Here is a 144,179-nt window from a genome sequence, read left to right as displayed (position 1 = left end):
GGAGCCATTTTATGGGAATAACAGGTTTCAGGAGGGAAAGGAAAATTTCTACTCAGATTTACTTTTCCTGACTCTCCTCTGGCAATTTCCTTCATTTTTCATAGGATGAAATTCTAGTCTTAAAGTTGCTGGAAAAATAACTTAATGTTACATCGTTTAAGAAGAGTGTGACGCTGCTCTATATGTACATAAATAAAATACTTCTTATAATAGCTTTAAGGTATGTTAACAGATAACTGAGGTGCTTAGAACCATATTAGCACACTAAATGGCATCTCTTAATGCTAAGGAATTTTATCAAGAAATATATTCTTGAAAGTGAGCATGCCATGTGCATGGGCTGTGCTTGTTGTTCAGTTGTGTCTGACCCTTTGTGACCCCATGGACTGCAGCCTGCCAGGCTCCTCTGTCCATGGGAATTCTCCAGGCAAGAATACTAGAGTGGGTTGCCACGCCCTCCTTCAGGGGATCTTCCCAACCCAGGGATCAAACCCAGGTCTCCTGCACTGCAGGTGATTCTTTTATCAACTGAGCTACCAGGGAAGCCTCACTATGTGCTTATGTAAGTTTTTCAAAAAAAACCCAACAGTACCATATAAGAAATATGACATTATTAGTACTTTTAAGTTTTTGTGTGTCCCACTTCCCTCCATCAACATTCCCTCTACCCTAGGTACATTGTTGATGTTTAAAAACAATTTCAGGATTTAGGCTTAAAGAATCTGTTGGCAAGTACATAAACAATTACCATTTACTCAAAGGCTTATGGTAGGGAGCTTTGTGAAAGACTGTTTCTTTCCCCGCTAAAAATAAATGCATTGTTTTTTTAGCTTCAAACACTTCTACAGTTTGTCCATGGCTGCTTCTCGGAGGCTCATCTAGGTCTTTGCTTGGAAATGGCTCTCTCATTTCTGATCTCTCTGTGCCAGCCTTATCTGTCTGTCAAGCTGTTTCAAGGCAGATCTGAAAATAAGAGGAGTGTGTGATTAACAGCAGGACTCAATATAACTACTGTTGATTCCACTGGCTCTCATCCAATAGGAAAACTGAAACCAAATGATAATATTTGATCCTTTTATGCTCTAAAATAAGATTTCTAACATAGTCACACTTTTATTTATTCAAAGATTGCAAAAGTTTCAGGTTGGCAAGAATTCCAAGATGAAATTTTCTAAATTTACCCTTTGAATTGCACTTTATTGAATTATTTTTCCTGGCATAAAATTCTTAGGCTTTAATAGTTACTGTAATATAATATGTCTCCTATTTTGTTCAAGAAAACATGAAAGCTTATACTAATCATATGAACTAATCATTAGAGTTATTTCCCTTCTATTTTATTTTGTGTCATGTTCGCACACAGATTATTAAATCTAAATTCTTTTGCTGTGCACCTGTTGTGTGTATGTGTGTGTGTATGTGAGTGGAATGGGGGGAGGGGTAAGACTCAAGAATCAATTTCTCTTTTCATTGCTGCTCTTCATTTAAGTCTGTCTATTCAGCTATTTCCACATTTTAAATATTAGGAAATAAATTGACTGGGAGGCATTAGTTGGATCACATACAAAGCATTTCTCTTCTCAGAGGAAATTTCAGTCATATTTAAAAACTCTTTAAGAGCTCTAACAGCTCTTTAAATTAATGGAATAGTTTGTGTCAATACTGAATAAAACTAAATGAAATGTAAAAATACTTTGATGTTTAAACTGTCTCAAAATTAGGGATTTGGAATAGCATCTGCCCACTCTTAACATTGATCACTTTCTTCTCAGAGATTATTTAGTTTTTTAAAATTTTCCCACCCTCATTACCACTATTTCCAATGTGTAAAACAAAATTTTTGTAGCCTAGGGCCAGGATAGTATATTTTAGAATATATAATCAAGGGGAAAGTATTTAGAATTTCATTAGTGCCAGCACAAAAGCATGGAGCATTACTTTGGTTAAATAAATACTATGTGCGGACAGAAAATATTTAGGAAATATAAGAAATGGAAAAAGCTACAGTGTGTCTTCAAGGATAACCAGCTAATTCTAGGAAAGATGGATGTTCTTGCTAAAAATCCTTCATTTGAATAAAATGCAAAACAGTGTTGGATGACAGTAGGTGAATTTCCCCCATCAGCATTTTATAAATGAAGGCATATAAAAGCAAGGATTTTTAAGCTCATGGACCAGGTTGTATAAAACATTGTTTCCATTATGTGAAAGTTGAATAGCACTTGAATAACATGAATGAATATCTTCTTTGTGTGGAAAGCTTCTTTTAAATATGTTGTGATATTCAGCACATTTATGGAAATAATGGGTGATGGTTTTAGTATTATACAGAATTCACCTTGGTTATATGATATTTACGAAAGATTCTGCTAACTCTGTTACTTTTGGCTTGTGAAATCACATAGGTTTGGTTTTTTTTTTAGGAAATCCACAGGAATTTGTAAAATCTCCTTTCTTCTCTGAAAGAGAGAATCAATGCTCTTTTCATGTACATATATTTGTGTAGGTAGGTCTACAGCTTATAGCTGAAAAGGTACATGTGCTTGCCACAGGTAGAGTGACTTAGCCCGGTATGGAATCAAATCCTAGCTTTGCCACTTAAAAGCCATGGGATCTCAGATACATTATTTAATCTCTCTCAACTTCAGTTTTCCTATTTGCAAAATAAGGGTAATACTACTATTTGTGCTCATGTAGGCACTATGAAGATTAAATGAAATAATCTATAAAAGGTACATAGCACGTGCTCAACAAATGTTGCTGCCTCCCAACCATCCTGTGACATCTGCAGTCCAGGTACTGTTTATTCCAATTTAATACATTAAGAAACAGACTTGAAGATAAAGCTATAGTTACAGAGCCAGTGACTGACAGAGTCACATTAAGACTGCAGGTGTTTCTGATGATGATAATAATAATAATAGTAGTAACATTATTATTATTAGATAATGACTCTCATGCTCATTGGTTTTTTGATATTTTACTCTAAGACTTAAACATACGTCACAAATGGTGTCCATTATTAGGAAACTGAATTCATTCATTGTACCACAGTAAAGAAACAGGGCAAAAGTTTCTTGAATTGAACATACTGAGTGACTGTAGATTTCAATTCCAGCAATTAATTTTATACATTAAATATTAACCCCTTTCCTTCCTCACATTTGAAATTTGCTTCTTATCCACAACCCTATGAAGCTTACACTGAAGGCAGGGAATAAACTGTCCTCTCAAAGAGAGAAAAAGCTCTCTTCTCTAGCAAGCCCTGTTCTTACCTGAGGACAAAACGAAACAAATGCTGCAATTACTTAAGCTATCAGTTTAAACTGAGATGCATCTGCCATCAAACCTCCCCAAATGGTAATGATTCCTGCTTTAATGTTGATGTGCTATGCTAAGCCACTTCAGTCATGTCTTACTCTTTGCAACCCTAAGGACCATAGCACTCCAGGCTGCTCTGTCCATAGGAATTTTCCAGGCAAGAATACTGGAGTGGGTTGCCATTTCCTCCTCCAGGGGATCTTCCCAACCAAGGGAACAAACTCCTGGTCTGTTATATCTCCTGCACTGGCAGGCAGGTTCTTTACCACTAGCATCACCTGGGAAGCCTTAATACTGATGGCTTGCCACTAATCAGACCTGTATTTTATATCCCAGTTAGAACTGGACATGGAACAACAGACTGGTTCCAAATAGGAAAAGGAGTACATCAAGGCTGTATATTGTCATCCTGCTTATTTAACTTATATGCAGAGTATATCATGAGAAACCCTGGGCTGGAAGAAACACAAGCTGGAATCAAGATTGCCGGGAGAAATATCAATAACCTCAGATATGCAGATGACACCATCCTTATGGCAGAAAGTGAAGAGGAACTAAAAAGCCTCTTGATGAAAGTGAAAGTGGAGAGTGAAAACGTTGGCTTAAAGCTCAACATTCAGAAAACGAAGATCATGGCATATGGTCCCATCACTTCATGGGAAATAGATGGGGAAATAGTGGAAACAGTGTCAGACTTTATTTTTTGGGGCTCCAAAATCACTGCAGATGGTGACTGCAGCCATGAAATTAAAAGACGCTTACTCCTTGGAAGAAAAGTTATGACCAACCTAGATAGTATATTCAAAAGCAGAGACATTACTTTGCCAACAAAGGTCCATCTAGTCAAGGCTGTGGTTTTTCCAGTAGTCATGTATGGATGCAAGAATTGGACTGTGAAGAAAGCTGAGTGCCGAAGAATTGATGGTTTTGAACTGTGGTGTTGGAGAAGACTCATGAGAGTCCCTCGGACTGCAAGGAGATCCAACCAGTCCATTCTGAAGGAGATCAACCCTGGGATTTCTTTGGAGGGAATGATGCTGAAGCTGAAACTCCAGTACTTTGGCCACCTCATGCGAAGGGTTGAGTCATTGGAAAAGACTCTGATGCTGGGAGGGATTGGGGGCAGGAGGAGAAGGGACCACAGAGGATGAGATGGCTGGATGGCATCACTGACTTGATGGACATGAGTCTGAGTGAACTCCAGGAGTTGGTGATGGACAGGGAGACCTGGTGTGCTGTGATTCACGGGGTCACAAAGAGTCGGACATGATTGAGCAACTGAACTGAACTGAATGATTAGTGATTTTCTTCATCTTTTCCTTGCTTGTTCTTTGTATATTTTCTCTGGAAAGTATTTTTTCAAATCTGCCTAATTTTTTTTTTAATTGGACTGGTTGTTTTTTGAGTTGTAGCAGTTCTTAGTATATTATACATAGCCATCCCAACGGGTATGTCTATATGATTGTAAATGCCATCAAATGCATTTAGGATTATGCTCTCATAAGATAAAATCATTTAGGAATTCTGAGCAGATGCTGTCAAGAAATTTAAAGGTTAGGGTGAAGAAGTTAAGGAGAAAGATTGAAGGGGTGAATCCTGAAGCAAAGAGACAATATAATTATCAGTCAAGAAACAATGAAGACCTTTGGTGGTGAAGCTGGAGAAACAGAGAAATATATGAGACTTTAATATGGAAAAATCAAAAGGGCTATATGATTGACGGACTGTGACTGAGAGAAATCCAAGACAACTTCTTGGCTTCTCAGGAATACTGAGTGGATGGTAGTAGCATCATTCACCAAATTCAGAAGTCTAAGGAAGAGCAAAACAAGCTTGGGTTAAAATGAACATAAGCTAAGTGTGAGTTAGCCAGGTAGATATGACCTGGAACTCAGCATAAAAGGCTGGGCTTGAGACATACCTATCAATATGTAGGTGAGCCTTGAAACCACAGGTTGTCAAAGGACAGTATGTGATATAAGAAAAGTATATTGATTTCTGAGAAACACCAAAATTTATGAGCTTGGTGAAGGAAGAGGAGCCCACAAAGAAGAGCAAGAAAGAATATTCATGAAGGTAAGATCTCTAAGGAAATAATTCAGCTTAAGAATGTCCTAAAAATGAGTTGGCCAAAAAAATGGGGAAAAATTCTTTTGAAAATGAGTTCCCAGCCCCTGTGGCTGTTGTCAGAAGCTGGACAACAGCTTGTTAAGCTGTCATAGGAGGGATTCAATCCCTGGTGAGGATTTGGTTTCCATACCAAACATATACTTTTTAATGACTAGAAAATTCAACTGTTTCATCAGAAAACAACGCGAATTAACAAAACTTTGGGAGATCTTTACTTATTTAATACTTAAGGTTTCCAGAACTGATTGAATTCATTAAGGAGAAACACATGAGACTTTTTTAGTCTTCCAAGTCAAGGGGTAGGCATATCCCACTCAGAAATTGCTGCAAATATTTTGGGAATATAAGCCAAAATAATAAATGTGATTCTCTTATAAATAATACTGCTGAAAGACTCAGACGTACTGGCCAAAATACTTTGGTTCCAGTAAGAGGAGTAAGAAGGCTTGCCAGCACTTTGGAAGAAAACTCTGCTTATGTCAAAGAAAGGGGATCTGTGTGTGATAGTTTTATTTACAGTTATTAAATGTGAATATGGGAGCATATTATAAAGGAAATATGAATAAGAATATACACCATAATTACTCTTGTTCTTTGTCCCAAATCATAAGATTTACAGAATCTCTGGAAAATGAAAGCAATAGAGAAAAACCTCTCCAATGAGCCACTTGATAAATACTCCCTCTTCTGTCTGGAGGAAAGAGTGACCTTCTCCTGTAAGTCCTTTACTCAGTTCTGTAACTCATAATAGGGTCCACCCTGCCTCAACAGGCTGATTGACAGTACGGCTACATTCTGTCAGACAAGATCTGCTCCTGGGACCCGCCATACCTGGATAAAGTTCAGATCATCCGTTAGGGCAATCCCATTGTCAGTTTCTGAGGAATGGTAACTGGCTTTCCAAACAAATGCAAAGAGTCTGGAAATCATCTTTATAGTCTACTCATATTCAGAGCTGTTTGGAATGAAGGTAATAAATCCTTGTTGTCTTAAAGTGTAAATTAATCATTTTTGACACCCCCATACCCACACCTAAGAAAGTGAGATTTCTATAAAAGCTGCATCATTTTAACATCCTTTTGGGATCAGTGAGGATTTGAATCCTGCCTTCCCTGGTGGCTCAGGTGGTAAAGAATCTGCCTGCAATGCACAGCCCTGGGTTCTATCCCCAGGTTGGGAAGATCCGCTGGAGCAGGGAATGGCAATCCACTCCGGTATTCTTGCCTGGAGAATTCCATGGAGAAAGGAGTCATGGAATTCCCAAAGGCAAGCTACTGTCCATGGGGTCACAAAGAATTGGACATGACTGAGCAAACAACACTTTCGCACTTTCTTTCATTTATTAGCTGTGTAATCTTGGCTATCTTTGCCTCAGTCAAATGAGGCTGTTATGAGAATTAAATAAGTTATAATACACAAAGAGCTTATAAAAGTGTGGGTACATAGCGCTTAGCAAATGTATGCAGGATATGCAAGGTTTCTCTACCTACCAGTTTAAAGAATTTCTCAAACCAACTAATGTTCTTCCTGAGCAGGCAATGAAAGATAACTGAGGGTACTTAGAAAATTAACCTTTGGTTAAAAGTCTAAATAAGTTGCTTCATTTGCTGAACTATTGGAGTGAACTACCTTCTCATATCTGTTCTCCAGAGTTTAGGGTCTCTAGTCTTTTCCTGATGATGAACTATTTATAGTTCAGTTCAGTTCAGTCGTTCAGTTGTGTCCGACTCTTTGCAACCCCATGGACTGCAGCACTCCATCACCAATTCCTGGAGCTTACTCAAATTCAAGTCCATCGAGTCAGTGATGTTATCCAACAATCTTATCCTCTGCTGTCGCCTTCTCCTCCAGCCATCAATCTTTCCCCCAATCAAGGTCTTTTCATAGGAGTCAGTTCTTCACATCAGGTGGCCACAGTATTGGAGTTTCAGCTTCAGGATCAGTCTTTCCAATCAGGACTGATTTACTTTAGAATTGACTAATTGGATCTCCTTGCAGTCCAAGGGACTCTCAAGAGTAGAGAGAGTCTCCAATGCCACAGTTCAAAAGCATCAATTATTTGGTGCTCAGCTTTCTTTATAGTCTAACTCAGACATCCATACATGATAACTGGAAGAAACATAACTATGACTAGATGGACCTTTGTTGGCAAAGTAATGTCTCTGCTTTTGAATATGCTGTCTAGGTTGGTTATAACTTTTCTTCCAAGGACCAAGCATCTTTTACTTTAATGGCTGCAATCACCATCTGCAGTGATTTTGGAGCCAAAGAAAATAAAGTCTCTCACATTGTTTCCCCATCTATTTGCCATGAAGTGATGGGACCAGATGCCATAATCTTCATTTTTTGAATGTTGAGTTTTAAGCCAACTTTTCCACTCTCCTCTTTCACTTGCATCAAGAGTCTCTTTAATTCTTTGCTTTTTGCCATAAGGGTGGAGTCATCTGCATATCTGAGGTTATTGATATTTCTCCCAGCAATCCTGATTCCAGTTTGTGCTTCATCCAGCCCAGTATTTTGCATGATGTACTCTGCCTATAAGTTAAATAAGCAGGCTGACAATATGCAGCTTTGATGTATTCCTTTCCTGATTTGAAACCAGTCTGTTGTTCCATGTCCAGTTCTAACTATTGCTTCCTGACCTGCATATAGATTTCTCAGGAGGGAGGTCAGGTGGTCTGGTATTCCCATCTCCTTCAGAATTTTTCATAGTTTGTTATGATCCACACAGTCAAAGGCTTTGGCATAGTCAATAAAGCAGAAATAGATGTTTTTCTGGAACTCTCTCGCTTCTTTGATGATCCAGTTGGCAATGTTGGCAAATGTTGGCAATTTGATCTCTGGTTCCTCTGTCTTTTCTAAATCCAGCTTGAACATCTGGAAGTTCATGGTTCATGTATTGCTGAAGCCTGGCTTGGAGAATTTTGAGCATTACTTTACTAGCGTGTGAGATGAGTGCAATCGTGCAATAGCTTGAGCATTCCTTGGCATTGCCTTTCTTTGGGATTGGAATGAAAACTGACCTTTTCCAGTCCTGTGGCCACTGCTGAGTTTTCCAAATTTGTTGGCACATTGAGTGCAGCACTTTCACAGTATCATCTTTCAGGATTTGAAATAGCTCAATTGGAATTCCATCACTACCACTAACTTTGTTCGTAGTGATGCTTCCTAAGGCCCACTTGATTTCGCATTCCAGGATGTATGGCTCTAGGTAAGTGATCACACCATCATGATTATCTGGGTCATGAAGATCTTTTTTGTATAATTCTTCTGTGTATTCTTGCCACCTTTTCTTTATATCTTCTGCTTCTGTTAGGTCTGCACCGTTTCTGTCCTTTATTGTACCCATCTTTGCATGAAATATTCCCTTGGTATCTCTAATTTTCTTGAAGACATCTCTGGTCTTTGCCATTGTATTGTTTTCCTCTATTTCTTTGCATTGATCACTGAAGAAGGCTTTCTTATCTCTCCTTGCTATTCTTTGGAACTCTGCATTCAAAAGGGTATATCTTACTTTTTCTCCTTTGCCTTTCACGTCTTTTCTTTTCTCAGCTATTTGTAAGGCCTCTTCAGACAACCATTTTGCCTTTTTGCATTTCTTTTGCTTGAGGATGGTCTTGATCACTGCCTCCTCTACAGTGTCACGAATCTCTGTCCATATTTCTTCAGGCACTCTGTCTATCAGATCTAATCCCTTGAATCTCTTCGTCACTTCCACTGTATAATTGGAAGGCAACCCTTTCAATATAACAGTAACCCAAGTCTATGCTCCTATCAGTAATGCTGAAGAAGCTGAAGTTGAACAGTTCACTGAAGACCTACAAGATCTTCTAGAACTAAGACCCAAAAAAGATGTCCTCTTCATTATAGCGGACTGGAATCCAAAAGTATTAAGTCAAGAAACACCTGGAGTAACAGGCAAATTTGACCTTGGAGTACAGAATGAAGCAGGGCAAAGGCTACCAGAGTTCTGCCAAGAGAACGCACTGGTCATAGCAAACACCCTTTCCCAACAACACAAGAAAAGACTCTGCACATGGACATTACCAGATGGTCAGTATTGAAATTAGATTGATTATATACTTTGCAGCCAAAGATGGAGAAGCTCTATACAGTCAGAAAAAACAAGACCGGGAGCTGACTGTGGCTCAGATCATGAACTCCTTCTTGCCAAATTCAGACTTAAAGAAAGTAGGGGAAACCTCTAGATCATTCAGATATGATATAGTGTCATCCCACAAGTCTTCAGCAAGTTCATCTGTGTGGAGTCCTTAGTGTTCCAGGTGATGAGAGGTTTGCAGCCAGGAGAAAACCAGTTTCTAAGAACTGATATCATCTAGCTTACTAACAGTATTTGAATTGGAACATTTTTTTATTTTAAGCTATTACCATGATCATCAAATCATACATTTTTTGAGCTGGAAGGGGTGATTAATTATTATCAAATCCTATATCCTATATCTTCATTTTATATATATATATATATATATATATATATATATATAAAGAAACTGAGACACAGAGATGTTAGGTCATTTGCTCAATATTTTTGAACAAACAGTTGTAGAGGACTAACAAAATCCATCTCTCCCAATTCAGCTCCCTCACTCATACATTTGTATACATACTTCTTAGATCCTTACGATGTGCTAGACACTGAGAGGAAGGAAGTGAATAAAACATCTCCACCCTCAAGAATCTTCCAGCCTAGAGCAGAATTCTACCCTGTAAATGAACCACTACCCTACAGAGCGGTAAAGAAGAAGTGCTGTCCTGCTGGGTAGGAAGATGTAGGGGCACTGTAGATGTTGTAGTCTATTGATAACATTTTATCATCTCTGAGTAGGACCTGCTCTATGTCAACACTATCCTAGGTTCCAGGGATACAAATTTGAAAAATCACCATCGCTGGCCTCCAAAGACCATAAAGTTTACCACAAAGACTCATCTTGCATGCTTCATGAGTGCTGCAGACAGCACAGGCTATGGGACTTTAGAAGATAGAGCTCACCAAGGGATGGGACCACTGCGGGAGATGAATGTGACGTTGAAAAAAGTAACAGTGAGAATGGGGCATGCTGTGCTCAGAATTTAATGGATGCTGGCAGAAATGTAATGTTTCCTATAACAAATTAGATTCCTTCCTCAAATGGGATAGCTATCCTCATGACAGTCTTAAGAAATTACAAGGGAGAGCTTCATACTGAAAGCATGTATTGAAAGGATGTACTGAAAGCGTCCTTTCTTCTGCCACATGTCTTATTTTCTCTGTGCTTCCCAGCTTATCTTCTGTCTAGGATTCCTTTTATATTCAAATGATTTTAAAGATTATTCACCTATTCCTTTCTCAATACTCACCCTAGCTATCCCTCAACAAGTCCTTTTCCTAATCCAGTCTCTTAAGGAACATTTCAAAATAGACTGTATTTTTTCATATTAAACTTCAAGATTTTCCAAACATAACTCAATGTGTGACTTTTAAGTAAAAACATTTTCCAAACAGAATTGTCATAATGTCATGATTAAATAGTTTCCAACCATACATATGTGAAAGCTTGTATGTGAATTTTAGAATAAGTATGCAAGTCTACTAAGTAAGTGAATAAAAAGAAAATATCAATATCAGTGTGCCTGGACATTATTATCTAAATGGGTAGACTGGGATATTTTCCAAATCAAATATGAAATCATCAACCCAAGATGATTAGGAGAAGAATGATGTAATAAAATCAACTTTTAAATAGCCACAGCATGTTGTATTTCACAGGAATCCTCAAATGTTTGCTTAAGAATGGCCAAAGCAATTGAAATAAAACATAAAGTGCCAAAACAACGATTTGAAATCATATTTCTAAAAATTTATAAATTTCTCCAATTCTCTTCATTACTTAGGGAAAAAGTTACTTTCTCAGGAATGAAACTTCACTTTAAAAAACCACTGCAGTATTCCCTTTGCTAAGAAATAAGCCAAATGGTTCCAGTGCATGGAAATTTACTTGAGAAAAATTCAGAAATACAGGGAAACTTTAGTAACTCTTTGTTACTAACCACCTCTATGTGATTCCTAGAAGTTTTCTTCCTGATGAAAGATGAGCAAATAGTAATCAATATCTACTAAAAAGCTAAATAAACAAATACTTGTGCAAGTGGTCAATAAACACCAGGAAAACACACATCAGTACAACATTCTAGAAAGAAACTGGACCGTGATCAAGCTACCTGGATTTGCCACTTACTAAGCAGAGGAGAATGGATTCCGTAGACAAGTTTTTAAATGGTCCATTCTAAGTATACCATCTGACCTTTCTGACAAACGCATATTCCTGTAAAACCATTACCCCAGAGGTATAGAATGTTTCTATCACCCTAGAAAATTCTCTCCTGCTCCACCACAGTCAGTTTCCCTCCCTTCCCTGCCCCAGGCAGCCACTGGTTTTATTTCTATAGTTTTACCTTTTCCAGAACTTCATATAAATGGAACCATATACTATATATTCTCTTGCCTGTCTCCTGCTCAGTTGGTTTGGTGATCCATCCACATTGTTCTACTTTAGTTTTTCTTTTTTGTTACAGAACATATGTTTTTAAAAGTGCTATCATGTGCCTTGAAGTTTATAGCAAAAGGTGAAATAATTCATAATTCTTTTAGCTAGGTTGGTGACCATTAGATAGTAGATTTCTTTAAAGTCTGTGTTTTATTTACTTGTTTGTATATTGACTGATTGACTGACTTCAATTTCTGGTACTTAACCCATGGAAAGTGTGCTCAACACACCTCTGCTATTGAATGAACACCAGGAAAACACACCTGTTCCAGCTACTTTGGCACAGGAGACTCTGCAGAAAGGTACCCTGCTGGCACCCCATCATTTCAGTCCAAACTGCCCTTGCGTGCTCACCTGCCTCAGTGGGAGGAAACAGGTACTCTTCACCAAAGAAACAGATGTCAGCCAATGTTGAAACTTGAATCCTGGCCTCATAAGTTATTACGCACTGTGTGACTATGGACAAACTACTCAATGTCACAGGGCCTCAGTTTTCTCATTTGTAAAGTATGAGTCATAACTGTATTGACTTCATAGGATTATCACAAGAATTAAAAGAATAATAGCATTGCATATGTGCTGGGCACATAAGATTTTAATCTATAGATATTATTAAACTATTATTGTTGTTATTGAACAATTTTAAGGAGACTAATTAATAAGAACGATAATGTTTTAAAATGCCAAACAGTAGCTTCATACATGCCAACCAGATGCAGTAAGTACACCTTAAGTCAGTTATTAACTGAAAATCTGACTATTGACCAAGTTTTTCTTTTAGAAAATAATAAATTAGTTCCTGTATAAGCAATGACTTTGAAGTACTCGGAGGTATTCTCATGGCTGAAGGAACGTATATTTATTTACTTGATAACTGTGGTTGTCTGAATTGTGTCTCCCCAAGAGGCTAGGTGAATTCCTAGATCCCAGTACCTGTGAATGTGACCTTGTTTGGAAATGCGCTCTTTGCAAATATAATCAAGTTACAATGAAGCATATTAGGGTGAGCCCTAAATAGAATGGCTGGTGTCTGTACATGAAAAAGGAGAGGGATGGTCAGATACAGAGACAGATACACAGCAAAGCAGGGCATGTGATGGTGGAGGCAGAGACTAGAGTGCTGCAGCTGAAAGCAAGGAACAGCAAAACCCCTAGAAGCTAGGGAGAGGCAGAGATTCTTCCCTAGTATTTCACATAGGGAGTATGGGCCTGCCTACATCTTGATTTTGGACTTGAAGACTTCAGAACTGTAAGAGAATACATTTCTGTCATTTTTAAAGTATAGTTAATTTACAATGTTGTGTTAGTTTCAAGTATACAGCAAAGTGATTCAGTTATAAAACTCTTTATAAGATTCTTTTCCATTATAAGTCATTACAAGATATGAGTATAGTTCCCTATGCTATACAGTGAAAGAAAGAAAGTGAAGTTGCTCAGTCATGTCTGACTCTTTGCGACCCCATGGACTGTAGCCCACCAGGCTGCTCTGTCCATGGGATTTTCCAGGCAAGAGTACCAGAGTGGGTTGCCATTTCCTTCTCCAGAAGATCTTCCTGACCCAGGGATTGAACCCAGATCTCCTGCATTGTAGGCAGACGCTTTACCATCTGAGCCACCAGGGAAGTCCATGCTATCCAGTCAAACATGTCATCGCTCAGTCGTGTCCGACTCTTTGCGACCCCATGGACTATAGCCGACCAGACTCCTCCGTCCATGGGATTTTCCAGGCAAGAGTACTGGAGTGGGGTGCCATTTCCTTCTCCAGGGGATCTTCCCGACCCAAAGATCCAACCCAGGTCTCCCTCATTGCAGGCAGACTCTTTACCCTCTAAACCACCAGGGAAGCCTTGCTATCCAGTAGGTCCCTGCTATTTACCTATTTTGTATAGCAGCAGCAGCAGCAGCAGCAGTGTATATATGTTAATCCCAAACTCCTAATTTATCTCGCCCCCCCTCCCTGCTATCCCCTTTGGTAACCATAAGTTTGTTTTCTGAGTTTGTGAGTCTATTTCTCTTTTGTTCATTTTGAATCATTTTTTTTAGATTTCACATAAAAGTGATATCATACAAGGTTTGTCTTTCTCTGTCTGAGTGACTTCACTTAGTATGATAACATATAGGTCATCCACGTTGCTCCAAATAGTACTATTTCATTCTTTTTTATGGCTGAGTAATATTCTATTGCATACAGGTACCACATCTTCTTTATCCATCCACCTGTCAATGGACGTTTAGGTTGCTTCCATGTCTTGGCTGTTGTAAATAGTGCTTCTGTGAACATTGGACTGCATGTACCTTTTTGAATTAGAACTGTCTCTGGATATATGCCCAGGGGTGGGATTGCTGGATCATATTTTTTGAGGAATCTCCATACTGTTTTTCATAATGGCTGTACCAATTTACATTCCCACCAACAGTGTAGGAGGCTTTCCCTTCTCCACATCCTCTCCAGCATTTAATTTTTGTAGACTTTTTGTCAATGGCCATTCTGACTGGTGTGAGATGATAACCTCATTGCAACTTTGATTTGCATTCTCTAATAATTAGCGATGTTGATGATCTTTTCACATGCCTGTTGGCCATCTGTATGTGCCCTTTGAAGAAATGTCTATTTATGTCTTCTGCCCATTTTTTGATTGGGTGGTTTGTTTTTTAGATATTAAGCTTTCTGAGCTATTTGTGTATTTTGGATTAATCCTTTGTTGGTAGCATCACTTGCAAATATATTCTCCCAGACTGTGGGTTGTCTTTTCATTTTGTTAATGACATTTCTGTCATTTTAAGCCACATAATTTTCCATACTTTATTATGGCCACCTTGGGAAACTAACCCATTAACTTACAGAAAGTAGGGAGGGCATTTTCTTCATTTTTCAAGTTCATTGTGAAACAAAGCTTTAAAAATATCCTTAGTTGGATTTTGTTCAAAATATATGGTTTGTAGGCAGGAACTTCACACTTCATTTTCCTTTTAAAATATTTTGGAGGGGTATGATATTATAACCTATGGAAAGACAACTACAGGAAGAGGTGTTTTAAACATGGGGATATGTTCAAGATATGATCAACATTACTGATCTTTAAGGAGGGAAAGTTATATTCTAATACTGTGGAAGTTCTTTATAATGTTTTCCAGGAGACAAGGTTTTTGAACTCTATGTGCAGGAAACCATTACATGGGGGAAAATATTGCTTTATGGGTCTCTGGCTGGGACTTTTAAGTGTTATGTATGAAAAAACACTAAAACTGGGAGAAGGGAAATATGTCATAACAAAGTGATTTGTATTAAGGTACAAAATGCTAAATTCTGAAGAGTGTTAATAAGCATCCTTCAAATTCATTCCTAATCAATTGCTTTTGTTCGCATTTTCAGAGTTGGTTTTAATTTTTTTTTAAATATCTCCTTTGAAAATAAAAATCAAAATTTCAGCACAAAGCCTTTCAAAAACTCACAGTACTTTCTAAGATATCACAGTACTAGTTAGGATAGATGACACATGACCACCTTCCTACATTATGAAAACACAACTGAGGTCATTTAGTAGAGTGAATGAAAGTCGCTCGGTCATGTCCGACTCTTTATGACCCCATGGACTGTAGCCTGCCAGATTCCTCTGTCCATTGGATTTCCTAGGCGAGAATACTGGAGTGGGTTGCCATTCCCTTCCCCAGGGGATCTTCCTGACACAATGACTGAACTCAAGTCTTCTGCATTGCAGGCTGATGCTTTACTGTCTGAGCCATGAGGGAAGCCCTATGGAGTATCCAAAATATGGGCAGCAGACAACATGAGAAAGAAGAAAGAGTTCTGAAGTTACATAAGTGCAGATAGTTAAGGGACATTAGCCAATTCAGTTACATTTATTTTACCTTTTAGTTTATTTACCTCTATAATAGGATAATTCTTACCTCCACTGGTTCTTGAAGGATTATTTGAGCTAAAATATACACAGTGGATAGAATAATTTCTAGCATTCATAGAAGTTCAATAAATACCTTTCTTCCTTCTCCATTGTATGTTAAACACACATTTGAAATCACCTCTCTGTCTCTACATGCAGGAACTGAGAAGAAGCTAGATAAAACTCTATAACTATGCTCATAGATCCAAATTATGGTGCAATGGCTAGGAAATTCTAGGATCTGCCTTAGCAGCACAGAACTTGTTAGACTTTCCTTGGAAGAAGCAGAAGCTATCATTCCAGACAGAGCCTGGAATTGTCTGTTCAAGAGTAATCACATTTGGCCTAGTATTTAAAGGAGATTTCTGCTTGCTTTAAGTTTCAGCATGGTTCAAGGAAAAAATACTGAACTGGGGACAATGAGTAATAGGCTAGGATAAATCTTTCTAGTTCATTTGCTTCATAATTTCTTCAACTGTAAATTCAGCAGGTGGGAATGGATTGATCTTCAAAATTATTTTGGAGCTATGTTAGCAATGGTATGTTTTGGAGTTGGGCAGCCATTGGTTTGAATCTCAGCTCTATTATTTAATTTCTTTTCAATCTTTGCCAAGTCATTTAACCTCTTGGAGCCCTAGTGGCACCAACTGTAAAATAAGGAGTAATACCTAATTGAAAGGATCGTTGTCAGGACTCAACAAGAATAAAATACTGGAAGCAACTGGCACAAAGGATGCACTCAACAAACGTTAGTTCCCTTTCACTAGAACAGTGGTGCTCAAACTGTAGCACGAATCAGAACCACCTGGAGGGCTTGCTAAAACATAGAAGTCATATCCCCATAGTAACTGATTCAGTAGGTCTAGAGTAAAGATCCCAAATTTCTAACACATGCCCTGTGATGCTCCTGATCATGCCATGAAAACCAATCCTCTGGATCAGGAGTTGGCTAACTATGGCACTTGGGTCCCCTATGGCCCACTGCTTGCCTTTGTAAATAAAGTTTTTCGGAATACACATGGTCATTAGTTTACATACAGTCTATAGCTGCTTTTGTATTACAATGACCAAATGGTTGCAATAGAGACTGTGTAACCCACAAAACCTAAAATATTTGCTTTACAGAAGAATTCCAGACTATCATGTGGTATTCTTTCCAAGGAGTTTTAGGGCTCTGACAATTTGTTTAAAAATTTCTTTTCTGTCAAAATGCTTAGATATCTTTCCATATTACAGAAACCATGACCTTTATAAACCTGAAGACTTAATTAACTGAATGCACAAAAATAAATTGGGTTCTTGCATAGCATAGTTGTTAAGAAGGCTCTTGGATCTGAACCCAGTTTTGTTTTGGAGAATTTATTTCACTTATTATATGTTAAGTGGGGATACTAGTACTTACCATGTATATCATGTATGACATTATAAGGATTAAAGAGAATTATACACTTGAACCAGTTCAAAAAGTCCCTGGTATGTAGAAAGCCCTTGATAAGTATTAGCTGCCATTATCATTATTATTAAAATAACCTTTCAAAGTGTTCTGTTGAACCATATTTTCCTGTCCAGGTTTTTCAAGCTTTTTAATTAGTACATGAGATCATTAAGTGTATCCACTGTGTGTTTATAAGAGCAATGCAGCCATTTACTTTAGTTTAAAATATCTGATCACAAATCTTATCTCAAATAATTATCAAAAGCAGAGACAGAATTGCGTTTTTACAGGGGTGATTCATTAGAATTAATGAAAAAATCAGTAGGATGGACCTTACCCAAATCTTCGCTTTTTCAGCAATCCTTTTTGGCACCTTAAAAGCTTTTCTGAAGTGGGAAGGAGATCAAAGGTCCTTTAAATTTAAAAATCCAGCATATCATTCTAAGGAATCCCTGCAATCAAGCCTAAATTTTTGTCCTCAATTGTTTGTTCTGAATGTGAGGTTCTCCAGAAAAGCCTTGGGAAGTTCTTTTGGGGATAGCACTGTTTTGCCTATAGACCTTTGCCTTCCAATAAATAATATTTGAACCTGCAGTACCGAACTCACAAATGATGAAATACAGAGGCTCGCTCCGAGATATGAACACAGCATCAGCTCCACTCTCTTTCCTATTTTGTCCAGAAGTCATCTTGCTCTCACTCAATGCTGAATCTCCTCTTTCTTTTACCTTCTAACAGTGCAAGTCTTAGTGCTGAGCGATCTCCACTCAGTTCCTAGTTTTTCCTCTTATAAGTTGTGAGCCTGTGCCTCTATTTCCTCTTTTCTAAAATGGGATAATGTAAGTATTGTAAACATTAAATATGAGAGCATATGACAAGCGCTCTGCAGAATTTCTGATGCATGTAAGGGCTCCACAAATGTTAGAGCTTTATCTTTCACCCTCACCACACTCACCATCTTTTGAATTAATGAGATTTTGTATTGTGTATTTTGTATTTTTGTATTGTCCTTTGAAAATTGTTTCCTAAATAATAAGAATCTGTGTCCTTTAAGTGTGAGTGTAACCCTCACTCAAGGGGAACAGCTATAAGTGAAAGAATTAAAAGCAGCTGAGGCTAGGCATGGTCATTCCTTTAGGGAGAGGTGGAGAATGCAAGAGGACCACAGGAAACTATTAGGTAGATAGTTAGTTCAGTCGCTCAGTCGTGTCCGACTCTTTGCGACCCCATGAATCGCAGCATGCCAGGCCTCCCTGTCCATCACCAACTTCCAGAGTTCACTCAGACTCGAGTCTATCGAGTCAGTGATGCCATCCAGCCATCTCATCCTCTATCGTTCCCTTCTTCTCCTGCCCCCATTCCCTCCCAGCAGCAAAGTCTTTTCCAATAAGTCAACTCTTCGCATGAGGTGGCCAAAGTACTGGAGTTTCAGCTTTATCATCATTCCTTCCAAAGAAATCCCAGGGCTGATCTCCTTTAGAATGGACTGGTTGGATCTCCTTGCAGTCCAAGGGACTCTCAGGAGTCTTCTCCAACACCAATTCAAAAGCATCAATTCCTCGGCACTCAGCTTTCTTCACAGTCCAACTCTTACATCCATACATGACTACTGGAAAAACCATAGCCTTGACTAGACAGACCTTTGTTGGCAAAGTAATGTCTCTGCTTTTCAATATGCTATCTAGGTTGGTTATAACTTTTCTTCCAGGGAGTAAGCATCTTTTAATTTCATGGCTGCAGTCACCATCTGCAGTGATTTTGGAGCCCAAAAAAATAAAGTCTGACACTGTTTCCACTGTTTCCCCATCTATTTCCCATGAAGTGATGGGACCAGATGCCATGATCTTCGTTTTCTGAATGTTGAGCTTTAAGCCAACTTTTTCACTCTCCACTTTCACTTTCATCAAGAGGCTTTTTAGTTCCTCTTCACTTAAGGCCAGGATAAATTAATTGCTGCATGGGAGCCATGAATTGCTATTGGAGAAGTCCTCTGGTATTAATTAGGCAACTAACACTTGGGTTAAAAATAGTATCTAAGTTCAAGTTGAAACAGATAGGGTTGAAAGCAATGGAAAATGCTCTGAGGCAATTAAAGGTGCATATAAGGTGAACACACATGTATTTTAGGAAACTGAACTGCTAAATTAGTAAGCGTTCATACAAGATTAAAAAAAATTCCCTCTAACCATGGTATTACATAGATAAAAGAATGTAACATATAGTATTAAAGAATTTACTTAGGTTAAAAACATGGGTGGGTGGAGAGCTTATTCCTTCATCTGTACAGTACTTCTCCACCCTAAGTCAAACCGTCTTACCGATATTACCCCAATTCTGCGTTTCATGATGACAGCCTAGGAATTGCTGAAATCTCCACAGGCCTGTCCATTGTTACAGTGGATCTGAAGCTGCAGAAGAAAACCATAATCTGCACCTTTCTATGGAGTGAAAACCAAACACTGAACCTTTAGCTTTAAAGATAAATAAAGCTCTACAGCTCAACCTTCATTCCCCTTTACTTCTCTACTCTCAACCAGATACAACTTTTTTTCCATTCCCAAACAGTGACCAAATTTCTTGGTTCCTGGTTACAGAAAAGGGCTTCATCTGTCCATCTCAAACACTGCAACCCTTTCCCTGACACAGCTAGAGAGTAGCAGAAATTACCATGAGTTTTAGTGTTCCTATTTATCGTGGTAGATGATTGAGAGGTGATCTGCAAAAAGTCTTAAACTTGTACAAAGATGTGTCAGTTTTTTACATGACAATCTGGTTTCAGTAACACCTCACTAGCACTTGCTGAAACTTCATAGACAAACAGTTATTTTTAAAAAAAATAAATTAAAATGATTTAAATGTAAAGTAACCCATTTTTTCCTAAACAAAAAGTTTTAAAATCCAAGGACAGAAATGCTTTGAATTAAATATTAAATTTATAGCAGATTTTTACAAATGGTTTTCCAGGTAATATCTTTGAAAGTTTCCTATTACCTTCAAATAAACAACAGAACCTGTAAAAGGTGTTGGAGAGCTGAATTAAGGATAAAAGGTTCAAATGTGCTTTGCCTGCTAGAGAATGTGGAACTTATACATTCATCTGGTCTGGAGTTTAAATTTCCACTCTAACTCTAATTAATGAAGAATTCAAACTTCAAAAGATAAGGTGAAAACACTTAAAGGCAAGGAAAATTCGACTAGGTTGGTTTAACCAAGAGTAGTCTGATCAAGACTTTTTTATAAACCCAGTTATTCTTAATTTATTGCAGAATCTTTCTTCCTGAAAAAGGTTTCTGTTCAATTGCCTGTGGGCTATAATTAAGGAGGCTGACTATAAGCTAGCTGATTTACTGTGTAGATGTTGTAGAAACATCTTAGAAACTTTTATGAAACACAAATAATGACAACAACAAGCAGTTTAGAATTTCTCTAACATCCTCAGGGATTAAAGTGTGGTATTGGGGGACAGTGGTGAGGATGTTGTGATACCACTGAACAAGAGAAGAAGGCACGGAGAGGCTACTGAGCTGCAGTGCCGGAGCAGTACGCCTTCTTCCACCACCGAGGCCTGCCTTGCATGGCTACTAATGCGTAAGTCGTTCAGTCTCTCAGGATTAAATCATGTTTAATTTCTCAGAAGAACTGGCTCAGTGGCAGAAAAGAATTTATCAGGAGGGTCAGACAATTACACAATGATCTTTGGACAATGTGTAAAAAGCATCCTGATGATTACAATGATGTCTTTGTTTTATGGCAGAGCATCTTAATTGTATTTGGCCTCCTAGATGCTGGCGTTGGAATACACAAACAGCTGTTTTACATCAATGCTCATCTGGTACATTCCACACAGTCCATCGGTCGTGAAGGGTAATCAATCAATTCTCCAATTTCTCAACAACCACAGGGCCTGATAAGATACGCTTTCTTAAGACCAAATGGTTTCCACTCTGTAGCCAGCAGTATTTCACACTAGCCATGTACCTTCCTCTTCCCCACTAATACATATTTTTTTCTGGTTGCCTTTAGCACCCATGACTAATAATACCCCATGCCTAATTGCAGGCTGTGTCCTGTCCTCATCTCAACGTTATTAGTTCACCCAAATCCTGTTTCCTTGAGTGAACATCACAGATGGCATCTTTTATAATTAGCACGTTGGTCATACAGATTTAGAATTGTTTTGTGGATGGGAAGATAGAACTTGTGGCCCCGTCCACCCCTTTCTCCACCATCCTCTCTGGGACTCTCACTAATCTAAATTTTATGTTTCTATTGTTGAATAGGCTGAAAACATGTTCTGTCATGCATATATGTGAGTAGATAAGCCTGCAGGGAAAAGCTGATGATGTAAATCCACGACATCAGCAGTCTCATAACGCACCCTGTACCTCATAATGCCGAAAGGTTAAATATTGTGAGAAACTCATCAGTTTTCTAAAAAAAAAAATTGCAGTTGATGTATGATTTAGCTTATAAAATGTCTAATAAATTTTCATCAAATACCATTAAAGTTCAACAAGTCAAATTTCCTCTAATACAAGCTAAAACTAAATATATATATATAGGTATAGATATAAATTTATATAATTTATATTTAGGTATAAATTTTAGCAGATACTGCTTAATTTGGCATGCTGTAGATAATTTAACCCTATTAAACAGAAATTAATGGAGTTTCAAATAAATGTATGATCTATAAATTTGGCAACAGAGAGGAAATAAAAGTGACACTGGCAAAAATTAGGATAAATCAAGATACATCAGGAAACAACTGAGATGATGAAACCTTCCAACGTGGAAGAAATCACATAAAAGCTTTATGTCAAAGAAACTTCTGTGTGCTTCCTTGTGTCAAAATTCTAAGATGGAGAATTCTGACATCAGTATTAGAGAACTTTCAGTGACAAAACTATGGCAAATGACTCCTGTTTCATGAAAGGATAGTATTCATTGGCTATTATTAATGATATCTGTGAACATGACACCTCCCTTCCACTACTAAGTTACTGAAACATGAGACTATGCGTGTGTGCTAATCTACTTCAATCGTGTCCGACTCTGTGACCCTATGGACTGTAGCCCCCGAGGCTCCTCTGTGCATGGGATTCTCCAGGCAAGAATACTGGAGTGGGTTGCCATGCCCTTCTCCAGGGGATCTTCCTGATCCAGGGACCCCACATCTCTTATGTCTCCTGCATTGACAGGCGGCTTCTTTACCACTAGCACCACCCCAAAAAACAAGACTATTCTAAACCAATTCCTCTACAATAACATAGTTGATGGTGTTCCCCCAAATCCACACTATGTGATGAATCATTTTCACCCTATGTTCTTAGAGTAATGCTGTTTCTCACTAAGGTGATTGGAGAATCTTGCTCTGAAATTAAAACTCCAGTTCCCACTAACGGGCTCCATGCTGACCCCTAGGTGACTCTAACTCCTAATCAAGTTCTTGTGAACTGTCTCCCCATCAGTACCTGTTCCTCAGAGACCAGATTTCTAGCTTGTTGCTGGTCCTTATCTGATTATGATGTTCTATTCCTTCACCTGAAAACTCTACTTAAATGACAAGAGATTTATTGTTTTTAATTGCTCAGTCTAAACATGGTTTAATTGCTGTTTTGATAGCTAACATGTAAAGAAAGGCTAGTGAACTCAGTTACACAGTCTGGTCTTCAGGCAGCAAGCCAATTCTGAGATGAGTTTCTGAAATCAAAGTAACCACAATAGCTATTGGAATAAAGAAAATGTGGAAGGAGAGGTTAACATCGTAAAAAGAAGAGAAGAATCTAAGGGGAAAATGAGGTCTCCCCACTTTTTCCTATCATGTCTTTCAAGGGTCTTTTTGGACAAGGAACCAAGACCATTTATGAAGATTCTAGCTCATCGAGGCAAAGTCTACTGTGGACTTTCCATTCTAGAAGATTATATTGGCAAATGCCACACTTTGATATTGTGTGTATAGTGTGTGTGCTAGGCAATTTGAAGAAGAGCCTGGATTCTCCAGTGCTATCAATGATTAGATTTTTTTCCCCCTGAACCAAAGCATCAATTTCTAAAAAACAGGTGGGTTTTTGTGGGTTTTTTTTGGTATCTATTGTCCTACCACCTGGACTTTGTCAGGTGATTGTCTCACCTGTTTAAATGAAACCCTGATTTTAGCCTGGGTTTGGACCTTTTCTTTCTCCACCTCAGTCCATCATCCTAATCCATCAAACCACAAGAACTCACCTGCTTCTTCCTAGAATGACCGACTGACTCCCCTCTGATCCCACTGGCCCACCTGGGCTCTGAGTGCTGCTTATCCCATCACCATGACAATCTCTGCAACGCTTCCGGCTTTGGCTGCCAAGAGTCCTGCTTCAGACTGAGTGGGTCATGCCTATTATCCTACCAGGATCCATGGCTTCTGTCTGTGAGGAAAAAAATCTACCACTTTCTAGTCAGAGCTAATACCATTAGTGAAATTAAAAGGTTGGGTAAATAATTTCTAAAATCTGTCAGATAAAAATACAGGGTTTCACATTTTGTAGATGAAAACACTGAGGCTCACAAAGCTTGACTCTTCAACCAGAAGAAAAGATGTGAAGCTATCTATTGATAAAGATGGAGGTAGCATCGGAGACATGCTGATGTATGTTTAACACTAGATCTCTGGAGTCTGATTTATAGCACTTCTGCAGTTTAATTCTTCGATGGTCATTTTTATGGTGTAAATACTTCTATGACAACTGATTTCAAACTACCAACATGAGTCAACCAGCTGCAAAATTCCTAAAAATTGAACAATCAGCTCTTGGGAACTCGTACCAGTCAGCTCCAGCACACCCCCAACCAAGCTCTGGTTTTATAGTGATAATGGAAGGGCAGCTTCTTAGTTCTATTTCCCTGCATTTCTCTAACCTTTACAGGTAAGACCACTTAACCCCAATCTTAGAGCATGACACCATTCCAGATTCTGAGATTAATCTTGTCCCTAGACCCAGGGAACAAACACTTTAGGGTTCACTGACTGAGCACAGATTTTTTCAGGATTCCTTGAACCCTTTGTTCCTGGCCTTCTTCTTTCGTTCTACTGTAAGAATAGCCAGGCTCCTCAACAACTGGCTTGCTGGTAACTAAAATCCATCCCAAAACACACTTAGCCTAATATTTCAGTCTAATATTTTATCCAGTTATGCAGGGGAGAACTGAATCACTGAGAGAGGCAGTTACAGTTGAACTGGGGACAGCAGGCATGGGGGTAGTGTGAGAAATGCTCGTAATGAATAAGCTTCCAGATCTATAGCCTCTATAGAAATGTATTGTTTCTAAAGACATTGAGTTCCTTTATCTTCTTTCACTTCTGATTTATAAAAGACCAAAAATGCACAAAAGCCTTTGATGCTGAGTCAAAGAAACATCAGAGAGAGTTATGTACCTCCCTCTTAAACAAAAGACATTCCACCATGATGTCATCAAAGATATACTGAATTCAAAATGTAGCCTAGGAAACTTAATGAATAGCTATGATTCTGAAACCAGAATTTAAGAAGTTCTGACTCTGGCACAAAAATGAATGAGCAGTCATATGCAGTCACAGTCACAAATCATAAGTCATTGAGCAACTTGTTAACAATTCTAAAAAAATCAGTCCAATGACAGAGAAATAAATTAATGAGAATGCATCTAACAAATGAGCTATTATGCAAACCTTTAAAATTATACTTGTGAAGACCATGCAATCACATGAAGAATGCTTATGATTTGTTCAGTAAAAAGATACAAAACTGTGTATCATTAAGAGTACAAAAATATTTTTAAATGTACATGGGGAAAAAAGCCCTAAGAGGAGAAATTTTGAATTGTTATATTAGGGTGGGAATTATTATTTTCTTCCTTTATTTTTTACTTTCCAAATTTTCTACAATGTAGTTATATTATTCTTACATGGAAAAAAAATCTAAGGTAAAAACAAATAATTAATTTAAAAATGCACAAACATCCTAGATCCTTAATCAGGACCCTGACCACTCCCCTGAACACTGAGAAAGCCCTGCCTGAAGGGGACCCTCTCTGTGATCTTGCAACCCTCATCACACCACTGAGACCACTTCTGATTTATAAAACACTTGAGACAAAGTGAGGATATTTGAGTTGAGTCACTGTCATCTCATTTTTATCTCAACTGTACTGGAGTGGGTTGCTATTTCCTCCCATGGAGTATGAAATGGCAACCCACTCCAATATTCTTGCTGGGAGAATTCCATGGACAGAGGACCTGGTGGGCTACAGTCCATGGGGTCACAAAGAGGCAGACACCACTGAGTGACCGAGCACGCATGCACACACCCTACTGAGAGGGCAGGCAGCCTCCTGTCACACTCTCGCTCCTGTGGAAGGCCTCCACTCAGGCGCAGTCTGCTGGAGACCAGCCCCTTCCCTGACTATGGTCTCTGGACCTTTCTTCCATTGTTAACTCACTCCCTTACATCTTCAATCTCTTCAAACCCTTGGATCTAGAGAAGGACTTGGCCTTCTCCTGGCCTCCCTCAGTTGTTTCCAAACTGCAGGCTCGACCGCTCTAGTAAAAGTCTCTCCTTCTTGAGTCTGTTACTCCACTGCCCCCTTTCCATCCTTCCTTGGCAATGTCCTTTACCGTCTCCTGGAGGCCCAGGTGGCACTAGTGGTAAAGAACCCACATGCCAACACAGGAGACACAAGAGACACAGGTTAGATTCCTGTGTCAGGAAGATCCCCTGGAGATGGGCATGGCAACCCACTCTGGTATTCTTGCCTGGAGAATTCCCATGGACAGAGGAGTCTGGCGGGCTACAGGCCATAGTGTTGTAGAGTCAGACACAACTGAAGTGACTTAGCACGCATGCAGGTTTCACTCTCTGATTGAAGACTCTGGTACACAGCTCACTATCTCCCTTATTACCCCAACCTGAAAAAACCCAAATACAGATCAATATTTTATTTGTATTCTCTATCTTATACTGAAGGATCTTATACTTTTAAGTATCTTAAAACTGCTGAAAAAGCAAACCACTCTGCAAAGTGGAACTGTTAAAAATTTGTGATCTCTCAGCTTCCTCAATTCAATCTCATTCATCTTTTTTAAAAAAGATGTTTATTTGGCTGCTTTGGGTCTCAGTTGTGGGACAAGGGACCTTCAATACTCATTGCAACATGCAGGATCTTTAGTTGTGGCACACGAACACTTAGCTGCAGCATGTGGGATCTAGTTCCCTTACAAGGGATCGAACCTGGGCCCCCTGCATTGTGAGTGCAGAATCTTAACCACTGGACCACCAGGGAAGATCCTTTCTCTGCCAGATCCATTTTCCTAATCAATTTCATTCATCTTTACTGAAGATGGAAAGAAAGGTCTTTAGTAAACAAAGTAGCAAGGAGCCTGGAGTTTGTGCCCCTATAAACTGATTGCCTTTCAGCTGCAACTCACCCTTAAAATAGATGCTCTCTGACAGTGGATGGAATTGCTTTAAGCATTTGTCTGTTGGAGTGAACATGATGTTAAGCTCTCTCATTAGAGCGTGCTGGAGCAGCACTACAGGAGGAAGGCGCTCTCTGGTGGTCCCTGACTGTGGCATGGTGGATTAAGTGTGCTGAGAACATCTGGTGGTACTTGGCCCTAGACATTCACCTAGAAGCACTGTCCCTCAGGGACACAGTAGCCCCATGGTGGCCTGATGGTCATCTGTGCTGCCCTCTGCATATAGACTTCGGGCTTCCTGTTGGCATTGACTCCCTGATTGTTTGCACTCAATCACCTCCCCAGGCGTGTTTCCCATAGTCCCCTCGACACTCTGCTACTCCCCACTACACATCCCCTCCACAGGGACAGCAGGTCTCCACCTGGACTGCAGGAGGCCAGGCATCCCACTCCTACCGCACGGCACACCCATGCAGTGGTGACCAGTTGTAGCTCGCCCGCCCTGTCAGCACTCCAGAGGGTCCATTACTGCTCATCTTTGACTGAACACCAGCTCTGGCCAGCAAATCAGCCAGCTTCCCTGCCATCCAGTGGGTTCAAAACCACATTTCTCCAATAAGCTATGAACTGCAGCCTCAGGGAGAGGGCCCCCTCCCCAAGTTTGTCCATCTCCTTTGGCCTCAGGATACCATAAAGAGTATTCTTATACACAAAGTTACTCTACTATCACAGATTAATCATTCTTTATGATAAACATGAAATTAAAAGACGCTTACTCCTTGGAAGAAAAGTTATGACCAACCTAGATAGCATATTGAAAAGCAGAGACATTACTTTGCCAACAAAGGTCCATCTAGTCAAGGCTATGGTTTTTCCAGTGGTCATGCATGGATGTGAGAGTTGGACTGTGAAAAAAGCTGAGTGCCAAAGAATTGATGCTTTTGAACTGTGGTGTTGGAGAAGACTTTTGAGAGTCCCTTGGACTGCAAGGAGATCCAACCAGTCCATCCTAAAGGAGACCAGTCCTGGGTGTTCACTGGAAGGACTGATGCTGAGGCTGAAACTCCAATACTTTGGCCACCTCATGAGAAGAGTTGACTCATTGGAAAAGACCCTGATGCTGGGAGGGATTGAGGGCAGGAGGAGAAGGGGACGACAGAGGATGAGATGGCTGGATGGCATCACCGACTCGATGCACATGAGTTTGGGTGAACTCCGCGAGTTGGTGATGGACAGGGAGGCCTGGCGTGTTGCGATTCACGGGGTCACAAAGAGTTGGACACGACTGAGCAACTGAACTGAACTGAACTGAACCCTGTTTAAATTATTGTGCGGCCTCATTCTCCCAGTTGAATCCAGACTGCTAGAATCCAAGAACTAATCTCTTTATACAGAGAGGATGGGTCTGGCCAATGGAAGGTTTGTCTACATTTCCTGCTGCCTTGTCTTGACGTCCTATCTAGTCTTCATCCTGCTGCTCTCTAGCCTCCACCCCCATTTCACTGAAAATATTCTCTCTAGGGTCACTAATGCTCCTGTTGTTAACTCTAACACACAGCATGTTGACCTCATCTGATGTGACGTGTCTGCTCCATCTGACCCTGCCTGGTTACCTTTACTACATTCTCTGGTTTCCTTCTATTTTGACAATTCTTTCTCAGTCTCCTTCACTGGCCCATCTCTCTACTTGTTTCCACAGTGTTGATGTTTTTCCAGGATTCTGGCCCTTGGTCTTCTTCTCACTCCATGAAATTTCTTATGTGACCCCTTCCATTCCCCTTGTTTCCACTCTCATTTACATAAGACACAGTCCAGATCTGTAAGCTTTGTTCAGATCTCTGACCTAAGCACAATCTTTCACTTACACATTTTCACCATGACTCACAGATAATTCAAACTTAATGTTCCCAAACTTAAATGATCCTTTCTCAGCCAGATCTATTTTCCTCCTCTACTTTCTGCAGCAGTGAATACCACCAGTCACCTTGCCCAAGGCAGGCACCTGGCGATTATCTCACATTCTCTTTCCCTATCTCACTTTCAAAATCCATCAGTCACAAAGTCCTATTGATTCTCCCTTCCAAATAACTCTTAAATCTTCCAACTTCTTTCCATTTCTATGGCCCATATTTTACTAAGTGGGTCAAATCTGAATGAGTACAAGGAAACTTGTTCAGAAAATGAGCAGACAACACGAGAGGGCTGGTTACAGCTTGTTGTAACAACCAGATGATGGTTACAGCTTCTGCAAGAGCACAGAGGCGTGAAGCAGTGTAATCTGAGTCCAAGGTGTTTTTCACCCTACCTGCCATATGGTTCAACCCACTCCAGTGTTCTTGCCTGGGGAATCCCAGGGACAGGGAAGCCTGGTGGGCTGCTGTCTATGGGGTTGCACAGAGTCAGACATGACTGAAGTGACTTAGCAGCAGCAGCAGCAGCAGCCATATGGTTAGTTTTATGTAGCAACCAAGGTAGGCTATAGTATCCAGTTATTTAATAAGACACTAATCTGGGTGTTGCCATGAAGATATTTTGTAGATGTGGTTAACACCTACAATTAGTGAACTTTAAGTAGAAGGAGATTATCTTCAATAACATAGGTGAGGTTCACCCAATCAGTGGAGGGCAGAAAAAGAAAAAACTGAGCTTTTCTATAAAAAAAGATATTCTGCCAGCTATGGCATTAACTCCCTTTTGAGTTTCAAGCCTGTTGGCCTGCTCTACAAATGTCAAGTTTGCCAGTCCCAATAATTTGCACAAGTCAATTTTTTAAGCAAAAATATATACATGTATATCTGTTATTTATATATGTATATAAATAAATATATACATATAAATATATGTGTATGTATAAATTTATATGTGTGTATATATATAAATATATACATATAAATATATGTATATATAAATTTATATATGTGTATATATAAATAAATTTTTATATTTATATATATAAATAAATAGAAGACTATCTATCTATCTATGTTTCTCTGATATATCTTCAAAATTCCTTCCCTTGGCATACTCAAACACTTGGTGGTCAAGTCAACAGATGGATCCATCTCAGAGTTTCAGGCTCTGCCATTTAAATTTGTCCACATTCAGCTCAATTATAAGATATGAAAACCAAAGATTATGTTTTTCATATTCTGTGTATGAAGTCATGTGGCATTTGTGATAAGAACTGTACTTTTTAACAGTTGGAGATATACTTTGTTGAAATGATTGGTTACTGAGAAGAGAGAAAAAACAAAACATGTCAGGAGAAAACCATTTTGGTTATCAGTCAATTAATTGGCCTGGCAGTTTCAGCAAAGAGAAATTGGTAATTTCTCTTCTCTAGGGAGAAAATGAAAAATCAATTAGTTCAACACAGAGAGGGGAAGAAGTAAAAAATAAAATTCTACTTTGGGCTACTTAGTATCCTCCTTAATATCCTACTTAATATCCTCCCCACACATGCTTTTTTGTTGTTGTTGTTTTTAAACAGAGAAGCTGTGGGAGCAAGGAAACAGTGAGAAGGGTCTTTTTACTGCCACATACCATTTTATTTCTGGGGGTGGGAAACAGTAAAAAGAAAAAGTCTTGTCAAATTAGCATCTGTAGCAGGAAGGAGAACCCATTTATACTGTCCAACTATCTAGTCATTTGAAGGGGACATATTTGAATTAAATTTCCATCCAGAGATGACCTGGATTAGTTCAGAGACCATGAACATTTTTGCAAATGTAAAGAAGTCTTCTTTAAACAAGTCCTCATGTTGAAATGTCACATCATAATCTATACTGAGGGACCACCCCTAAGCACAGACTCTTTACTCAAGGAAAAATTAGCAGAATCACTGACCTCCAGAACTGGTGCTATGACTCATGCCAACCCCACGGTGCCTGAATAGAGCTTAGAGGACTTGTTCTTCTGTTCGTTAGTTCCACAAATATTTTAGAAACTTTTGTTTGCTTGTTTGGACTGCTTCATTTTCAGGGTAGAGGGAAGGAAGGAAAACACAGGAATTCTTTTAAAAGATTTATAGTTTTGAGTAGAGACATGCCAATTTAAAATTAAACAAGTGGACTAAAAAATGTCAGGAGTCTAAAACTATATGAGTTAAACATTTCAGTTTCTTAAGAGTTCCTTGCACTTAGAATGCATGTTAAAATACTCATGGAATGCATTACCTGAAATGTAATCCAATTATCAACTGAATTACATTAGGAATCACAAAGTAAACTCAAGGAAACCACAATAATAGTATACAATGGAGAACTGGAATTTTGCAATGGACAGTCTCAAAAAGGACCTTCCAAATTCAGTTTTCTTTTCTGACGTTTTCAAGTAAAATTTAACTTTATTCTTAAAGATCGAAATATGCCAAGCAACTAAGTTTGCATGTCCTCTCCTAGTCGTATGACAAATTTCAGTGGTCTATTGCAGAAAGTTTCATTTCTGAGTCTCATCTTACCATTATGACTGCCACACCAGCATTTTAATACTATGAATGTTCTGAAAAGACATATAACTTAGCAAAATAAGGTGTCAAGCACTTTCTTAGCACTCAAGCATATTGTAAAGTTGAAAGAATAAGGATTAATGAAACTTAGATGGTGGTGGTAATTCTAAAACATTTTTGATTGGGAAATTAGATCATTACCCTAACCTGGAATCCATGAAGGCTATGGTGCTACATATAAATAAAAGGTTTATCTCAAAACTCCATTCATGGGATTTGACTTTACTCCAGACAAGGCAAAAATGTAGTTGCCTCCATTTTGACATTTGTGAAAAATAAACAATATTCTAAGAGATTTAAACACAAATCACAACTATTCACATTTAATGGAATGACATACATTCCATACATGCATGCATAGTCGTGTCCAACTCTTTGCAACCCCATGGACTGTAGCCCCCAGGCTCTTCTGCCCATGGAATTTTCCAGGCAAGAATACTAGAGTGGGTTGCTATTTCCTACTCCAGGGGATATTCCTGACCCAGGAATCGAACCTGCGTCTCTGTCATCTCCTGCATTGGCGAGTGGATTCTTTAACACTAGCACCACCTGGGAAGCCCCAACATATATTACTGCCCTAAGAATAGCATCTTGACATAGTGACAACAGTATAGTGACACACAATAGGCACTTGAATGTCTAATTAAAATATTAAACAAACATGTGATTGCTTTTACATAATGGGGAAAACTTTCTCAGATTCTTACATTATTCAGCAGTTAGCACAACTGGTATTTCAGTTCAGTTCCAGCTGAAATAACTATCCAGGATTGGCAGTCCAGCCATGCACTCGTTTTGTATTAGTTATGCATTAATGAAGGATTGTTTGGCAGTGCTGTCAATTCTGGACCCTCAAATAATTTCTCCAGAGTCACTATCCATTGCTGTATTACAAATGTTATAGGTGGATTTGCAACTGAGAGACTGTCTCTCTTTTTTTAATGACAGCATCATCCCCAGAAAGTAAGGAACTTCAGGGGCAGGATTCAAGACTCAGTAGCAGCTGAAGCCTTTCCAAGAGCCTGTCTCAGGAGCCACTGCTATGAAGACCTGTCATCACCCTCACTTAGAAGGTGGGTGGCTAAGAGTTTCTCAGCTTAACCTCTGTCCCAGAGGGAGGGAAGGAAAGTGGAAGGAGTGTAATTGGTAAGAAAGAAACTGCACGTAGCTGTGGCTGTCAGCTCCTTAAGGCTGGGCTCTTCTCAAGCATCACCAAAGGAGAACCAAGGGCAAAATCTGTGACAACTGTAGACATAATAAGAAGCTAGGAAACAAGGCTCGGTCAAAGGGTTTAAGGAACTGGGATGATTTATTCTAAAGAAGAGAAGCTGAGCAAGATGTATTAGGGCTATGTATGACTCAGTAGGAGGAAATAATTCTAAGTTGACTGGACACTTAGGCAATGAGCCAGGCATTTTCACATACTTGACTGCTATTTTATCTTAATACTAACCTTAAGAAGAGTCATCTTATGGATGAAGAAACTGAAGCTCTCAAAAGTGAAGCAATTTATTCAAATCACACAGCTAATATGAGCAAAGCTGGAGTTTTCTTTCAAGACAGCTTGACTGCCACAGTTCCCTATGTGGCAGGGACTGCTCTATAAAGTATGGTATTCACAAATGGATTTGGTTACAATTCCAGAATGGTAGGAAGGTGTCTGTATAAACATCTAATACAGCCCTAGTTGTATTGTATCTGTTAAGGGCACCACTAACTGCACCTCTCTTTATTCCTTCCTACCCCAAACAGATCCCACACTTATTTCCAGGCTATAGAAGGACTTTAACTCAACTCTCTGAGTGACTCCAAGACATAATGTTGGTTTCTACACACACACACACACACACATTAAAGATGCTTGCTCCTTGGAAGAAAAGCTATGACAAACCTAGACAGTGTATTAAAAAGCAGAAGCATCATTTTACTGACAAAGGTCATACAGTCAAATCTATGGTTTTTCCATTAGTAATGTATAGATGTGAGAGCTGGACCATAGAGAAGGCAGGGTGCTGCATAATTGATTTTTTTGAATTGTGGTGCTGGAGAAGACCTTGAGAGTCCCTTGAACAGCAAGGAGATCAAATCAGTCACTCCTAAAGGAAATCAACCCTGAATATTCATTGGAAGAACTGATGCTGAAGCTGAAGCTTCAATATTTTGGCCACTTGATACAAAAAGCCAAGTCACTGGGAAAGACCCTGATGTTGGGAAAGATTGAAGGCAGGGGGAGAATGGGATGACAAAGGATGAGACGGTTTGAGGGCATCACCAACTCAATGGACATGAGTTTAAGCAAACTCTGGGAGATAGTGAAGGACAGGGAAGTCTGGTGTGCTGCAGTCCATGGGGTCCCGAAGAGTCAGACATGACTTAGCAACTAAACAACAACAACAACACACACACACACACACACACACACACACACACACACATACACACACTTCTCTTAAAACTTTGGGATCGAAGTCATATACTTCAATAAAACAGTCAGTGCTTTCCAGTAAAGAAGCATAAGACTTTGAATTGGCCAATGTTTCCTGGAGAGTTAGAAAAGAAAGTAAAATGAAATAGTCACTACTCTAAAGGTGATTCAGGCAGAGACAAATAATGGTAAATCAGTAACACTCACCTTGTCACATCCTGGAGCCACAAGTAGCACTATTACAAAAAGATATTAGCTTAGGTGTTACATTCCTTAAAACGGAGAAAGGCAGAGAGGGTCACCTATTCCAGATTCTACATCATCGATGAGCAATCCACCACTAAATGACTTTGGTTAGGACAAACCAGGATCAGAGTCTATATTTTCCAAGTATTCTAAGATTATCCATTAGGCTCCCATATAGTACTCTTGCCCGGAAAATCCCATGGATGGAGGAGCCTGGTGGGCTACAGTCCATGGGGTCGCAAACGAGTCCAACACGACTGAGTGACTTCACTTTCACTTTTCACTTTCATGCATTGGAGAAGGAAATGGCAACCCACTCCAGTGTTCTTGCCTAGAGAATCCCAGGGATGGGGGAGCCTGGTGGGCTACCGTCCATGGGGTTGCGCACAGTCGGACACGACTGAAGCAACTTAGCAGCAGCAGCAGCAGCAGTCCCAGAAAATGTTAAGAGTCACTCCCATTTACTCCCATTTATTCAATGTCTTCAGCCCAGATACATAAGTCCTACTGTCTCATATATTTTATGATCCAGCCCCCACCACTCGATGTTTCATGAGCGCTCATTGCATGCTCACACCTATGGGCTTTTGCTCACGCACTTTCCAGAGTCTGGAATGTCCTCACTGTTTAAACTGATAAACTCCCATTCAGCCTTCAAAACCCAGTTCAAAATCTCCAACTCTGCAAACACTTCCAAACCTTGTGGTCAGTGGCAACAAGACAATTAATGTGTAAATGTTGTGTGACATTTATCATATTATAATCCCCTACTTCCAAAGAAATACATAACTTTATTACATACACTGTAAGCAACCGTGCCACTTTCTCATCTCTATTCCTTTCTGTCCTTTGATGTCAGAGGCATTTTCCCTTCGGAAATATTTGTGATTCTGCAGCTCTAAGAGGGGTCCTGAAGAACTGGAAGCAGGAGGCTGATCTCTTGGGATTTGCTTTGGATCTAAGACAGAGCTAAGTAACGAAGACTTTGGGTTTGTTTCTAGTTTATATTAGCCAGGTTATCCAACTTGGAAAAGAGGCAGCAGAGAAGTGTAGAAACCCTTTCTAGAAATGAGCCCTACATTTTTCTGAACTATCCTAAGATTTGAACTAGAGTTTACACAAGAGTAAAAAACTTCAAGGGCTGCCACACAGTTGCATTCAATTAATATCTGTTACATTGGCTTGAATTGAAGAAAACTCTCTGTCAGTATGTACATTTTTCATCCAGATCTGGTCTTAAATAAAACCCCAAAAGCTCCTTTATCTATGTCCCTTCAGACTCTTGGGGCAAAGTCTGTCTCTGAAGGGTCCATGTTATATGAGAAGGAATGAGGTAATTTCCAACCATTATGCCCAGGGCCCTGATTAGTTTCTGCAGCTGGGGAATGATGAAAGTGAAACTCAAATGCTTGGGGAATAGATTTGAAAATGCCTGAATGCTCAAGCATTGCCTGGGGAAAGAAGACATCCTGGAAAAATGTTCTGATAAACTCTAAGAATTTTGCAGTGTACACAAGTGGGAGAAAGGTACTGGAAATCTGGGGGCACCTAGGAAGGTGGCCAAACGAAAGATAATTGAGAAAGCACCTAAATCAACTTTGCTTGACTTCTCAAGCTAACCACAAGTCTAAGCCCCTAAATTTCTCATCACAAGTCATAGAAGTGGGCAAATGACTTATACATGCCCAAAGAAGCCCAGCCTCACCTAAGGGTCCCTTATGTTCTTCCTCCTGAAGGTCATTGCAGATCCAGCACCAAGCGAGTTAGTACTGACTGTGACCTGAGGGGCCAGCTGGTCTGGTCTTTTGGGGTACAGCAAAGAAAGCCAAGTCTCAAAAAATGTAAAGCCCTTATCAAGGTCAAACTGAAACCCTTATTCTCATTCTGGGCTTTATATACCCTATGCTGTCTCAATATTAAAAAAAAAAAAAACTTAAAGAAGTTTGTATTACAACTTATTTTAGGGACTTCCCTGGTGGTCCAGTGGCTAAAACCCTATGCTCCCAATGCAGGGGTCCTGAGTTTGACCCCTGATCAAGGAATTAGATCCCATGTACTTCAGCTAAGAGCCCAGAGGCCACAATGAAGATCAAATATCCCATGTGCTATAACTAAAACCTGGAGCAGTCAAATAAATTTAAAAAACAAATAAACAAAAGACTTCTTTTGTAGAGCACCATACTTTCAAGCATAATATTCCTCCTCTGAACTCCTAAACATATATTCATGGTCATAAATACCCCTTGTCCTCAATAAAACACTTCATCCTTATAAGTCCTAAGGAAGAGATTTTACTGGTTGTATCAACCAGGTTCGTGATGGGTTTGGGAATAAACTTCAGTGCATTTGCATGTAGCATAGTTCAGCGATCTGAGTTCAAGTCCTGGCTAAGCTCTGTTGTAGATACAACCTCTCCGAGTCTTGATTTTCCCATCTGTAAAGTGAGGGCAATATTTACCTCATGGAACTTTCATGGAGATTAAAATTAGCAGAAAACTTTTATTACAGTGTCAGGCATTAATTCTCATTAACACCAACATTGTTATTTGCATTCCCTTTCTTTTGCTTCCATTGCTCAGTTCAGTTCAGTTCAGTAGGTCAGTCGTGTCCGACTCTTTGTAACTCCATGAACCGCAGCACTCCAGGCCTCCCTGTCCATCACCAACTCCCGGAGTCCACCCAAACCCAAGCCCATTGAGTCGGTGATGCCATCCAACCATCTCATTCTCTGTCATCCCCTTCTCCTCCCGCCCTCAATCTTTCCCAGCATCAGGGTCTTTTCCAATGAGTCAGCTCTTCGCATCAGGTGGCCAAAGTACTGGAGTTTCAGCTTCAACATCAGTCCTTCCAATGAACACCCAGGACTGATCTCCTTTAGGATGGACTGGTTGGATCTCCCTGCAGTCCAAGGAACTCTCAAGAGTCTTCTCCAACACCACAGTTCAAAACCATCAATTCTTCTGTGCTCAGCTTTCTTTATAGTCCAACTCTCACATCCATACATGACCACTGGAAAAACCATAGCCTTGACTAGACTGACCTTTGTTGGCAAAGTAATGTCTCTGCTTTTTAATATGCTGTCTAGGTTGGTCATAACTTTCCTTCTTTATTTCTTTTATACTAGATAGTTTTCACCCTGGTTTGGTGTGTCTTGTTTGGTTTGCTCTGGATCTGTGATTCATTTATTCAGCAATAATCTATGAGGGGCTACTACTATATGCCTGGCACTGCTCCTAATAATGGGAATGCAATAAAAAGGCAGACACAGCTCTGCTCTAAAAACTTCTTCCAGATGACAGCGCTCACTGATGGGGGCCCTCCAATCACTTTGCTCTGAAAACATTCTGCTTTTAACATGGTATGTGTGACATCTACATCAGTGACATCTACGTCATGTCCTCATCTCACCACCAAAAAAAAAAAAAAAAGGTATTCTGGATGCTCTGCAGTAAAGAATCTGCCTGCAATGCAGGAGATGCAGGAAACACAGATTTGATCCCTGGATCAGGAAGATCTCCTACAGAAGAAAATAGCAACCCATTCCAGTATTCTTGCCTAGAAAATCCCATGGACAGAGGAACCTGGTGGACTATAGTCCATGGAACAGGGTCATACCTCATACTTGGGTTGCCCAGAGACCAAGGTTTTCTCTGTCTTATTGATTTCATATCCCCTAGGGTGAAGCCTTCATCTACTGGTCAAAGTTGGCTCTTACAACCACGTCCATTCTCAGAGGAACTCAGGGGCGTGGCTTGGGAATGCACCCATGACTTCCACTCTCATTCCATGGAGCAGAACTCAATCATATGGCAACACTTAGCTCCAAGGGAGGCTGGAAAATGTAGTCTCTAACTAGGTAACCACAGGCCCAGCTAAAATTTAAAGACAAGAAGATACTGGAGGTCAACTCTTGATACCTGCTGCAAATAGAGAAGTAGCTTTCCCATGAAGGAAACCAGCCAACTAGCTAGAACCTCACATACACAGGAGCTTCACTAGACATGAATGAGAATGACTGCATTGTTATATAGGGACTCGTTCCTGCACTGTTGGGACATATGCTCTTTGCATAAACCATTTTCAGCTTTAATGAAAAGAGTTATTTTTGTTTTGAGGATGCTTCATTAGTAACACTGAACTGGCCACTGCCAGATACTTCTTTAGAACAAGAAAAAAGCTGTTATAGCTACATAAAACCCAAAATGTACAACATCACTTTATTGCAAAGAGAATTATGGCAACCTATATTCTTCTCAAAGAGCATGACTAACTCCTCGACCTACTGGACCATGAGTAACTTCCTTCTGTCAGATCTCAGTCACTAACAGATTTATTAATTTACTTTATCTCTCAGAGCAAAACCATGGTAACAGATGTTATAACATTTTATATGAGCAACATATATATTCAGATACAATAAATCAGCCAATTTTTAATTAATGAAAAAAGATATGACTTTTACAAAATTATCTCCTCCTGGAGAGACAAGAACACTTGACTCTATCTATATGAAAACATGAATTCAGCAACTTCGGAAAAATATAACATATATAACAAATACACATATGTAACCTTCTCTTAGGGCTTTGCTAGCCCCAGAGTTGCTTCTGTTTACATAGCACTATTTAGCTATCGAGTTGAATGAGAAACTGTCCAGATGCCAGGGGAACATCAAGTTTTCTATCATGGCACACTAGGGCCCTGTGACATAATCAGCAGTTACCATCTACTAAATTCTTGTCTAAGCACTTCATGTAGAACTTTTCATGGGATCCTTACAATAGCTTATATACCATTAACCAATTATACAGGTGAGAAAATTGACCCACAGAGCTGTTAGGTAACTTTCCCTGAGTCATGCAACTAAACAGTGGCAGAGTCTGACTTCATAGGCCACACCCTTGACTATACAACATTGCCTCTTAAACAATATATGGCCTCTCTGACCAGTTTGACTTCATTTCTTGCTTCTTCCAGCTCCGCAAACTAAGTTCCAGCTACACTGAGTCATTTGTGTTCCCTGACACATGTCCTATTTCCCCCTGAAATGCCCTTCTTCCAGCCTCTTCACCTAGATAACTTCACTTGTATTTCAGGTCTCACTCAGACAGCTTCTCCAACCAGCAACATCTTCCTCGCCATCAACTACCTCCAACATGAAGTCCAGAATAGGTTTGGCATTTATTCACTCCCATTGGCCCTCTGCTTCCATATATCTGAAGCCCTGTCCTTTACTTACTTGTATGTTCTCTGAGAGGAAGACACCTGAGTGCAAGAATCTGTCATGATGGCAGCACTGTGGCTTACACATAGAAATGTAGACAGGGAGGGATCAGGAGACCTGACACTCAAAGGAGATGTCTCCCATATTCCAGGAAATTTTCTGCATTTCTAAAAAGACTGCCACTAAAAGAATGTATGTTTCACAAGAACAGGAACATTTGTCAGTTTTATTCTCTGATGTGCTACTAGAGCCTAGAAAAGGGCCTGGCACCTTGGAAAAGCTCAATAAATGCTTATTAAATGATACAACAAAATAAAACTCATCTATACTTATTAACAATGTAATTTGGTTGGAAAAATATTACAATGAAGAACATTTTTATATCTAGAGTTTCCCAGTATTCATCCTCATACATTTGAATTAATTATTGATTTTATTGCATGTATGCAGACAAATTTTGGTAAATGTATACTATTTTAAGGACTTCCAAGAGTATATTCTAAAGTATTCATAATTTTTATTCAAAATAATACATGCAGATAGGAAAAAGTAGGGCAATAAAAATACCCATGATCATCTCACTAGAGTGATAACTACTTTTAACACATTGGTATCCTTTAAGCCCTCATATTATTTTCATTTTTTCCTCTCAACATGTACACATACCTTATATGTGCATGATATATATCAAATATATACACACAGACTGAAAAAGAAAAAATATATTTACATATATGTATATACACATGTAGGCTTCCCTGGTGGCTCAGATGGTAAAGAATCTGACTGTGATGTGGAAGACCTGAGTTCAATCTCTGGGTTGGGAAGATTCCCTAGAGGAGAGCATGACAGCTCACTCCAGTATTCCTGCCTGGAAAATCCCCATGGATACAGGTGCCTGGCAGGCTACAGCCCATGGAGTTGCAAAGAGTTGGCAATTAAGCACACACACATATACACATGTATTTAAATGTATACACATATATACGGTTCTGCAAATGTATTATCCATACTGTTTTATAAATTCCTTTATTCACCTAACTACTTATTAGGAACGTGGGGTTTTTTTGCCAGTAAACACGTTTCCATATTGCCATTTAACCAACTTTAGGAATTTATCCTCTATCAGACTGTAATTAACTCAATATACCTAGTCCAATGGTTTATTTCAAGTGAGGATAAGCATAGCAGCCCTCAACAAATACATGTTGAATGGATGAGTGTAGCATTTAAATCTCTAAGCATGTCCTTGGTGATTTCCACTGGATACATTTTTTTTTCACACCTAACGTCTCAGTTGGGGTTCATTCACCTTTGAGTGGTGGACAGTTACCTAAGCTACCACAGCCACAGAAGGCTGAAAATACTGACCAAGAAACAAGAGTCACGAGTCATAGCTGGACCTCCTATGGGATGAAAATCAGGAAGTCACCCTGCTCTGGAACTCCACTGGAATCCTTCCCATTCCTCTTTGTGCCCACTTTTATTCTGGCCTCTCAGTACAGACTGGTTTTCTCTCTCTGTGGACAAGCAAAGCTGCGACAGAACTAGATTCTCAGCTCACATATTTTTGTTCAGGCAATGAACAGACTGCAACTAGCCCTTCTCCGTCCCATCTTCACCCTCATAGGACAGAGAATCTGATCAGGGGTCCACAGTGGGTTTGATCTGCTCTCAGCAGACAGACAGAACAGAGGGAAGGGAAATATATCAAGGGGAAGGGAAATATCAGACAAGGAGGATCATAAGCCATTTGTGTTAGCAGTAATTCGATATAATTAACCCCACGTGTATATCTTGGAGAGCAGTAGAAACGAACAGAAAAGTAGATTCTACTAGAATTAAGGCAAACAACAATTTTCCACAAGCAATTCCAGTAATTTAATGTTTCTGATGGCTTTGTGTCTCCAAGGGCCTGCCCTCTGCAGACTTGTAACATAGGTCAAGTTAGTCATCTGTGCTGTGCCAGCTTCACTTTCAGAGTCCTTATCCCTCCACTCGGTCAGTCAGCCCCCTTTCTCCCTACTGAGCAAAAGCCCAAATCATTGCCTGCTTCCCTGGAAGCCTCCCTCCAACTCTCATGAAATAATATTCTGTTCCTTTAGAACTCTGCTGCTGCTGCTGCTGCTGCTGCTAAGTCGCTTCAGTTGTGTCCAACTCTATGCGGCCCCAGAGACGGCAGCTCACCAGGCTTCCCCGTCCCTAGGATTCTCCAGGCAAGAACACTGGAGTGGGTTGCCATTTCCCTCTCCAATGTATGAAAGTAAAAAGTGAATGCGAACTCGCTCAGTCGTGTCTGACTCCTAATGCCATGGACTGCAGCCTACCAGGCTCTTCCGCCCATGGGATTTGCCAGGCAAGAGTACTGGAGTGGGGTGCCATTGCCTTCTCCGCCTTTAGAACTCTGCTGCTGCTGCTGCTGCTGCTGCTGCTGCTGCTGCTGCTGCTGCTGCTGCTGCTGAGTTGCTTTAGTCGTGTCCGACTCTGTGCGACCCCATAGACGGCAGCCCACCAGGCTCCGCCATGCCTGGGATTCTCCAAGCAAGAATACTGGAGTGGGTTGCCATTTCCCTCTCCAATGCATGAAAGTGAAAAGTGAAAGTGAAGTCGCTCAGTCGTGGCCGACTCTTAGCGACCCCATGGACTGCAGCCTACCAGGCTTCTCCGTCCACGGGATTTTCCAGGCAAGAGTACTGGAGTGGGGTGCCATTTAGAACTCTACTCCTCTGCAAATTTAATACATAAGGTCCTTACTAAGTTAGCAACTGCAGTGACTTATTTATATACACCTCTTCTCCTTCCAGAAAGGATTAAGGGCTGCTTATGCGGATACCTAAAATAATGCAAGATAGCTTAAGTGAAAGCAGGAAAAAAAGAAAAAATGGTAGAAATGTAAAATGAAGCCAGGGATAAGGCCTTAAAGGATTCTTTCTATCCGCAAAGCCCTATGAGTTTTCTGTAACTAGGTTAGTAATTTGGCTCAATGTTTAAGTAATAAGCACTAAAAGAGAAATCTAATCAATTGCCCAATTCATAGTATTTGAACAGTATAAACAGGCCAATTGCTCAAAAGTAATTCATAGATTAAAACAAAAATGGAATTGCTCTTATGTCCCTACAAAGATGACACAGTTTAATATCATTTAGAAAAGTCCTCACAAAGATAAGGTTCAGGTCTCAGTATAGCTAATACTATAATTTATCACACCCAGGGCTAAAGTAAGGGGTCAAGCCTGTTAGGCATTTTCCAAGGTCACTACTTTACAAGAATCATTAAAACATTGTGTTTGACAAATTGGAAACTTAGTGTCAATCAACTTGGATTTTTACATATGACTTCACGTGTATCTGGTAAAAAATGAATTAAACTTACCAAATGGGAATTTGCCCTTGGGTCAAAAACCACACCTTATCTATAGTTTAATTTAGTCTTTTGTGGTAGCTGTAAGTTTTTTAGTACAATTACAGTGGAAACTAGTCATCCCTCAGAAACTTGAAGCTGAAATTCTAAATCTGAAAAATTTGTGGACTTGGTGCATTTACTGGGAGGGAGTGATTTATTTTATTCACAAGTTAAATCATTTAACATACTTCCAAAGAAGTTGTATAATTCCAAAAACTGAATGTAATAAATACATCTTATAAATTCCTTATTTTAAACATAAAGTCGTTTGCATTTTACTTCCATTATTAGAAATCATTTTTCACTAAATAACTATTAAAAATATCCTTTTAAAACATTGGTTTGGTGGGGTGTCGCATGACTGTCTTACCCATGGCTTCCACGTGTCTCAGTCTAGACCTAGTTATACCAATGCTCAGTTCAATAAAAAGCTCTGCAAGAGTTGTTGTTTAGTCATTAGGTCATGTCCGACTCTTCTGTGACTCCATGGACTGTAGCTCGTCAGCTCCTCTGTTCATGGGATTTTCCAGGTGAGAGTACTGGAGTGGGTTGCTATTTCCTTCTCCAAGAGGTGTTCTTCACCCAGGGATTGAACCTGCACCTCCTGCATTAGCAGGTGGATTCTTTACCACTGAGCCATTTGGGAAGCCCTGTGACTTAATATGCTGCTTCTCCCAGTGAATCTGAACCGAAGAAAGAAAAGAGATACTCATCATGTGGGTAAGTGCCTTTGCATACATTCATTACTAGTGCTGAAGTCCAGAGAGAATATAACTTCTTGTTGTTGTTCAGTCACACAGTGGTGTCCAACTCATTGCAACGCCAAGGACTGCAGCATGCTAGGCTTCTCTGTCCTTCATCATCTCCTGGAGCTTGCTCAAACTCATATCCATTGCGTTGGTGATGCCATAAAACCGTCTTGTCCTCTGTTGTCCCCTTATCCTCCTGCATCGATCTTTCCCAGCATCAGGGTCTTTTCAAAGGAGTCAGCTCTTTGCATCAGGTGGCCAAAGTATTGGAGCTTCAGCTTCAGCATCAGTCCTTCCAGTGAATATTCAGGACTGATTTCCTTTAGGATTGACTGGTTGGATCTCCTTGCTGTCCAAGGGACTCTCAAGAGTCTTCTCCAAAACCACCTTTCAAAAGCATCAATTGTTTGGCACTCAGCCTCCTTTATGGTCCAACACTCACATCCATACATGACCACTGGGAAAACCATAGCTTTGATTATATGAACGTTTGTTGGGAAAGTAATGTCTCTGCTTTTTAATATGCTGTCTAGGTTGGTCATAGCTTTTCATCCAAGGATCAAGCATCTTTTAATTTTGTGGCTGCAGTCAACATCTGCAATGATTTTGGAGCCCAAGAAAATAAAGTCTGTCACTGTTTCCATTGTTTCCCCATCTATTTGCCATGAAGTGATGGGACCAGAGACATTACTTTGAGAACAAAGGTCCATCTAGTCAAAACTGTGGTGTTGGAGAAGCCTCTTTAGAGTCCCTTGGACTGCAAGGAGATCAAGCAGTTAATCCTAAAGAAAATCAACCCTGAATATTCATTGGAAGGACTGATGCTGACTCTGAAACTCCAGTACTTTGGCCACCTGATCTGAAGAACTGACTCACTTTAAAACACCCTGATGCTGGGAAACATTGAAGGCAGGAGGAGAAGGGGATAACAGAGGATGAGATAGCTGGATGGCATCACTAGCTCAATGGTCATGAGTTTGAGCATGCTCTGGGAGTTGGTGATGGACAGGGAAGCCTGGAGTGCTGCAGTCCATGGGATCGCAGAGTTGGACACGACTAAGTGACTGAACTGAACTGATGGGACCAGATGACATGATCTCCATTTTTATGAATGTTGAGTTTTAAGCCAGCCTTTTCACTCTCCTCTTTTACCTTTATCAAGAGGTTGATTTATAACTTTAGTTCCTCTTTGCTTTCTCCATAAGGCTGGTGTCATCTGCATATCTGAGGTTATTGATATTTATCCTGGCAATCTTGATTCTTGCTTCTGCTTCATCCAGCCCAACATTTCACATACTGCACTTTGCATATAAGTTAAATAAGCAGGGTGACAATATACAGCCTTGAAGTATTCCTTTCCCAATTTGGAAACAGTCCCTTGTTCCAGGTCTGGTTCTAACTGTTGCTTCTTGACCTGTATACAGGTTTCTCAGGAGGTCTGGTATTCCCATCTCTTTAAGAATTTTCCACAGTTTGTCATGATCCACACAGTCAAAGGCTTTAGCATAGTCAATGGAGCAGAAGTAAATGTTTTTCTGGAATTCTCTTGCTTTTTCTATGATCCAACAGTTGTTGACCATTTGATCTCTGGTTCCTCTGCCTTTTCTAAATCCATCTTGAACATCTGGAAGTTCTCCATTCATGTACTATTGAAGCCTGTCTTGGAGAATGTTGAGCATTACTTTGTTTTGTGTGAAATGAGTGCAACTGTGCAGTAGTTTGAGCATTCTTTGGCATTGTCCTTCTTGGGAGTGGAATGAAAACTGACCTTTTCCAGTTCTCTGGCCACTGCCGAGTTTTCCAAATTTGCTGGCATATTGAATGCAGCACTTTCACAGCATCATCTTTTAGGATTTGAAATAGCCCAGCAGGAATTCCATCACCTCCACTAGCTTTGTTCGCAATGATGCTTCCTAAGGCCCACTTGACTTTGCACTCCAAGATTTCTGGCTCTATATGAGTGTTCACACCATCGTGGTTATCTGGGTCATGAAGATCTTTTTTGTATAGTTCTTCTGGGTGTTCTTGCCACCTCTTCTTAATATCTTCTGCTTCTGTTAGGTCCGTATCATTTCTGCTCTTTATTATGCCCTTCTTTGCATGAAATGTTCCCTTGGTATCTCTTATTTTCTTGAAGAGATCTCTAGTCTTTCCCATTCTATTGTTTTCCTCTATTTCTTTGCATTGTTCACTGAGGGAAGCTTTCTCATCTCTCCTTGCTTTTCTTTGGAACTCTGCATTCAGATGGATATATCTTTCCTTTTCTCCTTTGCCTTTCACTTCTCTTCTTCTCTAAGTTATTTGTAAGGCCTCCTCAGACAGCCATTTTGCCTTTTTGTGTTATTTTTCTTGGGGATAGTTTTGATCACTGCCTTTTATACAATGTCACAAACCTCCACCTGTAGTTCTTCAGGCACTGTTTATCAGATCTAATCCCTTGAATCTATTTGTCACTTCTACTGTATAATCATAAGGGATTTGATTTAGGTCAAACGTAATGGCCTAGTGGTTTTCCCTACTTTCCTCAGTTTAAGTCTGAATTATGCAATAAGGAATTCATGATCTGAGCCGCAGTCAGCTCCCAGTCTTTTTTTGCTGGCTGCATAGATCTTCTCCAACTTCAACTGCAAAGATTAAAATCAGTCTTATTTTGGTATTAACCACCTGGTGATGTCCATGTGTAGAGCTGTCTCTTGTGTTGTTGGAAGAGGGTGTTTGCTATGACCAATGTGTTCTCTTGGCAAAACTCTTAGAATATAACTTGGCCATGATCATGCATTATTAACCAAATAGGAATCTACTTTCGAAAATCATTACCAGCTTATTGGATTCCCCTCAACCCCAAAAAACCCTCCATAAAACAAACCAAAAAACAGACCAAATCGACCAAAAAGTGAAAAGAGAGTTTGTTATATCAAGAGATGTTTTTATCACTTCACATTTAGCTATGTAACTGGGGTCAGCATATGATGCCTTGGTCTATAGGAAGAATCAATCACTATGCAGCAACTGTTTATCCTTTACAAACTTCACGAATACCTTGTAAGGATGGATAGTTATCATCTTACAAAGGCTTCTGACTTTTTTCAGACAGTTATATTTAAAAATTCAGGGTGTTACAATAAAAGTAATGACCCACAGAGAAACTGAGAGTTCAGAAGACAAGCTTCATGATCTCACTAATAAATTTCTGCCGACAGGAAAATGTGTTCTCTTTCTGGAAGAAGAACTTCCCAAATTTTTAAAGAAAGTTTAGTCAACTTGTTCTAGTTTGCACATAAAAGAGCACAAATAAATATATTTAGAACAGTATCTGGGATAAAAATGCGTGAATCTTCATTCCTAAAAGAAGTTTCAGTTCAGTTCAGTCGCCCAGTCATGTCCGACTCTTTGCGACCCCATGAATCGCAGCACGCCAGGCCTCCCTAGAGCCCCTCAAATCTTTGGATGCGTCTGCTGCTTTCTTGAGAAGTGCACATGTAGTAACATGCCCTATGTTCACACACCAAATGCTGAGAAGAAAACTAAAAACACATGTGGTGGAGATTTCTTTTTTTAAGAAAAGAAAACCATATTTAAGGTTTCCTGTCCAGATGCATCAGTGAGACTCATCTTGCTTGTCTGCTTCTATAACATCCAGTCACGCTGCACAATTCTAATGTGAGCTGACAGATTCCTACCACAGGAAAGAGGGGAGTCAAGCTCTTGAAAAGTGAGTTAATTGATGCCACAACGTATATAAAGGTAGTTTAGAATGGTATCCCCCCTCCTCCATTTAAGTCTTTTTATTTAATTTTAAATCCATCATAGTTCTTGTTTGGATAACAGGAAGAGATAAATGTGGAACTTGAGCCCAAACTTGAGTGTTTGAGTATGTTGAGCCCTGTCTCAAGTCATTTAAGCAAATAAAGAAAATGTCTCTGTTCTAGTCTTCCTTTTCAAAATTGTTTCAGTAGGCTAATACTGATACTGTCCCTACAAGGCATTTGTTTCTAGGCTATGAGGGTTAATGGTACAACTGAGTCTTTTAATCCTAGGCTTTGGTCAGACTTGAGCTGACCTTTTCTGCTTAGTGCTGTATGACCTTTACTAAACTTTGTGAAATGGGATAAATAATAGTACCCAATTCATAACTGGCTCAGCTGGTAAAGAATCCACCTGCAATGCAGGAGACCTGGGTTCAATCCTTGGGTTGGGAAGATCCCCTGGAAAAAGGAACAGCTACCCACTCCAGTATTCTGGCCTGGAGAATTCCATGGACTGTATAGTCCATAGGGTTGCAAAGAGTCGGACACAACTGAGCAACTTTCACTTTCACTTTCAATTCATGAGGTGGTTGTAAAAGTTAAATGAGAAAAATCATATGAAGTGCTTAACTGGTGCTAAGAACATGGTAAATTATTGACTATATGTTAGTTCAAAAATAAGCTATTAATGGTGAACTTCTCTCCCAATAATGACAGACTAGATAACTTGATAATAACTGGGAGATTGGACAAAATATACTTTAACTATGTCACCTGAACACATGAGAGAGCTAGAAAGGTAGTGAAGAATGATGGGGGTAATGGCTGGAAGAAGACAATTTAGAGAGCCTGGCTTGTGAGCTGTTTTTCCCCTAGGGATTTCTTTCATTTCTAGAAGTGGTAGCCGAGAACATTAGAAGCCAACCAGCTTTTGTCAGCCTCATGGAGGGGTACAAAAACTGGAGTTCAATGGCTTCCAAAGGGAAAAGCTTTGGTTACAGACTAGAAATAAGAGCCAACTTGAAAGAGATCCTTGTAGTGGTGGACGTCTAGTTTCAGATCATCACAATTACCAGTTTTCATTACAGAGATCTGGCATTCATAGGGTCCCTACCTGTCTGCAGAAATATAAAATATTCCCTGGGGGAACAGAGAATCATTCTGGGTTTCACATGACTTCCATGATTTTTCATATATCATTTCTGGGGCTCAATCAAAAATAACTAGTCCTCAATTCCTTCTTGGATATTTCAGTTCATAATCCATTTGGTCAGTTCAGTTCAGTCACTCAGTAGTGTTCGACTCTTTGCAACCCCACTGACACCAGTCTTCCCTGTCAATCACCAGCTCCCAGAGCTTACTAAAACTCATGTCCATTGAGTCAGTGATGTGATCCAACCATCTCATCCTCTGTCGTCCCCTTCTCCTCCTGCCTTCAGTCTTTCCCAGCATCGGGGTCTTTTCAAATGAGTCAGTTCTTCACATCATGTGGCCAAAGTATTGGAGTTTTGGAGTCAGCATTAGTCCTTCCAATGAATATTCAGGACTGATTTCCTTTAGGATTGACTACTTTGATCTCCTTGCAGTCCAAGGGACTTTCAGGAGTCTTCTCCACCACCACAGTTCAAAAGCATCAGTTCTTCAGTGCTCAGCTTTCTTTATAGTCTAACTCTCAGATCCATACATGACCACTGGAGAAACCATAGCTTTGGCTAGACGGAACTTTGTTGGCAAAGTAATGCTCTGCTTTTAAATACACTGTCTAGGTTGGTCATAACTTTTCTTCCAAGGAGCAAGCATCTTTTCATTTCATGGCTGCAGTCACCACCTGCAGTGATTTTGGACTCCAAGAAAATAAAATCTGTCACTGTTTCCATTGTTTCCCTATCTATTTGCCATAAATTATGGAGCTAGATGCCATGATCTTTGTTCTTTGAATGCTGAGTTTTAAGCCAGCTTTTTCACTCTCCTCTTTCACCTTCATCAAGAGGCTGTTTAGTTCCTCTTCACTTTCTGCCATAAAGGTGGTGTCATCTGCATATCTGAGGTTATTGATAGTTCTCCTGACAATCTTGATTCCAACTTGTGCTTCATCCAGATCAGCATTTCACATGGGGAAACAGTGGAAACAGTGGCTGATTTTAGTTTTCTGGGCTCCAAAATCACTGCAGATGGTGATTGTAGCCATGAAATTAAAAGACGCTTACTCCTTGGAAGGAAAGTTATGACCAACCTAGACAGCATATTAAAAAGCAGAGACATTACTTTGCCAACAAAGGTTCGTGTAGTCAAGGCTCTGGTTTTTCCAGTGGTCATGTACAGATGTGAGAGTAAGACTATAAAGAAAGCTGAGCGCAGAAGAATTGGTGCTTTTGAACTGTGGTGTTGGAGAAGACTCTTGAGAGTCCCTTGGACTGCAAGGAGATCCAACCAGTCCATCCTAAAGGAGATCAGTCCTTGGGTGTTCATTGGAAAGACTGATGTTGATGCTAAAGCTGAAGCTCCAATACTTTGGCCACGTGATGCAAAGAGCTGACTCATTGGAAAAGACTTTGATGCTGGGAAAGACTGAGGGCAGGAGGAGAAAGGGAAGACAGAGGATGAGATGGTTGGATGGCATCACCGACTCAATGGACATGGGTTTGGGTGGACTCCGGGAGCTGGTGATGGACAGGGAGGCCTGCGTGCTGTGGTTCATGGGGTTGCAAAGAGTCGGACATGACTGAGCTACTGAACTGAACTGAACTGACTCTGCATTTAAGTTAAATAAGCAGGGTGACAATATACAGCCTTGACACCCTCCTTTCCCAAGGGGCAACCAGTCTGTTGCTTCATGTCATGGTTCTAGCTGTTGATTCTTGACCTTCATATAGATTTCTCAGGAGGCATGTAAGGTGGTCTGGTATTCCCGTCTCTTTAAGAATTTTCCACAGTTTGTTGCAATCCACACAGTCAAAGGTTGCTACATAAAAAACTGCTGCAAACTTAGAAGCTTAAAACAACACATGTTATTACCTCAAAGCTTTTATGGGACAGGAGTTCAGGGACCAATTATCTGAGTTCCCTGATCAGGTTCTTCCAAGGAAGCAATTAAGGTGCCATCTGGCCTATGTTCTCATCTGTAAGTTTGACTAGGGAGACTTACTTCTAAGCTCCTACAGGTTGTTGGAAGAATTAATTTTTGTAGCTACTAAACTGAAACTTCAGTTTCTTGCTTGTGATCAACATCAGTTCCTAGAGGATCCCTGTTTTCTGTGTTATATGGACCACTTCCTTCGTGTTGGCTTACTTCTTCAAGCTAGAAGGAGCATGAGAGTAAACTGCTAGGGAAGTGTATTTCGTTGCTCAGTCCTGTCTGACTCTGTGACCTCATGGACTCATTTGCTCATGGAATTCTCCAAGCAAGAATACTGGAGTGGGTAGCTAAGTGCTTCTCTAGGGTATCTTCCTGACCCAGAGATCAAACCCTGGGTCTCCTGCATTGCAGGCAGATTCTTTACCATCTGATCCATGAGGGTTGCCATAAAACAACCTGGCAGTAACACCTTAAGAAAGAAAAATTGCAGGCCAATCTCACCCATAATTTGGAGATAAAAATCCTAAACAAAATACTAGTAAACAGACTCCAATAGTCTATGAAAAGGATAATATATCATGACAAAACTAAATTTATAGAATTGTAAGATTGATTTAACATTCAAAAAGTGATTGATGTAATTCATCATCTTGTTAGAATAAATTGTAAACATCATCCTATATGATTATCTCTAGAATGTGTGGGAAATATTTAGATAATATTAATATCTAATATTGATTCATAAAAAATACTCTCAGTAAGCAAGAAATGGAAAAGGTCTGAATTTGATAAAGGCTATCTACCAAAAAAAAAAAAAAAAACTATAACAAACATCACACTTAATAGTGAAATATTGAAAGTGTTTTCTCTTAGATTGAGGAGACAAGTATACTCTCCATTACTACCAAACACATGATATTCCAAGCCAGTTAAATGAAGTAGGGAAGACAAAGAAAAACTACACAACTGAAAAGCAAAACACAAAACTTGATATTCATAGATAATATAATTGTTTATATAGAAAATTTTAAAACTACAGATAAATTATTAGAAATAATAAATGAGCTTAGCAAACTTGTTGCATACAAAGTAAAATTTTAAAAATTAACTGATTTTTACATTCTGGCCACAAATGGAAATTTAAAAATTTCTACACACAATAGCAAACATGAAAAATCAAATACATGGGAATAAGTCTAATAAAAGTTGCACATAACATCTATACATAAACACATGTATTATTGGAAAAAATTTAAGAAGACCTAAACAAGTGGAGGTATTTACCACGTTCATGAATTAGAAGATTAACTATTTCAAAGACAATATTTTTTCCCAAATGGAGCTAAAGTATCAATTCAACCTTTCAAAAAAGTTTAGGGCTTTTGGTTTGTGATAAACTAATTCTAAAATATATATGGAGATGTAAGTAACTAAGAATGGTTATTATACTCTGGGGAGACAGCATATGAAGAACACTTACTCTTCCAGTTATTGTAAAGCTACAGCAACTGAGACAATATAGTAATAACAGTAGCTTGAGACCAGACAAAGCAATCCATGGAACAGGATAGAAAATGGAGAAATAGACCTACACAGATACGGGCATTTGATTGTGATGAAGCACTACGCAGCAGCGGTTACCTGATAATCTTTTCCAAAAAAGATGCTGAGTCCACTGACATTTGTATGGAAAGATAATAAAACTTAAGGCCTCATACCATAGACACAAAAATAAATTCCAGGTTGATTACCAATTTAGTACAAGAGGCAAAACAATAAAGCTTCCAGAAGAAAGCCTAGGAGGATATCTTCATGAACTTTGGGTAAGGGCGAGATTTCTTAATCAAGATATGAAAAGACTATCTATACAGGGAAAAACTGATATAGACTATCTCAAAAATAAAAACTTTCATTCATCAAAAGTTGTTATTAAGAAAGTGAAAGGCAAATCATATAGTGAAATATATAAATATATATATATATATATATATATTCCAGATGGCTTCCCAGGACGGCTTCCTGGATGGCTCAGCAGGTAAAGAATAGGCCTGCAATGCAGGAGACACGGGAGATGAGGGTTTGATCCCTAGGTTGGGAAGATCCCTTGGAGAAGGAAATGGCAACCTACTCCAGTATTCTTACCTGGAAAACCCCATGGACAGAGGAGCTTGGCGGGCTACAGTACAAAGGGTCACAAAGAGTTGGACGTGAATAAACACAAAAGTCATTATTAAGAAAGAAAAAGGGAAGTCACATAGTAGAAAAAGATATATATATCAGATACAACTGGCAAAGTGTTCATGTTCAGGATATGTAAGAAATTCCTATAAATCAATAAGAAAAAGAAAATATCCAATAGAAAAGTAGGCAAGAGACTTGAATAGGCAGCTCACAAAATGAGACATTCAAATAGCCAATAAACAAATGGAAAAGTACTCAATTTCATTATTCATCACCAAAATGCAAATTAAAACCAGTGTGAAATATATTTAAATACCCAGAAGAACAAGTAAAATGTAAAAGATTGATTATACAAAGTTTTGGCAAGGATATGGAACAATGGGGACACTCACTACTACTATAGAACTCCAAACTGGTACAACTACTTTAGAAACATTTTTAACATTAATAATGCTGAGTGTAAGAAAAAAAGGGAAAGTTAACTCTAGACTATCAGGAGGAATGCTTCCTCAGTTATGGGATGGATTTATCTGGCTTTCAGCTTCCCAGGTGGCACTAATGGTAGACAGCCCACCTGCCAGTGCAGAAGACATCAGGGATTTGGGTTCAATCCCTGGGTTGGAAAGATACCCTGGAGAAGGAAACAGCAACCCCCTCCAGTATTCTTTCCTGGAGAATCCCATGGACAGAGGAGTCTGGTGGACTACAGTCCATAGGTTCGCAATGAGTCAGACACTACTGAAGTGACTTAGCACACCACAATGTTGAATGTAGGCATACCTGGTGATTTTGCAATTCCACCCCAAGGTACATACTAAACAGAAATTCATTTACATATGCACCATGATATATGTTTATGAATATTCATTAGCAGCCCTCTTTATAAGAGCCAAAAATTAGAACGTCCATCAGAAGCAGAAAGAATAAATAAATAAATATGCTATCGTTACACAGGGGAATACAATGAAGAAATAAAAATGAACAAGTCACAGCTATCTGAAACAGCATGGGTGAATCTTACATCCATAATATGGAGTAAAAAATGTCAAAAAATAGTATAGACTCTTGAGTTTCCACTTATATGAAGTTTAAAACTGAAGAAAAATAAACCAAAGTGCTAACATTTGGGATAGTGGTTATCTTAGGGGAAGAATGAAGGGCTAGCGACTGGGATATAGCACAGGATGGGTTTCTGGGAAGCTAGAGATATTCTGTTTCTTGAATGAAATGTTAATTACATGGTTATTGTTTTGAAATGATTCTTTGAGCTCTACATTTATATTTTGCTCACTTTTCCATAGTAAATTATACTTCAATTTAAAACAAAAACATTAGCAACAGAGGCAGTTGTTGTTGTTGTTGTTGCTGTAGCCCGCCAGGCTCCTCTGTCCATGGAATTTCCCAGGCAAGAATACTGGAGTGGGTTGCCATTTCCTTCTCCAGGGGATTTTCCCGATCCCGGGACTGAACCCGTGTCTCTCCTGCATTGCATTACCTCTGAGCCACCAGGGAAGCCCAACAACAGAGGTAGAGCTTTCCAAAGTCTAATTCTAAATAACCTGTAAAATCATGCTGTAAGGTCACATTTTGTTCAGCTTCTAGACATTTTCTTCATTTGTGTCAAGGGAGAGACTGAGATTGAGGAAGAATCTGGTTAAAGAATACCAACTGCTTCTACTGGGCTTCCCAGGTGGCTACCGCCTGCAGTGCAGGAGATGCAGGAGACACATGCTTGATCCCTGGGTTGGGAAGATTCCCCTGGAGGAGGGCATGGCAACCCACTCCATGGAGTATTCTTTCCTGGAGAATCCCATGGACAGAGGAGCCTGGCAGGCTGCAGTCCATGGGGTCACACAGAGTCGGACAGGGCTGACGTGACTGGGCGCACAGGCACTGCTTCTACCACCACTGTCTTTTCTATTTTTGGATGTTATGACTTTTCTTTTTTTTTTTTTTTACTAAATAGCAAAACATAATAGGTACAGACCTTGAGAAATCTGAAGACTATCCGATCCAAACACAAATTTCCTGGAGGAAGGCAAAAGAAATGAAGCAGTAAAACTTGCATTTTCTCATCGTATCGATCACTCCATTCCTGTTTGACTTTGGGAAATAGCAGATCTTGTTGGATCTGATTATCTTCTCCAGAGTAAAGTAGAAAGTGCTAACTCCTACAAGAATATACTTAAACAAACAAACAAAAAAAAGATGATAACTTACAAGCCAAATATCTATATATGTGTTGTCTACATTCACTATCAGATGAGGAGCATTCTGAAATTCTTTGCCAATTATTTCTTTCTTCAAAGTGAACCCATGGGATGACGTCAACATCCGCCTTCACTAATGTCCCACATTTCTTTCTCAAGCACTTCATTTTTTCCCAAGCCTGCTTTGTCTGTTGGAACCAGTTATGTCTCCCACGTGATGCCAAGGGTTGAGTTCAACAAAAGTTTAAGTTCTAGGGATCTGCAGTAGAACATTGTACTTATAGGTAGCAATGTTGTGTTATGTACTTAAAAGTTTGTTACGAGGTTAGATCTCATGTCAAGTGTCCTTGCCACTGTTAATTTTTTTAATATAAAAAAGCATATATTTACCACTTATTTTATTCCAGGAATCTTGCTTCAGCCTCTCTGAGAAGGTTTATGTCCCATCCACAGGCACAGATATTCAACTTTTTTCCATAGGAATTTCCTGATGATTCTATTGCCAAAGCTTATTTCAGGATTTTACTTCACTTTATGGTGAACTCTAGAGTGAATGTTTTCACTTAAGAATTCAAACAAACTGGAACACTGTTGTATTCGACATGTATGCATTTTGACTTTCATCTCTCACAAAGAGGGTTGGAGGAGCAGGGTCACTAGGAAACATGAGAAACAGAAGTGGAAAGATCATGACTTTTTACAGTTTAGCCAGAAAAGTATAATTGAAACCAAAATAAGGAATACATCAAGTTACACAAATGAGGCATCTGTTATTACACCATGTGCTCATATGTTCAGTCCCTCAGCTGTGTCTGATTCTTTGCGACCCCATGGACTGCAGCCTGCCAGCTTCCTCAGTCTATGGGATTTTCCAAGCAAGAATACTGCAGTGGGTTGCCATTGCATGTGTGATACAGAACAAAAGAAATTGCTGCCTAATTTAAAGGGATTGGGGCTAACTGGACTAGATACTTCTCACATAAATAATCTCCTTGCATGACATGAAAATACTTTCAGAAGTTTCTAGATTCTGTAGGTAATGGATGTGAAGAGGAAACAGGAAAAAAAGGTATGTCTGATTCCTTTGGAAAACACTTTAGCATAACTGAAAATGTGTAACTTTGCAAGCACTGAATAACGTATGACTGTGATTAGACCATTTTTATAATTTGATAAAGGCTATGAATTCTACAATAGTTATGAGACAATCTTGCAAATATTCAGATAAAAAATGGCAAATACAAGAGGTTAAAGTTTTTGAATGTAAAGCCACATGAGGCTAAAGATTCACAACAATACAGTGTGAACTGTAAAACCCCATCACAGACTACTACAAGCCTGATGGCAGAAATGGCTTTTCCATTTCATTTCCTGATCTCACAGTCCTGTGTTATATAATATGTTTAAAATGAATGAATTTGTCTCCTTGATGAGTTTCCCAGTCCTCAGTTTTCAAGAGGAAATGGAAAAGACTGTGGTTCCCGTGTAAAAAAAGGTTATATGTGTGAGCTTTTCACATGTCTTATTTTTATTCAATCCAAAATAAACTTTGACCCTCTGATACTGTAGGTGGCTTCTAGGGGAGAGACTACTGGACCAAACCAGAAAATAACTGTGGCGTGTAAATGAATGCTCTTTGGTCAAGCCCTTTTAAAACTATAGTATTCCTAGCTCTTATGCACAGAGCTGGTCAAAAATACCTATCAGAAGAATCAAAATCGTTCTACCTTGTTTGGAAATATACAAAATAACTTAACCAGACTCTGTTTATAAGCAATTAGTAATTAGTAATTGCTTTCTTAAAAGACCTGCAGCATTTTGACATTTCAGTTATACAATCCAAGATGATTTCAGAGGACAGCTAATTTGGAGCCTTTTCCATTTAGCTTTGTCTTTATCTCCCATGAGGATATAAGTATATAGTTTATTGAGCTATAGATTCCATGGAAGCCCATGAGTTGTGCTAGCGTCAGTTACTGGTACTATTGTTCAGTGTTTGTTTAAGGTACTGGGCCACTCACAAGCACATGTCCTGGGAGACCTCAAACTAGACCCAGTTTCTGACACTTTCATCAAATTACAGTTCCCAGCTCAAAACAGTTCAAGCCCTCTACCTCAGAAATCCCATCTGTAGAACCGTACCTATTTTCCATTGTAAAGAAAACATCCAAACATGTCACCATGCTGACACATCATTAGAAAAAATAGTGTCATTTATAGGGAGGGGGATGGACCTAGAGGGTGTCATACAGAGTGAAGTCAGAAAGAGAAAAACAAAGATCTTATATTAATGCACATATGTGGAATCTAAAAAAGTGGTACAGATGATCTTATTTGCAAGCAGAAACAGAGAAACAGATGGAGAGAACAAATATGTGGATACCAAGGGAGAAAGGGGAGTGGAGGGAGGAACTAGGAGACTGGGATTGACACATACACACTGTTGACACTAAGAATGAAATAGATAACTAGTGAGAATATACAGTATAGCACAGGAAACTCTGCTTGATGCTCTGTGGTGACCCGTGTGGGGAAGAAGTCCGAAAGGGAGAAGATACATACATGTGCTCAGTCGTTCAGTTGTGTCCAACTCGTGGTGACCCCATGGTCTGTAGCTCGTCAGGCTCCTCTGTCCATGGGGACTCTCCAGGCAAGAATACTGGAAAGGGTTGCCATGCCCTCCTCCCAGGGATTTTCCCAACCCAGGGATTGAACCCAGGTGTCTCACATTGCAGGCAGATTTCTTTACCTTCTGAGCCATTTGCTGTATGGTAGAAACACAACATTGCAAAGCAACTATACTCCAAAAAAAATTAATTAAAAAAATAAATAAAAGGAATTTAGCCTGATAGGGCAAAGCGACTGTTAATTTTCTTTCTTTTTTTTTTTTTTTTTCCTCACCTCCACCCTGTTCTTCTTTTCTGACTTCCTCAAAAACAGTACCTTTCTGGGCAAATACATTTACAAAGCAAAAAGAACCAAAGAAAGGCTCTGATTGAGAAATTCCAGCCTGAAGTTCAGTGTTCTCCAAGGAGACTCAGAAGACCTACCAACGTAGAGTTGTTTTAAGATTTTGTTTGTTTAGTATAATTGTAATTACAAAGATAACAGTAATCATTATGGCTACTATGTTGCTTACTATGCCTGGCGTGCTGCGGTTCATGGGGTCGCAAACAGTCGGACATGACTGAGCGACTGAACTGAACTGATGCATGAAATCGGTACCAATGTTATTCCTACTCAACAGATGAAGAAATAGAAGACTAGCAAATTCATCAACCTACCCAAAGCGAATTCTTAACTATCAAGTTATATCATCTCACATTTTCTTTTTTACTTTTGTCCTTCTTATTTTATGTCTTGCCTGTTCTAAAAAGAGAGTTTGAAGTAGAGATGTTATTTTCAGTGTACCAGTAGCAAATTACTGATTGAAATAGCATTCTCCCTGTCTATCCATCATAAACACATACAAGAATATTACTAGTTTTAAATGATCATTACTAGATTATTGAAGTAAAAGTGTTGACCACTCAGTTGTGTCTGACTCTGCAACCCATGGACTATAGCCCACCAGGCTTCTCTCTCCATGGGAGTCTCCAGGCAAGAATACTAGAGTGGGTTGCCATTCCCTTCTCCATGGGATCTTCCCAAATTAGGGATCAAACCTGGGTATCCTGCACTGTAGGTAGATTCTTCACCCTCTGAGCCATCAGGGAATCAGATTATTGAGTATGAATAAATCACAGCGAGGAAAACGGAGTGGAGGGAGATTTTCAGGCTTGGGCCTTAGTCCTGAGCTCTAGCTCTACATGTCACTTTGCTCCTCGTTGCCTGACCTTGGGAGAGCCATGTGATCTATCTGAGCCTCAATTCTGTTATCAGTAAAATGGAGATCACATGGATCCTGACCACTATTGTCATAGGGGCAATTATAATATGTTACAGACTCTCAAGTGCCGTGCAGGTGTCAGGGAGACTTATCACCACATGTACAGTCCTTCATGCTGGGAAATCCCAGGAGGTCTTGCTACTACCTTGGAAGGGTTAGCAGTACATTGAGGCAGACTGGAAATGGGCCATATTCTAAGTTAGGTATGTTGGGATCCTAACAGTGTGAGCGCAGCATGGGGACTGTGACTCCCTGTGGTTGAGGTGGCATGCTCTCAACTCACTGAGGGGCACTGTCATAATGAGTCATGGGGAGAGGAATGATGCCTCTTTCAGCTTATATCCCCAGCACTTGGCATGGTGCTTGGCACACAGTAGGTACTCAGCAGGCACAAGTTAAATTGAACGCACCAGACAAATGAAATCTGATCAAAGATCCAGAGAAGAAAATTAACTTTCTTCCCAAACTCACGAGTGGGTAGCCTGCTCATTCAGATCCCATAGAAATTTAACTTGGCAGATTAGCAGAGTGTCGAAAATTTGAGATTTCATTCCTGACCACTCTGCTACCATTTTCTCTAATTTGGGTCAGCTCCATGCCAGAGCAAGTTTGACATTTAAGCCTAAGCAAATATCAAAAACGGAGAAAGTAAGTGTGACAACACAGTTCCTAATGGATGTAACAGTGAGGAAGAAAGAGGAGCAGGGTGGCTTTAAGCTGTGGAAGAAAAAGAAAAAGCAATTGTGAGAAATCCTGGGAAACTGTCAAACCCACAGCTTCTACAGGCGCCAGAGTCCTTCTTGCGAAAATAATGATAAGTGACACCCAGGCTGCCTTTTTACAGCTTTCTATACAAAAGGCATTTGTGCCTCTAACCACAAGGGCTGCAAGCACAAACCAGGCAGTACAAAGGGAGGCAGGTTAGGATGTCATAAAGGCCAGCCTGGAGGCAGAGCCCAGAGGCAAAAGGATTCTGGGGTGCAACTTATTAGAAAGACTCAGAGTGGGACTGTGTCCATCCAGTAACTGGAAGCAGTTCATCTCTACCCCACAAAGGTACACTGGGGTTTGAAAACTTCACCACACCCCTTAAGTGTCCTCTGAAAGGACCAGGAAATGTTTCTGATGAGATGATTCTGGAACAGTCCTCTGGACCCCTCAGGACAAGATCTGCCTTTATCCAGCTAATGTTCGCTTTCCAAACTGATCTTGGGTTAGTCAGGTGTCAGGTGAGATAGGATTGGGAGTGAGAAGAGAGGCGGTGGAAGACCTATTCATGTCTGAGAAAGCATTTATCTCCTGGTCAGCATTTTGTTAGACTCCAGAAAATGCTCCCCAAGATGGAGAGCCTGACAGATTTCAAATGTCATTAAGCTCTCTGCCAAGGACATGCCCCATGTTCAACATCTTTAGACACGGAAAAGTGAAACAAAAGGCAGAGAAGAGAGAGAAAACAAACACCTATTCTCTCCCTGGGAGGTAATGATTTTGGAGCATTATTAGCTTAGGGGTAGACAGCTCTCTATTGAGTACACCACACACTCCATAAATGAATATAATCTATGTTCATCTTTAGAGCAAAGCTATCACTTAGTTTGAAATGATTTCAATAAATTCATTTGGTCAGTGTACGAACACCATTGAAAGGATGATTTATCCTTTCTTACTCACAGGGAGCTTAAAACACCTTCTTTTACCTGCCTCTCTTACCCAAACAAGACAGATTCTGTTATCCTTCTTTATTTTAAGGAACAGAGGTTTAGTGAGATTAAGGAATATGACTAGCAGAGTTGAATTAAGAACCATGGGATTCAAGAGCATGCTCCTCCTAACAGCTCTACAGCACAGGTGTTGAACCCTGAGAAAATGGACTTCACAAATGCGGAAACCGAGACTCAGGAATTGCGCAAGTTGACAACCTGAGGCACTTGCATTCAAACTTAAGCTGTCTCACTCCTGAGCCCCTACTCTTTTCACTTGGCTGTACTGCCAAGCTTCAGGATAAAAGGATTTCAAAAGCTGCCTTAGAGACAGCCAATATAATTTGAATAGGCATATGCAAATTCAGCACTACTGTTATGGAAATACCCTCCTTGCTTTTCTTAACAGTTTCACCCACAGCTGGTTGTCACCCTTGAGGAAATTCTGGTTAAGAGCAGTAATATAAACTGAATGCTTGTTTCTCAACTCCTCAAATCTCAAATATTCACCCACGGCAAGGGTATGTGCAGGGGTTTGGGGGATCAACTCTCTCTCCTAAGAAAGACCTCTGTTGTTGAATCATGTCTGTGATCTCATGGACTGCAGCACGCCAGGCTTCCCTGTCCACTATCTCCTGGAGTTTGCTCAAACTCACGTCCATTGAATCGGTGAAGAAAGACCTTAGTGGTCTCTTTTCCAGACGGTTAAAAAAAATTTTTTTTGGCAGTTTCTCTCCTCCCATCTCTCTAATAACTTCAGAGCCATCATAAGCTGGCTGGTATGTGAAGACTGAACGGTTTCTATCACAAGGAGACATGACCTTGGCAAACAAATTGGAAAGGCAGATAAAAAGATGGCAGATACTTTCTCATTTCCAGCGTTGGGCTCACTCCAGGTAGATTTTCATCCCGAAGCCATAGTCCTTGGAAGCAGTAGCAAATATTACGTCTGGGTCAATAACTCCCTAAGAATATCAATAGAGACATTCCTTCAGTCAAGAAAAATTCTGCACTATCACCGTTGGATAGTGTAGCTCTTCTGTACATCATTAAGCAAAAAGGAGTTAATTGTGAGGAAAAAAGGAGGAGGGAGCCCTGCAGAGAAAAAGACATATGTTTCCTGTAGCTACATGTCCATCCCAGTAAAACAGTATTAACACAGAACTAGCTTCCATCATGAAAGAGATAGTGTCTTTCTTCTCATCTCTGGTATGATTAGTACAGTTGCCTACATGAGGGCAGTTACAGGTTAAATTACATCCCTCCAAAACAGATGTGTTCAAATTCTAACACATCTTTGAAGTACCTCAGAATGTGCTCTGTTTGGAAAGAGTCATTGCAGATGTAATTAGTCAAGTGAGGTTATACTTGATTAGGGTGGACTCTTAATCCAGTATGACTGGTGTCCTTATTAAAAGGTAGGAAGACAAAGACACACAGGGAGACACACAGCAGAATTAGGTAGCTGCAAACCTGAAAATGCAAAAGATGGCAGCCAAGGACCAGAAGCAAGGAAGAAGCAAGGAAGGATTTCCCTAGAGGTTCTAGAGAGAACATGAATTTTCCTACCACTTGACTTTGAAAACCTTGCCTCCAGAACTGTGAGAGTATACATTTCTGTCTTAAGCCACCCAGTTCACGGTATTTTGTTATGGTAGCCCTAGGAAACGAATACAAGGGTCCTCAGGTTCAGTCAGAGACAATGAATGTAGCCCCAAAGTACTGTGGCTTCTAGATGCTATAGCCCTCACTTTAATGACAGAGGCCCAATACAGATAACAGCCATGATGAAAGCTTTCGTCAGCATCATGAAAGGAGAAGGGTCATACAGAGTTGGGTCATCCCTGAGATTCAACCAGATATACTCCCTCTCCTTACCTCAGCCTCCTCTCCTTCCAAGGACCACAGGAAAACACAGTTCCCCATGAGTCAGTCCCTCCTACTTACTTTACTAAATCACCATATATCACAGTTGAAATTCTAAAACTATCCATTCTAGGCTATCTACCAGATGAATTGACTCATTCCTGTTCATAATGTTTAACCTTGTCAGTAGCAAGCTCTGCAAAGGACTGGGCAGCCCAATCTGGCTTTTAAGATTGTTTTGCATGTGTTTTTAGTGATCCCATCAGGCTGTACTAGAAATTTCAAAGAAGGAGGAGGAGGAGAGATTTATACTGTAGAAATGTAAAGACTCATAACTGGAATAGTAAGCCCCATCAACACATTTCACTGGCCTCACCTGCTACAAGTCACTCTTGAGATTTGGAAGCAATATGAAAAACCCTCCAGTTGACAAGTAGCAAGAACCCCAGAAGAGATGTAAAGCATATGGAGCTAAAACAGCCCTCAGATACCCAGAGAAAAATAAGCTTTGTTTTCTTGGGTCAATGTTGTAAGTCCTGGGACCCACATTAAGAGGGTCATCAGTGCTGCCCTGGTCTTCTGGAAATCTCTCCAAACAAGTTTTGTTTTGTTTTGCTTTGTTTTGACAATTTCAGCTGGCTTTGATTGGAATTCACATTTTCGCAAATTCAAATGGTGGGCCAGCTGGTTCCTCTAGTCTGCAACTTTTCTAACTCTAAACTGCCAACCATGTTCTTTGGAGTGTTCTTCTTAGCTATAAAGGGTCCAATCTACTTCTGCGTCTTTCTCTTTTACTTGCATAGAACACTTCACTTCTGACACCTCTGGTCACCAAATGTGTGGAGGTTTTCCCCACACCAAATATTCTCCATGCCACAAGCTGGGTGCCCTACAACTTAATTCAAACACTACCTACATGGAGATACTGTAAAGCCCTACAGATTACGCTCTCCATCCCACAAGGATGGAGGAGCTTGGTGGGCTGCAGTCCATGGGGTTGCAAAGAGTCAGACACAACTGAGCGACTTCACTTTCACTTTTCACTTTCATACATTGGAGAAGGAAATGGCAACCCACTCCAGTGTTCTTGCCTGGAGAATCCCAGGGACAGGGGAGCCTGGTGGGCTGCCGTCTATGGGGTCGCACAGAGTCGGACATGACTGAAGCCACCTAGCAGCAGCAGCAGCCACAAGACTGCTTTTCACTTGAGATGCCAGTCCCAAGCAGTAAGTTTCCAGATTGCCCACAACTTCTTTCCAGTTTGGCTACAAGTCACAGGTTCCCATAATCCCCTCCTTGGGACTAATTAATTTGCTACAGCAGCTCACAGAACTCAGGGAAACACTTAGGTGTTTTAGTTTGTTAAGGAATACAATAAAGAATACGGATGGACAGCCAGATGAAGAGTTACAGAGGGAAAGGTCTGGAAGAGTTGTGAGCATAGGAGCTTCTGTCTCCATGGAGTTGGGGATGTATTTGCCACCCTGACAGCTCTCAAACCCATACTTCTGGGATTTTTATGGAGGCTTTGTCACATAGGCATGGTCTATTATTAATTCCATTTTCAGGCCTTCTCCCCTCTCAAGAGAATGGGAAATACAGCTGAAAATTCCAAGCTTCCAATCACAGCCTGGTCTTTCTGGTGACCAGCTCTCATCCAGGAGCCTGCCCAGAGTTCCCTCAGAACAAAAGATACTCCTATCACCTAGAAAATTACAAGGGTTTCAGGAGCCCTGTGTCAGGAACCGGAGTCAAAGACCAAATACTAGAACAAAGAATGCTCCTAGTGCTCTTATCACTTAGAAAAGGGCAAGGGTTTCAGGAGCTCTGTGCCCGGAACCAGAGACAAGGACCAGTACTTTCTATTACTTCACATTAGCTAAAGTCATTTTTTGGCAAGGTCTCTCTGAGATCATTCCCCCCAGAAGTGAAGTATTTAACACCGACCCACACATGTTATGGCATCATCAAAGCCATCCTACATACTCCATTGACCTCAGTTTCCATTTAAAGTGAGTTCAGTTGGATAAATAACCCAATTAGACTCACACAGAAAGATGAGACATTAATTTATCTTTTATTTGGAAAGCTTTTCATTAGTAGGATACAGCCCTCTTTTCATTTCCTTAAATTTACTGTCTGCATTCCTTCAGTTCAGTTCAGTTCAGTTCAGTCGCTCAGCCATGTCCGACTCTTTGCAACCCCATGAATCGCAGCATGCCAGGCCTCCCTGTCCATCACCAACTCCCGGAGTTCACTCAAACTCATATCCATCAAGTCGGTGATGCCACCCAGCCATCTCATCCTCTGTCGTCCCCTTCTCCTCCTGCCCCCAATCCCTCCCAGCATCAGGGTCTTTTCCAACGAGTCAACTCTTCGCATGAGGTGGCCAAAGTACTGGAGTTTCAGCTTTAGCATCATTCCTTCCAAAGAACACTCAGGACCGATCTCTTTCAGAATGAACTGGTTGGATCTCCTTGCAGTCCAAGGGACTCTCAAGAGTCTTCTCCAAAACCACAGTTCAAAAGCATCAATTCTTAGGTGCTCAGCTTTCTTCACAGTCCAACTCTCACATCCATACATGACCACTGGAAAAACCATACCCTTGACTAGATGGACCTTAGTTGGCAAAGTAATGTCTCTGCTTTTGAATATACTATCTAGGTTGGTCATAACTTTCCTTCTAAGGAGTAATTGTCTTTTAATTTCATGGTTGCAATCACCATCTGCAGTGATTTTGGAGCCCCCCAAAATAAAGTCTAACACTGTTTCTACCGTTTTCCCATCTATTTCCCATGAAGTGATGGGACCAGATTGCCATGATCTTATTTGTCCTTAAAGTGGAGCATTTTTATGATAGCTTTTATATTCATGTTTACACTATTGATTAATCAGTTCAACTATGTGCCATATACTGTTCTAGAGGATATGGATATAGTGCTGAATAAAGCAGAGAATTCCCTGGGTTTGTGGAATTTAGAGGCCAAAGCAAATTGTTATAAACTGTTAAATCTGAATACGATGGTAAATCACCAGCAGTGGGTCTCCATTGTGGCTATACTTTAGAATCCCCTGGAAAGCTATAAAAAATTCCAATACCAGGATTTCTGGTACCAGACAGAATACAGTATCTTAAATTAGAGTAATCCTTCCATTAAAAATAATTTTAAAAGCTAAACAAAGTACACAGAAAGACTATGTGAAGTCATCGGAGAGCAACCAACTCTGGTAGGACTTCAGGGACTGTAATTCCTGAGAGAAGGGAAGCACGGTTTCATGGTCACACTGGCTTTTTTCCTTGAAAGGCAAAATCCCAGAGTGGTGAGAACTGCAGGAAAGCAAACCTGAAAGTCTTGCGCAACCTCCCACCAAGGTATCCGATAACTGCTAAGCTGTGTACCTACGGGCAAGATTCCAAGAAACTCTGCAAAAAGTAACAGCTTAAGGCTAAACTGCTGACAGAGACTTGAGCACCCACATGCTGCTGGGCAGACGGAGGCTGGAGCTCCTCACCAAAGTGCTGAGTCCTAAATAAACATCTTGGGGTTTAATAAACGTAGAAGGGTTATCCTAAGAGTAAGGGACATATCCTGGAGCGAGGGCTAAACTGAAATAGACCAGCCCTAAAAAGGTCTAACACCTGCCCTTGACAGGATTGCTCTGATCTGGATCTAAATTTGTTGGGCAGAAGATATGTTAAGCCTCTTTGGAAGAAGATGACACCGCCCAGAGACTATGCTTTTTAGTAAGGAATGTCTGATGCTTAATTTTTAAAAAGCAACCAAATTATTAAAAATCCAAAGAAAATAAAAACATACTGAGCATTTTCACTGCCCTAAAAATCTGTGTTCTGCCTATCCTTTCCTCCCTCTCTCCCTTGAAACTCCTGGCAACCACTGATCAGTTTACTGTCTCCACAGTTTTGCCTTTTCCAGAATAGCATATAGTTAGAATCATATAATATGTAGCCCACATTTATCCAAACCCATTAAATGCACAATACCACAGGTGAACTGTAATGTAAACTATGGGCAAGGGGTGATCATCATGTATCAATACAGGTTCATCAACTCTAATAAGTATACAATTTTGGTGGGGATATTGATAACGAAGTGGCTGTGTGTGTTGGGTGTGGCAGAGCATATAAAAAAAAAAATCACTGTACCTTCCCTTCAATTTTGATGTGATCCATCAACTGCTAAGTCTCAACAAAAAATTTCAAAATTAAAAAAGGATAAAAATTAAAACAGACCTATAGGTGATTCAGTTATTTTAAAGTATCTCTAATATCTATGATTAACGTGTTCAAGAAATACAAAAGAGAAGAATCAAATGGAAATTCTAGAACTGAAATATACTATAACTGAAATTAAAAATTAAGAACATAGATTTAATAGCAGGTTAGACACAAGCGAACAGAGCATTAATGAACTGAAAGATGGATCAGTGTAAAACATCAAGATTAAAACTCAGAGAAACATCCTGATGCCCGATGACATCAACACTTTTGGGAGAGAGATACAGGTGTCAGTATTTACTTTTAGGCCTCAATTGTGAATCCACTGTGCAGCCTGTTGAGAATCCCTGCACAAGAGTTTAAACAAGAAGGTGATATGCTTTGGACATATGTTTTTAAATGACCACAGATCCTGTGGGGAAAATGAATCGAAGAAAATAGCAAAGAAGTAGGGAGATGAGGTAGGATGATTTCACCCTCAGTTGCTATGATGGTTTTCTAGTGGTAGAGAGCCTGTCTATTTCAGGGCATATTTCATGGTACAAAATACGATCCAAGGTAAACAAGGGTGACATAATGTAAAACTTGCTGATGGATTCATGGAAGGTAGGGATGAAAGAAGATGACATCATAAAAAACTAAGTGATTCTCATCCAGGAGCAATTTTACCTCACAAGAACATGAGGGGGAATCTGGAAAAATGCTGATAAACCTCTACAGTGCATCAGACAGTCCTGACAACAAAGAGTGACCTGGCCCAAATGTCGGTAGGGCTGCTGTGGAGAAACTCTGGTTTAACTCAAAAAGGTATGCCTTGGCCTCTAAAGTAGCTCTTCCTGGTGTGTCTGTGTTTTCAACTAAAATGTAAAATTCTAGAGAGCAGAGACGATATCTTTTACTTTTTTATCTTCACCTGCTCTATCTTGTTTATTAAAAATATTAAATAGGCTTTGTTTTTTAGAGGAGCTTTATATTTACAGAAAAATTGAGTGAAAGTACAGAGAGTTCCCATACACCTTCTCTTCCCTCCATGTGTAATTTCTTGTGCAATAAAAAAAGGAAGAAAGGAATGGCTAGTAATAATTATGGAGCACCTGTGCTATACCAAGCACTATGCAAGTCTATGGAAGTGAGCATGCTCAGTTGAGTTCTGATGCTATGAGACCCCACAGACTGTAGCCTGCCAGGCTCCTCTGTCCATGGGATTTCCCAAGCAAGAATCTGGAGTGGGGAGCCATTTACTTTTCCAGGGGATCTTCCCAACCCAGGGACTGAACCCTTTTGCATTGGCAGGCAGATTGTTTAACACTGTATCACATGGGAAGCCCACACAGGTCCATACATGTATATAAAACTCCTACATATTACATATATAATAATATGTAATACTGTTATTATATGTAACTATGTCAACAACTGTGAATTGGGCATTATAAACTTCAATCTTACAGATGAAAAAATTTAGTCTCAAAAATTTTATATTATTTGTACAGTCACAGAGCCTAACAAGTAGAGAAGTGGAACACAGCCCCTTCCATGTTCAGGGCCCATATACCTATAGTTCCGACAAATCTCCTTTACCTCACTCCCTCAATTATTTTTTCCCACTTTTCCTGTTTTAAAATATCTTCACCTGCTTCTGCTGTACAGTTTCAAGGAGAAAGTAGTCCCATGAATCCTTTGCAGCCTCATCTCTCAACTCCACCACTGGAGGTCCATGTGGTTCCAGTCTGTGCCAAATGGCTGCACCACCCCTGATACTTTTAAGCCAGGCTAGCACACCCACACAAATCCATAAAATCAAGCTGCAAATGCTAGCAGATGTTCAGCAGTCTCTCGGCTCCCACTCTCACCTCCCTTTTGATGCTACCTAATTGAGCTCACTCTCAGCAACCCAGTTCTGGACCCTTGGTTTTCTCTGTACTCACCCTGCACCCCAGATTAGGACTCTAACTGGCATCTCCATGGAGGCCTTCTCCTCTGGTTCCTTGGTGTTTTCTGTTTCAGTTTGAATCTTCTACCTCGGGATCTCTCCTTGTCTCAAATGTGTCAGGGAACAACACCTTTATTTCCTTTCAGACCTAAATCTGGCCTGGAATCTCAACCCAGAGCAAGCTTAGACTCTCAGAACATTATAGATGTTAAGATTGGATGGAGATGACTTAGATGAAACATGGACGGAGGCTCTAGACCAGAAATAGTTTGGAAACATTCTCTCTGCCCTCAGCCTCAAGAGCCTCAGGAAATGCTGAAATTTAGAAACAGCCCACACCAGAGCACCAAAGCTCCAATGTGAGCCAACTTCCAGGGCAGTTCCACAGTCCCACCCACTTCCTTCACTTCTTTGCTTTTGTATGTATCTTTCTTCTCTTTCTAAATTACAAAGTCCTATTGGAGCAAGAATCCTTTTCATTCCTACCATGGTTTCCTTTTCTTACAATTCCAAGATCTGTATAAATATTTTAAATGTCTATAAAGCGCATTGTTCTCTTCTGCTTCTTTTGAATGATATTGGAAAATCCCATTTTTTGCCTTTCTCGCTCAACATTCAGAAAATGAAGATCATGGCATCCGGTCCCATCACTTCATGGGAAATAGATGGGGAAACAGTGGAAACAGTGTCAGACTTTATTTTGGGGGGCTCCAAAATCACTGCAGATGGTGACTGCAGCCATGAAATTAAAAGGCGCTTACTCCTTGGAAGAAAAGTTATGACCAACCTAGATATTATATTCAAAAGCAGAGACATTACTTTGCCAACTAAGGTCCGTCTAGTCAAGGCTATGGTTTTTCCTGTGATCATGTATGGATGTGAGAGTTGGACTGTGAAGAAAGCTGAGCACTGAAGAATTGATGGTTTTGAACTGTGGTGTTGGAGAAGACTCTTGAGAGTCCCTTCGACTGCAAGGAGATCCAACCAGTCCATTCTGAAGGAGATTAGCCCTGGGATTTCGTTGGAAGGAATGATGCTAAAGCTGAAGCTCCAGTACTTTGGCCACCTCATGCGAAGAGTTGACTCATTGGAAAAGACTCTGATGCTGGGAGGGATTGGGGGCAGGAGGAGAAGGGGACGACAGAGGATGAGATGGCTGGATGGCATCACGGACTCGATGGACATGAGTCTGGGTGAACTCCGGGAGATGGTGATGGACAGGGAGGCCTGGCGTGCTGTGATTCATGGGGCTGCAAATAGTCGGACACGACTGAGCAACTGAACTGAACTGAACTGGTGACATTGTTTCACTGCAAATGGATTTGCCACCATTGTCAAAAATGCTATTGAACACACTATAGCAACTTCAGCATGCGGTCCCAGGGATGGATCTTGTTTTTCTTCCATTTCCGAAGCTTCTCTCTTTTCCTTTTAGTAAACACTGGTAGAAACTGAATTTATCTAATGAAAAGTATTCACGAATTACAGATATTGCTTTGGTGTTATCTAAACAGTCGGAAATCCTCTAGGTTTTCCTTCATTTCTTCTTTCATTCTCCTCCTCTTCCCATGCCTACCTTTCATTCGGCTTTCTTTCCCTTTCTTCCTGTCCCATAGTGCTGTTGATGTTCCCTTGCAGGGGACTGGTTTCAGGAGAACAGGGGAAAAACTGCAATGCTCATGAGAATCTTGAATCTTAAGTTTCCAATTATTCTAGATATTTTCCTTCTTCTCCCAAGTCAGGCTAGTCATTTTGCATTATTTCTGGCAGCTAATATGCTTGGGAGAAAAAATACAGTGGGAGAAAGGGAAAATAGAATTTTCTGTTCATGAAACAGGATAAGAAGGTAAAATCTGGTTAGTCAAGCTGCTGAATAAAACACTAGATCTTGGATGGAACATGTTCTCTCTTTTTAAAAATATACCAGACATAAAGTTTATGAAACATGATATACAATTTAAAAAATAATATGCAACTACAAAGGATATTTCTCTCCTTAAATAATGCTCAGGCTGTAAACTTTACAGTTATTCTTGACTCTTCTCACATCCATATTCAATCAATTAGCAAATCCAGTTACTTCTACTTTCAAAAGCAGAGAAATGGACCCCTTTTCTCTACCTCAGCTGTGATGTCAAGCTGAGGTAGAGATCACCTGTCAAGGTAATCCAAGCCACCATCATCTCTTGCCTGATAATTTCAAGAGAATATCTCCTTGAAATATCATATGACATCCCTTATGAAATGATACAAATGAACTTACTACAAAACAAAAGAGACTCACAGAAAACGAACTCATGGTTCCCCAGGAGAAGGGATAGTTATGGACTCTGGGAAGGTCATGTACACACTGCTATAGTTAAAATGGACAACAAAAACCTATTGTACAGCACATGAAACTCTGCTGAATGTTATGTGCCAGCCTGGATGGGAGGAGGGTTTGGGGGAGACTGGATACCTGTATATGTATGGCTGAGTCCCTTCATTGTTCACTTGAAACCATCACAACATTGTTAATCTGCTATATCCCAATACAAAATGTTTTTGGTATTTAAAAATATAATAAAAATCAAATTAAAAAAAAAATACTCTTAAAAAAATATTTCCTTTCTTTACACCTGGCACTCTTTACAATCTGTGAGTGTATGTGTGTTAGTCATTCAGTCACGTGAAACACTTTGTGACCCCAGGGACTATAGCCAGCCAGGGGATTCTCCAGGCAAGAATACTGGAGTGAGTGGCCATCCGCTTCTCCAGGGGATCTTCCTGATCCAGGCATCAAACCTGGATCTCCTGCATTGCACGCAGATTATTTACCATTTGAGTCACCAGGTAATCTACTCTTTAAAAATACAGCCAGAACAATCCTTTTACTTGACTAAGTTAGCATCTGCTGCTCTTCAATTCAAAAACCTACAATGGCCCCCTACCAGACCTACCACAGAGTTAGCAAACCATAGTCTGTAAGTTAAATCCACTCACCATCTATTTTTGTAAAGTTACTGGGGTACAAAAACAACCATGTCCATTCATTACATATTGTCTATGGCTGCTTTCATGTTGTAACAGTAGAGCTGAGTATTTTCTGCTGAGACTCTATGACCCAAAAGCTTAAAATATTTCCTATCTGACCCGTTAGAGAAGTTTGCCAATCTCTGACCTAGCATCTAACACCCTATAATGCCCTGCTGATACCTCTGACCATACTGCTTATTCTGTCTCAGCTGCAGTGCTCTCCTTACATCTTCCTGAAGATATCAGACATATCATCATAATAAGACCATTGTAGTGAATAATCCCTTTACCTAAAATGTTACTCACCAGAGGGACATGTGACTTACTCTCTCTAGTCACTCAGTCGTGTCTGACTCTTCGCAATCCCAAGGACTATACAGTCCATGTCTTCCAAATCTTGGCTCAAAAATCACCTCAATGAAGCCTACCCTTATCATCTCGTTTCATTCTACAAACCATACACGCACTCTGCTCTGTCTTAACTCCCTGCAGTTCAGTTCACTTCATTCGCTCAGAGGTGTCTGACTCTTTACGAACCCATGGATTGCAGCACACCAGGCTTCTCTGTCCATTACCAACCCCCAGGGCTTACTCAAATTCATGTCCATCGAGTCATCTCATTCTCTGTCATCCCCTTCTCCTCCTGCCTTCGATCTTTCCCAGCATCAGGATCTTTTCCAATGAGTCATTTCTTTGTATCAGGTGGCCAAAGTATTGGAGTTTCAGAATCAGCATCAGTCCTTCCAATGAATATTCAGGACTGCTTTCCTTTAGGATGGACTGGTTTGATTTCCATGCAGTTCAAGGGACTCTTAAGAGTCTTCTCCAATACCACAGTTCAAAAGCATCAATTCTTTGGCACTTAGCATCCTTTATGGTCAAAATCTCACATCCATATATGACTACTGGAAAAACCATAGCTTTGACTAGACAGACCTTTATTGACAAAGTAATGTCTCTGCTTTTTAACATGCTGTCTAGTTTGGTCATAACTTTTATTCCAAGGAGCAAGTGTCTTTTGACTTCATGGCTGCAGTCACCATCTAGAGTGATTTTGGAGCCCAAATAAATAAAGTCTGTCAATGTTTCCATTGTTTCCCCATCTATTTGCCATGAAGTGATGCAACCAGATGCCATGATCTTAGTCTGAATGTTGAGTTTTAAACCAACTTTTCCCCTCTCCTCTTTCACTTTCTTCAGGAGGCTCCTTAGTTCTTCTTCAATTTCTGCCATAAGTGTGGGGTCATCTACATATCTGAGGTTATTGATATTTCTCCCTGAAATCTTGATTCCAGCTTGTGCTTCATCCAGCCCAGCATTTCACATGATATACTCTGCATATAAGTTAAATAAGTAGGGTGACAATATACAGCCTTGACGTACTCTTTTCCCAATCTGGAACTAGTCTGTTGTTCCATGTCCAGTTCTAACTGTTGCTTCCTAACCTGCATACAGATTTCTCAGGAGGCAGTCAAATGGTCTGGTATTCCCATCTTTTAAAGAATTTTCTGTAGTTTGTTGTGATCCATACAGCAAAGGCTTTGGCGTAGTCAATAAAGCAGAAGTAAATGTTTTCCTGGCACTCTCTTGCTTTTTCTATGATGCAGCAGATGTTGGCAATCTGCCTTTTCTAAATCCAGCTTGAACATCTAGAAGTTGATGGTTCACGTATTGCTGAAGCCTGGCTTGGAGAATTTTGAGCATTAATTTACTGGCGTGTGAGATGAGTGCAATTGTGTGGCAGATTGAGCATTCTTTGGCATTGCCTTTCTTTGCGATTGGAATGAAAACTGACCTTTTCCAGTCCTGTGGCCACTGCTGAGTTTTCCAAATTTGCTGGCATATTGAGTGCAGCACTTTCACAGCATCATCTTTCAGGATTTGAAATAGCTCAACTGGAATTCCATCACCTCCACTAGCTTTGTTCATAGTGATGCTTCCTAAGGCCCACTTGACTTCTCATTCCAGGATGTCTGGCTCTAGGTAAGTGATCACACAATCATGGTTATCTGAGTCATGGAGGTCTTAACTCCCTTATTTTTTTCCATAGAACTCATCAACTTCTAAAACAATAATAATTTATTTAACTCATTGTTTTTTTTGTCTTGTCTTGTAGAATATATTCTCCATGAAGGGCTTTTGTACTCTATGCGCTTATAGCAGTGCCAAGCTTGTAGTAGGCATTTAGGAAATATTGGCTGAATGAAATGATACTGAAGTAATAGAACATTACCATGTCTTTGATCTCTTTATGTGTTCTTCTATAACCACATCCCTTACTCACTCTCCTCCAATGTAAATACTCTCTGGATAATTTGTTAATCTTTTTTTTTTTTCTGGTTTCTTTTTAGTTGGATTGAAGTATATTCAGTAAATAAAGAGAATATACTACAAAGTATATTCAGTAAAGCCAACTTTTTAACTTTGCATAAAATGAATAGTACTTGTATGTCCCCTTCTGAGACTTCTTTTTTTCTCAACATTGTTTATAACAGGGGTCCCCGACATCTGGAATCTAAAGCCTGATGATCTGAGGTAGAGCTGACATAACAGTAATAGAAATAAAGTGCACAATAAATGTAATGCACTTGAATCATCACAAAGCCATCCCCCTCCCCCAGTCTGTGAAAAATTTGTCTTCCATAAGCCCTGGTGCCAAAAAGGTTGGGGACCACTGGTTTATAACATTCATCCGTATTGATGCAAATGGTTATAATGCACTAATTTTCGCTGCTGGATGTTATTCCAGTGTATAAGCACACTTCATCTATCTTTTTTACGGCACATGTATATTTATGTTGTTTTTCTCCATAAACTATACTGTCAGAACATTCTTATATACATCCTTCTACATAGGTGTGTGAGATTTTTCCTAGGGTTCACACCTAAGAATAGAATAACTGGTCAGTAGGGGTATGCGTGTTCAATTTTATTGACTATGTTTTCAATAAAATTGCACAAATTTATCCTTCTACTAGCAGAATAAAAGTGTTCTATAGCTCCAAATCCACAGTAACTCTTTGTTTTGTCAGACTTAGTTAGTGGTGGTATATGATAGTAACTCACTGTAGTTTTAATTTGTGTTTCTCTGATCATCAAGAAATTGAGAATCTTTCCATATGTTTAAGACACATTTGTTATCCCTTTTCTGTGAAATGCCTGTTCATTTCTTTTTTTTGGATTGTTTTGCTTTTCCTTACTGAGTCATAGGAGCTGTTTCTAAAAAAACATAATTTTCTCAAAGCATTGTCTTTGAGGCCAATTGCACTACACAGCTTCACGACACCTGAGGGCAAAACTGTCTTGAAGTTTAACACAACCAATAATGTAGAACAATGATCCTGACTCACCAAGAGAAATTTACACAGCACTTGTTGATTAAGCAAATGAAAGAATAAATATTCAGTAGGATCCGTTAAAAGTGCAGTCCTGGTTTAAGTTAGGCAAATAAATAATATCTTTGAGGAATATTTTAATTAAATATAGGTAAAATGAAAATAAATGTACATACATAAATCTCTCTGTGGAATTATTCATTTCCTAAAAATGTTCAATATTGACCTCATAAGTACAATTAGCTAAAGTATATTTCAGATAGACTAATCTTTAACTTGTCTTTTTCATTATGTTATAAAGATTTTTTTCTTTTACAGTTCTAGACATAAACAATAATAAAAATTGGCATTAACAATGATGATTAATTGGCATTAATGTAACATCAAAATCACATTTTTCAATAAATCCTCAGTAAACTTTTTTTATTTTCTTTTAATCACTGTAAACTTTAAACATGTTCTCTATAACTCTAGTGTCTTAAAATTTTTAAATTACATTTATTACAATCCCGAATGCAAATGTAATCACTCTGCTATGTTAGAGTGAATGATGCTTACTCATTACTAAGATGGTTCAGCTTAGTTCAGTCCAGTCGCTCAGTCGTGTTCGACTCTTTGTGACCCCGTGAATTGCAGCACGCTAGGCCTCCCTGTCCATCACCAACTCCCAGAGTTTACCCAAACTCATGTCCATCGAGTTGGTGATGCCATCCAGCCATCTCATCCTCGGTCGTCCCCTTCTCCTCCTGCCCCCAATCCCTCCCAGCATCAAGGTCTTTTCCAATGAGTCAACTCTTTGCATGAGGTGGCCAAAGTATTGGAGTTTCAGCCTCAGCATCAGTCCTGCCAATGAACACCCAGGACTGATCTCCTTTAGGATGGACTGGTTGGATCTCCTTGCAGTCCAAGGGACTCTCAAGAGTCTTCTCCAACACCACAGTTCAAAACCATCAATTCTTCGGTGCTCAGCTTTCTTCATAGTCCAACTCTCGCATCCATACATGACTAAGATGGTATAATGTACCAAAGAACTGAGAAATAAATCCCATGACACTTTGTTACTAGACACAGTGTTCTCACTTGGGAAAGATTTAACCCACACATACTCCATTTTGTTTAGTTGTAAAGGGATTGCCTGGCTATAAATATCTGTGATAGAAACTAGGATGAACCTTATTCACCACGCAACTAAAACCAGGAAATTGTGGTTTCTTTATACTTCACACCTAGGAAAGACCTTGATTTATAACAGGGTAAATAAACTTTCACAGAAAATTCAGTGTCCCAGTACTTATTGAGAAATACCTTTCCTACTCTCTCTAGCGTCTTCATCCACTTAAAATGTCAAGCAGTAATTTTAATAAGAGATTTTTTAGAATCTGATAAATAATATACAAGGATATTATTGTATATAGAACAGAGTATATAACCAATATTTTATAATAACTTTAAATGGAACATAATCTATGAAAATATCAAATTATTATACTGTACACTTGAAACATATAGCATAGGATATCAACTATACTTCAATAAAAAAGAAATAAAACAAATCTGAAAGTGACTTTTGAACTTGAGGCTTCAGAGCATATTAGAAAATATGCTTTAAAGAAAATTATCTAAGAATAGAAAGATGACTTTCTAGTTTGAAAGGGTCCACTGAAAATAAATGAAAATAGACCTACATTAGAACATGTAATTGTGAAATTTCAACATACTAGATTTAAACAGAACATTTTTAAAGTTTACAGTGATTAAAAATTAAATACATTAAAAAAATACCATTTCACCTCAAAGTACTGAAAATCAGAAAAACACCTGACTATAACAGTAATGGAGTGATGCTTTAAAATTGGGAGAAAAAAAAATATTTCTGACTTGTATTGGTTATTCTATACCAAATGAAACTATGAATTAAACGTAAAGGTGGAATAAAGATATTTTCAAGTATGCAACATCCCAGAGCAAAAGCCATTCTGGGCTTCCCTGGCAGCTCAGTGGTAAAGAATCCACCTGTCAATGTAGGAGACATGAGTTCAATCCCTACTCTGGGAAATACTACATGTCTTGGAGCAACTAAGCCCGTGCATCATAACTACTGAGTCTGTGCTCTGGAGCCCAGCGACCGCAACTACTGAAGCCCCCCCATCAGAGTCCGTGCTCAGCAACAAAAGAAGCCACCGCATGAGAAGCCTGAGCACGGCAACTAGAAAGTAGCCCGCACTCGCTGCAACTAGAGAAAAAGCCTTTATAGCAACAAAGACCCAGCAAACCAAAAATAAATAAACAAAATTATTAATAAAAAGTCTTTCCTCCCCTTTCAGCAAAATTACTGGACAATGTGCTTCTACAAAATGAGAGAGTAAAACAGTTAGGAAGAAAACATGGACTCCAGGAAAAAGGAACTCATTAGCACAGCAAGGGTAAGAGTATCCTAGGAAGACCATGAAAGATGAGGCCCCTGGAATCAGGTTACACAGTAAGTCTAGAAAGCAACCAGCCTGATGTAGAACAAGAGGATGCAGGACTTCAAGAGGAATGTCTCCCACAAACTGAGAGATTATCATATGTGTTTAAATGTAGTGAAAGGACACATTTTTATAAGGATTTTGGAGGAACCAGTGATACTAGGAGGAAAACTAAGCAAATAGGAAAGCAATGAAAATATTTCTTTTAGGAAAATAAAAAATTTGTGTAAGGAAAGAAATGAAATTGTATGTAAACACATTCAGTATCTGACTTAACTGTGAATAACAATGCAAAATTTGAATATCTAACCACAACTTACGATCTATTATATAGGAAGTATTGGTCCACTGGAGAAGGAAATGGCAAGCCACTTCAGTATTCTTGCCTTGAGAACCCCATGAACAGTAGGTAAAGGCAAAATGATAGGATACCAAAAGAGGAACTCGCCAGGTCATTAGGTACCCAATATGCTACTGGAGATCAGTGGAGAAATAACTCCAGAAAGAATGAAGGGATGGAGCCAAAGCAAAAACAATACCCAGGTGTGCATGTGACTGGTGATAGAAGCAAGGTCTGATGCTGTAAAGAGCAATATTGCATAGGAACCTGGAATGTCAGGTCCATGAATCAAGGCAAATTGGAAGTGGTCAAAAAGAGATGGCAAGGGTGAACGTCGACATTCTAGGAATCAGCGAACTAAACTGGACTGGAATGGGTGAATTTAACTCAGATGACCATTATATCTACTACTGCAGGCAGCAATTCCTCAGAAGAAATGGAGTAGCCATCATGGTCAACAAAAGGGTCTGAAATGCAATACTTGGATGCAATCTCAAAAACGACAGAATGATCTCTGTTCGTTTCCAAGGCAAACCATTCAATGTCACAGTTATCCAAGTCTATGCCCCAACCAGTAACGCTAAAGAAGCTGAAGTTGAACAGTTCTATGAAGACCTACAAGACCTTATAGAACTAACACCCCAAAAAGATGTCCTTTTCATTATAGGGGACTGGAATGCAAAAGTAGGAAGTCAAGAAACACCTGGAGTAACAGGCAAATTTGGCCTTGGAATGCGGAATAAGCAGGGCAAAGACTAATAGAGTTTTGCCAAGAAAATGCACTGGTCATAGCAAACACCCTCTTCCAACAACACAAGAGAAGACTCTACACATGGACATCACCAGATGGTCAACACTGAAATCAGATTGATTATATTCTTTGCAGCCAAAGATGGAGAACCTCTATACAGTCAACAAAAACAAGACCAGGAGCTGACTGTGGCTCAGATCATGAGCGCCTTATTAACAAATTCAAACTCAAATTGAAGAAAGTAGGGAAAACCGCTAGACCATTCAGATATGACCTAAATCAAATCCTTATGATTATACAGTGGAAGTGAGAAATAGATTTAATGGAATGAGGTTCATGACATTGTACAGGAGACAGGGATCAAGACCATCCCCATGAAAAAGAAATGCAGAAAAGCAAAATGGCTGTCTGGGGAAGCTTTACAAATAGCTGTGAAAAGAAGAGAAGCAAAAAGCCAAGGAGAAAAGGAAAGATATAAGCATCTGAATGCAGAGTTCCAAAGAATAGCAAGAAGAGATAAGAAAGCCTTCCTCAGTGATCAATGCAAAGAAATAGAGGTAAACAACAGAATGGGAAAGACTAGAGCTCTCTTCAAGAAAATTAGAGACACCAAGGGAACATTTCATGCAAAGATGGGCTGGATAAAGGACAGAAATGGTATGGACCTAACAGAAGCAGAAGATATTAAGAAGAGGTGGCAAGAATACACAGAAGAACTGTACAAAAAAGATCTTCACTACCCAGATAATCATGATGATGTGATCACTAATCTAGAGCCAGACATCTTGGAATGTGAAGTCAAATGGGCCTTAGAAAGCATCACTACGAACAAAGCCAGTGGAGGTGATGGAATTCCAGTTGAGCTATTTCAAATCCTGAAAGATGATGCTGTGAAAGTGCTGCACTCAATATGCCAGCAAATTTGGAAAACTCAGCAGTGGCCACAGGACTGGAAAAGGTCAGTTTTCATTCCAATCCCAAAGAAAGGCAATGCCAAAGAATGCTCAAACTACCACACAATTGCACTCATCTCACATGCTAGTAAAGTCATACTCAAAATTCTCCAAGCCAGGCTTCAGCAATACATGAACCATGAACTCCCTGATGTTCAAGCTGGTTTTAGAAAAAGCAGAGGAACCAGAGATCAAATTGCCAACATCCGCTGGATCGTGGAAAAAGCAAGAGAGTTCCAGAACATCCATTTCTGCTTTATTGACTATGCCAAAGCCTTTGACTGTGTGGATCACAATAAACTGTGGAAAATTCTGAAAGAGATGGAAACACCAGACCATCTAACCTGCCTCTTGAGAAATCTGTATGCAGGTCAGGAAGCAACAGTTAGAACTGGACATGGAACAACAGACCGGTTACAAACAGGAAAAGGAGTACGTCAAGGCTGTATATTGTCACCCTGCTTATTTAACTTCTATGCAGAGTACATCATGAGAAACGCTGGACTGGAAGAAGCACAAGCTGGAATCAAGATTGCTGGGAGAAATATCAATAACCTCACATATGCAGATGACACCACCCTTATGGCAGAAAGTGAAGAGGAGCTAAAAAGGCTCTTGATGAAAGTGAAAGAGGAGAGCGAAAAAGTTGGCTTAAAGCTCAACATTCAGAAAACGAAGATCACGGCATCCAGTCCCATCACTTCATGGGATCCGGTCCCATCACTTTATAGGAAATAGATGGGGAAACAGTGGAAACAGTGTCAGACTTTATTTTGGGGGGCTCCAAAATCACTGCAGATGATGACTGCAGCCATGAAATTAAAAGATGCTTACTCCTTTGAAGAAAAGTTACGGCCAACCTAGATATTATATTCAAAAGCAGAGACATTACTTTGCCAACTAAGGTCCGTCTATCAAGGCTATGGTTTTTCCAGTAGTGATGTATAGATGTGAGAGTTGGACTGTGAAGAAGGCTGAGCGCTGAAGAATTGATGCTTTTGAACTGTGGTGTTGGAAAAGACTCTTGAGAGTCCCTTGGACTGCAAGGAGATCCAACCAGTCCATTCTGAAGGAGATCAGTCCTGGGTGTTCTTTGGAAGGAATGATGCTAAAGCTAAAGCTCCAGTACTTTGGCCACCTCATGCGAAGAGTTGGAAAAGACTCTGATGCTGGGAGGGATTGGGGGCAGGAGGAGAAGGGGACGACCGAGGATGAGATGGCTGGATGGCATCACGGACTCAATGGATGTGAGTCTGGGTGAACTCCGGGACATGGTGATGGACAGGGAGGCCTGGCGTGCTGCGATTCATGGGGTCACAAAGAGTCGGACATGACTGAGCGACTGAACTGAACTGAACTGAACTGAACTGAACTGAACTGAAGAGGAGCGGTGTGTGTGTGTGTCTATGAGAGTAGTGTTAAATCCTTTTTGCCCATAGTGGGAAGTCAGTGAGTAATAATTAAAACTTTAAAAAAATAAACAAGAACTGCAGTTTAAGGCTATTATTTAGATTTGCAGAGGTAAATTCCCAAATAAAGCATGGTAAAAGTAGCTGACTGAAATTTAGAGTGGAGGATGGAGAGGGTATGAACATTTCCATTATAAGATTCATAGAGTTGTTAGATTTTTAAACTTACATGTTCAACTTAGATAAAAATAAAAGTTATTCAATAATACAATTAAGCAAATTAAAAGAAATATTGTAATATCACCAGTATGAGACATCTTTTAACAGGAGAGTTTAGTGGAGTTGATGGAATTCCAGTTGAGCTATTTCAAATCCTAAGAGATGATGCTGTTAAAGTGTTGCACTCAATATGCCAGCAAATTTGGAAAACTCAGCAATGGCCACAGGCCTGGTAAAAGTCAGCTTTCATTCCAATCTCAAAGAAAGGCAATGCTAAAGAATGTTCACACTACTGCACAATTTCACTTATCTCTCACACTAGCAAAGTAATGCTCAAAATTCTCCAAGGCAGGTTTCAACAATATGTGAACCAAGAACTTCCAGATGTTCAAGCTGGATTTAGAAAAGGCAGAGGAATCAGAGATCAAATTGCCAACACCAGTTGGATCATAGAAAAAGCAAGAGAATTCCAGAAAAAAATATGCCTTACTGACTATACTAAAACCTTTGACTGTGTAGATTACAACAAACTGTGGAAAATTCTTAAAGAGATGGGAATAGCAGACCACCTGACCTGCCTCCTGAGGAATCTATCTGAAGGTCAAGAAGCAATGGCTAGAACCATGACACGAAGTGACAGACTGGTTCCACACTGGGAAAGGAGTACGTCAAAGCTGTATACTGTGACCCTGCTTATTTAACTTATATTCAAAGTACATCATGTGAAATGCTGGGCTGGATGAAGCACAAGCTGGAATCAAGATTGCTGGGAGAAATATCAATAACCTCAGATACACAGATGACTCCACCCTTATGGCAGAGAGTGAAGAACTAAAGAGCCTCTTGATGAAGGTGAAAGAGGAGAGTGAAAAAGCTGGCTTAAAACTCAACATTCAAAAAACAAAGATCATGACATCCCGTTCCATCACATCATGACAAATAGGTGGGGGAACAATGGAAACAGTGACAGAATTTATTTTCTTGGGCTCCAAAATCACTGCAGATGGTGACTGCAGCCATGAAATTAAAAGATGCTTGCTCCTTGAAAGAAAAGTTATAACCAACCTAGACAGTATATTAAAAAGCAGAGACGTTACTTTGCCAATAAAGGTCCATCTAGTCAAAGATATAGTTTTTCCAGTAGTCATGTATGGCAGTAAGAGTTGGACCATAAAGAAAGCTGAGTGCTAAAAAATTGATGCTTTTGAACTGTGGTATTGGAGAAGACTCTGGAGAGTCCCTTAGACTGCAAGGATATCAAACCAGTCCATCCTAAAGGACCAGTCCATGCTGAAGCTGAAGCTCCAATACTTAGGCCACCTGATGTGAAGGACTGACTCATTGGAAAAGACCCTGATGCTGGGAAAGATTGAAGGCGGGAGAAGAAGGGGACAACAGAGGATGAAATGGTTGGATGGCATCACTGACTTGATAGACATGAGTCTGAGCAAGCTCTGGGAGTTGGTGATGGACAGGGATGCCTGGCATGTTGCAGTCCATGGGGTCAGAAAGAGTCAGAAATGACTGAGTGACTGAACTGACTTCTGGGGCCTGGAGAGAGAAAAGTCCAGGCTTGGAGATGAGTAAAAGATTGGCAGGTAGTGTAAGAGGCTCTTCTGAAGGTTTAACTACTTACTGGAGAAATACACACTGCTTGTATCTAATGTGCTGACTCTAGCCCAGCTGATTTTATACAAAACTTTTTAGAGTTTGATTAAGTATTTGTCCATAGAATTTTATTCCTTCTGGATGATACTATATAAAACATTAGTGAAAATGGAAATACAGTCTCAGAATTAACATTTCTTGAATACCTACCATATGTTTAACATATCTTAACAGGTTTTATTTTCACAATAATCTGATAAAGTAGTAGTCATCCCCATTTTACAAATGAGGAAACAGGTTTCCTCCTGACCTTGCTTGAGGTCACACAGGTAACAAGTATGAATCAGGGCATGGAACTCAGATTTGCATAACTCCAAAGTTTAATAAGGCCTCTCAGCTTCTCTTCCTCACATGACTATAAAGGGGTATGATAAGGGTGTTCACAATCAAGGATCAGGTCTTTTACACTATAAATAGGTCCACTGGTGGGTGTGGCACCATCTTGTCTAGACCTGTGGGTAGATATTAAGAGTGCCTTGCCCCTACCTATCATGTATCTCTATCATAGGATTTATCACATCTCACCACAGTTAATCATTTGCACATCTGTCTCTCCAGACTGAAGAGCTTCACCAGGACAGGCAGTGAGTCCCACACATCTATGCAGGCTCAGCAACTGCCACTGAGTCAGTGCTCAAGAAATGTGAGTGAACAAACGTCTTAGTTTCAAGCTAAGGCATTGAGAATATTTCATGTTCTTTCTGGACAAATTTTACTGCCTAATTTCCTATCCTTAGTCAGTCTAGATGGTTGATGGTTTAATTAGAAGGCAGTAGAGGGGAATTATTAATCAAAATCAAGATGATATTAATGTCACTTAAAACAAGTATATCCTTCTCATTATAGGGGACTGGAATGCAAAATAGGAAGTCAAGAAACACCTGGAGTAACCGGCAAATTTAGCCTTGGACTACAGAATGAAGTGAGGCAAAGTGTAATAGAGTTTTACCAAGAGAACACACTGGTCATAGCAAACTTCCTACAACACAAGAGAGGACTCTACACATGGACATCACCCGATGGTCAACACCGAAATTAGACTGATTATATTCTTTGCAGCCAAAGATGGAGAAGCTCTATACAGTCAGGAAAAACAAGACCAGGAGCTGACTGAGGCTCAGATCATGAACTCCTTATTGCCAAATTCAGACTTAAATTGAAGAAAGTGGAGAAAACCATTAGACCATTCAGGTATGGCCTAAATCAAATCCCTTACAATTATATAGTTCAGTTCAATTCAGTTCAGTCGATCAGTCGTGTCCGACTCTTTGTGACCCCATGAATTGCAGCACACAAGGCCTCCCTGTCCATCACCAACTCCCAGAGTTTACCCAAACTCATGTCCATTGAGTCGGTGATGCCATCCAGCCATCTCATCCTCTGTCGTCCCCTTCTCCTCCTGCCCCCAATCCCTCCCAGCATCAGGGTCTTTTCCAGTGATTCAACTCTTCACATGAGGTTGCCAAAGTACTGGAGTTTCAGCTTCAACATCAGTCCTTCCAATGAACACCCATGACTGATCTCCTTTAGGATGGACTGGTTGGACCTCCTTACAGTCCAAGGGACTCTCAAGAGTCTTCTCCAACACCACATTTCAAAAGCATCAATTCTTCAGTGCTCAGCTTTCTTCACAGTCCAACTCTCACATCCATACGTGACCACTGGAAAAACCATAGCGACTAGATGGACCTTAGTCGGCAAAGTAATGTCTCTGCTTTTTAATATGCTATCTAGGTTGGTCTTAACTTTTCTTCAAAGGAGTAAGCATCTTTTAATTTCATGGCTGCAGTCATCATCTGCACTGATTTTGGAGCCCCCAAAAAATAAAGTCTGACACTGTGTCCACTATTTCCCCATCTATTTCCCATGAAGTGATGGGACCAGATGCCATGATCTTCATTTTCTGAATGTTGGGCTTTAAGCCAACTTTTTCACTCTCCTCTTTCAATTTCATCAAGAGGCTTTTTAGCTCCTCTTCACTTTCTGTCATAAGGGTGGTATCATCTGCATATCTGAGGTTATTGATATTTCTCCCTGAAACCTTGATTCCAGCTTGTGCTTCTTCCAGTCCAGCATTTCTCATGATGTACTCTGCATATAAGTTAAATAAGCAGGGTGACAATATACAGCCTTGATGTACTCCTTTTCCTATTTGGGACCAGTCTGTTGTTCCATGTCCAGTTCTAACTGTTGCTTCCTGACCTGAAATTATATAGTGGAAGTGACAAATAGATTCAAGAGGTTAGATCTGCTAGAGTGCCTGAAGAACTATGGACAGAGATTCATGACATTGTACAGGAGGAAGTGATCAAGACCATCCCCCAGAAAAAGAGATGCAAAAAGGCAAAATGGTTGTCTGACGAGGCCTTACTAATAGCTGTGAAAAGACGACAAGCAAAAGGCAAAGGAGAAAAGGAAAGACTTACCTAGTTGAATGCAGAGTTCCAAAGAATAGCAAGGAGAAATAGAAGGCCTTTCTCAGTGATCAGCGCAAAGAAATAGAGGAAAACAATAGAATGGGAAAGACCAGAGATCTCTTCAAGAAATTCAGAGATACCAAGGGAAGATTTCATGCAAAAATGGGAACAATAAAGGACAAAAACCGTATGGACCTAACAGAAGCAGAAGATATTAAGAAGAGGTGGCAAGGATACACAGAACAACTGTACAAAATAGATCTTCATGACCCAGATAATCTCGATAGTATGATCGCTCACCTAGAGCCAGACATCCTGGAATGAGAAGTCAAGAGGGCCTTAGGTAGCATCACTATGAACAAAGCTAGTGGAGGTGATGGAATTCCAGCTGAGCTATTTCAAATCCTAAAAGATGATGCTGTGAAAGTGCTGCATGCAATATGCCAGCAAATTTGGAAAACTCAGCAGTGGCCACAAGACTGGAAAAGGTCAGTTTTCATTCCAATCCCAAAGAAAGGCAATGCCAAAGAATGCTAAAACTACCGCACAATTGTGCTCATCTCACACACCAGCAAAGTAATGCTCAAAATTCTCCAAGCCAGGCTTCAACAGTGCATGGACAGTGAACTTCCTGATGTTCAAGCTGGATTTAGAAAAGGCAGAGGAATCAGAGACCAAATTGCCAACATCCACTGGATCATCGAAAAAGCAGGAGAGTTCCAGAAAAACATCTACATCTGCTTTATTGACTAAGCCAAAGCCTTTGACTGTGTGGATCAAAACTGAGGAAAATTCTTAAAGCGATGGGAATACCAGTCCATCTGACCTGCCTCCTGAGAAATCTGCATGCAGGTCAAGAAGCAACAGTTGGAACTGGACATGGAACAACAGACTGGTTTCAAATTGGGAAAAGAGTATGTCTAGGCTGTATATTGTCACCCTGCTTATGTAACTTATATGCATAGTACATCATACGAAATGCTGGGCTGGATGAAGCACAAGCTGGAATCAAGGTTTCAGGGAGAAATATCAATAACCTCAGATATGCAGATGACACTACCCTTATGGCAGAAAACGAAGAAGAACTAAAGAGCCTCTTGATGAAAGTGAAAGAGGAGAGTGAAAAACTTGGCTTAAAACTCAGCATTCAGAAAACGAAGATCATGGCATCTGGTCACATTACTTCATGGCAAATAGATGGGGAAACAATGGAAACAGCTACAGATTATATTTTCTTTGGCTCCAAAATCACTGCAGATGGTGACTGTAGCCATGAAATTAAAAGACACTTGCTCTGTGGAAGAAAAGTTATGACCAACCTAGACAGCATGTTAAAAAGCAGAGACATTACTTTGCCACTAAAGGTCTGTCTAATCAAAGCTATGTTTTTTCCAGTAGTCATGTATGGATGTGAGAGTTGGACTATAAAGAAGAATGGGGGCCGAAGAATTGATGCGTTTAAACTGCGGTGTTGGAGAAGACTTTTGAGAGTCCCTCGGACAGCAAGGAGATCCAACTAGTCCATCCTAAAGGAAATCAATCCTGAATATTAATTGGAAGGGCTGATGCTGAAGCTGAAACTCCAATACTTTGGCCACCTGATGCAAACAGCTGACTCCTTTGAAAAGACCCTGATGCTGGGAAAGATTGAAGGTGGTAGGAGAAGGGGACAGCAGAGGATGAGATGGTTGGATGTCATCACTAACTCAATGGACATGAGTTTGAGTAAACTCCAGGAGTTGGTGATGGACAAGGAATCCTGGCATGCTGCAGTCTATGGGGTGACAAACAGCCAGACACGAGTGAGTGACTGAACTGAACGGAAGGACATTATGCTGTATTTTTCTCTGAAACAAACTTTTTCTTATGTACAGCAGTCATAAACCATGAAGCAAGGATGTATTTCAAAAGAAAAGTGACACCCTACAATGCAAAGGAAGTGGCTTCTGTTTAAGGAAGTGAACAGCTGTCATTTGTCATTTGTTAAAGAGATGGGAATACCAGTCCATCTGACCTGCCTCCTGAGACATCTGTATGCAGGTCAAGAAGCAACAGTTGGAACTGGACATGGAACAGCAGACTGGTTCCAAATTGGGAAAAGAAGTTTCCAAGTGGGCAGTTGTCATTTGTCCATACTTTTCTTGCTAAACATAGATTATTCCTGAGTACAAATATTCTGTCTATCCTTTAAAATAGTATCCTGAGTAAGCCTGGGAGCCACAGATGGACACTGAAACCAAGACACCACTGTAATTATAACAAAGGATATGAAAATTAGTTTTTTCTCCCTCATTCTCATTCACCTTCCCACTAAAAATTATCACACAAAGGCTTCTGTACTAGCAGGCTGAAAGAAGCATGTTTTTATTTCAATCCATAAAAGAAGAGTGAGGAAGTTAAGAAAGGAATGCTGAGGGCATGAAAGAAGAGTGAGGAAGTTAAGAAAGAAATGCTGAGGGCATGAGCCAGGGTTAGATGAAAGACAAAAACTAATGGTGCTGTGCTGTGCAGTGTGTTTTGGCATCCCTTGTGCTTGGAAGTATCCCAGAGCTGGTGAGCTGTTAATCAGGCTTGAGCCTGGACTAGGCTAGCATTTTTTTTTTTTTTTAAGGCTAGCTTTTTGCTTCTGATACACATCTGTGTACCCTGAGTACTCAGAACAGGAAGTTATCATCACCAGTAAAATTATACTAGTAGTAAGAGTTGTAATGATAATTAACATTTATTGAGAGCCTACTCTATTCCAGGCACTGCGACTGTGTCTTTATATACCTAATACAATTCTGACAATAATCCTGTGAAAGTGAAAAGTGTTAGTCGCTCAGTCATGTCCGACTGTTTGCAACCCCATGTTTGTAGCCCACCAGGCTCCTTCCTCTATGGAATTTTCCAGGCCAGAATAGTGGAGTGGGTAGCCATTCCCTTCTGCAATGGATCTTCCCCACCCAGGGATTGAACCCATGTCTCCTATGTCTCCTGCACTGGTTCTTTACCACTAGCACCACCTGGGCATCCTATGAAGTAAGTACAACTATTATCTGCATTTTGCTGTGAGAAAACTGAATCTCAGAAAGGATAAGTTACCTGCCCAGGGTCACTGAGCAATCAGTAGCAGAACCGGAATTTGAATCTTCAGGATATTCATTCCCTGCTCCACATGTTATCTGAATAAAGTGAGTGGAGGTGCTGAAAGTTAAACTTGGAAGGAGAAGCTGCCATTATTCCCAAGGATTTGACCCTGACTTTTGAAGAATTCTCAATTTGGATTTCAAAACAATACACAAAACAGGTACCTTTGAGTGTAATAACACCAATGTTGGTAAGACATTACTTTGCCGACTAAGGTCCGCCTAGCCAAGGCTGTGGTTTTTCCAGTAGTCATGTATGGATGTGAGAGTTGGACTGTGAAGAAGGCTGAGCGCCGACGAATTGATGCTTTTGAACTGTGGTGTTGGAGATGACTCTTGAGAGTCCCTTGGACTGCAAGGAGATCCAACAAGTCCATTCTGAAGGAGATCAACCCTGGGATTTCTTTGGAAGGAATGACGCTAAAGCTGAAACTCCAGTACTTTGGCCACCTCATGCAAAGAGTTGACTCATTGGAAAAGACTTTGATGCTGGGAGGGATTGGGGGCAGGAGGAGAAGTGGACGACAGAGGATGAGATGGCTGGATGGCATCACTGACTCGATGGACACGAGTCTGAGTGAACTCCGGGAGTTGGTGATGGACAGGGAGGCCTGGCGTGCTGCGATTCATGGGGTCACAAAGACTCAGACATGACTGAGCAACTGAACTGAACTGAACTGGTGGGGTGTGACTGAGTAGGAGTAGTCTTACATTGGAAATTCTCAGCAGTTACCTGAGTATTGCACAAAAGGAGGTGTGACATCGGGCAGATCCTAGCATGGTTATGAGAATGAAAGTGGGCTAATGAGACAGGAGAGTAAAGGGCAGATACAAAAGTCCAGGGCACCAAGGCTGAGCAAAGAAACATCTATATCTTTAAATAACAGAGACAGTTTAACTTTAAACAGGAGTTCAATTGAGAGAGCAGCATTGGAAAGTACACATTACCATGTGTAAAACAGATAGCTAGTGGGAAGTTGCTGTATAATGCAGGGAGCTCAGCCTGGTGCTCTGAGACAATCTAGAAGGGTGGGATAGGGTCGGGGGGTGGCAGGGAGGTTCAAAAGGAAGGGGACCTATGTATACTTATGGCTGATCCATATTGCTCTATGGAAGAAACCAACACAACATTGCAAAGCAATTATCCTCCAATTAAAAATAAATTAAAAAATACTAACAAAGCAACAAACAAAAAAACAGCAGTTCTCCATTTTGGCCTCAAAAGGTAATCAGTTACAGCTCACCCACTTGGGGAGCTATAAAAATGCGGATGCCTGGGTCCAGCTGTATGCTCGCTCACAGGCCGAATGTTAGCACTTCTTCCCAACTTCATGTTCCACATCATCATGTTTGTTGCTCGAAATGATGGGAGTATTTATACCATGGAGATAGTGAAGGACAGGGAAGCCTGGTGTGCTGCAGTTCAGGGGGTCACAAAGAGTCAGACACGAGTTGTTGTCAGAGACTGAACAACAAAAAGACATCATGGAAACTGGCCAGTGCTACAAATCCAGAAGAGCTGATGGCTAGCATCTACTGGCAGCCCATGCCTGGGTCCACTCTCAAAGATTCTGATTTACAGTTTGGGAATCAGGTGTTTTAAAACTCCCCCAGAGGATTCAATGCATATACATTTGAGCAAACTCCAGGAGGTAGTGAAGGATAGAGAAGTATGGTGCGCTGCAGGCTGTGAGGTCGCAAAGGGTTAGACACAACTTAGCAACTGAACGACAACAACAAGGGGATTCAAGCACACAACTAAGTACAACGGCTCCAGCCTAAAACTCAGTTCTCAAAGTGCAGATTTCAGCACTGGGTGTCATCTGGGAACCCGGTAGAAAAGTAGAATCTCTCCCCACCCTGCCACCCCTGGGTTATTGAATCAGAATCTGCATTTTAATAGCATATACATATTATTGTCAGAGAAGCCTGGATCTAAAACATTTATAACATGCTGGTGCTTATGGTCCACTGACTAATAATATAAAAAGGAAAAGAGAGAAGTAGAGCAGAGCAAGACAGAGAGAAGGGCATGCGGGTGAGAACAGAGGTACAGCCAGCCCACAGAAAAGATGTATTTGGCAATTTCTTGCAAGGCTGGGCTGAGGTCCTATGTTTTATTTCTCTGTTCTTGTTATCTGTAAGTATGCCACTCATGTGACTTTTTACAAAATTCTTTCTCAACCATCAACTGTGAAGAACTGTGAAAAGAGGCAAAAGAAAAATATGTAGCTGAATTAACCAGTACGGCATTTCTCAGCAGGGTTTCCCAGATGGCTCTAGTGGTTAAGAATCTGCCTGCCAATGCAGGAGATGCAAGAGAGGCAGGTTTGATTGCTGGGTTGGGAAAATCCCCTGGAGGAGGGCACGGCAACCCTCTGCAGTATTCTTGCCTGGACAATTCCATGGACAGAGGAGCCTGGCAGGCTACAGTCCATGGGGCCACAAAGAGTCGGATACAGCTGAGCACACACACATATTTCACATCAGTGCCTTTTTTAAACATCCCTACTGAGAATCCCAGGAACAGGGGAGCCTGGTGGGCTGCCGTCTATGGGGTCGCACAGAGTCGGACACAACTGAAGTGACTTAGCAGCAGCAAACTTATAAAATCTGACCAAAGTCCCAATAGACAAAGCTTTAAGGATAAGGCCTGGCATGCTGGTGATGAATAATGACTTCACATGTCTTTACAGAGATTCTAGAGTTCAGATGTTTTTGGAAACTATTACTATCACTTTACAATCAGTTTCTAATATGGTCTCAGACAGCTGGGCTCTGCTAATAATGAACTGATGAAAGCCTAACATGAGAGAAAACCTTGCCGTAACTTTCGGGGTCTCGCTCTTAAGCAGATTAGTATCAAGATCAGGAAATTTTTTTTTCAGTGAAAAGGTTGAGAAATGCTTCAACTTACATCCAATGAAATGTTAAAATCTCAATGTAAAAAAGAATAATAGAATCATAGAGATTCTAATGGGAGAGACCTTAGAATTCCAACTTCAATCATCACTGAATCCACAAAATATCTCTTTCCCTCAAGGAACATGCAAATAATTTCCTGATTCTTTCATCATATTTCACTGGACATCAGACAGGGAAGTCTTCATTACTTATTCTCACAACAAACCTTTATTGAGTGCATGCTCTGTGCAGGCACTGAACTGAATATGCAGAATTTCAAGATGTATGAGGTATGTGTCACTTTTACTGGTTCATGGATGATTTAACAAACACACTGCTGCAACCAGCTACTTGCTGAACTGCCTTAGCATGCCCGCCCAAACTCTCCAAACAGAATAAAAAATCTGAAACTTTTCTCAGTGGGAAAAGACTGTGTGATTGGCCCAGAGTTTCTAGTGATGGCTTAGTTAAAGAATTCTATTATACTAGCTGAAGAGAAAAACTATTTTCAAAAGAGTGGAATGAATGAATGAATGAAGATATTATGACTCTGGGTTATTTCAACAGAAACATTTTTTATTGGTTGGTCAAGTGTGGCAGTATTGACCTCTTAATTTGTGTGTTGGTATTTCCTGGTTGAAAAATAGAATTCCACTTGCCTGACTTTTTTATTCTGAGACAAATTCTTATCATGAAATAGCTTATAAAGGGCCAGAGGTACTTGATAGATAGGAATCTGCTCCATCCACAAGTTCTTCTGCCAGACAGAATTAAAAGCAATACAGTAAAGTAAAGGCAAATAAGCAGGTTCTCCTTTCCACAGTGAAAAATAAGCAACATTCTAGACTTCCCTTTCACTTTTCACTTTCCTGCATTGGAGAAGGAAATGGCAACCGAGGGACGGGGGAGCCTGGTGGGCTGCCATCTCTGGGGTCGCACAGAGTCAGACACGATTGAAGCGACTTAGCAGAGGCAGCAGCAGTCTGTCACTGGGGTCCTTTCAGATGAGCAGAATTTGGGGGTTCAGCAGCTTTCTGCATGAACACATTGAAATCACTGCACCAACTGGTGCCACCAGCTCTTTGACTTGAGAACACGCCCTTAAAAGTTAAAGAGCCATCAGTCATATAAGACTTTTCTATTTGTTTACTCTCTATAAAGTCCATCATTGTTTTCTCCTTCTAGTGACCTCAACCACGTGTCTTCGGTCATTTAAGAAGGAAAAGTCTGAGATCCCTTTGTTAAAAATTGGGAAGACAGCATTCTTACATAGAGAGAAAGGAGTGGGCCAACCAATTCCCTCTTTTTATTTGCATGATTCAGTCAACAACAAAAGAAAAACACACTTTTTTTTTTTCATACATAACCTCAGATGAGACTGTAGATTTCTTAGCTCTTTGCAACAAAATGTGAAATTGTCTATAAGCCAGTCCACATCCACCTCGCCCGGATCATGTTAAATCGTCTTCTTCCCCTCTTGGAGCGGAGGCCCTAACTGGCCTGAAGTCTGGCTTGGCAAGCAGTGGACTTGCTGTGGACTCCAGCTGTGTCTGATGAGCATATGACAAGATAAAACACTCCTTTCATTGGAGTTCTTCACTAACCAGCCCAGGGTAGAAAATCAAAAACCCCATTGAACTGGGCCCTGTATCCATCAGATCTTGATAAAAGGCAATATGGAGAAATGCTCTTCACTTGTAGCAAACCTGTGATGCACACTTCTAATTCTTTTTGTTTACAACTGCAATGAGTGTGGGCTTTCCAGCAGTGCTAGTGGTGAAGAACCCACCAGCCAACGCAGGAGACGTAAGAGATGCAGGCTCAGTCCCAAGACTGGGCAGATCCCCTGGAGCAGGAAACGGCAATCTGCTCCAGTATTCTTGCCTGGGAAATCCCATGGACTGAGGAGTTGGCAGGCTACAGTTCATGAGGCCGCAAAGAGTCGAACTTGATTTAGCACAAACACACATGTACGATGAGTTATAGACATGTTGAATAATAAAGTATGTCAAATTCTTTGAGGTGCTCATCTCAAAATTGAGAATACTGTTTCTTTTCTCTTGGAAGTATACACAGAAATAGTCAAGAATGAGATTAATTCATTGATAGTGAATTATTATTACTAAATTTTTATCATTTTTTTCACCAAGCTTTACATTTTGCACAGCATGTTTGCATCCACTACCTCTCTTAATTTTCACAAACCTGTCAATTGTGTAGCAAAGGGATATAGGTCATAGATTCGTTTGAACCCTGCTACAGAACTGACCAGATGAGGGACCCAGGGCAAGACATTTAACTGATCCAAAGGCTAAGTTTCTTGATCATGATGTGTGGGTTAATAAAAGTTACCTCATAAGAATGCTGTAAGGATTAAGTGATATAATCTTTGCTAAATTATCTTATGAGTATTAAATAATTATGTAAAGCTCTTTGCACATTGCCTGTCATATGGCACATGTTCATTAAATGGTAATTCTTACTATTATTAGACTGGGAAAGGTAGGTAACCACATTCAAGAGGGATTAAATGAATTTTCAAGGGCATATAATCAGCTGTTTGAAGCACCAGGGACTAGACCCTAGGCTTTCTGCCTTCTAACCCTGTATATTTTATCTGTGTACATGGAGTTTTTCTCCATGCAAATGGTACTATATGCAAGGGGTGAATACAAATGTTAAAAATCATAGTCCAGACTTCCACAGTTCACACTTCCATCAAGGCAAGGTGAAGGCACAGGTATTAGATTTACTCACCTGTCAGTAACCTCAGAAATGCAGATGACACCACAGAAAGTGAAAAGGAACTAAAAAGCCTCTTGATGAAAGTGAAAGAGGAGAGTGAAAAAGTTGGCTTAAAGCTCAACATTCAGAAAACGAAGATCATGACATCTGGTCCCATCAGTTCATGGGAAATAGATGGGGAAACAGTGGAAACGGTGACAGACTATTTTTGGGGGCTCCAAAATCACTGCAGATGGTGATTGCAGCCATGAAATTAAAAGACGCTTACTCCTTGGAAGAAAAGTGATGACCAACCTAGATAGTATATTCAAAAGCAGAGACATTACTTTGCCGACTAAGGTCCATCTAGTCAAGGCTATGGTTTTTCCTGTGGTCATGTATGGATGTGAGAGTTGGACTGTGAAGAAGGCTGAGCACCAAAGAATTGATGCTTTTGAACTGTGGTGTTGGAGAAGACTCCTGAGAGTCCCTTGGACTGCAAGGAGATCCAACCAGTCCATTCTGAAGGAGATCAGCCCTGGGATTTCTTTGGAAGGAATGATGCTAAAGCTGAAACTCCAGTACTTTGGCCACCTCATGCAAAGAGTTGACTCATTGGAAAAGACTCTGATGCTGGGAGGGATTGGGGGCAGGAGGAGAAGGGGACAGCAAAGGATGAGATGGCTGGATGGCATCACTGACTCGATGGACGTGAGTCTGAGTGAACTCCGAGAGTTGGTGATGGACAGGGAGGCCTGGCGTGCTGCAATTCATGGGGTCACAAAGAGTCGGACATGACTGAGCGACTGAACTAACTGAACTGAACACCTGTCTAAAACAACCAGAAATCCAACAGAATGTATAAAACAACATTTTCAAGACACTAGGTATCAGAAATGAAGAACACTGGTCTCCGAAAGATAGGCAGAAAACAAGGTGAGCCCTACAAGTATTCCAGTTTTAAACTCTGAGAGTTACCAGGGTGTGGTACAGGGAGGGCCCAGGAGGCACCCAAAGGACATCCTAAGCTAAGGAGTTATAGCTAAGTGCCTAGGGTGATCAAGGCAGTGAGAATTCGTAGGGCAAAGTACTATAGAGGAGATAGCTGCACAGAGAGAAACTTGAAATCTGCAGAGATTTCCCCTTGAGTAACAATGGAACACTTATCAGTGCACATGTGTTAAGAAATCGATAACAGAAAGATATCTGGAGAATCCAAAAATACTTGGAAAGTAAAGTAACATACTTCAAAAAAAACTAGGGGTCAAATAACTCAAAAAAGAAATTAGAAAATACTCTGAACTGAATGAAAATGGAAACAAACATATCAAAATTTGTTCGATGCTATTAAAGATGTATTAAGAGAGAAGTTTAGTATTAAAAAATTACATTAGAAAAATAAAGTTTATATTATATTAGAGTTTATATGAAGAAGAGAAGGCTCAAATCAATGATCTCAGTTCAGTTCAGTTCAGTCGCTCAGTCGTGTCCGACTCTTTGCGACCCCATGAATCACAGCACTCCAGGCCTCCCTGTCCATCACCATGTCCCGGAGTTCACTCAGACTCATGTCCAACAAGTCAGTGATGCCATCCAGCCATCTCATCCTTGGTCGTCCCCTTCTTCTCCTGTCCCCAATCCCTCCCAGCATCAGAGTCTTTTCCAATGAGTCAACTCTTTGCATGAGGTGGCCAAAGTACTGGAGTTTCAGCTTTAGCATCATTCCTTCCAAAGAAATCCCAGGGCTGATCTCCTTCAGAATGGACTGGTTGGATCTCCTTGCAGTCCAAGGGACTCTCAGGAGTTTTCTCCAACACCACAGTTCAAATGCATCAATTCTTTGGCGCTCAGCCTTTCTTCACAGTCCAACTCTCACATCCATACATGACCACAGGAAAAACAATAGCCTTGACTAGAAGGACCTTAGTCGGCAAAGTAATGTCTCTGCTTTTGAATATATTATCTAGGTTGGTCATAACTTTCCTTCCAAGGAGTAAGCGTCTTTTAATTTCATGGCTGCAGTCACCATCTTCAGTGATTTTGAAGCCCCCAAAAATAAAGTCTGACACTGTTTACACTGTTTCCCAATCTATTTCCCATGAAGTGATGGGACTGGATGCCATGATCTTTGTTTTCTGAATGTTGAGCTTTAAGCCAACTTTTTCACTCTCCTCTTTCACTTTCATCAAGAGGCTTTTTAGTTCCTCTTCACTTTCTGCCATAAGGGTGGTGTCATCTGCATATCTGAGGTTATTGATATTTCTCCCAGCAATCTTGATTCCAGCTTGTGTTTCTTCCAGTCCAGTGTTTCTCATGATGTACTCTGCATATAAGTTAAATAAGCAGGGTGACAATATACAGCCTTGACGTACTCCTTTTCCTATTTGGAACCAGTCTGTTGTTCCATGTCCAGTTCTAACTGTTGCTTCCTGGCCTGCATACAGATTTCTCAGGAGGTGGGTCAGGTGATCTGTTATTCCCATCTCTTTCAGAATTTTCCACAGTTTATTGTGATGCACGCAGTCAAAGGCTTTGGCATAGTCAATAAAGCAGAAATAGATGTTTTTCTGGAACTCTCTTGCTTTTTCCATGATCCAGGGATCTGGCAATTTGATCTCTGGTTCCTCTGCCTTTTCGAAAACCAGCTTGAACATCAGGAAGTTCACGGTTCACGTATTGCTGAAGCCTGACTTGGAGAATTTTGAGCATTACTTTACTAGCGTGTGAGATGAGTGCAATTGTGTAGTAGTTTGAGCATTCTTCGGCATTGCCTTTCTTTGGGATTGTAATGAAAACTGACATTTCCAGTCCTGTGGCCATTGCTGAGTTTTCCAAATTTGTTGGCATATTGAGTGCAGCACTTTCACAGCATCATCTTTCAGGATTTGAAATAGCTCAGCTGGAATTCCATCACCTCCACTAGCTTTGTTCGTAGTGATGCTTTCTAAGGCCCGCTTGATTTCACATTCCAGGATGTCTGGCTCTAGATGAGTGATCACACCGTCGTGATTATCTGGGTCATGAAGATCTTTTTTGTACAGTTCTTCTGTGTATTCTTGCCGTCTCTTCTTAATATCTTCTGCTTCTGTTAGGTCCATACCATTTCTGTCCTTTATCCAGCCCATCTTTGCATGAAATGTTCCCTTGGTATCTAATTTTCTTGAAGAGATCTCTAGTCTTTCCCATTCTGTTCTTTTCCTCTATTTCTTTGTATTGATCACTGAGGAAGGCTTTCTTATCTCTTCTTGCTATTCTTTGGAACTCTGCATTCAGATGCTTATATCTTTCCTTTTCTCCTTGGCTTTTCGCTTCTCTTCTTTTCACAGCTATTTGTAAAGACAGCCATTTTGCTTTTTTGCATTTGTTTTCCATGGGGATCGTCTTGATCCCTGTCTCCTGTACAATGTCATGAACCTCATTCCATAGTTCATCAGGCACTCTATCTATCAGATCTAGGCCCTTAAATCTATTTCTCACTTCTATTGTATAATCATAAGGGATTTGATTTAGCTCATAACTGAATGGTCTAGCAATTTTCCCTACTTTCTTCAATTTCAGTCTGAATTTGTTAATAAGGAGTTCATGATCTGAGCCACAGTCAGCTCCTGGTCTTGTTTTTGTTGACTGTATAGAGCTTCTCCATCTTTGGCTGCAAAGAATATAATCAATCTGATTTCAGTGTTGACCATCTGGTGATGTCCATGTGTAGAGTCTTCTCTTGTGTTGTTGGAAGAGGGTGTTTGCTATGACCAGTGCATTTTCTTGGCAAAACTCTATTAGTCTTTGCCCTGCTTATTCCACATTCCAAGGCCAAATTTGCCTGTTACTCCAGGTGTTTCTTGACTTCCTACTTTTGCATTCCAGTCCCCTATAATGAAAAGGACATCTTTTGGGGGTGTTAGTTCTAAAAGGTCTTATAGGTCTTCATAGAACTGTTCAACTTCAGCTTCTTCAGCTTTACTGGTTGGGGCATAGACTTGGATTACCGTGATATTGAATGGTCTGCCTTGGAAACGAACAGAGATCATTCTGTCGTTTTTGAGACTGCATCCAAGTACTGCATTTCGGACTCCTTTGTTGACCATGATGGCTACTCCATTTCTTCTGAGGGATTCCTGCCCACAGTAGTAGATATAATGGTCATCTGAGTTAAATTCACCCATTCCAGTCCATTTTAGGTCGCTGATTCCTAGAATGTCAACGTTCACCTTTGCTATCTCCTGTTTGACCACTTCGAATTTTTCTTGATTCATCGACCTGACATTCCAGGTTCCTATGCAATATTGCTCTTTACAGCATCAGACCTTGCTTCTATCACCAGTCACATGCACACCTGGGTATTGTTTTTGCTTTGGCTCCATCCCTTCATTCTTTCTGGAGTTATTTCTCCACTGACCTCCAGTAGCATATTGGGCATCTACTGACCTGGTGAGTTCCTCTTTTGGTATCCTACCATTTTGCCTTTTCATACTGTTCATGGGGTTCTCAAGGCAGGAATACTGAAGTGGTTTGCCATTCCCTTCTCCAATGGACCACATTCTGTCAGACCTCTCCACCATGACCCGCCCGTCTTGGGTTGCCCCACGGGCATGGCTTAGTTTCATTGAGTTAGACAAGGCTGTGGTCCTATTGTGATTAGAATGACTAGTTTTCTGTGAGTATGGTTTCAGTGTGTCTGCCCTCTGATGACCTCTTGCAATACCTACCATCTTACTTGGGTTTCTCTTACCTTGGGCATTTCTCTTACCTTGAACTAACTAGAAAAAGTGCAAGATAATCATAAAAGAAAGAAACTAATGAAGAGCAATACAGAAATCAATAAAATATAAGATACAGAATAGAAAAAAATGAATTAAACAAAGCACTTGTTCTTTGAGAAAATCTATAAAATATATAAACCTAGATGATTTGTAGCCTGCCAGGCTCCTCTGTCCATGGGATTTTCCAGGCAATAGTCCTGGAGTGGATTGCCATTTCCTTCTCCAGGGGATCTTCCCAACCCAGGGATTGAACCTGGGTTTCCTGCATTGTAGACAGACGCTTTACCATTTGAGCCACCAGGGAAGTCACTATAAATCTAGGTAGCTAAACTGATCGGAATAAAAGAAAGACACAATTACCAACTTCAAGGAACAGAAAGGTGATATCACTATAGATTTGACAAATGTTCTAAGAGTATAATAAGGGACCGTTATGATAAATTTATACCAATAAATCTGCCAACTTAGGTGAAATGGGTAAGTTTCTTCAAAGACAAAACTGTTAAACTTTACTCCAGAAGAAACAGATAACTTGATTGTGCTGTGCTGTGCTAAGTCACTTCAGCTGCAGACTTGTTTAGTCCTGTACTTATTAAATAAGTTGACTTTGTAGTTAAAAAGCTTCCCACAAAATAATCACCAAGCCCAGATGACTTCACTAGTAAATTTTGCCAAATATTTAAGGAAGAAATAATACCAGTTCTGCATGATGTTGTCCAGAAAATTGAAAAGGAGGCAATACATACCAATCCATTCTATGAAGTCAGTGCTACACTGATAACAAAAAGGAGACAAAGACATTATAAGAAAACTAAAAAAAAAACAAAAATATTTTAGCAAATTGAATCCAATAATATATACAAAGGGTAATACAAATTTCCTAGGAATACAAGTTCGGTTTAACATTAAAAAAAAAAAAAACAGTGTTGATTGCCTTATTAACTAACAAAAAAGGAAAAACTATATAATAATCTCAGTAGTTGGTTAAAGAGCATTTTATAATGTCAAACATCAATTATTGGTCAAACTCTCAGAAATCTAGGAATATAGATTACTTCTTAACTGAATAAAAGACATCTATGAAAAAAATGCCATATGTAAAAACTCTACTACATAAAACAGACAAAAGCAAAGCTGTCTTTACTGGGGAAGAACTCAGCCTCCCACCCTCAGTCCTCTCATCATGTGGACCTGAGGGCACTGCTGTGAAACTCTGAGTGTCCAGAGGCTGTGATTTGAAAATCATCCTTCCAGGCCATGGGGAACCATGGAACCAAGTTACCAATAAATAGTGATCGAGATCCCATTCTGTGTGGCAGTTATATCATGAGCGTAGACAGCCATCAGCCTCAGGGTGGTGGTGGGATATAATGCCCGAGTCCAAGACTAGAGCCTGGCCATGTGCCTTGTGTACAGTAGACATTCTACATATGAGGGGCTATACAAAGTATAAGATCACAGAGTGATGACTCATGCATCTCAAACTGAAGGACACTTCTCAGCACCAGTAGTTCATAAAGCCATTGAATAAACATTGTGAAACCTCCCTGAATCTTAATTTGTTTTGAAGATTGGAGCAAAAGTTATTTTGTTGTACAAGTAGATAATTGCAAAATACAATGCAAGATTACCTGTATTTCTAATTCTAAAAAGTGAGATTGATTTAAAACAAAATTCACACTTGCAGCAGATAGCCTCAGACTCACGGATTAGGTACTCATTCTCTTATCAAGGGTTCCAAAGTGAAGACATTTGAGAAGCATGAAATGAATCTAAAGGAGTCTTCACATTGCAGATGAAGAAACTCAGGCACAGATTATTTATGAGATTTATCTGAGGTCAGCATTAGATAGAGAATAACTCTTCATGAGGTATCCTAAGGCCTACTTTTTCAGAAATCAGTTCAGTTCAGTTGCTCAGTCGTGTCCAACTCTTGCAACCCCATGGACTGGAGCACGCCATGCCTCCCTGTCCATCATCAATTCCCAGAGTTTACTCAAACTCACGTCCATTGAGTCGGTGATGCCATCCAACCGTCTCATCCTCTGTTGTCCCCTTCTCCTCTCGCCTTCAATCTTTCCCAGCATCAGGGTCTTTTCAGAAGTAGCTGGAGAAATTATGATCTGTTCAGGAGTCAAAAATTAGATTTAAAAGCTTTCCACAAATCTGACCATATGAAGTAGTGGGTGGGGTGGGGGGGGGGCACCAATGCAGCCAGAGTTCATGTAACTATATCTTCAAATTAATTAGAAGGATCATATTCATACCTGCAAAATCCTACAGTCAAGACCACATAAAATGAATGCCAGATTAGTGTTAAACACAATGAGACTTGCAGGCACATAGGGGAGAGAGCAAGAGAGACAGAAAGAGAGAAAGAGAGCATGCACCCTTTTAGCTGTGATGGAAACCTGCAGATTGGTAACCACTGAAAAGAAGGGGAGATGTTTACATTGTCCTTCCTTGAGTATGCATAGCTGATTTGAAACATCCCAAATCCTGCAAAAAATCTTTCCCTGGTGGACTTAAACTGGAAGTATTCTCCCAGGTATAGTGGGGTTCCATGGCAAGGATTGGATTACATGACCTACTAGGTCCCTTTCAATTTCTAACAGGGTTCAGTTCAGTTCAGTTCAGTCGCTCAGTCGTGTCCAACTCTGCGACCCCATGAATCACAGCACGCCAGGCCTCGCTGTCCATCACCAACTCCCGGAGTTCACTCAGACTCATGTCCATCGAGTAGGTGATGCCATCCAGCCATCTTATTCTCTGTCGTCCCCTTCTTCTCCTGCCCCCAATCCCTCCCAGCATCAGAGTCTTTTCCAATGAGTCAACTCTTCACATGAGGTGGCCAAAGTACTGGAGTTTCAGCTTTAGCGTCATTCCTTCCAAAGAATACCCAGAGCTGATCTCCTTTAGAATGGACTGGTTGGATCTCCTTGCAGCCCAAGGGACTCTCAAGAGTCTTCTCCAAATAACACAAAACTGTTCATCTCTGTCTACTATGTGGTGGAAATTTGTATCAAGCATTTGCCTAATAATAATGCCTGTTTTGTAAAACAGGAAGAATTTTTTATTCATTTGTTTAATTTCAAATGGGACCTTCATTAAGTAGTTTTCAATTGCTAAGTTGTGACCGACTCTGTGACCCTATGAACTGCAGCATGCCAGGCTTCCCTGTCCTTCACTTGCTCAAATCATTAAGTAGTATAAAGAGATAAACTCTGAGAGGTAAGACACTGGTCTCACACGCCTGCAGGTGAATGCAAACAACAACAAAATGCCAGCAGTTCACGGAGGAATGAGCAGAGGGACAGCCCTGGTGGCAGACAGGACATGGCATCCCTTGCAATACTGTAACAGGAACTGGAAGAAAATGGCTTTTGGAATGCCACACAAAGAATGTTCTCAGGATACCTTCAATGGAGGAGAGCTGCTGCCCATATGGCTGAGTCCCTTACTACCACCAAAACAAACCTTTTGTTAACTCTGACTTATTTCTTTTAAAGAAGGCAAAGACACTTTCATTTAACAGAAATCCCTTGAGAATTTCCACTAAGGATCATGTTCGGTTTTCTGTCAGGCAGATGTTCCCTTGGTTCGCACTCAAGAAAGAAGCAGACAGATTCATTAAGAGACAGGCAGACTCACAAATTCCTCTTTGGAAAATTCACCACAAATTTTTCTTAAGTGGCTGTTTCATATGATTGCTGTCATGGACATTTCAGTTCAGATTGCAGCCATGCCTCTTTCATTTTGAAAGCTACTGAGGCACTCCATCACGTGCCAAGCTTCCACAAGTAAAGCGCTGGGTAGGGCAGGGTTGAAGAGCAGCAAAGAGGGTAGGCATTCTGGCACCTAATGCCCTATTCCTATGCTATATTCCAGTCTCCCTGGCATTGCCTCCTTTACCATGAGTTGTCATTAATTCCTTCCAGCTTCTGCTCCAAGCAAATCCTACCTCCCTGATTACATTCTTGGATTCATTTGCTGGGCCGGTGCCTAGCCTGGTTACACATGTGCAGCTACTAGTGAAACCTAAGAGTGCACAGTAGGATGCCTGGATGTGGCATTGGCTTTCTCTTCTGTGGACTGACTAGGCAGAGAAGAAGATGACGACCTCTCAACTAAGACCTTTTTTTTTTCCCTCCTATTACAGCTTGAAGGGCTTCTTTGCTTTGCTCCAAAAACCTGAAGTAAGAAAGCAAAGACTGTTAAACCCACTGATTTTCCCCAAAACCAGCACATTCTCTGTCACAGAGTCAGCAAATCTCTGCTTTATAGCTTCTTAAAACTCTCTCTGGATGTAGTCATGTTCTGTGTGGCCTCAGCAATGAGTTCCACACTACACTGTGGGCTGCCAGGGAGAAGGGAGTAACCATTGATAATTAGGGAAGAGAGTTGGGACACTTGCAATCCAGATCATAAGGAAGGTCACCAGTCTGATTTAGACTGGTGGTGATATTCCAAGACTCTTCGGGCAGGACTCACTCATCTTCCTGTGAGTGACAGAGTCTTAGCATTAATCAAAGTGTCCCCACTGAAGCAGGAAACTTAAGCTAACTCTTGGGAAAGGGAGACTGGACGGAGTAAGCTAGTTAAGACAGGGAAAACAAAGCAGGAAACTGAGCAGAAACTCAGGTGACTACGCAGGACAGCTCAGCAGGCTCCCAGGCACCCGCAGATTCATACCACCCTAATTCTAGAACCCCTTTTCAGGTCTAGAAGTTGTCCCTTATGACCTGCTAGACTTGGTTCACAGCACGCAGATCTTTCATCACCATCATAAGATAAGATTTGCACAGGCAGGATTTGGCTGCATCATTGATCAAACTGTAAATACATCCAGATCATTAAGAAATTAATTTTGAAGCCAAAGCAGGGAGGAGAAATTGCCCAGGTGGTCATCAAGCGTTTTAACTGGCTAGACTAAAATTTTTCAGTTGACGTGAAGCCATGTTTCCAGAGGGCAGTCTAAGTCTCTGATTCTGAAACTTTCTTAAGTAGTTTCCTAAGTAATTTTCTCTGTTTCCTTTATGTTTTCCTTGGGAAAACTCAACTCTTTTGAAGGCTTGCTGAAAAAAATTATACTTGCACCCTGCAGACATGTAATCATCCTGTTTATGTCGTCGTATTACTGGTACCGGTTGTCAAGTTACTACACTTTGAAAAGTGCCAATCCTTTTCTACCTTCTTCAGCCTCAAGCAGAAGCCCTTGAAGAAATTAACGTCATCAGCATTTCTCAACAGATCCTCCAAACAGGATCATAGGCTTCCTTCAAAAGTTTGTACACTGAGGGATGAGATCACTTTCATTTATTCACTTTCTGTGTTGAGTGGATTAATGAGATTGTAGAAAAAGGCAAAAAGTTGAAGACAAAAATCCTTTTTGTCAACTATAATTATTTTTATCTTTGCTAAATTATTTTTTTTCATTCACTCTCTAAGGAAAGGACTTCTGAAAACAGAACTGTAAGAGGAGATATATTGGGGATATTTATGGAAAATATGTTTGGAGGAGGTGGTCTGAGCAAATGTGTTAAGTATAGAGGTTAAATGACTTGAAAGTTTTGCACATGGCAGGAGAGTAATTTGGAGATTTAGGGATTTAAAAAGCCCTTTGGAAAAGGCCTGAAGATATCTTTATACTCTCAAAGACAAACACCACATTCCAGGATCATCTTTGGTTCAATTTCAGAAACTATAGGTTAAAAATGATCTGAATGGAACAAAGGTGAAACTTGTAATACTGTGGTGAGTTCTGAGGGATTTGAGCATAAATGAAAGAAATAGAAAACAGAAAACAAAAGAGACAGTCAATAAAACCAGCAGCTGGTTCTTTAAAAAGATCAACCTTTCTAAACTTGTTTTTAAATTTATTTTTAAAATACTGTATATTTATATGTATAAATAAAAATGTATATTTACATATGTATAATATACATTTAGTCACACATATAAATATATAATATATAAATATATTAAACAAAATATTGTTTATGTATTAAATAATTATTTAATAATAAAATTAAATTATTTTATTTACTTTGTAAATTAAAATTTGCAAACCTTTAGAAGGCTTCCTTCAAGTAAAAGAATTAGCCAAATCATAGATGAAAGAGGGGACACCACTCCTGACCCTACAGAAATTAAAAGTAGTAACTTCATGCCAGCAAATTAGGTAACTTGAAGTAGAAAAATTTATAGAAAGACACAAATACAAACTGACTCAAGAAAAACAGAAAATATGAGTAGAACTATAAGAAGTAAATAAATTGGATTAGCAATTAATAATCTTCCCCAAAAAAGAGTCTGGTCCCTGTGGCTTCATTGGTGAATTCTATCAAATATTTAAAGAAAATACAATGCCAGTCATTCATACGGAGATACAATGCCAGTCATTCATAAACTCTTAGGAAATAGAGAAAATTATTCAGAACTAAATTTAATAAAATAAATGGAGGACTTGTACACCAAAACTACTAAATAGTGCTGAGAAAAATTAAAGAAAATGTAAATAAATGGAGAGATAACTTCTATTCATGAATTGTAAGACCACATTCTCAGATGACAGTTCTCTCCAAATTGATCAAAGTAACCCCTATCAAAATACCACTTGATGTTATAATAGAATTTGACTAGCTGATCCTAAATGTTTGCAGAAGTACAAAAAACCTACTACTGATAAAAATAATAGGAAAAAAAAACAAAGTTAGAAGGCTTCAAGTGACTTACTACTTGATCTCAACAAAGTAATCAAGATACTGTGGTACTGATACAAGAGGAGACTCTTTGCACAGTAATCAGGACACTTGCAAGGATATGCATTTAGATCAATGGAACAGAATTCAAAGTCTAAAAATAACCCCTTACATGTATGCTCATTTGATTTTCAGCAAGCGTGCTATGATAATTCAACAAAGGAAATGCTAGTCTTCTCAATAAATAGTGTAAGTGCAAATGGATGCCATATACAAAAATATTATCTTAGATTCTCACATCTTATATGAAAATTAATTCAAAACAGATCATAGAACTAAAGTTAAGAGCTAGAACTGAAACAATTTCTGGGGAAAATAGTAGAAGATCTTTATGGCACTGGAGTAAACAAAGAGTTTTTAGATACGACACCAAAAGCACAATCCATTAAGTCCACCAAAATTGATAAAAGTAGACAAATTTTAATTCTTCCTTTCAAAGTTTTAAACTTCTCATTTTCTTAATAGTATATTTTCAAGCTCAAAAAATAAGCCACCAACTGGGAGAAAATATTTGCAAATATCTTCATCTGATAAAGGATATATATTCAGGATGTATAAAGAACTTTTACAACTCAGTAATAAAAACAACCCAATTAAAAAATGGAAAAATACTTAAAAATATATTTTACTAGTGAAGATATATAGACTGCTAATAAGTACATTAAAAAACATGCAAACATGCTCCATTATTCAGTGAGGAAATGTAAATTAAAACCACAATGAGACACTATTACATACCTACTAGAATTACTATAGCAAGAAAAAGACAGACAATTCCAACCACTGGTGATGATGTAGAGAAAACAGAATCTTCTAACATTGTGGGAATAGAAAATGGTGCAGAAACTTGGAAAACATTTCGGCAGTTTATTAAATTGTTAAATAAAAACTTTTCATACAACCTAGAAATTACACACCTAAGAACCTACCCAAGAGAAAAGAAAACATATGTCCACACAAAGACATGTATGTAAACGTACACAGAAGCATTATTTGTAACAGCTAAAAACTAGAAATAATCCAAATTGACTGCAAACAATCCAAGAACTGGTAAATGGATACACAAAATCTATTATGTCTTTATATGGGTTTCCTCTGCTATCTTAAAGTCATGAGTTTCTAAAAACCTTTTATAAGCAAAACTGGTTTAAAACAAAGAAGCAACAATCTTAGGGCACATCCTATTAACCGAATGCATAAAATAAATCAAGATAAAGTACAAATCAGTCCATCCTAAAGGAAATCAGTCTTGAATATTCATTGGAAGGACTGATGCTGAAGCTGAAACTCCAATATTTTGGCTACCTGATGCAAAGAACTGACTCCATGGAAAAGACCATGATGCTGGGAAAGACTGAAGGCAGAGGGAGCAGGGGACGACAGTGGATGAGATGGTTGGATGGCATCACTGACTCAATGGCATGAGTTTGAGCAAGCTCCAGGAGAGAAGCCTGGCATGCTGAAGTCCATGGGATCGCAAAGAGTCAAACACAACTGAGCGACTGAACTGACTAACCGAAAGTACAAATGCTTACAGACACAGTTCAAAGCTCTGGGGGCTTGGTGCTGAGTGTAGTTCCTGGGAAAGGAGCTTGGCGGTGCCATTCTTGCTGCCTGGAGTGGTGCTGATTGTATAATGGCTCCCTGCAAAGCAAATTCTGAACCCTCTTTTTGCAAAAGTGAAAATTCTCTTAGGATTTGTTTTGGTTAGCAAAAACAGGTAATAATGTGGGTCTTCTGTAAAATAAAATTGAAGTAAAGCACAGCGTAGAAAGCAGGAGTACCTGTGATAGAATTCTATTCAGCAATAAGAGGAAATAAGGGACTGACACATGCCACAACATGAGTGAATCTCAAAACAAGAAAAATTAGACTAAGCAGAAGAACCCAGATGCAAATGACTACCTATTGTATAACTGTATTTATAATAACATAAAATGTTCTGCAAAGGCAAACGTATAGGGATAGGAAGCAGATCAGTGGTTGCCTAGGCAGAGATCAACTTTAAACAAATCTGAGGGAGTTTTTGTGGTGATGAAAACATTTGCAGACTGGATTTGGATTGTACTGTTGACTGCATGACTCTATAAAATTACCTCCCCAAAAATAAATGAATTAAATACTTAACAGTGGATAAATTTTATGGTATGTAAATACTGTCTCAACGTAACACTGCTTAAAAAAGGAGTAAAGGGTTAACTGTTCTATAGTTCTTAACTATGGTAAAATTTCTGGACTTCTTATTACTAAGCAAGAAACAAGAGTCAAGTGTATTAAGAGCTCTATGAAGATCATTTTAATTTAACTATTACCATAATTCTAAAATAAGAATTATTTTCCCATTTTACATATAAGAAAAAAGCCACAGAGAAAATAGGTAAAAACCCAGGGTCACTCAGGGAAAGAGATCTGATCTGTATTTGTCTGGTAGCCTGTCAAGGGCCAGGCTCATAACCATTGCACCTTAGTGTCTACCAGAGTTGCACTCATCTCACATGCTAGTAAAGTATTGCTCAAAATTCTCCCAAGCCAGGCTTCAGCAATACATGAACTGTGAACTTCTAGATGTTCAAGCTGGTTTTAGAAAGGCAGAGGAACCAGAGATCAAATTGCCAACATCCGATGGATCATCAAAAAAGCCAAGAGAGTTCCAAAAAAACATCTATTTCTGTTTTATTGACTATGCCAAAGCCTTTGACTGTGTGGATCACAATAAACTGTGGAAAATTCTGAAAGAGATGGGAATACCAGACCACCTGACCTGCCTCTTGAGAAACTTGTATGCAGGTCAGGAAGCAACAGTTAGAACTGGACATGGAACAACAGACTGGTTCCAAATAGGAAAAGGAGTACATCAAGGCTGTATATTGTCACCCTGCAGAGTACATCGTGCAGAGTATGCAGAGGACATCATGAGAAACGCTGGGCTGGAAGAAGCACAAGTGGAATCAGGATTGCCCGGAGAAATATCAATAACCTCAGATATGCAGATGACACCACCCTTATGGCAGAAAGTGAAGAGGAACTAAAAAGCCTCTTGATGAAAGTGAAAGTGGAGAGGGAAAAAGTTGGCTTAAAGCTCAACATTCAGAAAACGAAGATCATGGCATCCGGTACCATCACTTCTTGGCAAATAGATGGGGAAACAGTGGCTAAGTTTATTTGGGGGGGCTCCAAAATCACTGCAGATGATGATTGCAGCCATGAAATTAAAAGGCGCTTGCTTCTTGGGAGGAAAGTTATGACCAACCTAGACAGCTTATTAAAAAGCAGAGACATTACTTTGCCAACAAAGGTCCATCTAGTCAAGGGTATCGTTTTTCCAGTGGTCATGTATGGATGTGAGAGTTGGACTATAAAGAAAGCTGAGCACAGAAGAATGGATGCTTTGGAACTGTGGTGTTGGAGAAGACTCTTGAGAGTCCCTTGGACTGCAAGGAGATCCAACCAGTCCATCCTAAGGGAGATCGGTCCTGGGTGTTCATTGGAAGGACTGGTGTTGAAGCTGAAACTCCAATACTTTGGCTACCTGATGCGAAGAGCTGATTCATTTGAAAAGACCCTGATGCTGGGAAAGATTGAAGGCAGGAGGAGAAGGGGACAACAGAGGATGAGTTGGTTAGATGGCATCACCAACTCAATGGACATGAGTTTGGGTAGGCTCCGGGAGTTGGTGATGCACAGGGAGGCCTGGCGTGCTGCGGTTCATGGGGCGCAAAGAGTCAGACACGACTGAGCGACTGAACTGAACTGAACTGATGGACTTCTAAGCAAAGTAGCTCTGGCTTAGTATGCTAGGTGAATAGACTATCTAACTCCCCACTATTCCTTCCTTTGATAACGTCACAGAAATGTGAGTTTATTTTCCTCCTTCTTGCCTCAGTCATTCACTTTACCATCATTTATTGTGGTTCAGTATTTTTCAATCTTCAGCTGTGTTTCAGCTGTATTTTAATTTTAACTTGCATCAGGTAACTGCAGCAGTACTTGACATCTTAGATCAACAAAGTAGAGGACTCCTGGCTATGAGGGGAAATTCCTTCTCAGTGTTTGAAGAAGCAAGTTTTCCATAGCTTAAATTTTGCATTAACAGTAGGTCTTTTGAGTCTATTGAATATGGCAACTCTTTGGAGAAATATAAATTGATCTCAGTGCATATTATAAAAACGCATTTGTCTCTAAATGGTTTCACATGAGACACAGTTTATTCCACAGGTTAACTTTCTAAATTAAATCCTTCTCTCAAGTCAAAACACTAAGAAGAAACAGGCTTCATAAATGCATAATGGAGTTTTTCATTAACAACAAAAACAGCATAAAGTTGAAGGGTCCACTGGGCAGATCTGAAATGTGGGAACAATTCATAATCGAGGGCCTAATATTCCATTAAAAAATCTCTTTGAGGTATCATCAGACAAACTTAAAAATTCTCTACCACTGGCCATTTCCAAGGGCAGATGCCAGTTTGACCACACATTTTAAACATGTGTCTGGAGAATTTTATGTAGCTCCTTTTAAAAACTTAAAGAGAACTGTATTCTCTGTTACCAAAGAAAGTTGGTCTATTGGGAGGATTTAGAAATGGAAAAAATGTAGAAAATAATCCACAAGTAAATACTAGGGCAGTTTCTATTTGTACCTATGCCTGTACTGGTAGAAGTCAAGCTCTTTCGAAGACTACACACAAGTGAGGCATAATGCATTTTGGAGGAAAAGTAAAAGAAAGAAACCATGACCAGAGGACGGTATAATAGGAAATGGAAGCCATTTCACCGAGCAGCTGTTGCTAAAGCACATCTTCAGCTCAGACCACCACGTGGTGACCCAGGCCCCACAGAAGAGCGTATTAGTGGCCACTTAAAGGGACAATAAACCAACAAACCAAATGATCATACTGTAACACAGCTGCAGCCAGAGACTTAAATCTTTCATACTCAGAAGACATACTTGTTAGTTTTTGCTTCATTATTTTATCTTTTAAATTTAACTTTATTTATCAGATAATTCTTAAATTATCAGATGATTTTTCCACTTGCCTCTATTTTCCTATTTATCTCTCTCTTTAATGTTCATTCTAACTAACTTTTGAACATCCTTTTGTCTGTTTCAGAGAACAGGAATTTCAAAGTGAACAAACACAACTACTGTTGGAAAATAAAAATAATCATTGAGACTGTGGACCAGAGTTATAGGAATTGGTCCATGACCAAGACCGCAGGTTTGACAGTGGCAAAAAGCATCCAGCCTGCAGGCCCAGGGCTGTGCCCACAGCACCATGGCTCCTGTAGGAGGATGGATGGGACAGAAGCAGTGACAGGTTTGTCTTTCTGGCATTGCCTGGCCCATCTGAAGGCAGGGGTAGTGGGCACAGAACACAGGAGAATTATGTTAGTGCCCTCATTGCGAGGTAATTCTCCCCTACTCTAGACATAGCCCAGGGAAAGAGGAAAGGGAGACTGGTCATAAGCATGGGCTCCAGGACAACTGTGTTCTCTCTTCCCCAGCACCCAGGAGGTCAAGTATCTGGAGAGGCCAGGCCTGGGTGGCTCTTTCTACTGCAGAAAGTCTGAAGTAATACTGTATACATTGCAGTGTGTTCTCCTCACCATGATATCTGAAGTACTATAACTATAAACATCCACATTTACAGATGATGCCTCTGAGTCTCAGAGAGGACCAGGGGCCTACTGCAAAGGGTTTTAATAGGATTTTCATAAATGCAAAGGGTGCATTAACGACAGAGCCAGGCTAGAACCCTGTCTCCTGATCCCCACTCTGATGGTCCCTCCCCTGAACCACATTAACTCTCTGAAATCAACATGGTAAGAGAGGTTTATTGATTCTTCTTTTTATCGTAGTCAGGGGATGGGGATGGACTCTAGTGAAGATAACAAGGACCCTGCTATACCAGCAGCATATAAAATCCAACTCTGTACAGATGGTTTTAGCATTTCCCCTCGTGCTCCTTGCCTGTTCTTTTTCTTGGTTGGCATCCCACTGTGTGTGTCCTAGAGAACAAGGCAGAGCTGCCAATTGCCACTCTGGCTAAGGGGCTCCATGGTTTCCATTCAGAAGTAGGGGTTATAATTCCACATTTGAAATTTGGTTTGGATTGAGTTTTGAGCCACAAGTCTCATATTCAAAAGGAAAAAAAAAAATTCTCCACAAAGGCTTTTTTTCACCTTTTCAAGTAGAAAGAGGAAAAAGTCTGAAATCCAAATTATTACAAATTACTATTGGTGATGATCGTAAGCACCTTTTTTTCAACAGTCATTGTTCTAAAGGATCTAATACTAATCAACTATCAGAATGACATTAGGAAGAGCTACTCTGGAATCTGCTGAAAATGTGAAATGGGCAGAAAACAAGCTCATTTCAGAGCTTCCGTATCGGACATACATTTCCAAAACATCTTCTAAAGACCAATTTATCCACCATTGGTCTCCTTAGTGGGATTTTGCATACAAAAGTCTCTTGGGAACATGAATAGTGACCACTAGCTGAAAGAAATACTGTATATTAATTATTGCTTGTAAAACATTTTGAAGTTTGAAAAATACTTTCCCTCTGTATGCTATATTTAGACGTGTCTTATTATCCTTGTTACAAACAGGGGAGTTGAGGCTCAGCTAAGTACCTTGCTCAACTTTTCACATAGCTCTTAAGCAATGGAATTGACTCAGGAGAATGTATATTTGTGACATATCCATATTTCTCACAAGTAATTTTTTAGAAAAATAAAAGCCTCTCACTATGTTATGTGACTGTGCAGTACCACTGGAATAAAAGCTTCTGAATCTGCTCAGAGCTGGACTTGGTACCACATATAAGGTGGAGTGCAGGTATTTTCTTGAGGCCATGAAACCTGGGATTGGCCCTGTGACTGCCAATTCATCATTCACTAAAATTCAAATGGGTGACAAGACTGGATTTTATTTACACATCTATTTCTATAGCTTTCAACATGTCTCAGTTTGTTACTGAGAAATGAACCAGAAATTAGGAACCAAAATTACCTCCTGTTTCTCTGAGGCCTGCTGTAGGACTTACACAGAAAGGAGCTAGGCTGACGCTACCCTATCTTGCCTGAGTCAGAGGCAATTACAGGCTCCCTCTCTTGCATCACTTTAGCAGTTAATTCACAATTTTCTTATATCATAATCATGTTTTATTATGATTTTTATTTATACTATGTGGTGGTGGTTTAGTTCACTAAGTTGGGTCCAATTCTTGTGACCCTATAGACTGTAGCTCACCGGGCTCCTCTGCCCAAACAGGAATACTTCAGCAGGTAGGCATTTCCTTCTCCAGGGGATCTTCCCAACCCAGGGATTGAACCTGTGTCTCCTGTAATTTCCCACTATATTGTGACCCCTTCTGAGCCAGGATTGTTTATAATCTAAATAGTACAGCACCTATACAGGTTTAATGATCATTCACTGAGTGAATGAATATGACATTAGGGAGATCTGCCTTATGAATGAACTCAGAGACTCATGGAACATTTGTGCTAAAGCACACCCACATGGCAGGGACCTGTCTGACTGAAGAGGTGCACTGGCTAGACTGATTCCCTAATCCATTTCTGGCCAGGAAAAAAAATGTTCTGAAATTAGAAAAATACCATTCTTGTTCATTTAAATGCTCTTCATATCACAGCACACCTTTGTTTATAAATATGGTGCTGTTGTTTGTTTTAGTCTCTAAGTCATACCTGACTCTTTTGTGACCCTGTCAGGCTCCTCCGTCCATGGGATTTCCCAGGCAAGAATTTGGAATGGGTTGCCATTTCCTTCTCTAGGGGATCTTGCCGACCCAGGGACTGAACCCGAGTCTCCTGCGTTGGCAGACGGATTCTTTACCCCTGAGCCACCAGGGAAGCCCAAATATGGTGCTGCCTTTCCATAAAATAGACAGCAGGCACACATCCCTTTCCAGCAGTGGAATGCACTGAATCAAACCATTCATGACCTCTCACCTTTCTTCTGCTAACCAGTTGTGTGATTTACAGATTGACAAGTATCAAGTGAAAATATCATTTGGGGTGAGCGTTTGAGAAAATACTATGATGAAGGGGGCTCTAGTTAGGCTGCAGGAAAGTGAACACTTTTTACAGACCAGTGTCAAAAGAGAAGGCTTTCACCACGATGACCAAAGATGAGTCTCTGGCCTCCAACTTGGTCTCTAGTACTGTAGGGCTGCTCTGCAAGTACGACAAAACGTAGAGCTATCAAGAGGTGGAATGGGCCTCTCTTCTGACTAGCGCTTTTACTAGCATTTGTATAGCATGTGCTGCTTCCAAAACACTTCTACACACATTTTGTTAATTAATCCTCAGGAAAGAGGTATAACATAGTTGTTAATAATTCATTAAATAGACTTTGACCTAGGTTAGAATCTAGGCTTCCTTGTACTTGCTACATGATCTTGGAAGAAATTTAACCCCCCTGAGCCCCAGTTACCATCTTAATAAAGAGGTAATAATAGTACCTATCTCAAAGGCAACTAAGATTAAATAAGGTATTGTATATAAAGTATTTGGACAAGTGCCTGGTCTATAGTAAGTACTTAATGACAGACCCTTGTAAACAATGTAAATATTATTCTTATTTAAAAGACATCTCCCTGTTTCTGCTGCCCTGGAGAGTTGTTCTGATAGGCAAACCAAGGAAGACCTTCTGAATCTAGTGCTTACTCTGCACCAGGTCTCAAGTATGCTGGTTCAGAGTCCTGACAGTCTTTATTTAGTCATAGCTCCTACTGATTTGAGTCAGCCTCTGGTCTCTAGGTCAGGACCAAGCTTGTAGTTTCTCCTCATCATATGACTCTCTTCCACTAGCTCTCTATACTATCTCACACCCTGTGGTCCTGGACAAGCAAGACATGATACAGGCCACTGGAGGAAGATGTTTCATAGTCAGCCGAGAAGACAGTTTTTCTTAGAGAGACTGTTTTTGGAAAAGAAATTCCTCCTTTCAAGTAAAATAATATTGACTGAAATCACTGGGCTATGCCAGAGACATCAGGGCATCATTATAAGAAGAGCCTTGACTAAGCAATGTTTATAATTTCAGAGTTGTTTGGAGTTTACGGTATAATTTATGCCATGTGTTCTATCATTAACAGTTTTTAAGACCAATCTTTTTTTTTTTTTTTTAATTTAACTGAACACAAAACACCCACTTGTGACATGACATCTCCCATAATAAGGAAGACACACTCTTTCATTGAACTGGGAGGTTTCCTTTGGAAACCATTATTTGTTGGTTAGCATTTCCCTTCAGCCATCTAACTGGCTGGAGACAGTAAAAACAACTTAAAAGAGTGGAGAGTTCAATTTACTTGCCTAGAATGTGTACTGTGAGTGGTGTCCTAGGCTAGTCTGGTTTGATGGTGGGAGCTTGCCTTGATTCACATTCAGGAATCAAGCACCTCTGTGGTTGAGCAGAGCCTCTGAAGTATCTCTAAAGAAAGTCTTCCAGGCAACAAGGTAGTACTGCTCTGTGTGGAGTGCAAGGGAGGTCACAGCTGTGAGGAATTGAGCACTGACTCCTATCGCGGGGCTGCCAGAAGTTTGTTGAGTACACCACAACACAGACCCTTGAAAGGGCTTGGTTCCTTCTCAGAGGTCTGTCTGTTTGAAATATAGGCTGTGTAGAATGAGTAAATCATTAAAGGGAAATGAACTAGTTGAACTTCTAGTGCAGCTTTAAAAAATAATCTACCAACAAAATTCTTTGAAAATAAAGCCACACATACACACACCAACCTCTGCCTTGGTTTCACGGGAGAGGAGTGAGACTTTAAATGCTACTTTTGCAACACCAGTGAAAACGTGATTAAATTTACAAAGTGGAAATATTATGGAAGGAAGCTATTTGTCTCCCATTTATTTACACAGTATAGCATGATTTTGTGAACTACCAATGGCCCAAACACTTCGTGTGCTGATTTTTTTTTAGCTTCCCAGCTTACATAGGAACTGCTGCTGCTGCTGCTAAGTTGCTTCAGTCGTGTCCGACTCTGTGTGACCCCATAGACGGCAGCCCACCAGGCTCCGTCGTCCCTGGGATTCTCCAGGCAACAACACTGGAGTGGGTTGCCATTTCCTTTTCCAATGCATGAAAGTGAAAAGTGAAAGTGAAGTCACTGAGTCGTGCCCAACTCTCAGTGACCCCATGGACTGCAGCCCACCAGGCTCCAACGTCCATGGGATTTTCCAGGTAAGAGTACTGGAGTGGGGTGCCATTGCCTTCTCCGACATAGGAACTGCAGGCATGAGTAATATGGCTTTGGCTCTGCCAAACATTAGCACTGGGAATACATGGTAACAGACATCCAAATCACAATCTGTCCCCTGAGCCATGCTCAGTGCCTCCCTCCCTCCCACCCACAACTACTTGGTTGCTAAACTCTATCGACCTCCCAGGAAATCCTTTAAGTCTTACCCTCCCTTGCCTTACTTGGAGCCACTACCATGGTCTCTTGCAAGGAGTGTTTCATAGCCTCCTCGCTGAGTTCCCCAACTTCCCTTTGTTTTCTTCTATTCTACTCTCTACGCTGCCCCATAATGACCCCTCTAAAAACACAAATCAGCTCATGCCTTACAAGCTCTGATCTCCTGTCACTGATCACAGGATAAAGTTCAAACTCCTTCCAAGAGCCTTTGATGGTCTGGGAATTTATCTGTCTGGGTTCTGTCATTGACTGGTGTATGTCCTTTATCTCTTCGAGCCTCAGCCTCCTCATCCATAAACGAGTATAATAATGGTACTGATCTCCAAGGCTGTCACAGGAGTTCAATGAGATAAGGTAAGTGAAGCCTAAGATAATGGCAGACACAGAAGTGCTAAATGAATGCTATTATCTTTGTACACAGCCCTCAGCAATAGCCCTTACATTAAATAACTTGCAGTTCCTGGAATAGGCTATAATGTTTCATATCTTGTGACCTCATTCCTGTTGTATTTATTAACTGAGGTATCAACTGATTATTCACTCATCAGGTATTTACTGAACACCTGGACATGACTGTGGCTTCAGCACCAACAATCGATTGAGTGCCGAAGATATGACAATGAGCAAGACAGAACAGGTACTAGCTCTCCTGAAGTTTACATTCCAAAAGTGAGGATCCAGACAATAAAATATTTTTATAAGTAAACTCAATATTTTAATGCATTTAGTATTATTAAATAAATACAAAATATCAAACATAGTTTGATGCTCGAAGAAAGTAAGGGTGATGGAGTTGGTGGCAGGCTGAACTAACTCTTCTTGGAGATCAGAACAGGTCTCTCTGAGACAATGACAAGGAACCCGGAGGCACTGAAGTCACTCTAGTCCAAGAAACAATGTTTAATCAAAGTAAATGCCAAATATACATATAAATTATTGGGTTGTATTTTTTTTTACAAATAGAGTTTGCTAAATGAATTTAAGCATAACTTTCCATTTCAAGAAGGTATTTTGAGTGTTTCAATTTAAACTGAATAGAACCCAGGTAATTTGAAACATTTTCCAGCATTCCTAATTCTGAAGTCATTTAGTGATTTCTTCTGCCATGGGCATTATGCTACATCTTAAAGAAACAATGAAAAAAAATACTGTCATGGATAACAAAAAAGACAATCACAGTACAGTATAAAAATTATATGCAAAGTGCTAAAGGACACAGAGAAAGAGGTATAAGACTTCGGCTTGGGGAACTGATTGGAAGAAGAGTGGGTTTGCATCGATGGTGAGTTCCGTTTTGAACATGTAAGCTTGAAGTGACTGTAAAAAACACTGAGTATAGATGTTGAATAAAAGCTTCAGTGTGCAGATTGAGAGTTGTCTTGATGCCAAAGATCTGTGAGTTATCAGCATGCGTATATGTGGCAGCTGAAGTCATGGAAATGAAAAAGATTGCTAACAGAGTGAGTACAGAATGAGGAGAAAGCTAGGACAGACATTTAAGAATCAAAAGGAGGAGGAGAAACCTCTGGAGGAGTTAGAAAGAGTAATGTGCTGTCATGGAGACCAAGACAGAGTTTCAAGATGAAGGGAGTATCTGCTCTGCCAACTTCTACAAAGACATCAAGGAAGATGAGAATTTGACAATAGTTAGACACAGGCAAGGGCAGTAGAGGTAGAGAAGAGGCAGAGTGGATGGTAAAGAACTGGAAACAATGAGAGAGGATAACTGTGTGGGGAGCTGTAGTGAATATTGGAAAGACTGAAGTCCAGAGAGGTGAATGGTTGACATTTCTGATAGACTTATTTGGTAGAATCCAAGCAACAGTGTAGATTTCACCTCTATCCAGGAGAATTCGATCAATAAAACTAATTCTACTATGAAATAGAAATCTTAGCTTGGCACCAAGCCTATAGACCACTTCCACATCTGCCCTTTTCTCCTGTAATATAAGCACTACTGTTAACGAGCGCTTCCATATGCCTGGCATCATGCATGTGCCTTCTGTAGATTTGGTGTTTGTGACTTGCCTGCCTCTGGATACTCTAGTAAGTATAAAGTTCAGACACATTTTTTAAAAGTTCTTTGAAATAAATGAAAGAGGCTAAAATCAGAAGCCAAATACTCATCAGAAGGCATTTTGATATAAATTATTTTCATGTAGAACCCAGTGTCCTTTTTAGTGCTGTCCATATATTTGAGATATCACACCAGGCCTGCCCTTTCAAGGGCCAAGTCACCAGTCTTGCCCTTTGCCAGCATGAAAATTGCCCCACTATGTTGCCTTCATTCCTGAAGGTGGCAATGAGGCTGCTGCTGTCTCCACTTTGGAGGAACAACATGCAACAGCAGAGAGTGAGCATCAGCCTGTAGACTGAAGCATGACTCAGCTTGATTGCAGTTCAGATCCTAAACAGAAGATGAACCATCTACACGATCTGCCAGCAAGACCCTAACTCCAGTAGGTATCACCCTTAACAGTCTCAATTTCCAACTGCTAAATGAAAGGGCATTGGGTACCACCTACATTTGTATATGGGTATTTTTGAGTGCCTGTGTAAATGCCATGAAATTCTATTTATACTTCATAATCACATACAATGCTCAGTGTAATTTATACGTACAGAGTGTTTACTTCGAAAAAAGAGAGCTAATGATTTTGTTTGGTTACATCATGCAGTTTAGAAAAATTTCCAACAGTCAGTAATCCAGTGCACTTTTAATTTAGTCTAACACTACCTACTTTTATTCAGATTTGTTCTTTCAACATGGTTTAGTTCAAAATAAAATTTTTATCTGAGATGGTATGGTATATTTGGCGTAGGTCTCAATGACTTTATGAAAGGGAAAAAAAAAAAAAAACCTCAATGACAGCCCATTAAACATTTAAACCAAAAGATAACAGACCAAAAAAAAAAAAAAAAAAGAAAAATGAAGTCATATTCAGTGTAAAGGACTGTACAGGCCAGGTTCAGAAGAGTGTGCTATTTTATCTAGTGTGCACAAATTCAGTCATGGCTAAGTAAAAAGCTTCTGTTCATTTAAGATTAGATAAATATCATTAAATAGCACTACTTGGTAGAATAACTCTTCAGTTCAGTTCAGTCGTATCCAGCTTTTTGTGACCCCATGGACTGCAGTATGCCAGGCTTCCCTGTCCATCACCAAGCCCCAGAGTTTGCTCAGACTCATGTCTATCAAGTCAGTGATGCCATCCAACCATCTCATCCTCTGTTGTCCCCTTCTTCTCCTGCCTTCAAGCCTTCCCAGCATCAGGGTCTTTTACAATGAGTCAGTTCTTCGCATCAGGTGGCCAAAGTATTGGTGCTTCAGCTTCAGCATCAGTCCTTCCAATGAACATTCAGGACTGATTTCCTTTAGGATTGACTGGTTTGATCTTGAAATAGAAGGGATAAGAATAACTCTTAGGGGATGATTTTTTATGAATTGAGGCTTTGAGAGAACAAGTGAATCTTCTTTTATAATAGAAAAAAATTTTAATGCTCATTTTGACAAAACCATTACAGATAGCCTTTTACTTCTTTATTCCCAAAGAATCTATGGTAGGACCCACACACCAACTGGATAGAAGAAAAGTAGATAAATTTGAGACAGATTTACAAGGAAAACTAAGAAAGAACAGTTGATACTCTGCTTTTTCAGATGACCTGCATGAAATAATTCACATTTCTGCAAGTCTGAGGCCTGAAAAAACTGTCAGATATACAGGACTCAGGAGACACGGACAGCGAATCAACTTGAAGGAAAGAGGAGAGCCACATGGCTAACAAGACTTCAGGAGAGACGAGGCCTCATAAGTCAGATAGTCTGACCACCAGCAACACGATTTTGGTTGGATGCTACAGCCTTCTGAAAGACACAGTCTGCTATATTTTCTTCCTTTTCAAGCCACTAGATACTTCCTACAAATATTAGGGTGGCAGTATTCTAACAAACCTACACTACAGTTCTGTAATCTGCTCCCTGGCCTAGAAGAATTTGAAGCCCCTCTGTTCCCAGAGTCCCTACCATGGTTCACATCTTCCTGAGAAGTGAAAAGGGAAACAGGGAATGCCTATTATACTGTGGGCACTGTTAGATACATCTTCTCATCTAATCCACATGGCAGCCTTGTAAAGTGTTGTTATCTGCATTTTTCAAATAAGGAACCTCAGTCTCACAGACATTAACCAAGGTTACACAGCTAGTGAAATTAGTGGCAGAGTCTCAATATGACTATAGTATGGCTCCTTACAAAAGGCTTCCTGGTGACTCAGAATGGGTCTGAGAACTCACATTTCCCAGATATCTTCAGGGACTGATCAGGTTCAGTTCATTCTCTGTGGACTCAGCCACAGGAAAGACCTGCCCTTTGTGAAACCCAAGACACAGACTATAGCTTGGTACAAACACTAGGGCAGTAGTCACTAGCAGGTTCCCCAGAAGCAGCACAACGGCTTCCCCACTGCTCAGTGTTACTAACAAGAAACATCCCTGAAGAAAAGAAAGGAAAAGGCAAGTATAAGTGCTAAAAATACACTGGCAAACTATGCACAAAGAAAAAACATAGCTACAATATTAATATTAGACTAAAGAATTCAAGAAGAAAAAGCACATTATGAAATGAAAAGTAACATTCACAACCAGAATACAATATTTTTCCCAAAATATTGAAAATAAGGGCTACTTGAGAAACATAGTAGTATAGATATATATCTGACAGATAAACACAGAGAAATAGCTACATAACAAAGAATACACATTCTTCCAATTGTGATATTTAATTGTGTGCTTGACTACAATAACCTGAATACATCACTGAAAAAATTTTTTCTAGGCCTTACTTCCTGATTATAGTCCAATAAAGTAGAAACCAACAATTTTAAAAAAAAAGGATAAACACTTAACTACTAGAAATACTTCAGTAATCTTGCTGCTGCTGCTAAGTCGCTTCAGTCATGTCTGACTCTGTGCGACCCTATGGACAGCAGCCCACCAGGCTCCTCTGTCCACGGGATTCTCTAGGCAAGAATACTGGAATGGGTTGCCATTAATCTTAAGCCAAAGTAAAAACAAGTCACTTAGACAGTAACAAAGAATCACTTCATATTAAAATTTATGAGATATGTCTAAAGCTAAATTCAGATGGAAACTTGAAAATTTCATCTGAAACTTATTCCTTCAATAATTTTATTATCAAAATAAAGACTCTAATTAAATGGCTTAATTTTAAATATTAGAAAAATACCAAAATAAACCAATGGAAAGCAGGAAACATAAATTAATAAGGATAAAATATTAAAATAACAACACAGAAAATAACAAAAACAAAATATTAAAAAATGAAAGGACCCAGTCTCATTAAAAAGACAAAACAAAACACAAGATTAGCAGTGAGAAATACACCATAGATACTGAATAGATTTTAAAAACTATAAAAGAATATTATGTGTGACTATATAACAATCAATTTGAAAGTCTGGAAGAATCATATGACTTTCTATAAAAAAATATAAAGTGCCAAAGTTGTTCTAAGAAAAAGTGGAAAAAAAACAAAAACAAAACCCCTGATAGACCCATAACCATATACCACTAGATTAGAGAGACAAAGACTTCCCAAAAGACAAAAAAGATATGCCACAGAAGTATGTACTAAGACCAGATAGTTTTGAAATTGAATTCTATTTAATCTGTCAAAACAGGTAATACTTATATTATTCATGTCATTCCAAGTCACAGAAAAAGCTTGTAAACTCCGATTCATTTTAGCGAGTTAGCATAACTATAATCTTAAAACCTGATAAAAACAGTACAAACCATGGAATCAGTTATGGAAAAATGAACTCAAATATATAAAAAGGATCAATGGGAACTATATTTGCAACAAATATATAAGAATAATGTCAAGATCCCATTATCTAACTGCTAACCATGGTGCTGAGACAAGTTAAGTGGAAGCACTCCATATAGTCTGAGTAGGAAATCCTGGAATCAAACTAGGAGACCTGACTAGGGTAAATACTGGAGTGTTACTAAGATGAAATGGAGAAACCAAACTTTATTCAGAAGACTCAGTTATCACTAGGAACACTCTAAGTCTGAAGGGAACTTCTGGACAACCAGGTACAATACATATAGCCATTCTTTTTTAGATTATATTCACATTTAGGTCATTACAGACTGTTGAGCAGTTTCCTGTACTATACAGTTGGTTCTTATTAATCATCTATTTTATATATAGCAGTATGTATATGTCAATCCCTTGGGGTTCCCCTAAGGCTCAAGCAAAGAATCCGCCTGCAATATAGGAGACACAGGAGACTCGGGTTTGATCCTTGGATCAGAAAGACCCCCTGGAAGAAGAAATGGAAACCCACTCTACTCTTCTTGCCTGGAAAATTCCATGGACAGAGGAGCCTGAAGGGCCACAGCCTATAGAGTCGTAAAGAGTCGGATACAGCTGTGAGACGGAGCACACACACATGCATGTTAGTCCCAATCTCCCAATTTATCCTTCCCCCAACTCCTTCCCACTTGGTAACCATAAATTTGTTTTCTACTTCTGGACCCTATTTCTGTTTTTTCTGTTGTTGTTATTTAGTCACTAAGTTGTATCCAGCTCTTTGCGACCCTGTGGACTGTAGCCCGCCAGGCTCCTCTGTTCATGGGTTTTCTCCAGGCAAGAATACTGGAGCGGGTTGCCATTTCCTCCTCCAATAAGTGATATCACATGCCATTTGTGTGTGACTTCCTTTATTCAGCATGGCAATCTCTAGGTCCATCCATGTCACTTCAGCATCTAAGATTACATTTTTATATATAGTTTAATATCATTAAAAGATCATTCATCACATAAAAAGAAGCTGTTGAAAAGTCTTGGTGGAGTAGCATTAAAAATATTTTACATGTAGCCATGGAGATATATGAATCAATTCATATAAATTTATCATAAAAGAAAACTCTACTTAGAAAAAGAGAGACATCCATCTTATTTGACTTCATCAGCAATATTCACACATAATTTCAGATCTTCAGGTAAAGTTAGAGGCTACTAATACAGCGGAAGTCGACTACTACATATTAACTGTTCAATACTCCGCAGACATAATTTCCTGTCTTCCATGGGTCTGATAAATCAGCCCAAGATAAGAAATCCCTAAATAAATACTCCTTGATGCAAAACAAAGTTATCTTAACTGCAGTATTTTCTTTTTTTGCTAAATTTGAGGGAAAAAACACAAAGCTTTTAACTCCATTCCACAAATAGAAGAAATACTTAAGACTTGTCAACATATGTGACTTACTGATATTTAACTAATTTGAATGATAAAATCTATCCTCACAACTAAACAGGAGTCTCTTTAAAAATCTGTCAAGATAATAACATAGCACAGCTCAGGGAAATACAGCCATTATTTTGAAATAACTTTAAATGAATATAATCTATAAAAATATGGAATCACCATGCTGTACACATGGAACTAACATTATATTGTAAATAAACTATACTTCAGTTTCAAAATAAATAATGCAAAAAATGGAAAATATTAAAATTTATAAATATTGGGAGCTACAAAAGACTGAATTTAGTAGGGAAAATTCAAATATGCATTATATATATTAAAATTTTGTTCATTGATAATGCTATTCAGTTATTTTTAGAAGAATGTCGACTCTGAGATGACATGTACCAAAGTATTTTGGGGTGGAGTGCCATGATGGCTTCTTCTTGCAAGTGATTCAACAGCAACAACAAATGGGAGGATGAAACAAACTATGTAAAAGTGATGACCATATGTGAAAGGCATATGGGTTCTACTGTACCAATTTTTCAACTTTTCTGAAGAGTTGTATTTTTTCAAAATGAAATGTAAAAGGAAAAATGTGATTACAGACAATTATCAGCCTTTGTCTCTTCTATGTTAGTATCTTAGTAGCTGGGATACAAGTCATCGACATGCTTTCATTTTCCTCCGTCCCCATTCCAATATTTATCTTCTGTGAATATAATTCTTAACGTTAATTAAGACATATCACTGTGCCAGGAAGAGACTGTTACAGACAGACATAATAATCCAGTATGGAAAATGCAGACAGACTCAATTCTTTTAAGCTGTTCAAAAATACTTAGGAAACACCACAGAATCTTGGTTTATTTTGTGACTTGGAGGGATACTTGGAATATTTCTGGAGTGGCTGCATGATTCTGATGACACACGTATTCTTGTCTTTCATCTTTGCTTTTCGTCATGTTTCAGGCAACACGTGAAATCCCCAAGCCTGGAGAGGAGTGGTCTTATTCCAAGCATGTGGGTCTCTCCTGACACCTACTGATTGAGGCCAGGAAGGCTGAGGATGACAATAAAAGCTCCCAAATGCTTGTGTGGGATGGGAATTTCCCACCAGAAAAGGAGGACAGAGGCATCAAGATTTTTCGAAGTTCCCCAGGCAATTTGTATGAAGCCAATTTGAAAACCAGTGCTCTAGAGACTTGCTCCTCAGTGTGGTCTGAGATTTTAGGCGAGCAGAAATCAATGCTGTGAAATTAGGTACCATACTTAACAAAGAACTATTGATTTCATGGTATAATGTATTATGGAAGACCTCCCTTGAAAATTCAGGAAATATTAGTAAAGAGATTAATACTATTGGTTTCCTCATAAATTCTTGGCAATCTGTGGACTTTAAGCAAACAGAAATACATTTCACATTGCCTCATTATTACCACAGCTACCACTGCCCAATTGTTTCTTTTACCCAAATACACTGAGTAGGGCTGTGGACCTTTACTATTTCATTTGTCTCTCTATTAACAGTTTTAGAGTATAAACTGAAACTGAACTGTAAAGAAAAAACAATTTGCTGAAGCTATTCTCTAGAGAAAATGCAATGAAAGGTAAGATAAATCATGAATACATTTATGGATAGCAAACAGATGATTTTTTTCCAGCACAGATGACATTAATTCAACTTATATTGGAGATAGGCCATATGAGCAAACACTTTCCAAGGGTAGTAGGAACATGATAATGAAAATTTTGTGCATTTTGCTTCTTTGGGTTGTTTTTAGGGCCTTCCCTGGTAGCTCAGTTGGTAAAGAATCCACCTGCAATGCAGGAGACCCTGGTTCGGCTACCCACTCCAGTAGTCTTGGGCTTCCCTTGTGGCTCAGCTGGTAAAGAATCCACCCTCAACACAGGAGACCCGGGTTCGATCCCTGGGTTGAGAAGATCCCCTGGAGAGGGGAAAGGCTACCCACTCCAGTATTCTGGCCTGGGAGGTTGCTGATGCACTGGTACAGTGTTCTGAAACTTTTTTCCTACAGCAAATTTAACACTCAATGAAATAAATTATTACTCCAGTTTGACTGCTTCTGGCAAGAACAAGAATTTCACAAACCAACAAATGGCTGATTCAAAGTATGTTTTTATGTAAAATATAAGGAATTGTTGTCATTTAGTGAAGGCTTAATATATGTTAGGCATTGTGGTAAGTATCTGCATGTTTTTTTCATTCAACTCTCAAATAGTCCTATGATACCTATGTATCATCTACATCATTATTTGGAAGAGGAAACAGAGGCTTAGAGCTTAATTTGCTCTAAATCAGTCAATGAGGCCAAGCTCTTCTCCTCTAATACTTCTTACAGAGGGCTCCCCGGGTGGCTCAGTAGTAAAGAACCTGCCTGCCATCGCAGGAGACACAGGTTCAATCCCTGAGTCAGGAAGGTCTCCTGGAGAAAGAAATTGTAATCCACTCCCAGTATTCTTGCCTGGAGAATCCCCAGGAGAGAAGATCCTAGAGGGTTACCATCCGTGGGGTCACAAAAGAGTTGGACATGACTTAGTGACTAAACAACAACTTCTTACAATTATTGAGGATTAGAAATGTTCTTCCCAGTAGGATCTACTGATCTGACCTGGAATTCTCTGAAACATTCTAGGGGCAGAAGCCTGGTCTATGGGGCTTCTATAGTTTTAACTCATCCTTGTCTTGCTCAGAAAGAATACTAGTTGATAGTGTTCTTCTCAACAGGTGGCAGTACTTGGCACCAAGACTCCTTACAATGCCCCTGAGTTCTAGGAAGTAGCCAGCTTCCTACTTAACAGGCCCCACTTCCTAATCCCCTAAACCTCTGAAAAGGGTATGAGGTGCAGGGAAAGTTGCAGATATTAATAATTTATTGGGATAAGTCTTTTAACAGCAACAAAAATCCTGATTTCATGAAACTTGAAGATATGTGGATTTGCTTCTATACCACCCAATAAAACATACTGAGACTAAACAAATCACATGAAATTTTTGGTTTCCAAGCTCATATAAAATTTTTGTTTATGCTATACTGTAGCATATTTCAGTGTATAACAGCATTATATCTTAAAAAACAATGTACATATCTTAAGAATATCTTTATTGCTAAAAAACACTATCATCAGAGCCTTCATAATCTTTTTGCCAGTGGAGGGCTCTACCTCCATGTTAATGGCTGCTTACTGATCAGGGTGGTGGTTCCTGAAGGTTGGGGTCTTGGCAGCAATTTCTTAAAATAAGACAACAGTGAAATTTGCCACATCAATTGACTCTTCCTTTCATGAACAGTTTGTCTGTGGTATGCAGAGCTGAGAGCATTTTACCCACAGTAGAACTTCTTTCAATATTGGAGTAAATTCTCTCCTGCTGCTTAGTCAACTCAGTTTATATAATATTCTAAATTCTCTGTTGTCATTTCATCTTCATGGCATCTTCACTAGGAGTAGATTTTATCTAAAGAAACCAGTTTCTTTGCTCATCCATAAAAAGCACCTCCTCCTCTCTTAGGTATAGCATAAGACTGCAGTAATTCAGTCACCTCTTCAGGCTCCACTTCTGATTCTAGGTCTCCTGCTCTTTCTACCACTTCGGCAGTTACTTCCTCTCCTGAAGTCTTGAATCCCTCAAAATCATCCATGAGGATTGAAATTAACTTCTTCCAGACTCCTATTCACATTGATATTTTGACCTCTTCCCATTAGTCACAAATATTCTTGATGGCATCTAGAATGGTGAATCCTTTCCAGGAGGTTTTCAATTTACTTTGCTTAGATCCATCGCAGGAGTCATCATCTACGGTAGCCAAAGCCTTCTGAAACATATTTCTTCAATATAAAACTTCGCAGTCGAAATCCCTTAATCCATGGGCTGCAGAATGGATGCTATGTTGAATTTCATTTACATCTCCATTAGGGCTCTTGGGTGATGAGGTGCATGTTGAATAGTCAAAATATTTAACAATATTTTGAAAGGAATATTTTTTTTTCTTCTGAGCAGTACGTCTCAACAGTGAGTTGGCTTTGGGGGGGCTTGTCTTTTGTTAATTTGTGTTTTGCCACACCACTTGGCTTTCAGGATCTTACTTCCCTGAGCAGGAATTGAAACACTTCAGCCATGGCAGTGAAAGCATCAAATCCTAACCACTGGACTGACAGGGAATTCCCACAACAGGGGGCTTAAAATATTCTGTAAATCATGTTGTAACATCCTATCATCCAGGACAGCACTTGCTGTTCCATTTATAGATTATGGGCAGAGCAGATTTAGCCTACTTCTTAAGGATCCTAAGACTTTTGGAAAGGCAAATGGGCATTGGCTTCAACTGAAAGTCACCAGCTGCTTTAGCCCCTAAAAAGAGAGTCAACTTGTAGTTTGAAACTTTGAAGCCAGGCATTGACTTTATCCTAGCCAGCTATGAGTCTCAGATGGTATCTTCTACTAATACAAGGCTGCTTCATATACACTGAAATTCTGTTGTTTAATGAAGCCAAAATCATTAATTATCTGAACTAGAAATTAGGATAACTTACTGTAGCTTCTACATCAGCACTTGCTGCTTCACCTTGCACGCTGTGTAATGGAGGTGGCCATTTCCCTTAAATCTCATGAACCAACCTCTGCTAGCTTCAACCTTTTTTTCGCAGCTTCCACACTTGTCTCAGCCATCACAGGACCGAAGAGAGTTAGGGTCTGGTTTTGGATGAGACTTTAGACTAAGGGAATATCCTAGCTGGTTTGGTCTTCTTTGCAGACCACTGAAACTTTTTCCATAGCAGTAGTAAGACTCTTTTATTCTCTTATAATTTTTGCACATTTACTGCAGTAGCACTTTTCATTTTGCTCAAAAATGTTTCCTTTGCATTCAAAACTTGGTTATCTGTTCGGTGCAAGAGGCCTAGCTTTTGGCCTGTTTCAGCTTTTGATATGCCTTCCTCACTAAGCTTAATCATTTTTGGCTTTGACTTAGAGTAAGAGATTTGTGACTCTTCCTTTCACTTGAACGCTCAGAGGTGATTTTAGGGCTATTAATTGGTCTAATTTTCAATATTATCATATCTCAGGGAATAGGGAGGCCCAAGAAGAGGGAGAGAGATAAGAAAATAGCCCATCGGTGGAGCGGATAGAACACATGATTAAGTTCGCTACCTTTATGAGTATAGTGGCTCATGGCATCCCAAAACAATTACAGTAGTAATACTGAAGATCACTGATCACAGAAAATCCTAACAAATATAATAATGATTTTATATAAAAATTAAAAAAAATACTGTGTCACCAAAATGTGATACAGACACATTAAGAAAACGCTGCTGGAAAAATGACACCGATAAGCTTGCTTGATACAGGATTGCTACAAAATTTAATATGTAAAAAACGTATTATCTGAAAAGTGAAATAAAGCGAAGCATGATAAAACAAGGTATTCCTGTATTGCCTTTGGAATATACAGACACTGCATATTGTAAGAACTGCTTCTCACATACAAAAGTGTGTATGTTTTGCCTAAGACAAAAATACTGTAACTTTTTAAACACATAGGAGTTCAGTTATTCCCCCTATATTTTTAAATGACCGAATCCCTTACATTTCCCAAGTCAGTTATGGGGGCAAATGGATAATTCCTATCAAATGCGTAATCAAAAATATTATTTATGACAAAGAGAATAGAAAATATCCACTGAAATGCAATCACAGTTTGTTAGTAAGACCTTTTGTCTCCATATCATACGAGCCTTACATTTAACATGTATGTAGTAATAGAACACAGAAATGCCCTCACAAATCCACTTCAGGAAAGAAGTCACCTGGTGGTTTGTACCACAGTTTATTAAGCCACTCCCTGACTTTCATATATGCCCAGCTCTAGGCAAGAATATGTCTGCATATACCCATGTGACTAGTGACTTTCAACAGATGTCCACGTTGAACTGAAAATAAACAGTATATCAAATAAAATTAAATATTGGGTTAATAAAATGTTATAGAAAAACCCTAATGAACTCTTTGGGCAACCCAACACTTACAGGAAATATTATTTCAAGTCAACTGGATTACATGCAGGACCATATCAACTCTTTAAGATTAAAAAATTAATAAAACACTTATAACCAGCTCATGTTCCTTTCAAATATAAAGTCATTAAAGCTGACTGGTTTTCAAACTCAAGTTACCCTCAATATACCAAGATGGGAAGTGGCTAAGCTCATTCAGAGACAGAACCACCACTGCATGAGTTGTAAGCAAATTGAGATTTCTATCCTTGAGAGGCTGCTGGTGTGCAAATACAGGATTCTGAAATTCTTTTCACCTAAAGAACTGATTGCATTTCCACAAGCAATGAGCTTCATTAGATGAGATGACAATAAAAAACGGCCTTGCATAAGCACAGACCTAGGGTGGCTCTTGTACACATTTATTTTGTCTTAGATATTATCCTGAGTTCAGCTTGTGTGTCAAACGGATGTTTGTGTGTCAAACGGATGTTTGTGAAATGTTGTCATCCACTGGGAGTTAAGAGATATCAACACTGGCCTAACATCATATATATATATATATATATCAGAAGAGAACATTAGAATGTACATTTATATATATATATATATATATATATATATATATATATATCTCAGATGAATTGTTCAAGTTAAATACCAACAGTTTAAAAGTCAACATTTGTTCTCCAAATGTCCACATCGTTCATATGTATTTACTTAAAATTTTATACTTCTTAAATTTTGAAAGAAAAGTAATGAATCCCTGCCATGACACAATATTACAAAGCCTAAATGAATATAATAGGTGTTATGCTTAGATGAAAGAACAGGGGAACATCATGATTAAGAAAATCAGTTCTGTGGCTAGACCTTAACAGTCGCCTAAGCTTTGGGATAATTACTTCACAGGGTTGTTATATAAGATAACATATGCCAAGTACTTAGTACACTGCCTGACTCATCATAGTAAATGTAGTGTTATCAAAAATCCTTATCAATAATTTTAATTCTAGAAAATGAATGACAATATTCAGTTCGAGTTGTTTTTGTCACCTTTGTGTGTGATTCGAGGGGATTTCTGGTAGTTTAAAGCCTTGCATGTCTTGAAAATGAGATTTATTGGTCCATTCTCATCTCATCCCATGATCTCAGGAGAAACTTACAAGTTTAGGATTCTGTAGGTCTCCCAGTTTCTATTTGCAAGCCCAATTCAATGCTTGTGTCCTAATTTGAGAAAGTCAACACTGTTTCTAAAACATGTTGCGGAGTACCTTTAATGGCTTCCCCGATAGCTCAGTGGTAAAGAATCTGCCTGCAATTCAGGAGACACAGGAGTCCTGGGTTCGATTCCTGGGTTGGGAAGATCCTCTGGAGAAGGAAATGGCAGCCCACTCCAGTATTCTTGCCTGGAAAATGCTATGGACTTGGGAACCTGGTGGCTACAGTCCACAGGGTAGCAAAGAGTGGGATATGACTGAGCGTGCAAATACACACACACCCTTAACAGGGAATAGAGGGCTGTCTATTAGAAGCATCTTCTCAGAAACTTAGGGGAGATTCAAAGCCAAAACAGTGTAGTCCAAGTCTGGTGCCAAAGGAACATTTTACCCACATGTTAGGCTTATTTGAATTATAAAACAGTTGGTTCTGAAAATCAGAATCAAGATGCCAAGGACACACTGATCAAATTATTAAAATTCACAAGATTAAAAAAAAGCTTCTACCACACATTCCATTCAAAAATTAGTTCAGAAGTTTGTCTTGTTATCACACATCCCATTTGGCAAGTTTTTATTAGGTCCAATAAAAACTCTATTCACTAGAGTTTAAAGCATTTAAATATGGCTGCTTTATATGGTTTTGCAGCCACAGCTGGTGCAAATGTGTTGACAAAAAGTCATTCAGGAAAGCAAGTCTAAGAATATAGTTGGGATTGATATTCTCTTCAGGCCAGGTGTGCAGATCAAATGTCAAGCAACACTACTAGTTCTGATGCATAATTAGGAGAGACTAGGAGATTTAGCACTTGGAAGCATGTAACTGAGTAAAAAACAATTAAGCACAATTTTTAGAAGCTTATCACGTGCTCCCTTCCACTGGCTTCCATCACTGACATTACAGGACATGTGGTTTTGTGCTACCTTCCCCCTTATGTCTGCATGTGTCTGCTCAGTCGCTTCAATCATGTCTGACTCTTTGTGACTCCATGGACTGTAGCCCACCAGGATCCTCTGTCCATGAAATTTTCCAGGCAAGAATACTGGAGGGGGTTGCCATTTCCTCCTCTAGGGGCTCTTCCCCTGGACCCAGGAATGGAACTCGCGTCTGTTGCGTCTCCTGCTGTGGCAGGCAGATTCTTTACCACTACCGTCACCTGGGAAGCCCCACCTCCCCACTTCTACCTACTGCCAAACAAAATCAGATAATGCTATTCCTGATTGTCTAGTATTGTAAAGTTTACAAAGTACTTTCACATGCATTGCTCATTTAACCCTCACATCCACATAAAATGGAATTTGTGAAAACAGCAAGAAAAGCATTACTCTTCATATTTTAAGAGGTGAGAAAGGTAAAGTGACCTATACAAAAATGTAGTGGTTAACACATAGAAATACACCCAGAACTTCCTCTTGAAGTGCCCCAATGTCAGAACAGCTACAAAATTAGGGCCACTCTGGGACTCAACAAACATCTGGAGACCTTTGGCTCACACCACTGATTGCCAGACAGCTGCAGAGGTACCAAGGAACAAGATCTGAATTGGAATGAGCTTCAGAAGCCCACTCCTCAAGACCAGTGGACTGTGGGCTAATTCCTGGCATCTGAAAGGAAAATTGAATGTCAATTCTGGGGCACTGGATTAAAGTACAAGGATATATTCTAGTGGCTGGAACTAGGAGTACTTCTAATATCATCCAACAAAGTTAATAATGCTCATACTGTCAACTAAGGAAAAAAAAAAATGTTCAGCATCTGCCTTTGCTTATAGGTCTCAAATACTTCCAAACCATATGTGGATTTAACATGGATTTGATGATACTGTATAGCTGTTTTTTGATTTCTTGGTTGCTCTTTTTTTGTTTGTTTGGTTTTGTTTTTTTTTTTTTTTTTTTTGCATTCTGGAAAGAGAACATGAAAGACCAAATGAAAAGAGCTAGTGCCAAAAAAATGTTTTAATTCATCTTTCTTTTGAAAACATTGGATTCATGAGCTCAGTCTTCTTTTATTGACTTTATAATTTCCTGATGTTTTTACTTAATTTTGCTTAAAGCACATATAACTGGATGCCTACAAATTATTCTCATAACCTCATCCATAAATGACTCAATACATGGCAGGAAAATAGGTTTATATAAAAAATCTCCAATTGATGTCAAAATCACTAGATTCCAGAGCAATTTAAAAAGGAATTCTGAGATCCTATAGGAATAGAGTTGCATATACTCAGAGGTCCCTTTTTATTCCTGTAACACATGCAAAGGCAGCAGAAAGAACAGGAAACAAAATTCAAATCTATATTTGAAGGAACTGGGAAGTTAGACTCCAAAATATTTGTAAATTCTGCCAAAAGCAACTGAGTTTGCAGAGAAACCCCAAGGAGGGAAGCAGAATGAAGCCCAGGAGACAGACAGCACAGCAGTGGCAAATATCAGAAATTTACAATAAACAAACAAAAACAGTTCCTGAAGATCAGAGATACATTCTAAGAGGCAGGAACTATATCCCTTGTCTGAACCCAGAAGATGCAAGAACAGAGATGAATTGAATATTGAAAGAAGCCCCCTTGAACCTGATTGATTCAGAGAAATGGAGGAATCAAGAAGAGCTACAAGCCATACAGATAAGCTATATTTGCAGGAAACACTGTCAGCTAATAAGTGAAGACTGTTTTGTTAAAATCATTTAGTGTTGAAGATCACCTTGGTTTCTTTCCACCTTAGGAAAGTTCTACAAAGAGCTGATACAAGAAAATTCATGAAGAATGTATCCTTGTACAATACAAAACTTTGTATGTGTATGAATCAAAATTCAATACATTCAATAGGAAAATTTAATAAAAAACACAGCATCAATACAAAGATGCTATACAAACAAGGGATTAAGTGGCAAATTTATTAACAGAGAAAGCCACTCACCAGAGCAACACTGCCACAGAACAGGTAAAGTGAAAGCAAAGGTTTCAGTTCAGTTCAGTTGCTCAGTCATGTCCAACTCTTTGCAACCCAATGGACTGCAGCACGCCAGGCCTCCCTGTCCATCACCAACTCCCAGAGTTTACTCAAACCCATGTCCATTGAGTTGGTGATGCCATCCAACCATCTCATCCTCTGTTGTCCCCTTCTCCTCCTGCCTTCAATCTTTCCCAGCATCAGGGTCTTTTCAAATGAGTCAGTGCTTCGCATCTGGTGGCCAAAGTATTGGAGTTTCAGCTTCAGCATCAGTCCTTCTAATGAATGCTCAGGACTGATTTCCTTTAGCATGGACTGGTTTGATCTCCTTCGCAGTCCAAGGGACTCTCAAGAGTCTTCTCCAACACCACAGTTCAAAAGCATCAATTCTTTGGTGCTCAGCTTCTTTATAGTCCAACTCTCACATCCATACATGACTACTGGAAAAACCATAGCCTTGACTAGACAGACCTTTGTTGGCAAAGTAATGTCTCTGCTTTTTAATATGCTGGCTAGGTTGATCATAGCTTTTCTTCCAAGGAGCAAGCGTCTTTTAATTTCATGGCTGAAGTCTTCATCTGCAGTGATTTTGGAGCCCAAAAATATAAAGTCTGTCACTGTTTCCCCATCTACTTGCCGTGAAGTGATGGGACTGGATGCCATGGTCTTCGTTTTCTGAATGTTGAGCTTTAAGCCAACTTTTTCACTCTCCTCTTTCACTTTCATCAAGAGGCTCTTTAGTTCTTCGCCTTCTGGCATAAGTGTGGTGTCATCTGCATATCTGAGGTTTATTGATATGTCTTGCAGCAATCTTGATTCCAGCTTGTGCTTCCTCCAGCCCAGCGTTTTTCATGATGTACTCTGCATAAAAGTTAAATAAGCAGGGTGACAATATACAGCCTTGACATACTCCTTTCCCAATTTGGAACCAGTCTGCTGTTCCATGTCCAGTTCTAACTGTTGCTTCCTGACCTGCATACAGATTTCTCAGGAGGCAGGTCAGGTGGTCTGGTATTCTCATCTGTTTAAGAATTTTCCAGTTTGTTGTGCTCCACATAGTAAAGGGTTGCTGTGAGTTAATAAAAACAATCCCCTCTATGAGAAATAGCCCCAAAACAAAACTGAAAGATCTTAAGAAAGAAATGTTGAAAAGGACGAAGCATGAGCTGTAAGAACTGAGGGGGGAAGTAAAGAAAGAAAATAAAACCACCACAGAAATTAGAATAAGACTTTAAGAAAAGGTGAAGAGCAGCATATTATAGGAAAATATAAAAGGGATATAGAAGATAAAAAGAGGAAATAGAGAAAAATAAAAATAAAGGAAGACTTGAGAAGGACTGAGAGAAAATGAGAGCTATAGATGCCAGGTATGGGAGACCCAACATACACATAACTGCAATCCCTATGGAAAATCTAAATGATGGGACCGAACAAACAGTTAAAGACATAATTCAAGTAAACACTACACAATGAAAGGCCGCAGACTGTGCCTGCACCATTTTGTGTTAATTTATCCAAAATAGTAAACATAGAGACATAATCTAGTATATTTACCTGTCTTCAAAGATGAAGAAAGAATTCTTTTGGCAAAAAGATCAAATAGATTATATAGAATTAAAACATCAGAGTGATCTTAAATTTCTTCAGAGCAATATTTATCACCAGAAAATGGAACAAAGTCTAGAAAATACTGAAGGAAAGAAGGAAAGAACTGAGAATTTAACATCAAATCAGATTGGGCTTTAACTTTACAGACAACAAATTATAACGTGAAAGAATTTAGAGAATACTGTTCCCATCGTTTCTTGCATAAACTTCTAAAGACAAAGGACTGGTCATGAGTTTTAACACAGAGAACTGTAGAACTCAAACAAGTGTGGAGAGATTAGGGTGACAGAAGAGAACCTGGATACTGTACGTCTTAACAGAGGAGGCTGGCAGGCTACAATCCATGGGGTCAGACATGATTTAGCAACTGAACAACAACAAAAAATTGGAAGAAAATGGAGGAAAATGTGGGAGGAAAGGGCTTCCCAGATGGTGCTAGTGGTCAAGAACCTGCCTGCCAATGCAGAAGATGTAAGAGACACAGGTTCAATACCTGGGTCAGGAAGATCCCCTGGAGAAGGACATGGAAACCCACTCCAGCATCCTTGCCTTGAGAATCCCACGGACAGAGGAGCCTGCAGGGTACTGTCCATAGTGTCACAAAGAGTGAAGCAGCTTGGCTCACTTGAGTGAAAGACATGACTGAAGTGACTTAGCACAGCACACAATGGGAGAAAAGGTGCATATATTCTGTCGTGTAGTATCTGTTGTGAATGGATATCATTTAAAGATGACATGTTATGCAATATCTATACTAATATTTAAGAATACAAAGGTAAATTCTAAAGCTAGGTACAGAGACAGGCTAGGGAAAGAAGGAAAAATAGGAAAGATTTTAATTTTATCATTGCTCATAAAACAGGACTAATAAACGATGTCTAAGTTTATGAGGAACCAAAAATAATATATGAAGCTATGATCACCAAAGTATTATCATAAAACATAACAGCAAACTTTCTTAATCCCAGCTAAATCACACAGAGAAAGCAAAATGAAGGAAACAGAAAACAAGGCTCCTGCTCCACTGCTTTCTCCCCAGCCTGTACCTATGCTTCCCTACAATCAGCGGACAGAGGATGAGAAACCTCAGGCCCGGCAGAAAGATGGTTCTGAATATTACACAAGTACCACCTAAAAGTGGACAGTTACAGCAATACAGCCCTTCTCTGAGACATCCCTGAAGGACAGCAGTAAATAGAAATCTTCCCAGGGAGCGGAACTTTGAGCTGTGCCTCTGGTTGTTCATGTTCCTTGGAAGGGGAAACAGTCAGACGTGCAATTGCACACAAATTCATGGGCTGGCTGGTTGGTCAGAAACTTGATAAGAACATGACTGGAAAACAGGAAACAAGGAAAGCTGGTGGAAAAGGTATATGGATAGATCTCTGTAAAGGAACAAAAATCCCCATGATAATAGTTGTGTCCCATGTGAACACTTACCGAAGGGAGACCTCAGCAGAGAAAAATTATAATAATCAAGTGGATAAGAGGACCCATTTTACAGATACCAATCTCTTTCCCCAGCCACTAGTGCCACTGCCCGGTGGACTCAGGAGCAAGGTGGCAGTGGTGGCAAGGATGGAGGTTATGCATCCGCTCAGTATCACAGACTTCTACTCACCAAGGCCAACCTGGCTATGGCCACTGCTGATTACCCCGTTAGTTGGCAGCAGAGACTAACCCTGAGCTCCCCAAAATGGCACCACTTCCTGGGGTGATGAGCCCGCTATTTGGTGGCAGGTTGATTACACTGTATGACATCCCTTCTGAAGGGATAGTGTTTTGTTCTCATTGGAATAGATATTTATTCTTGATATGGATTTGCCTTTCCTGCATGCAATACTTCTGCCAAAACTACAATCCATGGTATTGCGCACAGCACCGCTTCTGATCAAGAAACTCATTTCACAGAAAAAGAAGTAAAGCAATGGAAACATGCTCATGAAATCCACTATTCTTAACTATGTTCCCCACCATCCTAAAGCAGCTGGCCTGATAAAAGGGTGGAATAAGCTTTTGAAGACTCAGTTATAGCACAAGCTGGGTGAAGACACATTGCTGGGGTCGGAGAAAATACAACAGAAGACTGATACACTCTGAGAAATGAAGGGTAGGGGAGAGGAGAGGAAGGAAGGGAAGAAAAGAAAAGATTCAATCTAAAATCAGACAAGGTAGAACACTTAGGTTAAAAAGCACTAAATAAGGCAAAGAAGGAAACTTTATAACTTTATAAAACCAAGGGTAATTCACAGTAAAGACATAACATTTATGACTACTTATGTAACAAGTCGGAGAAGGCAATGGCAACCCACTCCAGTACTCTTGCCTGGAAAATCCCATGGATGGAGGAGCCTGGTAGGCTGCAGTCCACGGGGTTGCAAAGAGTTGGACATGACTGAGCGACTTCACTTTCACTTTTCACTTTCATGCATTGGAGAAGGAAATGGCAACCAACTCTAGTATTCTTGCTTGGAGAATCCCAGGGACGGGGGAGCCTGGTGGGCTGCCGTCCATGGGGTTGCATAGAGTCAGACATGACTGAAGCGACTTCGCAGCAGCAGCAGCATGTAACAAGTAATTAGAGGATACACAAGGAGGAAAAAACCTTATTAATAATAGGAAACTTTAATTCATCTCTCTCAGGCCATGACTGATCAAAAGAGGAAAAAATTAGGAATATGATATAGAAACTCTCAACTCAGTTCAGCTCAGTCACTCAGTCGTGTCTGACTCTTTGCATTCCCATGGACTGCAGCACACCAGGCTTCCCTGTCCATCACCAACTCCAGGAGTTTACAAAAACTCATGTCCATTGAGTCGCTGATGCCATCCAACCATCTCATCCTCTGTCGTCCCCTTCTCCTCCTGCCCTCAATCTTTCCCAGCATCAGGGTCTTTTGAAATGAGTCAGCTCTTCGCATCAGGTGGCCAAAGTATTGGAGTTTCAGCTTCAACATCAGTCCTTCCAATGAATATTCAGGACTGATTTCCTTTAGGATTGACTGATTGGATCTCCTTGTGGTCCAAGGTACTCTCAAGAGTCTTTTCCAACACCACAGTTCAAAAGCATCAATTCTTCAGTGCTCAGCTTTCTTTACACTCCAACTCTCACATCCATACGTGACTACTGGAAAAACCATAGCTTTGAGTAGATGGACCTTTGTTGGCAAAGTCATGTCTCTGCTTTTTAATATGCTGTCTAGGTTGGTCATAACTTTTCTTCCAAGGAGCAAGTGTCTTTTAATTTCATGGCTGAAGTCACCATCTGCAGTGATTTGGGGGCCCAAGAAAATACAGTCTGTCACTGTTTCCATTTTTTTCCCCATCTATTTGCCATGAAGTGATGGGACCAGATGCCATGATCTTAGTTTTCACAATTATTTAGACTGACCTGATTATAAATATCACACTGTACCATGAAAATAAAGAGATTATTCCTTCTGTTTAAGTGCCCATGAGACATTCACAGAAACTGAGGACATAGTAATCAAAAACAATTTTCAGTACATTTCAAAAAGTGGAAACAGTACAAATAACATTCTCTGATCAATATGCAAATCTACAAATTAACAATAAAATCAGAAGATAGAAAGCCTGTATCTACTGGAATTTTTAAAAATTCCCTTAAAAAATTCTTGAGTCCAAGAGGAAAATTTGAAGCTAAAATTGGAGAACATCTAAAAACATAAAACCATACATTCCTAGTGCAATTTTGAGAGGAAAACCACAGCCTTAAAATAGTTCTACTATAAATATGAGACTGAAAATACATAAATTTGGCGTTCATTTTAAGAAGTTAGAAAAGAATCAACACAAAATAAATGAAAGCCAAAGGAAGGAATCAATAAAGATAAAAGCAGAACTTAAGAAGTTGGAGAATGAGAACTAAAAACCTGGTGCTTTGAAAAGAGTCAATTAAAAGGATACACTGTTAAATAACTTAGTCAGGAAAAGAACTTTTAATGGGCTAATAAACTAAGTGATAAGGGAGAAATAATGACAAAAATGAAAAAAAGGCAAAATTTTAATAAATTGGACTGTTTTCTCAAAAATAAAAATACCAAAATTGACCTCAGAAAAGAGATCAACCTCAATAGAAAATTTTCCATAAAAGAAAGAGTGAAATTCAGAGAGCTACTACTGCCTATTGCCCATTTTCCCCAGTTGAAACACCCGGTAGACACGATTTCTCATGGGAAGTCTATGAAACCTTCAAAATACAGATATTCCCAATGCGATTTAAAACTATTTTAGAGTGCAGAAAAAGAATTTCAGATTCCGTTTTGAAACAGGTAGGACACTGGTGGTGAAATCTGACAAAGCACATGTGAGAGAAACCTATCTCCAATCTCATGTGTGAATACTGAACAAGACTCCTAAATAAAGTCCAGCATTAAAAATAATAATGCATCATTTCCCAGCAGGATTTATTCTGTCTGCGAAGGAAGTTCAATATCAGAAAATCTATTAGTCTGTTGTTCCAATCCATCAATTAGTAGGCATAAAGAGAATCGTATAATCTTTTTATACACTATAAAGGCATCTGACCAAATTCAAGATGCATTCTTGACAAAATTCTTAAGAAAGTATCAATAGAGACTTCTTTAAATATTAAGATTTTTTATTTCAGCCAAAGTCAGTACTATATTTAAGGGAGAAACTCAAGAGCACCTCACATAGGAACAAGCAAGAATGGTCCTGTCACCACTGTTATTTGCCTCATTACCAGAAGTACTAACCAATGCAGTTACATAAGAGAAAAAAATTAGATATGTGAATACTAACAAGGAGATAAGACTATCACTACACATAGATCACACAACACATCTACAAAACCCAAGAAAGTCAACTGAAACACTGCGACACACAAAACAACAGCAAAAAATTCAATAAATTAGAAGGTGCAAAATTAACACACAAAAAGTTCATATACTCAATAGGAATTAAGAATACAATGAAAGACCCTATTCCCAGGTAAAAGGGCTAAAAGAAATGCTCAACGCCTAATACTGTAAAGAAAAACGTATTAAAACATTCTTTGAAAGACAAAAGGAATTCTTAAATTAATGGAAGGGCATTTTGAATAGGAAGACTCAACATCATAAGGATGTCAACCCTCCCTAATTTAATTTGTAAATTTAATGTGGTTGGAATAAAAGTAAAGTCTAGGTTTTACTTTTTCAGAACTAAATAAGTGATTTTTAAAATTTATATGGAAATACAAAAGAAAAGTCAAGAATCTCAGCAAAAGAAGAATACTAATGTGAGATTTTCTTTGTCAGATAAAGCCTCAGTGCTAATAAAGTAAATTACTGACACATGAATAGTTAAACAGACAAATGTAAGAGAATATAGTCAGAAAGAGAACTAAATACAAATACAGCTTTAGTATATAATAAATATGATACCTCAAAGCAGCGAAGAAAAGAGGTACCATCAATGAATCCTCTGGAAACAACCAGGAAGCCATGTGGAGAAAAAAATATGGCCTGATCTATACCTTAAATCATAACTTAAGATAAATCCCAAATGGGCTAGGAATTTATCCTATAGATACAAACACATAGTAATAAAATGACAGTTTATTATTATCTATTTAAGCACTGAATCAACATACTGACAACAACCTAAACACTTACCTATTGGGGACTGATTAAGTACACTAATAATACATCTATAAAATGGAATCTTATAGTTCTGTGTGAAAAACATATTTTATTTCAATATATTATATCAAAAGACCTCTAAGCTACCTTAAGTGAAAGAAGAAGCAGTAAAATGTATATAGTATGTTATCATCTGTACTTTAAAAGAACAAGGAAAATAATAATATATAATCTTATTGGCATGCATATAAATAAAAATCCTTGTCAAGGATAAGAAACCAGTAAAAATGGGCACCCTCTGAGGGACTACAGGAACAGGTTGACTGAGGTCAAGAATGTAAGGGAAAATCTTAGCTATATACTTTTTGTATACTTGTTAATATTGAAGCCAGATCAATGAGTACTTATTCCCAAAGTTAAATTAATATTTATTTTAAATGTTAATATATATTTTGAATTTTAATACATATTTTAAAATCTAATTATAACCCAAGGGTGAAACAGAATGGTCTGCAAACAATTTTCCAGCTAGAAGAGACAAATTTATTTTACTAGCAAATCTGTGCATAATTTTTTATAGATAAATATCACTTTAAGAACAAAACACATTTCTGACCTCAGGAATCTCAAAATGATTCCTGCAGCCTAGGTCAGCTTCCCGCATTTATATACATGTTTATACCTCCCCTTTATTTCCGTGAAGCATTTATTATAATTAAATAATCAGTTCATAATGTATGTCTTTTAGTGTATGTCTTCCATCCTAGAAAGCATCACAAGGGCAGCAGCCCTGGTTGTCTTGTTCACTTCTGTATCTACAGTGTTGACACATAACAGGTACTACTACATTCAGTGAAGAGCTGGTATGTTTTTAAAACCTGGGTGTTTTATTTCTGTTTTATTCAGAGTCAAACTAACCATGGACATATTTCATATTGCTACTCAGATAGTGGGGCTGAGAAAAATGTTTTCTGATGTTTCCACTGCTGTAATGCTTCTTGCAGGCACACTTGCTTTGAAAGAAAGTGTTACGGCAAAAGCCTGTTTGCAGGGACCTCTGAGGTTTCAAAGGCTTGATAATGTGCTCTTGAATAAAGTTTCAGAATTTTTCCCATTTCCAGTCACTCTTCCTTCTTTTACTAAGAGGTCTCCCCACACCCAGAGAGTTCTGCCCAGGCTAATAGCTGCTTCAGTTAGACATGATGACTTCCATCTTCCCCTGAATCTTCAAGAGACTTTGAGTCTCAGTTTTAGCTGCAACTTTCTGCTTTGTGTCCTTCAAAATGAAACTCTTGTCCCTCTATGTTATCTTCTTTTTTCCCCTTCCCATGGCCTGGATTGTGGATACAGAGCAGCATAGCTGAAGACAACTGGAGCAAACATCTTAGAGCCAGAGAGAAAAGCCAGATGGAGCGGACAGCAGTCACCCCACCAACCTGGGTCCTCCAATGTCCTTGTAGAGTACACCCCAATGACCTACCTTGAGGTTTCATAAGAGGAGAAAGGAAGCTTCTAAACAACTTAAGCCACTGTACTTGGAGTCACTTTCTTATAGTTGCTAAGCTTATTCCTTAAAATGGCAATAATTACGGGTGGGGTTCTTAGTTTCAGGTTGTTTTACAGATAACAAAATTCACTCAACTAATTTAAGAAGAAAGGGGTTTCAGTTTATTCAGTTTCAGTTCAGTCGCTCAGTCATGTCCGACTCTTTGCGACCCCATGAACCGCAGCACGCCAGGCCTCCCTGTCCATCACCAACTCCTGGAGTTCACCCAAACCCATGTCCACTGAGTCGGTGATGCCATCCAACCATCTCATCACTGTTGCCCCCTTCTCCTCCTGCCCTCAATCTTTCCCAGCATCAGGATCTTTTTCAGTGAGTCAGCTCTTCACATCAAGTGGCCAAAGTATTGGAGTTTCAGCTTCAGCATCAGTCCTTCCAATGAATATTCAGGACTGATTTCCTTTAGGATGGACTGGTTGGATCTCCTTGCAGTCTAAGGGACTCTCAAGAGTCTTCTCCAACACCACAGTTCAAAAGCATCAATTCTTTGGCGCTCAGCTTTCTTCACAATCCAACTCTCATATCCATACATGACCACTGGAAAAACCATAGCCTTGACTAGATGGACCTTAGTCAGCAAAGTAATGTCTCTACTTTTGAATATGCTATCTAGGTTGGTCATAACTTTCCTTCCAAGGAGTAAGCGTATTTTAATTTCATGGCTGCAATCACCATCTACAGTGATTTTGGAGCCCAGAAAAATAAAGTCTGACACTGTTTCCACTGCTTCCTCATCTATTTGCCATGAAGTGATGGGACTGGATGCCATGATCTTAGTTTTCTGAATGTTGAGTTTTAAGCCAACTTTTTCACTCTCCTCTTTCACTTTCATCAAGAGGCTCTTTAGTTCTTCTTCACTTTCTGCCATAAGGGTGGTGTCATCTGCATATCTGAGGTTATTGATATTTCTCCCGGCAATCTTGATTCCAGCTTGTGCTTCTTCCAGCCCAACGTTTCTCATTATGTACTCTGCATAGAAGTTAAACAAGCAAGGTGACAATATACAGCCTTGATGTACTCCTTTTCCTATTTGGAACCAGTCTGTTGTTCCATGTCCAGTTCTAACTGTTGCTTCCTGACCTGCATACAGGTTTCTCAAGAGGTAGATCAGGTGGTCTGGTATTCCTATCTCTTTCAGAAAGAAAGGAGTTTACTGCAGTCTATTAGTAAGTTTTTGAAATGCCAAGGAAACTATCTTGGATCATACACCATCCAGAGCAATGTAGTCAGAAGAAATATCCAGCTCACTACAGACTTATTCCAGAGGAAATCCCACCACTGTCAGCACACTATATGCTGCTGCTGCTGCTAAGTCGCTTCAGTCGTGTCCGACTCTGTGTGATTCTAGAGACAGCAGCCCACCAGGCTCCTTGGTCCACAGGATTTTCTAGGCAAGAATACTGGAGTAGGTTGCCATTTCCTTCTCCAGCACATTATATAGAGCACCCTAATGATATCCACTTCTTTGGGTTCTAAGCTGACTAGTTGAACTGTGAGAGATGAGCATGGGAGCTGCCCACAGAGCCCGACTGAGTTCTGTCTCTCTGGGCCATGCCATGGTGGGCTCTGACTGTAATGTACTGATCTCCTTAGCTCTATTTTCTTTCTGGAGTTAACATCTCTAGTAAAGAACTTCTGTTTCTGTCTGTTGACGTGTGCTTTTAGTTGCTCTCAGTGATATCACTGATGGCCCACGTCTTCTTGTTGTGCGTTTTGCTCAGTCACTCAGTTGTGGCCGACTCTGTGTGACCCCCCTGGACTGTAACTCACCAGGCTCCTCTGCCCATGAGATTTCCCAGGCAACAGTACTGGAGTGGGTTGCCATTTTCTCCTCCAGGGGATCATTTCAACCCAGTGATCAAACCCATGTCTCCTGCATCTCCTGCACTGGCAAGTGGATTCTTTACCACTGTGCCACCTTTGGGGAACCATTTCTTTTTTAGGGGTTCCTAGAAACATGATCTTTCAATTTTTTTCATTGAAGGTTTAGCATAATAAAATGCTTTAAACAGTAGAACATAATTTTTCAGTAAGGAAGACATCCTATCACAATTCTGAGCCTAATTACAGAAAGTGAAAGAAAGTGAAGTCACTCAGTCATGTCTGACTCTTTGCAGTCCCATAGACTATAGCCTACCAGGCTCCTCCATGCATGGGATTTTCCAGGCAAAAATACTGGAGTGGGTTGCCATTTCCTTCTCCAGAGGATCTTCCTGACCCAGGGATCGAACCCGGGTCTCCCTCATTGTAGGCAGATGCTTTACCATCTGAGCCACCAGGGAAGCTTTTTACAGAAACTTTTTACAGAAGCTTTTTACAGAAAGGTCCCTGAAAAGACAAGATTTATGGTCAAAGAAGACATTTATGTCATAAAGTTAGCAAGAAGTTAAAAAAGATCAACATTCAATTAACATTCTGAGACATATGTGTATTGACTAGAAACCAGATCTTGAAGCCAT

The 144,179-nt window shown here is 39.7% G+C and overlaps 1 non-coding gene across 1 annotated transcript; it reads right to left on the bottom strand.

The window, feature by feature from the left end:
* Window positions 1-26,560: 26,560 nt before the first annotated feature.
* On the bottom strand, window positions 26,561-26,633 carry TRNAV-CAC (transfer RNA valine (anticodon CAC)). Its single transcript has one exon. It is a non-coding gene; the product is annotated as a tRNA-Val (tRNA).
* Between the last annotated feature and the right edge of the window lie 117,546 nt (window positions 26,634-144,179).

Source organism: Budorcas taxicolor, chromosome 3, assembly GCF_023091745.1.
Source record: "Budorcas taxicolor isolate Tak-1 chromosome 3, Takin1.1, whole genome shotgun sequence".
Taxonomy (NCBI): Eukaryota; Metazoa; Chordata; class Mammalia; order Artiodactyla; family Bovidae; genus Budorcas; species Budorcas taxicolor.
The sequence above is the reverse complement of the archived record's forward strand: the minus strand, read 5'-3'. Positions and strand labels throughout refer to the sequence as shown.